This window comes from Oncorhynchus clarkii, chromosome 2 (assembly GCF_045791955.1).
Source record: "Oncorhynchus clarkii lewisi isolate Uvic-CL-2024 chromosome 2, UVic_Ocla_1.0, whole genome shotgun sequence".
Classification (NCBI taxonomy): domain Eukaryota; kingdom Metazoa; phylum Chordata; class Actinopteri; order Salmoniformes; family Salmonidae; genus Oncorhynchus; species Oncorhynchus clarkii.
In genome coordinates, this window is record NC_092148.1 from 47,392,424 (window position 1) to 47,536,602 (window position 144,179).

Below are 144,179 nucleotides of genomic sequence, written 5' to 3' on the forward strand. Positions count from 1 at the left end.
GCTTTCCAGCTGGCGACCTCTACCCGGTCAACAGCCCTGCGCTCCCCACAGCAACTTGCCCAAAAGTCCCCCACTTCTCCTTCACCCAAATCCAGATAGCTGATGTTCTGAAAGAGCTGCAAAATCTGAACCCCTACAAATCAGCCGGGCTAGACAATCTGGACCCTCTCTTTCTAAAATGATCTACCGAAATTATTGCAACCCCTATTACTAGCCTGTTCAACCTCTCTTTCGTATCGTCTGAGATTCCCATAGATTGGAAAGCTGCCGCGGTCATCCCCCTCTTCAAAGGGGGAGACACTCTGGACCCAAACTGCTACAGATCTATATCTATTCTACCCTGTCTTTCTAAAGTCTTTGAAAGCCAAGTTAACAAACAGATTACCGACCATTTCAAATCTCACCGTGCCTTCTCTGCTATGCAATCTGGTTTCAGAGCTGGTCATGGGTGCACCTCAGCCACACTCAAGGTCCTAAACGATATCATAACCGCCATCAATAAGACATTACTGTGCAGCTGTATTCATCGACCTGGCCAAAGCTTTTGACTCTGTCAATCACAACATTCTTATTGGCGGACTCAACAGCCTTGATTTCTCAAATGATTGCCTCGCTTGGTTCACCAACTACTTCTACGATAGAGTTCAGTATGTCAAATTGGGGGGCCCGTTGTCCGGACCTCTGGCAGTCTCTATGGGGGTGCCACAGGGTTCAACTCTCGGGCTGACTCTCTTCTCTGTGTACATCAATGATGTCGCTCTCGCTGCTGATGCTTCTTTGATACACCATTCTGTATATCTCTGGCCCTTCGTTGGACACTGTGTTAACTAACCTCCAGATGAGCTTCAATGCCATACAACTCTCCTTCCATGGCCTTCAACTGCTCTTAAATGCAAGTAAAACTAAATGCATGCTCTTCAACCGATCGCTGCCCGCACCTGCCCACCCGTCCAGCATCACTACTCTGGACGGTTCTGACTTGGAATATGTGGACAACTACAAATACCTAGGTGTCTGGTTAGACTGTAAACTATCCTTCCAGACTCACATTAAACATCTCCAATCCAAAATTAAATCTAGAATTGGCTTCCTATTTTGCAACAAAGCGTTCTTCTCTCATGCTGCCAAACATACCCTCGTAAAACTGACCATCCTACCGATCCTCGACTTTGGTGATGTCATTTACAAAATAGCCTCCAACACTCTACTCAACAAATTGGATGCAGTCTATCACAGTGCCATCCGTTTTGTCACCAAAGCCCCATATACTACCCACCACTGCGACCTGTATGATCTCATTGGCTGGCCCTCGCTTCATACTCGTCAAACCCACTGGCTCCAGGTCATCTATAAGTCTCTGCTAGGTAAAGCCCCACCTTATCTCAGCTCACTGGTCACCATAGCAGCACCCACCCGAAGCATGCGCTCCAGCAGGTATATCTCACTGGTCACCCCCAAAGCCAATTCTGCCTTTGGCCGCCTTTCCTTCCAGTACTCTGCTGCCAATGACTGGAACGAACTGCAAAAATCTCTGAAACTGGAGACTCTTACCTCCCTCACTAGCTTTAAGCACCAGCTGTCAGAGCAGCTCACAGATCACTGCACCTGTACATAGCTCATCTGTAAATAGCCCATCCAATCTACCTCATCCCCATATTGTTATTTATTTATTTATCTTGCTCTTTTGCACCCCAGTATCTCAACTTGCACATTCATATTCTGCACATCCTACCATTCCAGTGTTTAATTGCTATATTGTAATTACTTCACCACCATAGTCTATTTATTGCTTTACCTCTCTTATCACACTTCATTTGCACATGCTGTATATAGATTTTTCTACTGCATTATTGATTGTATGTTTGTTTATTCCATGTGTAACTCTGTGTTGTTGTATGTGTCGAACTGCTTTGCTTTATCTTGGCCAGGTCGCAGTTGCAAATGAGAACTTGTTCTCAACTAGTCTACCTAATTAAATAAAGGTGAAATAAATAAATAAAATAAAAATAGGTGTTCCTTACACCATAACAAAAGTCCTGTGGACTTCATTGGGATAGAAGGGGGATAAAGTCATAGTCAATCGATCAATAATGTAATAATATTTTTAGCAAAAAAATGTATCTTAATTTAGAAACAATGAGAATATAAAGGTTTAGAACTTTTGTGAAACATCACAGCAGAGTTGAAAAATATATGGCAAATAGAAATGCAATATGGATGGTGAACCTGTTGTGACTAGGGGGCAGTATTTTCATTTTTGGGAAAAAAACGTTCCCGTAGTAAACAGGATATTTTGTCAGGACAAGATGCTAGATTATGCATATAATTGACAGCTTAGGATAGAAAACACTCTAAAGTTTCCAAAACTGTAAAAATATTGTCTGTGAGTATAACAGAACTGATGTTGCAGGCGAAAGCCTGAGAAAAATCCAATCCGGAAGTTCCTCATGTTTTGAAAGCGCTGCGTTCCTATGCGTCCCTATTGAGCAGTGAATGGGCTATCAACCAGATTACTCTTTCTCCGTGTTCCCGAAGGTGTCTACAGCATTGTGACATAGTTTTACGCATTTATGATGAAGAATACCCGTAAGCGGCTACATTGCGCAAGTGTAAGCGGCTACATTGCGCAAGTGGTCACCTGATGGTCCCAGAGAGATTCTCGCGTAAAATACAGAGGTAGCCATTACTCCAATCAGTCCTACTGAAATCCGAATTGTCCCGATGGATATATTATCTAATAGATATTTGAAAAACACCTTGAGGATTGATTATAAACAACGTTTGCCATGTTTCTGTCGATATTATGGAGCTAATTTGGAATATTTTTCTCCGTTTTCGCGACTGCAATTTCCGGCGATTTCTCAGCCAAACGTGAAGAACAAACGGAGCTATTTCGCCTACAAAAATAATATTTTGGGAGAAAGGAACATTTGCTATCTAATTGGGAGTCTCGTGAGTGAAAACATCCGAAGCTCATCAAAGGTAAACGATTTCATTTGATTGCTTTTCTGATTTCCGTGACCAAGTTACCTGCTGCTAGCTGGACAAAATGCTATGCTAGGCTATCGATAAACTTACACAAATGCTTGTCTAGCTTTGGCTGTAAAGCATATTTTGAAAATCTGAGATGACAGGGTGATTAACAAAAGGCTAAGCTGTGTCTCAATATATTTCATTTGTGATTTTCATGAATAGGAATATTTTCTAGGAATATTGTTGCGTTATGCTAATTAGTGTCAGATGGGAGAGGTTGAGGGTAGAGGAAGGACAGGACTAAAAACAAACAAAATAACTATTGTAAAATAGAATGTGTCCGTAAAATGTATATAGTATGTATAAGCTGGAAGTGGAAGCCTAATTGTTGTTGCTCATTAGTTTACTCCAATTAGGGGAGGGTGGTAGGGTTAGCGGACAATAATAAAGGAAAATATATTGAAAAAGATGTGTGTGTGCATATATATATATATATATATATATATATATATATATATATATATATATATATATGTATGTATGTATGTATGTATGTATGTATGTATGTATGTATGTGTCACGACTCCCACCGAAGGTGGCTCCCCTGCCTGTTCGGGCGGTGTCTACTAGGCGCCACCGATCCCTTTTTCCTTTTCTGTTCGTTTAGTCTTATTATTTGCACCTGTTCCTTCTTGTGTTTCTTGATTTTTGTCTATTTAAGCCTGTTAGGCCCGCCTAGGTTTGTGCGGGATTGCTATGCTGTTAGTTTGTGGATGTATGGGCCGATCAGTTAATGCGCCTTGTGTTTTTGGCGTGACCGTTTTTTCCAGTAATGAAAAATATACTGTACATTTATTCAAACCCTCTGCTCTCTGCGCCTGACTCCAAACCCACTGTTCTTGAAGAACTCTGACAGTATGTATGTATGTATGTATGTATGTATGTATGTACAGTGGGGCAAAAAAGTATTTAGTCAGCCACCAATTGTGCAAGTTCTCCCACTTACAAAGATGAGAGAGATCTGTAATGTTCATCATAGGTACACTTCAACTATGAAAGACAAAATTAGAAACAAAATCCAGAAAATCACATTGTAGGATTTTTAATTAATTAATTTGCAAAATATGGTGGAAAATAAGTATTTGGTCACCTACAAACAAGCAAGATTTCTGGCTCTCACAGACCTGTAACTTCTTCTTTAAGAGGCTCCTCTGTCCTCCACTCGTTACCTGTATTAATGGCACCTGTTTGAACTTGTTATCAGTATAAAAGACACCTGTCCACAACCTCAAACAGTCACACTCCAAACTCCACTATGGCCAAGACCAAAGAGCTGTCAAAGGACACCAGAAACAAAATTGTAGACCTGCACCAGGCTGGGAAGACTGAATCTGCAATAGGTAAGCAGCTTGGTTTGAAGAAATCAACTGTGGGAGCAATTATTAGGAAATGGAAGACATACAAGACCACTGATAATCTCCCTTGATCTGGGGCTCCATGCAAGATCTCACCCCGTGGGGTCAAAATGATCACAAGAATGGTGAGCAAAAATCCCAGAACCACGAGAACCTAGTGAATGACCTGCAGAGAGCTGGGACCAAAGTAACAAAGCCTACCATCAATAACACACTACGCCGCCAGGGACTCAAATCCTGCAGTGCCAGACGTGTCCCCCTGCTTAAGCCAGTACATGTCCAGGCCCGTCTGAAGTTTGCTAGAGAGCATTTGGATGATCCAGAAGAAGATTGGGAGAATGCCATATGGTCAGATGAAACCAAAATATAACTTTTTGGTAAAAACTCAACTCGTTGCGTTTGGAGGACAAAGAATGCTGAGTTGCATCCAAAGAACACCATACCTACTGTGAAGCATGGGAGGGGGGGAAACATCATGGTTTGGGGCTGTTTTTCTGCAAAGGGACCAGAACGACTGATCCGTGTAAAGGAAAGAATGAATGGGGCCATGTATCGTGAGATTTTGAGTGAAAACCTCCTTCCATCAGCAAGGGCATTGAAGACGAAACGTGGGTCTTTCAGCAAATCTTTGGAGTGAATTGAAAGTCCGTGTTGCCCAGCAACAACCCCAAAACATCACTGCTCTAGAGGAGATCTGCATGGAGGAATAGGCCAAAATACCAGCAACAGTGTGTGAAAGCCTTGTGAAGACTTACAGAAAATGTTTGACCTCTGTCATTGCCAACAAATGGTATATAACAAAGTATTGAGATAAACGTTTGTTATTGACCAAATTCTTATTTTCCACCATAATTTGTAAATAAATTCATTAAAAATCCTACAATGTGATTTTTCTGGATTTTTTTCTCTCCTTTTGTCTGTCATAGTTGAAGTGTACCTATGATGAAAATTACAGGCCTCTCTCATCTTTTTAAGTGGGAGAACTTGCACAATTGGTGGCTGACTAAATACTTTTTTGCCCCACTGTATGTATGTATGTATGTATGTATGTATGTATGTATGTATGTATGTATGTACAGTACAGTCAAAAGTTTGGGCACACCCACTCATTCAAGGGTTTTTTCTTTATTTTTACTTTTTTCTACATTGTAGAATAATAGAGAAGTATGAAATAACACATATGGAATCATGTAGTAACCAAAAAAGTGTTAAACAAATCAAAATCTAATGTTCGATTCTTCAAAGTAGCCACCCTTTTTCTTGATGACAGCTTTGCACACTTTGCATTCTCTCATCCAGTTTCATGAGGAATGTTTTCCAACAGTCTTGAAGGAGTTCCCGCATATGTTGAGCACTTGTTGGTTGCTTTTCCTTCACTGCGGTCCAACTCATCCCAAACCATCTCAATTGCGTTCAGGTCTGGGGATTGTACAGGCCAGTATCAGGCTCACGGTTGGGTCAGGCAAAGGTTGGCAATCCAGAGGTGGCCAAAGGTACAGGACGGGAAGGGTCTGTGAGACATGGGTTTAACTCTGGACACATGGAAGTTGGGATGTTTACGAAGGGTACGGGGCAACAGAAGACGAACAGCAGAGAGGCTAATACTTTTGTCAATGGGGAATGGGCCAATAATCCGCAGGGACAGCTTGCGGGATTCCACCCAGATGGGCAGATCCCGGGTGGATAGCCATACCTTCTGCCCGATACGATGCCGGGGTCAGGTGGGAATCCGCTTGTCGTCGATACCTGGAGGTGGTCTTGAGGAGGGCCGACTGGGCTCTCCTCCAGGTACGATGACAGTGGCGGACAAACATCTGGACAGAAGGAATGCCGACCTCTTCCTCCTGCTCGGGGAAGAGCAGGGGCTGTTACCCCTGTGAACATTCAAAATGAGATAGGCCCTTGGCAGTGCAGAGAAGGGTGTTGCGGGCGTATTCGACCCACACCAGCTGGCTCCAGGAGGTGGGGTTTGCGGAGACAAGCCAGCGCAGAGTAGTCTCCCGATCCTGGTTGGCTTGCTCCGACTGGCTGTTGGACTAGGGGTGGAATCCAGAGGACAGGCTGGCTGATGACCCAATGAGGGTGCTGAACGCCTTCCAGAACCGAGATGAGAACTGAGGGCCCCGGTTGACCGGCAGTCTATGGATCCGGAAGACGTGCTGCACCATGATCTGGGCAGTCTCCTTGGCAGAGGGTAGTTTGTGGAGAGGAATGAAGTGGGCGGCTTTGGAAAACCGATCCACCACAGTCAGGATGTCCAGTCTGGAGGAGTGGGCCCACGACAGGACCGCGTAGCAGACCGCGTCAGGCACGAACATCCGGTTATCTGGACTCCCGCCTGGGGTTCGGCTGGGAATGCTGTGCATCCCGGACCTGTTTCCCTATACCCCAGCTGAGTGCCGTTGGCAGGCACGAGGTGGGAAGGATGGTCTCGGGTTCCGGGGTAATAGCCATGGGGCTAAAATGGGGAGACAGTGCATCCGGCTTGACATTCTTAAATCCCGGCCGATGTGAGTGGGAGAAGTTGAACCGTGTGAACAGCAGGTCCCAACTAGCTTGCCAGGAGTTGAGGTGTTTGGCGGTGCCGGAGATACTACTTATTTTTGTGGTCGGTCCATACGATAAACGGATGTTCTGCCCCTTCCAGCCAGTGCCTCCATTCCTCCAACGCCATCTTCACTTCGAGAAGCTCACGATTTCCCACATTGTAGTTTTTCTCCGTAGCATTGAGGCGATGGGAGAAGAATGTGCACTCCTACATCTGACGTGTCGGCCTTCACCATGAACTGACGGGAAGGGTCAGGATGAACCAGGATGTGAGCAGTGGTGAAGCGGTGTTTGAGGTCCCGGAACGCCAAATGAGGCCAAATGGCATGACCATATACTTGTAGTGGCCGCAGGCCGTGTTGTAGGTGGTCTTCCACTCATCCCCCTCCCTTGTCCACACCAGGTGGTAGGCGTTCCGTAGATCCAGCTTGGAAAACACGGTGGACCCCTGGAGCGGCTCTAAGGCCGAGGAGATGAGTGGTAGCGGGTAGCGGTTCTTCACCGTTATGTCATTGAGTCCCCAGTAGTTGATGCATGGGTGCAGGGTCTTGTTCTCCTTCTCCACAAAGAGGAACCCTGCGCCGGTGGGAGAGGACGAAGGACATATAAATCCTGCAGCTAGGGATTCCCCAATGTTGGTGTCCATAGTCTTGGTAGTCATAGTCCCGACAGAGAATACAGTCGTCCCCGGGGCAGAGTGGTGCTAAGGAGAAGGTCAATCCCGCAGTCATATGGTTGGTGCGGCAGAAGTGAAGTGGCCCGGGCCTTGTTGAACACCTCCTGAAAGTCCTGGTACTTCGCGGGAATGGCGGAGAGGTCCGGGGCACCTTCTGAGCCCCCAGGAAGACGTCCTGGGAAAGGTTATGCTGACTTCAGATACTGGGCGTGGCAGAACGGACAGCCCATGATGGCACCAATAGATCAGTTGATGAGGGGATTGTGTCTCTGGAGCCAGGAGAATCCCAATAACATGGGAATTTGAGGGGACTTGATGAGCAGGAATTGAGTAGTCTCGCTGTGATTCCCTAACACCTGTAGGTTGATGGGAGTGGTTATTATGAGTCGTACTCCCCTCAGCAGCCTCCACTGATGAATACCTGTTTTTTTATTTAACTAGGCAAGTCAGTTAAGAACAAATTCTTATTTTCAATGACGGCCTAGGAACAGTGGGTTAACTGCCTTGTTCAGGGGCAGAACGACAATTTTTTACCTTGTCAGCTCGGGGATTCGATCTTGCAACCTTTCGGATACTAGTCCAACGCTGGTTAGACCTGCTAAGATATGATCATTCACAAGCAACCACCCAAACCATCCAATCACAAGCTATAGCCTAGGGATCTCTGTATATTTTTGTGAAAAGTTCATACTCTGGCTTGAAAAGAGTACATAGGATTAATATTGCTTTAAAATGATGGAAACATAGTAGGATCAATGGCTTAAGCACATTCAATATTTTACAACATAAGCCAGTATATTATGATGGCTCAGAGAGACGCTGTTAAAACAGGGTGGCCAAGTAAAATGAACGGAGTGTCTGCAGATCCGAGTACTTTTCCCGACAGCTTAAAAACTTCTTAAGGCTAGGGGGCAGTATTCGGAAGTTCGGATGACTGACGTGCCCAAAGTAAACTGCCTGTTACTCAGGGCCAGAAGCTAGGATATGCATATAATAGTAGTATTGTATAGTAGTATTGATTGTATTGGTAGTATTGGATAGGAAACACTCTGACGTTTCTAAAACTGTTAAAATAATGTCTGTGAGTATAACAGAACTGATATGGCAGGCAAAAGCCCGAGGAGAATCCATCCAGAATATATTTGGGGGAGGTCACCAACCATTGAAAATGCTTGTCTATGGGAAATTCAAACGAAATCCTCCCAGATTGCAGTTCCTATGGCTTCTACTAGAGGTCAACAGTCTTTAGAAAGGGTTTTAGGCTTGTTTTTTTTTTTATTAGCTAGAATTTGTAGTTTTTCAAGGTGGCTCTCATTTTGACTGTAGTCTTGCGTGGATGAGGGCGAGCACCTCGTTATTTATCTCTGGTATTGAACACACTATTCTCTGTCTTAAAAATGTTGTTTATTTACATACTAGGGTACCTGAGGATTGATTAGAAACGTTGTGTGACTTGTTTGGACGAAGTTTATTGGTAACTTTTGGGATTCCTTTGTATGCATGTTGAACTAGTGGAACGGGTGGATTACTGAATCAAACGCGCCAGCTAAACTGACTTTTTTGGGATATAAAGAAGGACTTTATCTTACACAACGGCCATTTGTTGTGTAGCTGATTTATTTTATCGCTATTTCTGACTTTTGTGACGCCTCTGCTGGTTTGGAAAATGTTTTATTTTATTTATTTATTTAAAAAAAACATTTTAGCCCTTTTTTCTCCCCAATTTCGTTGTATCCAATTGGTAGTAGTTACAGTCTTGTCTCATCGCTGCAACTCCTGTACGGACTCGGGAGAGGCAAAGGTCGAGAGCCATGCGTCCTCCGAAACACAACCCAACCTAGCCGCACTGCTTCTTGACACAACGCACATCCAACCCGGAAGCCCCATTGGAAATTATAAATGGACTGTTTGAAAATGTGAATAAAATGTTTTTTTAAAAATTGTTTGGCGTACCTCCGACGGCATTGCGCGTACCTGATCTGGGATATGGTGACTGCCATACCCAATTGACGCCCCTGCATAGATGGGACCATCATGGTTTTTGATCATCTTTTTTTGGCCCAGTGGCTCATATACTTTCTAGTCAAATGTTGATAATGATATTACATTTTCTCTCCACAGAATGCGAGGAATGTTCTCAATGACACTTGTGCTGCTTGTGGTCTTGATGGTCACAGTAGAGGCAGGACACAAACATGGTGACAAAAAAGGTGAGACGTGATAAAACTACATTGTGTACAGTATTTCAGATTTAACTAAATACAGTTGAAGTAGGAAGTTTACATACACCTTAGCCAAATACATTTAAACTCAGTTGTTCACCATTCCTGACATTTAATCATAGTAAAAATTCCCTGTCTTAGGTCAGTTAGGATCACCACTTTATTTTAAGAATGTGAAATGTCAGAATAATAGTAGAGAGATTGATTTATTTCAACTTTTATTTCTTTCATCACATTCCCTGTGGGTCAGAAGTTTACATACAGTCAATTAGTATTTGGTAGCATTGCCTTTAAATTGTTTAACTTGGGTCAAACGTTTCGGGTAGGCTTCCACAAGCTTCCACAATAAGTTGGGTGAATTTTGGCCCATTCCTCCTGACAGAACTGGTGTAACTGAGTCAGGTTTGTAGGCCTCCTTGCTCGCTCACACTTTTTCAATTTTGCCCACAAATTTTCTATAGGATTGAGGTCAGGGCTTCGTGATGGCCCCTCCAATATCTTGACTTTGTTGTCCTTAAGCCATTTTGCCACAACTTTGGAAGTATGCTTGTGGTCATTGTCCATTTGGAAGACCCATTTGCGACCAAGGTTTAACTTCCTGACTGTTGTTTTAAGATGTTTCTTCAATATATCTACATCATTTTCCTACCTCATGATGCTATCTATTTTGTGAAGTGCACCAATCCCTCCTGCAGCAAAGCACCCCACAACATGATGCTGCCACCCCCGTGCTTCACGGTTGGGATGGTGTTCTTCGGCTTGCAAGCCTCCCCCTTTTTCCTCCAAACATAATGATGGTTATTATGGCCAAACAGTTCTATTTTGTTTCATCAGACCAGAGGATATTTCCCCAAAAAGTACAATCTTTGTCCCCATGTGCAGTAGCAAACTGTAGTCTGGCTTTTTTTATGGCAGTTTTGGAGCAGTAGCTTCTTCCTTGCTGAGCGGCCTTTCAGGTTATGTCGAGATAGGACTCATTTTACTGTGGAAATAGTTACTTTTGTACCTGTTTCCTCCAGAATCTTCACAAGGTTCTTTGCTGTTGTTCTGGGATTGATTTGCACTTTCCACATCAAAGTACGTTCATCTCTAGGAGACAGAACGCGCCTTCTTCCTGAGTGGTATGACGGCCGCATGGTCCCATGGTGTTTATACTTGCATACTATTGTTTGTACAGATGAACGTGGTACCTTCAGGCATTTGGAATGAACCAGGATGAACCAGACTTGTGGAGGTCTACAATTTTTCTTCTGAGGTCTTGGCTGATTTCTTTTGATTTTCCCATGATGTCACGCAAAGAGGCACTGAGTTTGAAGGTAGGCCTTGAAATACATCCACAGGTATACCTCCAACTGACTCAAATGATTTCATTTAGCCTATCAGAAGCTTCTAAAGCCATGACATAATTTTCTGGAATTTTCCAAGCTGTTTAAAGGCACAGTCAACTTAGTGTATGTAAACTTCTGTCCCACTGGAATTGTGATACAGTCAATTATAAGTGAAGTAATCTGTCTGTAAACAATTTTTAGAAAATTACTTGTGTCATGCACAAAGTAGTTTGCCAAAACTATAGTTTGTTAGCAAGAAATTTGTGGAGTGGTTGAAAAACAAGTTTTAATGACTCCAACCTAAGTGTATGTAAACTTCCGACTTCAACTGTACATCCATTTGAAAAAGCCCATGTTCTTTACCTATGTTATGTTTTGTCACGACAAATGTCTGCCATCTTTGGGTGGCCACAGGTCAGAAAGCCAAAGAGGGGGGCAAGCAGAGTGCCCTGAGAAGTGCTTTGTCAAATGTGTTCCCAACGCTGGTGACTTTGGGGATGGGTTCTGTGAGGCAACCTGCAGCAAGCACACCACCAAACAATGCAATATCCCTTGCAACTGGAAAAAGGCCTTTGGCGGTAAGAGTGCAAATGTTGGAAATAAACTGTGGTCCTGGCATGTGCATTCGAAAAGTATTCAGACTCCTTGACTTTTCCCACATTTTGTGACATTACAGCCTTATTCTAAAATGGATTGAAATAAATAGCTTTGGAGACATTTTTGCAAATGTATAAAACAAAAATTATGGAAATATCACATTTATATGTTTTCAGACACTTCACTCAGTACTTTGTTGAAGCACCTTTGGCAGCGATTACAGCCCGGAGTCTTCTTGGGTATGACGCTGCAAGCTTGGCACACCTGTATTTGGGGAGTTTCCCATAGTTTTTTTGTGATCACTGGTCAGGTCTCATCGGGTCAGGAAAAAATCTGGGCCCTAATCATAACGGAATTCGAATAACTTTTTTTTTTGGGGGGGGGGGTATAATCATGGCCGGGTTAGGCCTGATATCATTGGTTAATTCTCATAAAATAGCATACAAAAAACATAAATGGATAGTGTACGATCATAGATACAACTTGGCTAATCACAAGAATTGTTTCAGATCAAAGTCTACGTTGAGACCGAAGAGAGCAAGGGTCTTTAAATTAAAGATCCAGGCAGCCTCTCGTTTTAACAGTAAATTATCGAGGTCACCCCCTCTCCTAGGGAGGGTGACATGTTCGATTCCAATATAACGTAGAGAAAAAATTGGGTGGTTTGCTTCCAAAAAGTGGACTTCAACTGGGTAAGTTGAGTTTTCCCACCTAATGGTGCTACGATGCTCAGAGATTCATACTTTTAATTTGCGCTTTGTTTTACCCACATCATTTTTTACCACAAGGACAAGTTTTAAGATAAATACCTGCCCTAGTGGAGCACGTGATAACACCTTTGATTGGGATCTGTTTCCCTGTTTGGCGGTGTTTGAAGGATCTACATTTATAAGTGCCATTGCATTGAGCACAGCCATTACACCTGTAGTTTACATCCAGTAGGGGCACAAATAGACGTTGTGCAGGGATATCTTGGGGTGGTAAATCAGAGTTTACTAATTGATCTCTGAGATTTCTGCCCAGCGAGAATATGACCAAGTAGTCTAGCTGACTGCAAGTACAGGTTCACCAACTGGGGAGAGTGTGACACAAACACCGGCACCAAGAGCCGGTCAGGAACCCTGAAGAAAGACCTGTTCAAGTTAGAGTTAGTTCAAGTTAGGCCACCATCTAGGTGACCAAGCCCTGCTCCTTCAGGCCGAAGGGGAAGGGAGGAAAAGGTAGGTCGGATCTCAATAGAGATCGGTAGCCTAGTGGTTAGAGCGTTGGACTAGTAACCGGAAGGCTGCAAGTTCAAATCCCTGAGCTGGCAAGGTACAAATCTGTTGTTCTGCCCCTGAACAGGCACTGTTCCTAGGCCGTCATTGAAAATAATAATTTGTTCTTAACTGACTTGCCTATTTAAATAAAGGCTAAAAAAAAGACCACCATAGGACAAACCTAGCGGACAACACTGGTTTGTTAAGGGGATGCAGATGTTTAGCGCACTTTTTAGTAGGTATGAATTTGTCACTAAACTGGAAAAGCAGGTTCTCCAAAACAGCATGAAACACAAACCAATCACAGGAGAATAGAAAGCAGTTCATATGCTGCGACAAAGGAATTTCATTGCTGCCATATCAAAATGTAATTTACCCTTTGCCTGAGAATACCACTCATTGAATCCAAACACGTCTTTTTCTTTTTCCATTTCTTCAGGGAAGAAGGCAAGAGGAGAATGAGAACTAAAGAGGTAAGCTGACAGAGAAACAGCAGGTGTGACATCTGGCTTACTTCAGTAGTACAATCATCTCCTTCCTTCACCAAACACTCAAACAGTGCTTCTGTCTACGTCCCAAATAGCCCTCTATTGACCAGTAGTGCACTATACAGTATGTCACGGAGTCTCTGGGACAGGGTACATTCGGCCCTCCATCTCACCCGTCTCCTCGAGTTTCTTTTTTTGTGAAGAAAAAGGAGGGAGGTTTGCATCTGTGTATTGATTATAGAGGTCTAAATGCCATCACAGCGGGGTTTAGTTACCCACTACCTCTCATCGCTACGGTGGTGGAATAATTTCACGGAGCACAGTTCTTCACAAAACTGGATCTCAGGAGCGCGTATAGCCTGGTGCGTATTCGGAAGGGAGAGGAGTGGAAAACCGCATTTAGTACCACATCGGGCCACTATGAGTACCTCATCATGCCGTATGGGTTAAAGAATGCTCCAGCCGTCTTTCAATCCTTTGTAGACGAGATTCTCAGGGACATGCAAGGGCAGGGAGTGGTTGTTTATATCGATGACATTCTGATCTACTCAGCCACCCGCGCCGCGCATGTGTCTCTCGTGCTTGGTAGACTGCTGGAGCATGACCTATACGTCAAGGCTCCAAACAAGCTGTCTCCTTCCTGGGTTATCGCATTTCCACCTCGGGGGTGGTGATGGAATGTGACCGCATTAAGGCCATGCGTAATTGGCCGACTCTGACCACGGTAAAGGAGGTGCAGCGGTTTTGGGGTTTTGCCAACTACTACCGGAGGTTTATCCGGGGTTTTGGCCAGGTAGCAGGTACCTCACTGCTGAAGGGGGACCCGGTGCGTTTGCGGTGGTCAGCAGAGGCGGACAGAGCTTTCAACAGGTTGAGGGCGCTGTTCACGGATGCACCGGTGTTGGCGCACCCGCACCCCTCTCGAGCATTTATAGTGGAGGCTGATGCGTCCGAGGCTGGGGTGGGTGCCATGCTATCACAGCGCTCGGGTACGCCACCAAAACTCTGCCCTTGCGCTTTCTTTTCGAGGAAGCTCAGTCCAGCGGAGCTTAACTATGATGTGGGGGACCGGGAGTTGTAGCGGAGGTCAGGGCTCTGAAGGTGTGGAGACACTGGCTTGAGGGGGCTAAGCACCCCTTTCTCATCTGGACCGACCGGACATCGTCTCTTATCGGCGTCCCCAGTTCACGTCCCGAGTATGGAGGGCGTTCATGGAGCGTCTGGGGGTCTCGAAATGCTTGTGCTTCTAGTTCCGACCATGCAGTAATATCTAACAAGTAATCTAACATAACAATTTCACAACAACTACCTTATACACACACAAGTGTAAAGGAATGAATAAGAATATGTACATAAAAATATATGAATGAGCGGTGGACGAACGGCATAGGCAAGATGCAGTAGATGGTATAGAGTACAGTATATACATATGAGATGAGTAATGTAGGGTATGTAAACATTATATAACGTGGCATTGTTTAAAGTGGCTAGTGATACATTTATTACATACATTTCATTATTAAAGTGGCTAGAGATGAGTCAGAATGTTGGCAGCAGCCACTCAATGTTAGTGATGGCTGTTAAACAGTCTGATGGCCTTGAGATAGAAGCTATTTTTCAGTCTCTTGGTCCCCGCTTTGATGCACCTGTACTGACCTCGCCTTCTCGATGATAGAAGGGTGAACAGGCAGTGGCTTGGGTGGTTGTTGTCCTTGACAATCTTTTTGGCCTTCCTGTGACATCGGATGGTGTAGGTGTCCTGGAGGGCAGGTAGTTTGCCCCCGGTGATGCGTTGTGCAGACCTCACCACCCTCTGGAGAGCCTTACGGTTGTGGGCGGAGCAGTTGCTGTACCAGGTGGTGATACAGCCCGACAGGATGCTCTCGATTGTGCATCTGTAAAAGTTTGTGAGTGTTTTTGGTGACAAGCCAAATTTCTTCAGCCTCCAGAGGTTGAAGAGGGGCTGCTGCGCCTTCTTCACCACGCTGTCTGCATTGGTGGACCATTTCAGTTTGTCCGTGTGTACGCTGAGGAACTTAAAACTTTCTACCTTCTCCACTACTGTCCCGTCGATGTGGTTAAGGGGCTGCTCCCTCTGCTGTTTCCTGAAGTCCACCCACGATCATCTCCTTTGTTTTGTTGACATTGAGTGTGAGGTTATTTTCCTGACACCACACTCCAAGGGCCCTCACCTCCTCCCTGTAGGCCGTCTTGTCGTTGTTGGTAATCAAGCCCACCACTGTAGTGTCGTCTGCAAACTTGATGATTGAGTTGGAGGCTTGCATGGTCACGCGGTCATGGGTGAACAGTGAGTACAGGAGAGGGCTGAGAACGCACCCTTGTAGGGCCCCAGTGTTGAGGATCAGTGGGGTGGATATGTTGTTTCCTACCCTCACCACCTGGGGGCGGCCCGTCAGGAAGTCCAGTACCCAGTTGCACAGGGCGGGGACGAGACCCAGGGTCTCGAGCTTAATGACAAGTTTGGAGGGTACTATGGTGTTGAATGCTGAGCTGTAGTCGATGAACAGCATTCTTTCATAGGTATTCCTCTTGTCCAGATGGATTAGGGCAGTGTGCAGTGTGGTTGCGATTGCATCGTCTGTGGACCTATTGGGGCGGTAAGCAAATTGGAGTGGGTCTTGGGTGTCAGGTAGGGTGGAGGTGATATGGTCCTTGACTAGTCTTTCAAAGCACTTCATGATGACGGAAGTGAGTGCTACTTCATTTAGTCATTTAGCTCCAGGCTGTAATCGCTGCCAAAGGTGTTTCAACAAAGTGCTGAGTAAAGAGTCTGAATATTTATGTAAATGTGATATTTACGCTATTAATTTGTTATACATTTGCTAAAATGTCTACAAACCTATTTTTGCTTTGTCATTATGGGGTATTGTGTGTAGATTGATAAGGAAAAAAACAATTTAATCAATTTTAGTATAAGGCTGTAACTTAACAAAATGCGGAAAAAGTCAAGGGGTCTGAATACTTTTCGAATGCACTGTAAATCAGTTTTCAGAGTTGATAGGACATCCTTGTTTTTTTTTTGTTACCCCCAATTTCGTATCCAATTGTTAGTAATTACTATCTTGTCTCATCGCTACAAATCCCGTACGGGCTCGGGAGAGACGAAGGTCGAAAGCCATGCGTCCTCTGAAACACAACCCAACCAAGCCGCACTGCTTCTTACCACAGCGCGCATCCAACCCGGAAGCTAGCCGCACCAATGTGTCGGAGGAAACACTGTGCACCTGGCGACCTTGGTTAGTGTGCACTGCGCCCGGCCCACCACAGGAGTCGCTGGTGCGCGATGAGACGAGGATATCCCTACCAGTCAAACCCTCCCTAACCCGGATGACGCTAGGCCAATTGTGCGTCGCCCCACGGACCTCCCGGTTGCGGCCGGCTGCGACAGAGCCTGGGCACAAACCCAGAGTGTCTGGTGGGACAGCTAGCGCTGCGATGCAGTGCCCTAGACCACTGCGCCAACCGGGATGCCACCATCCTTGGTTTTTAACAGAAAATGTAACTCAGCTTCTAGAGATAGTTGTAATAAAGGTATAGGTACGAAATTAAACGTCAAAACAAACAACAGTTTGAACAAAATGCTAATATTTCTTCGATGATCATGAGTGTCATTGAGTATGTTCTAGGAGCTCGAAAATACCTATTTTAGAAGATTATGAGGAATAGGTTTTTAAGTGCGTATGTGTACTGTCTACAGTACATCTAAGAAACAAATATTGGAATTATATGGAATGCTAGAACTCCTCTGCTAAATGTATTTTTTAACTATAGAAATGACTGGCATTGCAACACAAGGTTTGTATAAAATAACAAGAATAAAATACTGTACTGTTGTTTCTATAAAAATGTTTTTATGTTTTGTCTGAATACTGTACATAGACATCTTTAACTGTTTTTTGGTGTTTAATTATGGTAGTCTGTTACATATTTTACGTATTATTATTATTACATATTGAAAAGTTCAGGTCAAAGGGGAATACATTTTAGGATTGTAGTGTGTAACTTTTCAATCCATTGTTTGAATGGTTGGATATGAGCTGCGTGTGACTTTCCAGCCACAAAACCTCTCATCATTCAGATTTGACTTTCAATCGTTTTTTTTTTATATTCCCCCATTGCTTGAAGACTCATCTTAAAGTCGCCATCGTGTTTGATATCATAGGTCTTTGAAAAGAGTTTTCGATGCCACAATTAATATTTTCATACCCCCATCCACCTCTGTCACCAGAGTCACCTTCATCTTAGTGGTATTTTTTGGTATTTTATTAGGATCCCCCATTAGCTGTTGCAAAAGCAACTCTTCCTGGGGTCCACACAAAACATAATACAGAATGACATAATACAGAACATCAATAGACAAGAAATCGAAAACCTGTAACAATTACCCTTGTTGCTTTTCCCATCCCTTTCTTTTCTGGACCTGGAGTTGACACCTCATCGTCTGATTCGTCCACACGTTTTCTCTTCTATCCATTTGCTGCAGGTGGCTCATCTTTAAATGGTTCAACTGTGGGGTTCACATGTTGTTCTTTTTTTTTTACGGCCTTTCAAATGTTTCCTGTTTGCCAGGTCCTGAACAGTAGCGTCATTCCTTGGTATCAATCCAATCCCTCTCTCAATCTCAAGGATAGATTTATCCATTCCACAACTGATAATGATTTTAGTCATGTCTACTCTTCTTTAAACTTTATGGAATTTATTTTAAAAGGTTAAGGGTTATCTTATGCATTTTTTTGTATACTGAACAAAAATATCAATGCAAAGTGTTGGTCCCATGTTTTATGAGATAAAATAAAAGATCCCAGAAATGTTCCTTACACACAGAAAGCTTATTTCTCTCAAATGTTTTGCACAAATTTGTTTACATCCCTTTTAGTGAGCTTTTCTGCTAAACCGAGATAATCCATACACCTGACAGGTGTGGCATATCAAGAAGCTGATTAAAACGGCATGTTCATTACACAGGTGCACCTTGTGCTGGGAACAATAAAAGGCCAAAATGTGCAGTTTTATCACACAACACAATGCCACAGATGTCACAATTGTTGAGGGAGCGTACAATTGGCATTCTAACTGCAGGAATGTCCACCAGAGCTGTTGCCAGAGAATTTAATGTTAATTTCTGTACCATAAACCGTCTCCAACGTCATTTTAGAGAATTTGGCAATACGTCCAATCGGTCTCACAACCGCAGACCACCAGCCTAGGACCTCCACATCTGGTTTCTTCTCCTGCAGTATCGTCTGAGACAGCTGATGAAACTGTGGGTTTGCACAACGGAAGATTGTCTGCACAAACTGTCAGAAACCGTCACAGAGATACAGTTATGAGATCCTGAGGCCCATTGTCATGCCATTCATCCGCCACCATCACCTCATGTTTCAGAATGATGATGCATGGCCCCATATCGCAAGGATCTGTACACAATTCCTGGAAGCTGAAAATGTCCCATGGCCTGCATACTCACCAGACATGTCACCCATTGAGCATGTTTGGGATGGTGCCAGAGGGATGTTTCCTCCCATCGTACCAGTCCCTCTCTGTGATGCCACCCACTACAGGTTTGAGACACTCAATGCAGAGTCTGGCTGCTGCCTGTTTGTAGACATTGATGAGTGAATATCTGTCATCTGCCATCGATGACCACTAAGGGCGGAAGAGGACCTAGTGGTAAGGACTTGCGCTTCCTCGTCCTCTTCTGCTGCCTGGAGGAGGAAGAGGACAGTGACAGGTCTCCCTCCCCTTTCCCTGAAAGAGTGGGCCAAAATTTGGCCCATGAGGTCTGGGTGGTAGTCTCCCCGCATGGCTTGCACATGTTAGAGGCCCAGGCAGATGACACACAGGTAGTGCGTGTCCTTGCCCCACATGGACATACAGGCCTTGAATCAGAGAGGTGCAGGGGAATGCCATAATCGACATCCATATCTTCAGTGCCTGGGGAACAGTGGGTTAACTGCCAGGATTTGGATCCAAGCTCAGGATTTGATCCAGCAACCTTTCGTTTACTGGGCCAAACCACTAGGCTACCTGACGCCCCAAGTGACATCTCAAGGATGATCAAAGAAAATTGTATGCACCTGAGCTCAATTTGGAGTGTCATAGCAAAGGGGTGTGAACACTTATGTAAATGAGATATTTCTGTATTTAATTTTCTACAAATTTGCTAAAATATCTACAAACATGTTTTCACTTTGTCATTATGGGGTATTGGGTGTAGATCGGTTAGAAACTAAATCAAATGAATCCACTTTGAATTGAGACTGTAAGACAACTAAATGTGGAATAAGTCAAAGGGTATGAATGCTTTCTGATTGCAGCTGAGGTTGCTCGATCTGATGTTGGCCTACAGCACCGTTTGCAGCGATTTGAGTGAACATTCCATAATTCATCACAATATTACATCATCACAAGCAAAAGCAAGAGGCATATAGAATGGTCAGCAGAAAGAGTGACGGCATTATTTGAACAACATTATACAGTTGTTACAAAGGATTGGCTTAGTACAGCTTAGGCTTTGGATGTCATACCTTTTAATGTGCTGCTTCGAAACATTTTGTTTCGATTTTTGATACTATTTTACGTAGACAATTATCTTCATAGTCCATCAATCAAATGCATCTTCCTTAAATAATCAAATGTTCCATTACACATTATAATAGAGTAGCTCACATCATCCTCACTTCAACACCTGTGTTTCTGTACTGACACCTCAGTAGGTTCTTGAAGGTCTTTCTGAAGGTGACGTTACACAGTGCATAGCACGCTGGGTTGACTGTGCTGTTGATATAACACAGCCAGTAGCCCATGGTCCACGCTGTGTCTGGGACGCAGAAGTGACAGTAGGTGCCAATGATGGCCATGACGCTATAAGGAGTCCAGGTGAGAATGAAGGCCAGGAGAATAGCAAAAATAGTCTTGGTCACTTTCCTCTCCCTCGCTACAATCCTTCTCCTCTTCACCTGGGTCTTACTGAAGCTGGGAAATGGGGAAACCATTTTTCTGAGCTGACTAGTTGTATTGGAGCCATTAAGGATAGAGCTTGGCTGGGAGACCTTGGTAGCAGTGCTGTTCTTATCCCCTGTGAACGTGACCCTACTGTTGGACCATCTGTAGTCTTGGTTAATCTCACTAGGTAATTGGTCTAGAGAGGGGATAACATCTGAAGTGGGGATGACATTATTGTTGGCCTGCTCTGTAGAGTCTTTCAGGGCCTTGATAATCCCCTGATTAGCGCAGACACTCGTCTCTGCTTCGATGGAAATGGCCAAGTCGCTCTTTGGCTCAGTGTCTGTCTGGGTTGAGAGGCAGCTCCTCTTCAGATGGCAGCTTTGTTTCGGTCGTCCACTAGAGGTCCTCGCTCTGCTACTATGCAGCTCTGCAGTGAGGCGACTGCGGCTGGCAAAGGAGATCCGGGTGTACAGGACAATCATGATGACCGCCGGCAGGTAGAATGCAGATAGTGTCATCCCCAGTGTAACCGAGGGTTTGGACAGGAGCTGGATGTAGCACTCCCCATCAGAGACGATCCGTTTGCCGACGAAGGACTGCCAGAAGAGGATGGCCGGGGCCCAAAGGAACAGAGACAGGAGCCAGGCTGCTGCGATCATCAGCCCAGCCAGTCTGGTGGTCCGCTTGGATGGGTAGGTCAATGGTCGGGTCACGCAGAAGTAGCGGTCGAAGCAGATGATCAGGAGGTTCATAACCGAAGCGTTGCTGACCACGTAGTCCAAGGCCAACCACAGGTCACAGATGACCGCACCCAGGGGCCAGTAGCCCTTGACGATGTAGAGGGTGTAGAGGTTCATGGAGAGCAGACCGATGATGAGGTCAGCACACGCCAGGCTGAACAGGAAGTAGTTGTTGACTGTCTGGAGGTGGCGGTTGACTTTGATTGACAGCATCACCAGGACGTTGCCCAGGACGGTGATGAAGCTGAGCGAGCCGGTCACTATGACAATGAGGATCAGTTCAGCAGTGGTGTAACGGCAGCCTGGTCTCCCATAAGCTCCATAGGAGTGGTTGCCGTAGGGATGGACCCAGCTGACGTTGTCTTCCATATCAGATGAAGGCACTTGATGAAAAAAAACAAATAAACAAAAAATGGAATACCTAAGGTTGCATTTGAAGATTTTTGATCAAATATCTTATCCGAAAAATGGTTACAATGTCCTCTATTCAATTTGAATTGCCCATCCAGAATTTTCACAAAGCAACACCTTTTGTGCTTGTAATTCTTAGATGAATAATAAGGAATAGATTAGGGAATTGCATTGTAATAAACACTACTATGTATTTTTATTCTATGGTCTATGTTGAGATATAAATATATAACCTATGCCTATCAAAAGCTAATGTGGAGAAATGTTTTATGCATTGCTAAAGGGGAATTCTAATGTAACTTTCCAAGTTGGATCAGGTGAAGTATGCTTGCCGAATGAAAAACAAACCTGTGCACTAGAAGTTGTCATACTGTTTGTATTCATGCGGGTTACATATTTTACAGGAATTAACTGATAAACTTACCCCTCAAATTAGAAGAAAGACTCTCGAAATCTTCAGTGTAATTTAAAGCAAAAGTCCAGTCCAAACAAAAATCACACAGAATAAAATTAAAAATTGGGCTGCCTGTAGTCCCACCGTCCCAGTCTGCAAGCATCTTCATAACCAATCCACAAGTGGTTTACACACAGCATTAGCATCTTCACGAACATCTGTATGGTCTACCAGCCCTATGGCTGATGTTCTCAATTAGGTTCACTCAAGTCTCCTTGCAGTAAAAGACTGGCAACACCTAGTAACGTCACAGATCTCTTGATATGTTTTCATGCAATAAGGATGGGCCTCCCCTCGAAGCCGGATTCATCTCTAGGTGTCTTGCTTTCAGGGAGTGTTTCCTGGTCACTGTTCATCTCTGCTTGTTTGCTCTAGGCCAGGTCACTGTACAAGCACTTTTTTGTGACAACTGCTGATTTAAAGGGCTTTACATTTAATTGATTGAATAACAGCACAGTATAGAGACTGTACAAATGTTTTCTGTTTCTTCAAGTGCAGCCTGTTTTATGAATTTCAGCACAACCTTCAATGGATAGTTACACAATATAGTCACTGCAAATGACATCACGGATGTATTTACTAATCAGCACAATGGTCCAAACCAAGTACCAGATCCCTGAATAACCCACGCCTTAGTGAAGTTTCCCATTTTCATTTGCCTTTTTTCATTGTCAACATTACATAGGATCTTTGGTGTTCCCATATGTGGTATATAGCGCTTATTGGATTTGTACTGTAATCTCAATACATCTTAAAAGAACAGAAAATCTTCATCACATCAGAACTCTAAAACATTTGAGACAATTGATAAGAGGTTAGGGGGAGAGACAGCAGTCAAGACTATATCCCAAGTCAAGTCATACAGATAGATACTACAGTAGGTACTGCACCTTACCTGGTATCTTTTTCTTCACCATTACTGACCTGAGGACTGTTAGAGAAACAGTATAGAGAAAACTTAGAGTCCATTCACTGGTCAGTGGTCATGAAAGAAAGAAGATAAGGAATGTATGTTTATTAAGTATTACGACAGCAACTGTATACCATCAACCCTCCACATTAGCCTCCTGGACAATTGAATACTGTAGTCAATATACTGTAGTTATGTGTGATGTTTTGACCAAGCTTAGTTTGTTTCTAGTTTTAATAAGAATAATAGGTCTTCTGTGAAAGAAGTTGAACAAGTAGCTGATTGAAGAAGCACAGGTGGACATTTTTGACATCTAACAAAAATGTATATCAAATCTATATTAAATCAACCATCCAAACATAGGAAGATAAGCTTAAGTAGGGTGTCCAATCATTGTCGCTATCATAATCTGTTCAAAAGTTATAGGGTTTTTATCCTTGTAGGATGGCCAAGATTAGGGTGACAAAATCAATGGATGCCAGAGAAAAAAAATTGTAGTTAAAAAAAATCTGGAAAACAGCATTGCGTCAGCTAGGCTGAATGCCGTGCGACAATTACTGCAAACTGACAGGCTCATGGCTGATATTATCATCTTTCTTCTCGAATCCGGAGGACATACAAAAATATAGAGGTAAGATTAATCGATTTTAAGACATGTAGTATTTTCATATTTGAATATACGCTTTTCATATTAACACGAAATTCCTGTTTTTTCCCCAAAAATGTATCAGAAAAACAACCGTATCTCTGTGAAATCAACAAAGCACTGTATCGCAAACTTTTGATTTTCAATGTGTGTCATGTTAATTTTGCGACCCGCGGAAACAACTGCAGAAGACCACCACGACACTTCAAAAGTCGCTGCCAGAAAGCGGCACCGCTGTTAGTGCTCGGTGTTTATTAAAGGTTGTATTCTTTTACCAAATCTGACTTTTTTGATGTTAATATATTTGAAAAAGACCCCACTGAACGATTCAGAACATGAATAATAGTATTTGTCTTGGTAAAATGTATTTCATAACGTAATTGAAATTTCGTCACCAAAGCGTGTTTTCCCCCACTCTGGGTAAGGAATAAGACTGATAATTCGTCATTGACAGCAAGTATGACATAGTATGTCATATGACAGAAAGTCACAGTTTGACTACATACTAGCAACAACAGTTTTAGTAGATTTAGAATAATAGTAGTAGGAACTATTGTAAACCATATGTGCACTGAGCTCTGACTCACATGGTTGAAAAACAATCAAAACGAGGCTCACAAACAGCCCAGAGACTGTAAAATACAGTGGCCCCAAGGCAGTGAAAGATACAAATTGACCGAAAACCAAGGCCAACATATTAAACATGCTTGGGACAATGCTGTTATCACTGTCAAGCAAAATATATTTTATCTGTGGGAAAAACTGGGTTTGTATCTGTATGTTTCACACAAACTGCATATCAGAGACCACTCCACACGTGCCTTAACACAAAGACTATGGATAATAAAAAATGATAATATTCATAATATACACTGAACAAATATATAAACACAATGTGTAAAGTGTTGGTCCCATGTTTCATGGGCTGAAATAAACGATCCTAGACATTTTCCATATGCAACAAAAAGCTTAATTTCTCTAATTTTGTGCACAAATTTGTTTACATCCCTGTTAGTGAGAATTTCTCCTTTGCCAAGATAATCCATCCACTTGACAGGTGTGCTATATCAAGAAGCTGATTAAACAGCATGATCATTACACAGGTGCACCTTGTGCTGGGGACACTAAAATGTGCAGTTTTGTCACACAATGCCACAGATGTCAAGTTTTGAGGGAGTGTGCAATTGGCATGCTGATTGCAGGAATGGCCACCAGAACTGTTGCCAGATAATTGAATGTTCATTTCTCTACCATAAGTTGCCTCCAATGTCATTTTAGAGAATTTGGCAGTACATCCAACCAGCCTCACAACCGCAGACCACGTGTATGGTGTTGTGTGGGTGAGCGGTTTGCTGATGTTAATGTTGTGAACAGAGTGCCCCATGGTGGCGGTGGGGTTATGGTAAAGGCAGCCATAAGCTACGGACAACAAACACAGCATTTTATTGATGGCAATTTAAAAGCACAGAGATACCGTTACAAGATCCTGAGGCCCATTGTCGTACCATTCATCCTCCACCATCGCCTCATGCTTCAGCAGGATAATGCATGGTCCCATGTTGCAACGATCTGTACACAATTCCTGGAAGCTGAAAATGTCAGTTTTTCCTTGCCCTGCATACTCACCAGACATGTCACCCATTGAGCATGTTTTGGATGCTCTGGATCGACATGTACAACAGCGTGTTCCAGTTCCTGCCAATATCCAGCAATTTCACACAGCCATTGAATGGGAGTGGGACAACATTCCACAGGCCACAATCAGCAGCCTGATCAACTGTATGCGAAGGAGATGTCGCGCTGCTCGAGGCAAATGGTGGTCACACCAGGTACTGACAGGTTTTCCTGATCCACACCCCTACCTTTCAGGTACAGTATCGGTGACCAACAAACTCATATCTGTATTCCTATTCATGCGAAATGGGCCTAATGAATTTTTCTATTGACTAATTTCCTTAAATGAACTGTAACTCAGTAAAATCTTTGAAATTGTTGCATTTATATTTTTGTTCAGTATAAATACAAACAAGTCGAGGGACCATTGCAGACTGCATTCTTCCTTTTAGTTGGGAGGAATGCAATCTGTCACTTTAAAAAGGCATAAACGCCCTCAAGATCCAATGTGGTGTTCCGCAGGGAACGATTCTTTGACCTCCACTTCTAGTTGAAATGAATGCTCTGCCAAACACAAGTGGTACAGAGGGACCATTGCACTTGTTAAGCTTAAAATTAGCAGTATTTCCCCACTTATAAACATGTATCTCTGCAGTCTGGAGTATGAAAACTTGATTTGTTTGAAGAAACACTCGCAGCTAAAGGCAGTGCCATGTATCAAACGAGTTTATACTAATGCTATGTTAGATACACTTTAATTCCACAGAAAATCAAACCTCCTTGCCATATAAGAGATGTAGAATTATCGATTCACTTTAAGAATAGGACTTATTCACTGTGGGTAAAGCACACAATGAACCTATAGATGACACTGGTTACTTTAGGTATTCAATACCGCAGGTCATAGCTATAGAACTTACCTGTAGTTTTTTCATTAAAGAAATAATACGATGTCCATCTCTTCACAGAACTGTTACATGTTTTGTCAACAAATCTCTTTAATTACATCACAGAAAAGTCAAAGCCAATGAAGTGAACAAACTTGATAGTTTGATATAGTTGTTTTTGTAATATTAGGCGAGACAGTTTACCTTTGTATACCATTGATTTGCACTGTTAAATGTGTAGTTGTGGACCTACAGCATGTGTATCATTCAGGGCGAGGGACATATGGGAGAAGTGATGCGGTACAGCGCTCTTTCACACAAAACAGACACATGAACAGACAACTTTTGTTTCTTCTTTTTAAATCTTCTCTAATCAAGTAAAGCCAGGAGGAGCATTCAGATAGTTCAACAGTTATTTTTCACCTGCCAGGCAATTTGACTTTCTTCTAATCAGTAAGACAGTTTTCATACATGCAACAAACAGCTTGCTTAGAGCCGCACACAGCAAAAAAAAAAAAACAGGGCACTCTTCATTCGCTCCTTTCATTAGGTCCTGTACTCTCAATATGGCATTTTCAGCTAATGTTCATTAACCCCTTCTCCCCTCCCCCCAAGAAACCCAAATCCCACCAACTTAAACTATCAATATAAGAACCCTACAAAGCGATACAAATTGTGAATAGCTAAGCATTATGGGTCATTTTAAAAATAAAAGTTAAATGGGCCATTCTTTCTCTCGCCTTTAAGCACCCGACACGGTCATGGGGCTTTAGTGAAATGATATGCTAAGGACACTGCCTGTCACAATAGGCCAGATGTACCTCTGACGACATTACAGTACAAAACCATTAAAAATGAATGGTGATCAAGGATTCAAGTTCAAAATAAAAAAAATGACTGGTTCAGCAGGGGGACAGGTTGAGATTACAATCGAAAGCTCTCGACCCTGACGTACCAAACCACACCATTAGGGCAGAGTAACTAAGAGAGATTCTACATATACCAGCCTTCTGGCCCACACATACATACAGACACACACAGAACAGCTCTTCTTCAATGCTTCTGAAGCGCTGGGTGTGTTGGTGCTGGGGTTTGACTGAAGACGCTCAGTGAAGACACTCCTCATTGACAGACAGCTATGGATAAGCCAATCCAGCTAGCCCCCTGCTCTCTCCCCCTCAGAGTCTTTGTGGGAAGGGGAGGGTCACTGTGCGTAATTCAAGTCAACAGTCAGGTTTGTTTTACTGAATCCTAAATGGTAACTACTTGTCTCTCACGGGGTCCCTGGAGCAACAGTGGCAAGTGCAGGCGACAGGGGGCTCTAGGTCTGGTCTGGTTCCGGGGGAAGGTCTCCATCACACTTTTAGGCTGGAGGGGTGGGGGTTTGTGGAGTATGTGACCAGGGACCAGATAGTAAACAAGTCCTGACCCGAACCTCACCGCTCACCATACACACCTCGACACCAAACACAGTCACTCTAGTGCAACAGGAGAGGAATGACGGTGCTGCTTTTCAGCATGACAAGCCAGGCAAGATGGCTGGCTAATGCTTCCCCAAACAGATGTGGGAGTTTGAGTTTGTTTGTCCTTCAATGCTGATTTGTCTGTATTTTGCTAGACTTTTGTACTGATGGCATTCCCTTTTTTTGTCAGGAAACAATGCAGCATTATTGAAAACATGCAGTAGAATAGTACAGTATCAATAGTCAGAAATGATCAATTAGACATTAACATTACATCCACCATTTTGTATACATCCACCATATCCTGCTGGAACTTGAAGCAATAGGGGACTCTTAACTTTGAATCAGATGCTCTGTACACTTGGGGCCTGATGGGTAATATGGACAACAATTCTTTTGAGGGGACCTCTCTGACGTAGTCAATCTACACTGAACAAAAATATAAACGCAACATGTAAAGTGTTGGTCCCATGTTTCATGAGGTGAACTAAATCCCAGAAATGTTCCATATGCACAAATATCATATTGCTCTCAAATGTTGTACACAAATGTGTTTATATCCATGTAAATGACCATTTCTCCTTTGTCAAGATAATCTATCCACCTGACAGATGTGGCATATCAAGAAGCTGATTAAACAGCATGATCATTACACGGGTGCACCTTGAGCTGGGGACAATGAAAGTCCACTAAAATGTGCACTTGTCACACAACACAATGCCACAGGCGTCTCAAGTTGAGGGAGTGTGCAATTGGCACGCTGAATAAAGGAATGTCAACCAAAACTGTTGCAAGAGAATCTAATGTTAATTTCTCTACCATAAGCTGTCGCCAATGTCGTTTTAGAGAATTTCGCAGTACGTCCAACCGGCCTCGCAACCACGCCAGCTCAGGACCTTCACATTCAGCTTTTTCCCCTGTGGGATCATCTCAGGGGGTGGGGTACTGAGGAGTCTCTCTTTGTAATAAAGCCCTTTGGTGGGGAAAAACTCATTCTGATTGGCTGGGCCTAGCTGCCAAGTGGGTGGGCCTATGCCCTCCCAGGCCCACTCATGGCTGCGCCCCTGCACAGTCATGTGAAATCCATAGATTTGGGCCTAATTTATTTCAATTGACTGATTGCCTTATATGAACTGTAACTCAGTAAAATATTTGACATTTTTGTATGTTGCATTTATATTTTTGTTCAGTATATAATAAAAAATAAAAAAAAACAGGCAGCTGAAGATTCTCTTGAAAGGCATGGCGTTAGTTATGCCACACGCATCTCATGATTCATACAACAATAGGATTCTTTCCTCGCTATGCATTATCATCAAATTACAAATACACGTCCTACAACTTGGCAGCAAAAAAAAAGAAAGAAAGAAAAAAAGCTTCCAAATATAGCAAACGCACGCTATTTCACATCAAATCACATGGCACCAGAACGCTGCACACACTGGAGAAACTGTCTGTTTCTTGTTGTTGTTTACAATTACCCTTACATGGCACTTTGAATGGAGTAACCTTGTCTATCGGTCACACCTATGCAAAGAGAAAGGACTGAAAAAAAATCTCAGCATCGGTACCCCGGTGCTGGCACAATTCAAGTAAAAGCCTTTCTGACATGGAATGATCATACAACTAAGGTCCATTTTAAGTGCAGTGTAAGTGCACACCAATGCAGGGGGATCACAATGCCACTGATGGGTGCAGCATGGGGAGGGGGGGGGGGGGGAGCTTATGTCCCTTATGTTCAGGGCTGGATACCCTGCCGAGTCTGAGCACCCATTCTTTGTGAGATAAGGCTTTGAGGAGAAGCGCACCAGCAAGACAGGGCCATACTGTTCCTTTATGCCGGGCGTACACTACACGACTTTCAACATCCAAACATCGCTGAGCCGCTCACATTGAACAACCGTCTTACCTGTAGTTTGTCTTGCCAACGTAGTGGTGCGCACACTAAACGATGTGGTACAAGACAAGATTCTTCACTTAGTCGTGAGGATTCTCGATACCACGCTGTCTGGCGAAAACAAGGTGATATGATTAGATTGTTAATGCTGCTAGAACGAGCTGTGGCTCAAAGCATCCTCAAAAGTTGATAGTCAGACATCCACGCTTGCCATAGAGTTGAAATATCTAGCCAATACATTTTGCTTGTGAACTTCATAGCGGTAACCATTTGACACTTTGGCTTTTAAGGCAAGTACAAACGCATACTAGCTAGCTAGTAGTAGTCGTCGTCGCTCCTGTTCGAGAATCTACACATTATGGTTGATGTGATACATCATCTCACTGGCTTCTACTCTGGCAAGCTCACATTGCCCTTTGCCGATCACCGTTCTCAAAACGTGTCATTACATCTCACACTACAAGAGCATTACACATTGTGCCAATAAAATCAAACATGTTTGAAAATATTGGGACCACTTGGACGGTTCGAGTTGGCAACAACATGGTGATTTTTGTCTCCGATCTCAAAAACTTGTCTGCGACAGCTAAATCGGGGGCCAAAAATCGTGTAGTGTACAACTCGGCTTTAGGGTTCGTGATACACCGTCTGTCGACCCAAAGCACTCACCCACTATCTCCTCTGAGGGATTCTCTCCCTCTCCTGGGCAATAAGGGCACACAAAACTCTACCTGCTGTAAGGGTCACCTGGGTAACTATCTCTGTTGTTACTGCCGTTGTTGTTGTTGTTGTTGTTATTGTTGCCATTTCTGCCGGTGCCAGAGGGGTAAGAGCCGTGAGAGGAAGAAGAGGAGGAGAAGAGCAGGGAGGAAGAGGGGCCTGGCTCAGAATCGTCCATTCGGCCGGCTCCTTCAAACACGTTGTCGATGTCCATGGCCATTGAGAGACTGGCCCCCTCACCCTCTGAGGCTAGGCCAGGGGGTTGTGGTTGAGAGAGGGAGGGCAGACCCCACACCTGGCCTGGGCGAGGCTCTGAGGGAGCAGGGGGGTGCTCCAGGCTGAGACACAGGGAGTTGAGGGGGCAAGTGGAAGGGGAGGCTGTAGAGGGGCCAGGGTCGGCCAGAATAGGGTCACTGCTGCTAGGCCGCTTGGCTGCAGCACCCGCCCCAGTCTGGGAGCCGCGGTGGATGCGGTGGCTGACAATAATGTTGTTGCCAAACCCACCCATGGAAGCCATGGTGGTGCTCTGCTCCCGCTGGACTACCGCCGTCATTCCGCCCTCTGCGATAAGCCGGCGGATCCGCGCCAGGGCGTCCTCTCCCGGGGCGTACTCTGGGGCCTCACCTGGGACAGAGGGAGGGAGAGAATGAGAAAAGATTGAGCGATGATAATTCATGCTTTCAAGCTGCAGATTGTGTGGCACGTCACCAAAAAAACGATGTAATGTAATGAAAACTTAATTAGCCCCGGGGAGGAAGTTAATATGTCAGTCTGCTGTTATTCCTTGAAACCCCAGTGTTCAGTTCAGCTGGTTGGTGGAAGAGGGCGGTTATGAGGAAACCATCGAGGGCCATAGGAAATGACTCCAAGAGGGGAGAAATTCAATTATGCCTGCCGAAATTAAATTTTGTCCCAGTTCCTAAACCCCTTTGACTCACTGTTGGACTGTCTGTCAAAATGCGTACCACTCTCACTCAGGGAGAGCGATGTAGAGCTAGAGCTACGATTGTGAGATATGGCATATACATTTTATGTGATAAATTTGGGTCACCGGTTCACAATTAGATATTTTCTGAGATCTCTGCCAACCAAGGAGGAAAGGAGCCAACCAAATCCTGCGTCCCACTTTCAACGCAATTTGACATCATTCTACCTGGTGTGATCAGATCATTATGGAAAAATAGATCTACTAAAATGAGGGAAAGAGTGAGTCCACTTCATAGGATGACACATATGGGCTAAAAGGCTAATTCATTTAACAAATGTTTCATTAGAATCTAACTTTCTTACAGTAGCTAGCGAACATATCCTACATTTCTGTTGCACATATAATAGAAACCTGTACCAAGGCTATCGATTTATGCGCACTTTCCAGTTTTTTATTGGGGTAGATCAAATATGTTATTATTATTATTATTTGCCTACATTTGCAAAATCGGTAGACTAATGACAATTTCATAAAATGATGCAGGGGATTTCATTTGAAAGCCAGGGCCAAATTGCCTTCTCTCGAGTGAGCAAGACAATGTCTAATTTTATAAAATGAAAAATGTATTTTATATGTTTGCATCCAATATTCTTGCATCAAATACTCGACTCTGTGAAAGTTGTGTATTGATCGATCACACACACACACACACACACACACACACACACACACACACACACACACACAAAGTTTGGGGTCACTTAGAAATGTCCTTGTTTTTAAAAGAAAAGCAATTTTTTTGTCCATTAAAATGACATCAAATTGATCAGAAATACAGTGTAGACATTATTAAATGACTATTGTAGCTGGAAAAGGCAGATTGTTTATGGAATCTCTACATAGGCGTACAGAGGCCCATTATCAGCAACCATCACTCTGGTATTCCAATGGCACATTGTGTTAGATAATCCAAATTTATAATTTTAAAAGGCTAATTGATCATTAGAAAACCCTTTTGCAATTATGTTAGCACAGCTGAAAACTGTTGTCCTGATTAAAGAAGCAATACATTTGGCCTTTAGACTAGCTGAGTATCTGGAGCATCAGCATTTATGGGTTCGATTAAAGGCTCAAAATGGCCAGAAACAAGCACTTTCTTCTGAAACTCATCAGTCTATTCTTGTTCTGAGAAATGAAGGCTATTCCCATGCGAGAAATTGCTAAGAAACTGAAGATCTCGTTTAACGCTGTGCACTACTCCCTTCACAGAACAGCGCAAACTGGCTCTAACCAGACTAGAAAGAGGAGTGGGAAGCCCCGGTGCACAATCTAGCAAGAGGACAAGTACATTAGAAGCAGACGCCTCACAAGTCCTCAACTGGCAGCTTCATTAAGTAGTACCCGCAAAACACCAGTCTCAACATCAACAGTGAAGAGCCGTCTACGGGATGCTGCCTTCTAGGCAGAGTTGCAAAGAAAATGCCATATATCAGACTGGCCAATAAAAAGAAAAGATTAAGATGGGCAAAAGAATACAGACACTTGACAGAGGAACTCTGCCTAAAAGGCCAGCATCCCAGAGTCACCTCTTCACACACACACACAACATATATATATTTTTATATATTTCCTTTATTACCCTCAAACCCACCACCAATTGGAGAAAACTCGTGAACAACAACACGTTAGGCCTGTAATTCCAGTTTATACATACATTTTATGGACACAGACTATTTTTAAATAGTTATATTTGGATTATTTTTACTCCTGTCCTTCCCCTACCCTCAACCTCTCCCATCTATTTCTGATGTCCATCTGGTTTGATTTCTGTTTGCCATATCTTTCAAACTGTGCTCTTTCACAAAACGTTCTTAATCTATATACACTACCGGTCAAAAATGTTAGACCGTCTACTCATTCAAGGGTTTTTCTTAATTTTTACTATTTTATACATTTTAGAATAATATTGAAGACATTACAACTATGAAAAAACATATATGGAATCATGTAGTAACCAAAAAAAGTGTTAAATCAAAATATATTTAATATTTGAGATTTTTCAAAGTAGCCATCCTTTGACTTGATGAAACCCTTGGCATACTCTCAACCAGCTTCACATGGAACGCTTTCCCAACAGTATTGAAGGAGTTCCCACGTGCTGAGCACTTGTTGGCTGCTTTTCCCTCACTCTGCGGTCCGACTCATCCCAAACCATCTCAATTTGGTTGAGGTCGGGGGATTGTGGAGGCCATGCCATCTGATGCAGCACTCCATCATTCTCTTCATTGGTCAAATAGCCCTTATATAGCCGGTAGGTGTTGGGTCATTGTCCTGTTAAAAAACAAATGATAGTCCCACTAAGCCCAAACCAGATGGGATGGCGTAACGCTGCAGAATGCTGTGGTAACCAGGCTGGTTAAGTGTGCCTTGAATTCTAAATAAATCAGTGTCACCAGCAAAGCACCCCCACACCATAACACCTCCTCCTCCATGCTTTACGGTGAGAAATACACATGCAGAGATCATCTGTTCACCCACACGCATCTCACAAAGACCAAAAAAACTCACATTTGCACTCATCAGACCAAAGGACAAATTTCCACCAGTTTAATATCCTCTTATTGGTGTCCTTTAGTAGGGGTTTCTTTGAAGAAATTTGACCATGAAGGTCTGATTAACACAGTCCACTCTGAATAGTTGATGTTGAGATATGTCTGTTACTTGACCTCAGTGAAGCATTTATTTGGGCAGTAATTTCTGAGGATGGTAACTAATGAACTTATCCTCTGCAGCAGAGGTAACTCTGGTCTTCCATTCCTGTGGTGGTCCTCATGAGAACCAGTTTCATCATAGCACTTGATTGTTTCTTCAAGTGCAGTCACAAAAACCAACGTTTTTAAAATGTTCCTTATTGACTGACCTTCATGTCTTAAAGTAATGGACTGTCGTTTCTCTTTGCTTATTTGAGTTGTTCTTGCCATAATATGGACCTGGTCTTTGACCAAATAGGGATATCTTCTGTAAATTGTTTCAGGCTTGTATTCTGAAAAATGAGAGAGTAAGACGACTCTGAATGAGTGGACCCTAATGTGTCCCTTAGATTTTTCATGCGCACGACCGAGAGCGCGCCTTTCTTGTTTACCTTTTATATTGACAAAGCTATTGTCCGGTTGAAATATGATCAAATATTTAGGCTAAAAACAACCTGAGGATTGATTATAAACATCGTTTGAAATGTTTCTACGAACTTTACGGATACTATTTGGATTTTTCGTCTGCCTGTTGTGACTGTGTTTGAGCCTGTTTATTACTGAACAAAACGTGCGAACAAAGCGGAGGTTTTTGGATATAAACAGGGACTTTATCGAACAAAACAAACATTTATTGAGTACATGGGAGTCTTGTGAGTGCAACCATATGAAAATCATCAAAGGTAAGTGATTCATTTTCTCTCTATTTCTGACTCTGTAACTCCTCTATTTGGCTGGTAACTGTTTGTAATGATTTGTCTGCTGGGCGCTGTTCTCAGATAATCGCATGATATGCTTTCACCGTAAAGCCTTTTTGAGATCTAATACCGTGGTTAACAAGAAGTTTATCTTTAAACCGATGTATAACACTTGTATGTTTTATGAATTTTTACAACAAGTATTTCTGTTTTTGAATTTAGCGCTCTGCAATTTCACTGGATGTTGGCCAGGTGGGACGAGTGAGGTTAATTGAAATGCATTCCAGGTGACTATCTCATGAAGCTGGTTGAAAGAATGCCAAGTGTACACAAAGCTGTCATCAAGGCAAAGGGTGGCTATTTGAAGAATCTCAAATATAAAATGTATTTAGATTTGTTTAAAACTTTTTTGGTTACTACATGATTCCATGTGTTATTTCGTAGTTTTGAGGTCTTCACTATTATTCTACAATGTAGAAAATAATAAAAAGAAAACCATTGAAAACTTTTGACTGGTAGTGTATGTTTTACATTAGTTATCTTGTTAATAGTGGTTATTTGTCCCAACCTTCAGCTCCATTCAACCCCTCCCGTCTCTCTCTTATCACCATCCATATTGGATTTTTATTTGCCATATATTTTTTTAACTGTGCTGTTTCACAAAAAAACTATTTTCTCATTGTTTCTACAGATGGAAATTGATTTATTTTTTTTGCTAATCGTATATTATTGATCGATTGACTATGGACTTCTCAGATCGCCCAGTAGTGCTATCTGCAGGGTTAGCTCCGGGTAAATATTGCAATTCAGCCATTCCTGGACCTGTGACCAAAAACAAGCGACATATGGACAGTACCAAAACAAATTAACTAATGATTCGGCCTCTTCGCAGCAAAATCTGCAGAGCTGTGAAGGTCCACCATATAAATAACATTCTATTGGTTGCAAGAATTTTGTATAATAATTTAAAATGTAAAAATTCAAAGTTTTGAATCTGGCGTTGTTTTGCATATCAGCTCATAACTGATGGGGCGGCAGGGTAGCCTAGTGGTTAGAGCGTTGGGCTAGTAACCGGAAGGTTGCAAGTTCAAATCCCCGAGCTGACAAGGTACAAATCTGTCATTCTGCCCCTGAACAGGCAGTTAACCCACTGTTCCTAGGCTGTCATTGAAAATAAGAATTTGTTCTTAACTGACTTGCCTAGTTAAATAAAGGTAAAAAAAAAAATAACTATGCACCATGGAATCAGTATGTTAAAATCCTCTTACCAACTATTTTGCAATCTATATGGCACGGCTGTCATTTTTTTGGTCCTTAAATGAAACTGGTATACTTTTTATTGTTCATCACAATTTTCATTAACCAATTATAGTCTTTAATGCAGCACCAACAAACATGTTGATGGATGTGATTTTGACGCCATTTCCGGTCACAACTTGCAGACGTGTTTACGTGTTGCTGTGCGTTTTGTTGCCAACTTTACGTTTTTTACTTTTTAATTACCGTTTATATTTTTGTTTTTTCCCCTCAACTTTTTTTTCTTCGTTCAACTTTTTCACTCCGGACGCTTTATCTGGACATGGTTCGTCAGGACCTCCAACAGCCGAAGCTAAGTAGTAACATTAACATGATGCCTTCTAATTGCAGTCGCTGTACTCCTAATATACAGGAGAACGATCGCCTTACGGTGAGGATAGCTGTGCTACAAGCCCAGCTTCAGACGCAATCGTTAGGCAAGGGTAATTTCAGTGTAGGAAAGGATGAAACCGCGTCCTTTATAGATAGTATAAATCCCCTCGCACGGTCCCCGCAGCCGGACAACTTTCTCACGGTTTCTGGAGGGAAATGCTGTAGGAATGCTCAACCGGTGTCACTCATTCAGCCGACAGAAACTTTCAACTGGTTTTCCCCATGAAGCAACGAGTTTGAGTCAGAGGCCGAGCCTTCTCGTCTCTACTCCTCACATTACGGGGTCTGAGACGCCGAAGCTTCCCACCATTAGCTCTGACAAATTGAAAACTCTAGTCATTGGCGACTCCATTACCCGCAGTATTAGACTTAAAACGAAACATCCAGCGATCATACACTGTTTACCAGGGGAATCTGAAGATGGTGCAGGCTAAAGCTAAAACTGGCGAGTGTAGAGAGTATAGAGATATTGTTATCCACGTCGGCACCAACGATGTTAGGATGAAACAGTCAGAGATCACCAAGCGCAACATAGCTTCAGCGTGTAAATCAGCTAGAAGATGTGTCGGCATCGAGTAATTGTCTCTGGTCCCCTCCCAGTTAGGGGGAGTGATGAGCTCTACAGCAGTCTCACAACTCAATCGCTGGTTGAAAACGCTTTTCTGCCCCTCCCAAAATATAGAATTTGTAGATAATTGGCCCTCTTTCTGGGACTCACCCACAAACAGGACCAAGCCTGACCTGCTGAGGAGTGACGGACTCCATCCTAGCTGGAGGGGTGCTCTCATCTTATCTACCAACATAGACAGGGCTCTAACTCCACAATGAAATAGGGTGCAGGCCAGGCAGCAGGCTGTTAGCCAGCCTGCCAGCATAGTGGAGTCTGCCACTAGCACAGTCAGTGTAGTCAGCTCAGCTATCCCCATTGAGACCGTGTCTAGGTTGGCAATTATAGTCAATGAACTAATCACTCATCATAATCTTGATGTGATTGGCCTGACTGAAACATGGCTTAAGCCTGATGAATTTACTGTGTTAAATGAGGCCTCACCTCCTGGCTACACTAGTGACCATATCCCCAGTGCATCCCGCAAAGGCGGAGGTGTTGCTAACATTTACAATAGCAAATTTAAATTTACATTAAAAAAAACGATGTTTTCGTCTTTTGAGCTTCTAGTCATGAAATCTATGCAGCCTACTCAATCACTTTTTATAGCTACTGTTTATAGGCCTCCTGGGCCATATACAGCGTTCCTCATTGAGTTCCCTGAATTCCTATTGGACCTTGTAGTCATAGCAGATAATATTGTAATCTTTGGTGACTTTAATATTCACATGGAAAAGTCCACAGACCCACTCCAAAAGGCTTTCGGAGCCATCATCGACTCAGTGGGTTTTGTCCAACATGTCTCTGGACCTACTCACTGTCACAGTCATACTCTGGACCTAGTTTTGTCCCATGGAATAAATGTTGTGGATCTTAATGTTTTTCCTCATAATCCTGGCCTAATCGGACCACCATTTTATTACGTTTGCAATTGCAACAAATAATCTGCTCAGACCCCAACCAAGGAACATCAAAAGTTGTGCTATAAATAGATTCCTTGCTGTTCTTCCAGACTCCCTCTGTCTACCCAAGGACAAAAATCAGTTAACCACCTAACTGAGGAACTCAATTTAACCTTGCGTAATACCCTAGATGCAGTTGCACCCCTAAAAACTAAAAAAACATTTCTCATAAGAAACTAGCTCCCTGGTGTACAGAAAATACCCGAGCTCTGAAGCAAGCTTCCAGAAAATTGGAACGGAAATGGCGCCACACCAAACTGGAAGTCTTCCGACTAGCTTGGAAAAACAGTACCGTGCAGTATCGAAGAGCCCTTACTGCTGCTCGATCATCCTATTTTTCCAACTTAATTGAGGAAAATAAGAACAATCCGAAATTCCTTTTTGATACTGTCGCAAAGCTAACTAAAAAGCAGCATTCCCCAAGAGAGGATGGCTTTCACTTCAGCAGTAATAAATTCATGAACTTTTTTTGAGGAAAAGATCATGATTATTAGAAAGCAAATTACGGACTCCTCTTTAAATCTGCGTATTCCTTCAAAGCTCAGTTGTCCTGAGTCTGCACAACTCTGCCAGGACCTAGGATCAAGAGAGACACTCAAGTGTTTTAGTACTATATCTCTTGACACAATGATGAAAACAATAGTGGCCTCTAAACCTTCAAGCTGCATACTGGACCCTATTCCAACTAAACTACTGAAAAAGCTGCTTCCTGTGCTTGGCCCTCCTATGTTGAACATAATAAACGGCTCTCTATCCACCGGATGTGTACCAAACTCACTAAAAGTGGCAGTAATAAAGCCTCTCGTGAAAAAGCCAAACCTTGACCCAGAAAATATAAAAAACTAATCGGCCTATATCGAATCTTCCATTCCTCTCAAAAATGTTAGAAAAGGCTGTTGCGCAGCAACTCACTGCCTTCCTGAAGACAAACAATGTATCAGTCTGGTTTTAGACCCTATCATAGCACAGACTGCACTTGTGAAGGTGGTAAATGACCTTTTAATGGCATCAGACCATGTTAACTTTCACTGCTATGCGGATGATGCAAACTTTCTACTTTTAAACTCGGACAAAACAGAGATGCTTGTTCTAGGTCCCAAGAAACAAAGAGATCTTCTGTTGAATCTGACAATTAATCTTAATGGTTATACAGTCATCTCAAATAAAATTGTGAAGGACCTCGGCGTTACTCTGGACCCTGATCTCTCTTTTGAAGAACATATCAAGACTGTTTCAAGGACAGCTTTTTCCCCATCTACATGACATTGCAAAAATAAGAAACTTTCTGTCCAAAAATGATGCAGAAAAATGTATCCATGCTTTTGTCACTTCTAGGTTAGACTACTGCAATGCTCTACTTTCCGGCTACCTGGATAAAGCACTAAATAAACTTCAGTTAGTGCTAAATACGGCTGCTAGAATCCTGACTAGAACCTAAACATTTGATCATATTACTCCAGTGCTAGCCTCCCTACACTGGCTTCCTGTCAAGGCAAGGGCTGATTTCAAGGTTTTACTGCTAACCTTCAAAGCATTACATGGGCTTGCTCCTACCTATCTCTCTGATTAAATCCTGCTGTACATACCTACACGTACACTACGGTCACAAAGCGCAGGCCTCCTAATTGTCCCTAGAATTTCTAAGCAAACAACTGGAGGCAGGGCTTTCTCCTATAGAGCTCAATTTTTATGGAATGGTCTGCCTACCCATGTGAGAGACGCAAACTTGGTCTCAACCTTTAAGTCTTTACTGAAGACTCATCTCTTCAGTGGGTCATATGATTGAGTGTAGTCTGGCCCAGGAGTATGAAGGTGAACGGAAAGGCTCTGGAGCAATGAACCGCCCTTGCTGTCTCTGCCTGGCCGGTTCCCCTCTTTCCACTGGGATTCTCTGCCTCTAACCCTATTACAGGGGCTGAGTCACTGGCTTACTAGGGCTCTTTCATACCGTCCCTAGGAGGGGTGCGTCACTTGAGTGGGTTGAGTCACTGATGTGATCTTCCTGTCTGGGTTGGCGCCCCCCCTTGGGTTGTGCCGTGGCGGAGATCTTTGTGGGCTATACTCAGCCTGGTCTCAGGATGGTAAGTTGGTGGTTGAAGATATCCCTCTAGTGGTGTGGGGGCTGTGCTTTGGCAAAGTGGGTGGGGTTATATCCTTCCTGTTTGGCCCTGTCCGGGGGTGTCATCGGATGGGGCCACAGTGTCTCCTGACCCCTCCTGTCTCAGCCTCCAGTATTTATGCTGCAGTAGTTTGTGTCGGGGGGCTAGGGTCAGTTTGTTATATCTGGAGTACTTCTCCTGTCCTATCCGGTGTCCTGTGTGAATTTAAGTATGCTCTCTCTAATTCTCTCTTTCTTTCTCTCTCTCGGAGGACCTGAGCCCTACGACCATGCCTCAGGACTACCTGACATGATGACTCCTTGCTGTCCTCAGTCCACCTGGCCGTGCTGCTGCTCCAGTTTCAACTGTTCTGCCTGTGATTATTATTATTTGACCATGCTGGTCATTTATGAACATTTTAACATCTTGGCCATGTTCTGTTATAATCTCCACCCGGCACAGCCAGAAGAGGACTGGCCACCCCACATAGCCTGGTTTCTCGCTAGGTTTCTTCCTAGGTTTTGGCCTTTCTAGGGAGTTTTTCCTAGCCACCGTGCTTCTACACCCGCATTGCTTGCTGTTTGGGGTTTTAGGCTGGGTTTCTGTACAACACTTTGAGATATCAGCTGATGTACGAATGGCTATATAAATACATTTCATTTGATGTTCCATACTTTCCCCCCCTTCCACTTTTGTGGTAATGCTGCAGTTAGTTGGTTGTAATTTTGGGTAGAGCAGACATTTCCATATGTTTTTGTTAGCTGCATGTGTGACATAACTCCACCAGTCCTATTTATATTATAATTTACAAAGATACCTTTTTTGTATTAAAAAAAAATATATATATATATATTTAGTATATTTGAGGTTTACCACAATATTTGTTGTATTGTTTGTTCTGTCTTTTCTGGTGGAAGAGCCTAAAGAGTTAATCAAGTATTTACCTTTCCATGATAGTAAGATCTAATGTATTCCTATTGAAATGTATTGGAGTGAGATCATCTCTCTCTTTCGGGATATGTATACCGAGTATGTACACATCCCAATCAGAAAAAGTTATTGGTAAACTACACAGTAATGTAAAAGTTGTATTTATTAGTGATCCAATACATAAGAGTTTATAAAAATTATTTTGATCCTCTATGAGGCTGTGGAGGGATCCAAGTTGTGGATTTAAAAGGAAAAATGAATCAGCGTACAATCACACCTTTGTTTTTAAGCCCCGTCTTTCTAATCCCTTGATATTGTTGGATCTGATTTTAATAACTAACATTTCGATGGCCATAGTAAATAGATATGCCAATAGTAGACAACCTTGTTTTACTCCAACAGTTTAATACTTTGAGAAGTAGCCATTAATTACACCTAGGGTTACTGTACATGATTTTAACCCATTTTAGAAGATATTCTAAAATCTTTTAGAAGATATTCTCCAAAATTGAAATGTTTACATACGATAAGTTGACTGTGCCTTTAAACAGCTTGGAAAATTCCAGAAAATGGTGTAATGGTTTTAGAAGCTTCTGATAGGCTAATTGACATAATTTGAGTCAATTGGAGGTGTGTACCTGTGGATGTATTTCACGGCCTACCTTCAAACTCAGGGCCTCTTTGCTTGACATCATGGGAAAATCAAAAGAAATCAGCCAAGACCTCATAAAACAAATTGCAGACCACAAGTAGAGTGAGAGGCCTTGAAATACATCCACAGGTACACCTCCAATTGACTCAAATGATGTCAATTAGCCTATCAGAAGCTGGAATTGTGATGAAGTGAATTACATGTGAAATAAAATGTCTGTTAACAATTGTTGGAAAAAGGACCAACGTAAGTGTATGTAAACTTCCGACTTCAACTGTATAAGTCCTTCTATCTATCTGCAGTCGTACTTCATCAAAAGCCTTTGAGTCAACTATGAATAGCAGGTCTGGTTTCCCAGATTTTGCATAGTGTTCTATTGTTTCCAGTACTTGCCATATTATCACCCATGTATCGATAGTCCATTTAAAAAAACCTGTTTGATTAGAATGAATAATGTCCGACAATACCTTTTTAATTCTATGCGCTATACATTTTGCATCACAACACTGAAGGGTAAGGAGCCTCCAATTTTTTAAAAAATGGACAGGATCTTTATATATCCCACTTGTATCCTGTTTCAGTAATAATGAAATCAGACCTTGTTGAGTGTCTGATAATCTACCATTTACATAAGAGTGGTTAAAACATGCTAATAACAGTCCTCTGAGTATATGAAAAAAGGTTTGGTATACCTCAACTGGTATGCCATCCAGCCCTGGAGTTTTCCCGGACTTAAAGGCTTTAATTGCATCTAGAAGTTCCTCCTCTGTAATTTGGCCTTCACCTGAGTCTTTCTGTATGGCTGTTAACTTTACATTATGAATATGAAAACAAATCCATACAATTAGCTTCAGTTAGAGGAGATGGAGGAGAAACAAAAACATATGCTTAAAGTACTTTGCTTCCTCTTTCAAAATATACATTTGGTGAATCGTGGGTGGCTCCATCATTTGTAACAAGTTTCAGTAAATTATTTTTGCCAGCATTTCTATGTTAAAGATCAAACAATAATTTGGTGCACCTTTCCCCATATTCTATCAGGTTTGCTTTATTATTATAATATATTACACTTGATCTTTGTTGAATAAGTTCCACCATTTCTTTTTCCTCTAACCTATTCTGAGCCTTTTTATTGCTATCCGTTTTGTTCGACCTTCTATTTCCTTTGTTAGTATAGACTCCTTTGGCCTAAATTGCTTTCGTTTTAGAGACGAGTACTGAATTGCATAGCCCCTAAAAACACATTTTAAAGTGTTCCATACAATAAGCGGATTTGCTGTACCTATGTTCAAATTTTTTTATTTAGAAATACCTCTGTCCTAGTTAAAAATAAGGTATCATCCAATAAGCTTTAATTACATTTCCAATATCCTCGCCCACGTGGAAATGTAGTAATGTATATGCCAATTATCGGATGGTCCGACCGCATTCTATCCCCTATCAACACTAACTTTTGGTGCCAACGAGAATGACATAAGTAGTCAAGACGACTAACTTTATTGAGCCTCCGCCATGTATATCTCACTAGGTCAGGATATTTAAGCCTCCATATATCCACTAGTTCCAATATATCCATGACATTCATGATTTCCTTAAGTGCCTCAGGGTGATAGTTTGTAGTGCGATTTCCTTTACAGTCCATTGAGGTATTTAAAACAGTATTATAATAAAAGTTTTGTATTGCTTGCAGGGTTGATAATTTATTATATATTTTTTCAAAGAAGCGTGGATCATCAATATTTGGTCCTGAAAGGTTAATGGGCCATCTCTGTTTATGGTCCAATAACATATTTAAAATCATCCATCTACAGTGGCTTGGGGGGGGGGGGGTTGAATCATTTGATTTACACATGTCTACCACTTTGAAGATGCAAAATATTTTTTATTGTGAAACAAACAAGAAATAAGACCAAAATTTTTTTTAAACATGAGCATGCATAACTATTCACCCTCCCAAAGTCAATACGCTTGGGATATGTCTCTATAAGCTTGGCACAGCTAGCCACTGGGATTTTTGCCCATTCTTCAAGGAAAAACTGCTCCAGCTCCTTCAAGTTGGATGGGTTCTGCTGGTGTACAGAAATCTTTAAGTCATACCACAGATTCTCAATTGGATTGAGGTCTGGGCTTTGACTAGGCCATTCCAAGACATTTAAATGTTTCTTTCCCCTTAAACCACTTGAGGGTTGCTTTAGCAGTATGCTTAGGGTCATTGTCCTGCTGGAAGGTGAACCTCCATCCCAGTCTCAAATCTCTGGAAGACTGAAACAGGTTTCCCCTCAAGAATTTCACTGTATTTAGAGCCATCCATCATTCCTTCAATTCTGACCAGTTTCCCAGTCCCTGCCGATGGGGAAAAATATCCCCATGATGCTGCCACCACGCTTCACTGTGTTTTCGGGTTAATGAGAGGAGTTGTGTTTGTGCCATATAGTGTTTTCCTTGATAGCCAAAAAGCTCAATTTTAGTCTCATCTGACCAGAGTACCTTTTTCCATATGTTTGGGAATTCTCCCACATGCCTTTTGGCAAACACCAAACCTGTTTGCTCATTTTTTTCTTTAAGCAATGGCTTTTTTCTGGCCACTCTTCTGTAAAGCCCAGCTCTTTGGAGTGTACAGCTTAAAATGGTCCTACGGACAGATACTCCAATCTCCGCTGTGGAGCTTTGCCGCTCCTTCAGGGTTATCTTTGGTCTCTTTGTTGTCTCTCTGATTAATGCCCTCCTTGCCTGGTCCCTGAGTTTTGGTGGGCGGCCCTCTCTTGGCAGGTTTGTTGTGGTGCCATATTCTATCCACTTTGTCCCTGACCTGTTTGGAGAGCTCCTTGGTCTTCATGGTGCTGCTTGCTTGGTGGTGCCCCGTGCTTAGTGGTGTTGTAGACTCTGGGGCCTTTCAGAACAGGTGTATATATACACACTGAGATCATGTAACAGATCATGTGACACTTAAATAAAGTCCACCTGTGTGCAATCTAACTAATTATGTGACTTCCGAAGGTAATTGGTTGCACCAGATCTTATTTAGGGGCTTGCGTAGCAAAGGGGGTAAATACAGTGCCTTGCGAAAGTATTCGGCCCCCTTGAACTTTGCGACCTTTTGCCACATTTCAGGCTTCAAACATAAAGATATAAAACTGTATTTTTTTGTGAAGAATCAACAACAAGTGGGACACAATCATGAAGTGGAACGACATTTATTGGATATTTCAAACTTTTTTAACAAATCAAAAACTGAAAAATTGGGCGTGCAAAATAATACTTATAATACCGAATACTTTCGCAAGGCACTGTACATATGCACGCACCACTTTTCTGTTTTTATAATTCTTTGAAGTAATTTTTAAAATTTCACTTCACCAATTTGGACTATTTTGTGTATGTTCATTACATGAAATCCAAATAAAAATCCATTTAAATTACAGGTTGTAATGCAACAAAATTTGGGAAAAAACAGCAAAGCGGGTGAATACTTTTGCAAAGCACTACCATAAGGATCGGTTTGGACAATTTGCACATTCGAATCAAAATGACTTAATTAATTGAGTTTCTTTGCCCATGGGAGAAAGTATATTTTACCCCCCGGTCCACACAACGTCATCTAAAATTGTTGAATTAGTTTCCTGTAAACAATAGATATTATTTTCCTTCTCTTTGAGCCAGGTAAATATTATTAGTATTTTCTTATTATCTGTTAAGCCGTTACAATTATTTATTTATTATTATTTAAAAAACAGTTTTACCCATTTTTCTTCCCAATTTTGTGGTATCCAATTGTCCCGTCGCTGCAACTCTCGTACGGACTCGGGAGAGGCGAAGATCGATAGCCGCGCGCCTCCGAAACATGACCCAGCCAAGCCGCACTGCTTCTTGACACAATGCCCGCTCAACCCGGAAGCCAGCCGCACCAATGTGTCAGAGGAAACACCGTACACCTGGCGACCGTGTCAGCGTGCATGCACCTGGCCCACCACAGGAGTCGCTAGACAAGGACATCCCCCCTTACAATGCTGGGTCAATTGTGCGCCGCCCCATGGGTTTCCCGGTTGCGGCCGGCTGCGACAGAGCCTGGATTTGAACCAGGATCTCTAACGGCACAGCTAGTGCGTTAGACCACTGTGCCACTCAGGAGGCCCAAACCATTACAACTGGCTATACTTATTTCACCATAATGAGATGCAAGTTCCAAATCTATCATAATATATGTTAGTAAATGTACCATTAAAAAGTACCATTAAAAAGTACCATAGTGATCGAGTGTCCATATAGCTGTACCATGATATTTGCATTGCTACTAAGTAACCCTCCAATTGTTCTCCAGTATTCCATCCGCTAAAGCCCCTCCCCATCCCAAGTTGGGTTGTCATCCCAATGACCGGCAGACCAACCCGTCCACCCAGATCCCTAGGCCCCGTGAGAGGCCAGGACCCATCCTTCGAAAAGAGCACAGAACAGAAGCAGATCAACCGCTAAAAGTATTTCAAATTTTCTCACCTCAATTTGCTTTATGAATAGCTATTAAAAATATATAGTCAAATATATAGTCAAAAAGGTGACTTTTTTGCACTGAAACATGCAAAAAAAATACAAAATATTCGCTGCTAGGGGGAATGCATGTTAACTCATTAAATATACAAAATAATATGATCTACATGATCAGTCTGTGTGTAAAATGAAAAGTGGTTTATGTGAACAGCTAAAGAATGTAAAGAAAGCAATCCAATGTTATTTGTTGCCTAGACTTTACTGCAAATGACACAAGCCTTGAGAAAAAGAAAAAAAAAATCACTAATATTGCAGGTAGCCATGACAGCATTTATAATAAGAACGCTTGTGACCACACACACGCATCTAAATATTGCACTTGGAAAAAAAAACAGTAGAAATAGAATGAAACAAACAGGAATTCTATTTTTGCTTTATTATAGTGGCCACTATAGTAGACATCGATCAAGTCGATCAAGCACAAGGCTACATGTGTGCAAAAATAACATTCACTGTGCAAAAAAATGGAATAATCTCCCCTCACTCGCACAAGTGTTAATGTCAAGTTCAACACAACAAAAGCAGTATATTTGGGCTGCACTGCACATTATTACATGGTACACTTTCTGCCTGTGGACATCTGTTCTACAATATGCCAGCAGAGCATGATACCCTTTGTTGGCATAATTGGTCTCTTTGAGGCAGAGAGTACACCTGGCATTTCCCTTTTTATTCATCGTGGGTTCTTTCTCCATTATCACAGCTCTTTTGTCACTCATTTCAAGGCTCTCCTTCAACTCCTTTATATCCTTACTGACTAATTCAAGTATGCCCAGTTTGTCATCTATCAACTTTAACAGATCACTTTACACACTTACCAGACCCAGTGGTGAAAAGCTTAAATGGTTTGTGTTTTTTGGAGATTGAGCCTCCACGAAATTGTTCGAGTGTTGCTTAGTTTCGGGGGGGTTAGGAACTTTGACACAAAAAATGTGCTGTTATTCCCCATTTACATCAAGTTAACACCCCATCATGCTTAGGGTCATGTATAAAAATCCCAGTTGCACATTATTTTGGCTACCTTGGCTAGAACAGATCTCAGTGAAAGAGGGGTCTCGAAGAAGCATAGGGGGTTTAAAAGGGTGTGTGTCTCAGTCACTAGATCTCAACCCTATTGAACACTAATGGGAGACTCTGGAGCGGCACCTGAGAGTGTTTTCCACCACCATCAACAACACACAAAATTATAGAATTTGTGGAAGAACAGTGCTGCACCCCCCCCCCCCCCTGCTTTATGGCATTATAAAAACTGAGGGTAGTAGGTGGGACTGGGAGGATTACCGGTATTAGCGGTAGAGGTGCCAGCTTCTGTTGAGGCGTCCCCCAGGGTACTGTCCTCGATCTGGCTGGTTTGTGGCTGCTCGAGGCTCCCTTTGGCCTCACGGCTCGTGGACGGGAGCTCTTGACGGACTTCTGAGATAGTGAGAGAGAACATTGATACATTTACATTTCCTCAAAAAAACTGCACAGTAAGTTAGATGAGACATACATTGGTTGAAGGTTAATATCTGTGTTAAATACAAAATAATACTTCTACAGCTGACTCTTAATTGAATGTCAATGGGTCTTTGAGAACGATCGGATTGGATCTCAGTGTTTCTTTGTCACACAGGGAGCCAATGAGAAGTCGGCGGCAGGTAGCCTAGCGGTTAGAACATTGGGCCAGTAACCGAAAGGTTGCTAGTTCGAATCCCTAAGCCGACAAGGTGAAAAATCTGCCGATGTGCCCTGGAGCAAGGCAGGTTACCCTTATTGCTCCAGGGTTCCCGTTGGGTGTATCTGAGGGAGATGGGATATGCAAAACAAACATTCCATACATGCGTATAATACACACTTGAAACAGAACAAATATAGGCACCCACCAAATTATTATTATTAGAGCCTGACCGATATATTTTTGGGTCCGATACAGACTACGGAGAAAGTCAGAGTTCTAATTTAGCTAACTAGCTACTATTCTCATCATGGATGATAGACTGTCTTGCTTTTTGCAGATTGCATATTTCAGAAAATAAACAAAATAACCCCACTAGCTAACATAATAGTCCCAGACAGTAACATATATATTTTTGTATCAAGGACGAGTGTTCACTTTGGCACCAGTCCAGTGTTAACACACAAGTAGAACAGAATGCTAGCTAGCTAAGCTAACTGCCTTGCTGGCTAGATAACTAAGCTCACTACCCTGCTGCTGGCTTGCTCGTCATCTAACGTTAACTACGTGAGAATATGATGAGGACAAGGCTGCTTGCTTGGTGAAGCGTACTTCTGATTATTTACTTATTCAAATGCACTGCCTGTGGCAAGCTACTCACCGTCAAACCACCATGCATACTCTCGCTCACGTTGCGACATAAGGTTGAATGATGTTCAGGCAACGATTTAAACTTCTTTTTTTTTTTATTACTGCAAACGGGCGGATTTATTTTATTTAACCCTTATTTTACTAGGCAAGTTGACTGAGAACACATTCTCATTTACAGCATAGACTTGGGGAATAGTACCAGTCAAAAGTTGACAAACCTACTTATTCTAGGGTTTCTTAATTTTTTACTATTTTCTACATTGTAGAATAGTGAAGACTTTCACTAAACTATGAAATAACATTTTGAATCATGTAGTAACCAAAAATGTGTTAAACAAATTAACATTAATTTTACATTTGAGATTCTTCAAATAGCCACCCTTTGCCTTGGTGACAGCGTCGCACACTCTTGGCATTCTCTCAACCAGCTTCATGAGGAATGCTTTTCCAACAGTCTTGGAGTTCCCGCACATGCTTGACTCCTACTCCGCATCTCACCCAGCGGTTGGAAGGAAAAATCTCAAATTTAGACTCAGACAAAAAGGATAGATTCCCACCGGTCTAATGTCCATTGCTCGTGTTTCTTGGCCCAAGCAAGTCTCTTGTTATTGGTCTCCTTTAGTAGTGGTTTCTTTGCAGAAATTCAACCATGAAGGCCTCATTCACAAAGTCTCCTCTGAACAGTTGATGTTGAGATGTGTCTGTTACTTGAACTCTGAAGCACTTGTTTGGGCTGCAATTTCTGAGGCTGGTAACTCTAATGAACTTATCCTCTGCAGCAGAGGTAACTCTGGGTCTTCCATTCCTGTGGCGGTCCTAATGAGAGACAGTTTCATTATAGCGTTCAATGGTTTTTGTGACTGCGCTTTCAAAGTTCTTGAAATTTTCCGGATTTACAGACTTTCATGTCTTAAAGTAATGATGGATTGTCATTTCCCTTTGCTTATTTGAGCTGTTCTTGCCATAATATGGACTTGGTCTTTTATCAAATAGGGCCATCTTCTGTATACCGCCCCTGCCTTGTTACAACAGATTGGTTCAAATGCATTGAGGAAAGAAATTCCAGAAATTAAAAAGGCACACCTGAACTGCATTCCAGGTGACTACCTCGTGAAGCTGGTTGAGAGAATGCCAACAGTATGCAAAGCTGTCAAAGCAAAGGGTAGCTATTTGAAGAATCTCAAATATAAAATGTATTTTGATTTATTTAACACTTCTTTGGTTACTACAGGATTCCACATGGGTTATTTCATATTATTGATGTCTTCACTATTATTCAACAATGTAGAAATTAGTAAAAATAAAGAAAAACCCTTGAATGAGTAAGTGTATCCAAACTTTTGACTGGTAATGTAAGTATTCAGACCCTTTACTCAGTACTTTGTTGAAGCACCTTTGACAGCAATTATAGCCTTGAGTCTTCATGGGTATGACGCGACAAGCTTGGCACACCTGTATTTGGGGATTTTCTCCCATTCTTCTCTGCAGATCCAAGTCCTGTCAGGTTGGATGGGGCGTGTTGCGGAACAGCTATTTTCAGGTCTCACCAGAGACAGAGATTTGCTCTGAAGCAACTCCTGCGTTGTCTTGGCTGTGTGCTTAAGGTCTCTGTCCTGTTGGAAGGTGAACCTTCGCCCCCAGTCTGAGGTCCTGAGTGCTCTGGAGCAGGTTTTCATCAAGGATCTCTCTGTACATCTTTCCCTCGAACCTGACTAGTCTCCCAGTCCCTGCCACTGAAAAACATCCTCACAGGATGATGCTGCCACTACCATGCTTCACTGTAGGAATGATGGCAGTTTTCCTCCAGACATGACGCTTGGCATTTGGCCAAAGAGTTCAATCATGGTTTCATCAGACCAGAGACGATAATCTTCAGGTGCCTTTTGGCAAACTAAGCGGGCTGTCATGTGCCTTCTACTGAGGAGTTGCTTCTATCTGGCCACTCTACCATAAAGGCCTGATTGGTGGAGTGCTGCAGAGATGGTAGAACCTTCCAGAAGGACAACAATCTCCACAACTCTGGAGCTCTGTCAGAGTGACCATCTGTTTTTTGTCACCACCTTGACCAAGGCCCTTCTCCCCCAATTGCTCAGTTTGGCTGGGCAGCCAGCTCTAGGAAGAGTCTCGGTGGTTCCAAACTTCTTCCATTTAAGAATGATGGAGGCCACTGTGTTCTTGGGGACCTTCAATGCTGCAGACACATTTTGGTACCCTTCCCCCAGATCTGTGCCTTGACACAATCCTGCCTTGGAGCTCTACAGACAATTCCTTTGACCTTATATAGACAGGTGTGTGTGCCTTTCCAAATAATGTCAAATCAATTGAATTTACCACAGGTGGACTCCAATCAAGTTGTAGAAACATCAAGGATGATCAATGGAAACAGGATATGCCTGAGCTCAATTTCAAGTCTCATAGCAAAAGGGGCTGAATACTTATGTAAACAAGGCATTTGTATTTTTAATACATTTGCAAAGATATCTAAAAACCTGTTTTTAATGTAATTATGTAGTATTGTGTGTAGATTGATGAGGAACTACATTTTGGATTAAGGCTGTAACGTAACAAAATTAGGAAAAAGGCAATGGGTCTGAATACTTTCCGAATGCACTGTATTTGTTCATTCTAGGTATATAATATTGACGCTTTATCTGTGGAATGAAAACATACATGTACACTGCCGTTCAAAAGTTTGGGGTCACTTAGAAATGTCCTTGTTTTTGAAAGAAAAGCACATTTTTTTGCCCATTAAAATAACATCAAATTGATCGGGAGTACAGTGTAGAAATTGTTAATGTTGTAAATGACTATTGTAGCTGGAAACGGCTACACTTTCCAGTCTACACTGTATTTCTGATTAATTGATGTTATTTTAATGGACAAAATAATTAGCTTTTCATTTACAAACAAGAACATCTCTAAGTGACCCCAAACTTTTGAGCACGAGTGTATTTCTGGGAAAGGCTAATATCGGCCTATAATATCAGTCAACAGATTTATCGGTGGGGTCTAATTATTATTATTATGTCTCCTACCATAAGCAGCAGCGTGGGAGGTGCTGGGCCTGGGGAGGTCCCTCTCTGTCTGCGTCTCGGCGTTCTGCAGCTGGACGATGGGTGTCTGAGTGCCCTGTGAGGTCACAGAGGGGGCGGGGTGTCGGGGCTGGAGGCCAATGGCGTTCATGAGACCCATGTCTCTGTCAAGTCTCCAGCTGGAACGACTGGGGGCCCTTGGAGAAGACAAACACCACAGAGAAGATGGGTATGACATGATTGGCTGGACACTCATAACAGTTTTGGGTTGTAAATTCTGGAACCTTCCCCAAATTCCCCAGTTTTAAAATTTGATGATTTCTGGAAAACCTGGGGATTTGGGATAAGTTTCCACATTTTGCCACAGTTCAGTGCACACAGCGAGCAGGCCAGGGAGAAGGGTAAGAGAAAGGTGTCAACAACTCCTTCTGGGTCCTAGATTCCTCACCCTGGTCGATCTGTACTGCGGGTTCTGCTGGTTCCACCACTGCTGTTAACTGTGAATATGGGCTCTGCACTTGCTTCGGCCGGGCTCTCTCCATCACTACGGTAGAACCTAGAGAACAGACAACATTTATCATCGGCGACGATGTCGTCATAATTGGATCTCTCCATAATGCTTTCACCATCGCTTCCTATGACCTAAAAGAGCTTATGGACATGAATAATGAATCGCCTCTACCATCTGTTATATTGGTGAATGCACAATTGCTGGAAAATAAACTGGACGAGCTCCGTTCGAGACTATCCTATCAATGGGACATTAAGAACTGTAATATACTCTGCTTCTCCGAGTCATGACTGAACAGGGACATGGATAACACAAATCTAGCTGTTTTTTGCCCAATGCATCGCCAGGACAGAACGCCAGAGTCCGCTAAGATCAGGGGTGGTGGGGTCTCTTTAACAACAGCTGGTGCGCAATCTCTAATATATAATCTCTAATAATCTCTATAATAGGAAGTCATGAAGTTCTGCTCACCCAAGTTAGAATCCCCAATGATAAACTGTAGACTATACTATTTACTAGGGCTGTCCCGGACCCCCAAAAAAATCTTAGTCAACCGAAAGTAGTCGCTTTGTTTATAAAAGCTGTAGCCTATTTTTCCATTTATAGACACACCCTGTGTTTTAATAACATCAACTATATATGCATTGAGCTAGTCTGAGCCAGAGATCAAGATACCACCCCCCCATAAAAACTGGCTTTCACAGATTCTGACATTACTCTCCTGAAGTTGCTGGAAATAGGCTACACGCGGAGTTGGCAAGTTCTCACGTGGAATGCCAATTTATCTTACCATATCTACCATGCTTGCCAATTATGTTTTTCAGATGCACATTTTATTGAAAGTTTAATCTTCGTATCTCAAAATCATTGTCATGTGGTTAATCAAAATTTCATCCATTTCTAAATGAATATGATACAAACCTAAAAAAGTAACTTCTATTTCCATTGTCAACTATGTAAAAAATTGCCTATAAGGCCAACAAATAAAAACATTGCAGCCTGCAAGTAAATATCCTATAAATCACATTGGCTACGCATGGCCTGTCTGAAATCAATTTAAAACATTGCATCAACTATTAACTTGGGTCCGGCCTGAAGCTCCTTGCAACATATTCTGGGCCCTCAGCGTTTCCTGCGCCAGTGAGCTCGGGACAGACACAGCTGTAGGCTATTTGCACAAGGGATAACAAGTAATCAGGTAGGCCTATTTTATGACATTTCTACTGGATCAGAGAAATACATTTTTCCCTTTCACGCTGAGTGGTTATCGAAAGGGAGAGAGCTGGAAAGATTTTTCAAAATCATTGAGAATGACTAACTCAATGTGTTGTAAAACAAAACTGTTTGCTTGCTGTTTGAGGTGAAAAAAAACATTACTTTGAGAAGTTTCACAGCTCATTAGTGATGGTGCATTAACCAATCAGAAAAATGATCAAATCAGCACATTTATATTCCTACATTTGAGGGCAGGCCAGGTAGCCTACAGGCCATCTTCTAGTGGGCGTCCTTACTCAACATTGACAGGAGTACTCGAAAGGAAAGACCATAACTAAATTGACCAAACTTGTAAATGGAATAAAATAAAATAAGACCTTTCACAAGTGTAGCATAGAACAGTAAAATATTATTATTCCAGCCTATTGAATGAATTAACAAACATTAACGTAACCAAACAAACATTGTAGATTATAAATTATAGGAATTAACAGTAAAATGTACTACTGGGAATATTTACGACATGACCAAAGGAATGTGGACACCTGCTTGAACATCTCATTCTGAAATCCTAAGCATTAATATGGAGTTGGCCCCCCTATGCTGCTATAACAGCCTCCACTCTTCTGGTAAGGCTTTCCACTAGATGTTGGAACATTGCCACATGGACTTGCTTCCATTAAACAACAAGAGCATTAGTGAGGTTGGGCACGGATGTTAGGAAATTAGGCCAGGCTCACAGTCGGCGTTCCAATTCATCCCAAAGGTGTTCATCCCAAAGGTGTTCGATTTCACACCGATTTCCACCGATGTTCGATGGGTTCTTCCACACCGATTTCGACAAACCATTTCTGTATGGACCTCGCTTTGTGCATGGGGGCATTGTCATGCTTAAACAAGAAAAGGGCCTTCCCCAAACTGTTGCCACAGGGTTAGAAGCACAGAATCATCTAGAATGCCAATGTATGTTGTAGCGTTAAGATTTCTCTTCACCATAACTAGCCCGAACCACTGCTCCAGAGTCCAATGAATGGAGGCGAGCTTTACACCACTCCTGCCGACGCTTGGCATGGCGATTGTAGGCTTGTGTACGGCTGCTCGTCCATGGAAACCCATTTCAGGAAGCTCCCGACAAACAGTTATTGTGCTTACGTTGCTTCCAGAGAAAGTTTGGAACTTGGTAGTGAGTGTTGCAACCAAGGACAGATGATTTTTACGTGCTATGCGCTTCAGCACTCGGCAGTCTCTTTCTGTGAGCTTGTGTGGCCTACCACTTCACAGCTGAGCCGTTGTTGCTCCTAGACGTTTCAACTTCACAATAACAGCACTTACGGTTGACCAGGGAAGTTCTAGCAGGAAGAACTGACTTTTTGGAAAAGTTGGCATCCTATGACGATGCCATGTTAAAAATTCACTGAGCTCTTCAGTTAGGCCATTCTACTGCCAATGTTTGTCTATGGAGATTTCATGGTGGTGTGCTCAATTTTGAACACCTGTCTACCAGCATGTCACCTGTGCAACTACAGCAGGAATGGGCAACACCAGTCCTCCGGAGCCTGATTGGTATCACTCTTTTGCCCAAGCACCTGCTAACACACCTGACTCCAATAATCAACTAACCATGATCTTCAGTTTACAATACAATTAGTTTAACATCAGCTGTGGTTGCTAGGGATGGGGAAAAGTATGACATCACTCTGGCCCCAAAGGACTGGAGTTGACCATAGAGGGACAAAAACTGTTGATCACCTTTACTTCACACACAAACAAAGCTCTCCCCCGCCCTCCATTTGGCAAATCAAACCATAACTTGATCCACCCGATTCCTGCTTACAAGCAAAAACCCAAAATGACGTACCAGTGACGCACTCAACACAGAATTGGTCCGATGAAGCGGATGCTAAGCTATAGGACTGTTTCACTAGCACAGACTGGAATATGTTCCCGGGATTCATCCGATGGCATTGGAGTTTACCACATCAGTCACCGGCTTCAATAATAAGTGCATAGATGACGTTGTCCCAACAGTGACCATAAGTACATATCCCAGCCAGAAGCCATGGATTATAGGAAATATCTGCATTGAGCTAAAGGCTGGAGCTGCCTCTTTCAATGAGCAGGACGCTTATACGAAATCCAGATACGCCCTCCAATTAACCATCAAACAGGCAAAGCGTCAATACTAAGATGAATCCTACAGTACCGGCTCTGACGCTTGTCGGATGTGGCAGGGCTTGCAAACTATCACGGATTGCGAAAGGGAAACCCAGCCGAGAGCTGCCCAGTGACGCGAGCCTACCAGACGAGCTAAATGCCGTCTATGTTCACTTTGAGGCAAGCAATACTGAACCATACGTGAGAGCACAAGCTGTTCTGGATGACTATGACCACGCTCATCGTAACCGATGTGAGTAAGACCTTTAAAACATTCACAAGGCCGCAGTGCCAGACTGATTACCAAGACGCGTACTCAAGAGCATGCGCTGACCAGCAGGCAAGTGTCTTCACTGGAATGTTCAACCTCTCTCTGACCCAGTCTGTAATACCTACATGTTTAAAGCAAACTACCATAGTTATTGTGCCTAAAACACAAAGGTATCTCGTCTAAATGACTACTGCTCCGTAGCACTCATATTTGCAGCCATGAAATATTTTGAAAGGCTGGTCATGGCTCACAACACCATCATCCCAAAAACCCTGGACCCACTCCCAATTCGCATACCGCCCCAACAGATCCGAACACAACCCCATTCACATCGATGAGTCTATAGTAGAGCGGGTCGAGAGCTTGAAGTTCCTCAGCGTCCTCATCACTAAGGATCTATCATGGTCCAAACACACCAACACAGTCATGAAGAGGGCACGAAAACACTTCTTCCTTCTCGGTAAGCTGAAAATATTTGGCAAGGGCCCTTAGATCCTCAAAAGATTGACTAGATGCATTACAACTTGGTATGGCAACTGCTCGGCATGCAACCGCAAGGCACTAGAGGGTAGTGCGTACGGCCCAGTAGATCACTGGGGAAGAACCCCCTGCCATCCAGGACCTCTATACCAGGCGGTGTCAGAGGAAGGCACAAAAAAATTGTCAAAGACTCCAGCCACCCAAGTCATAGTGTGTTCTCTCTTGTACCACATGGCAAGCAGCACCGGAGCGCCAAGTCTGTGACCAAAAAGCACCTGAACAGCTTCTATGCTGAAGCGATAAGACTGCTGAACTGTTAAATGGCTGCCAGGACAATTTACATTGACACACTTTATTATTTGTTTATCCATCCATCTTAATTGTTTTGCACTGATTGCCTTGCACTGGCTCGATGCCAGCGTTTCCCAAACTCGGTCGTTTGGACCCCGAGGGGTGCACGTTTTGTTTTTTGCCCTACACGACACAGCTGATTCAAATAATCAAGCTTTGATTATTTTAATCAGCTGTGTAGTACTACAGCAAAAACAAAAATGTGCACCCCTTGGGGCCCAAATGACGGAGCTTGGGAAACGCTGCTCTACGGCACACTCACTATACTCTAGCCACACACATACATACTTTACATAGTTCTTTCTGAAAGTTTTCAGACCCCTAGCTATGAGGTCGAAGGAATTATCCACAGAGCTCCGAGACAGAATTGTGTCGAGGAACAGATCTGGGGAAGGTTACCAAAAACTATGTCTGCAGCATTGAAGGTCCCAAAGAACACAGTGGCCTCCATCATTCTTCAATAGAAGACATTTGAAACCACCAAGACTCTTCCTAGAACTGGCCGCCCAGCCAAACAGCACAATATGGGGAGAAGGGCCTTGGTCAGGGAGGTGACCAAGAACCCAATGGTCACTGACAGAGCTCTAGAGTACGTCTGTGGAGATGGGAAAAACTTCCAGAAGGACAACCATCTCTACAGCACTCCACCAATCAGGCCTATATGGTAGAATGGCCAGACGGAAGCCACTCCTCAGTAAAAGGCACATGACAGTCCACTTGGGAGTTTGCCAAAAGGCACCTGAAGACTCTCAGACCATGAGAAACAAGATTCTCTGGCCTGATGAAACCACTCTGTCCTGAATACCAAGCGTCATGTCTGGAGAGAGCGTGGCAACATCCCTACGGTGAAGCATGGTGGTGGCAGCTTCATGCTGTGGGGATGTTTATCAGCGGCAGGGACTGGGAGACTAGTCAGGATCGAGGGAAAGATGAACAGAGCAAAGCACAGAGTGATCCTTGATGAAAACCTGCTCCAGAGCGCTCAGGGCCTTGGAAGGTGAATCGTCACCTCAGTCTAACAGGACAACAACGACCCTAAGCACACAGACAAGACAACACAGGAGTGGCTTCGGGACAAGTCTCTGAATGTCCTTGAGCGGCCCAGCCAGAGCCCGGACTTGAACCCGATTGAGCATCTCTGGAGAGACCTGAAAATAGCTGTGCAGCAATGCTCCGCATCCAACCTGACAGAGGTTGAGAGGATCTGCAGAGAAGAATAGGAGAAACTCCCCAAATACAGGTGTTCCAAGCTTGTAGCGTCATACACAAGAAGGCGTGAGGCTGTAACCGCTGCCAAATGTGCTTCAACATAGTACTAAGGATCTGAAAACCTGTAAATTTGATTTATTAAATGTAAAAAATATAAATATTTTTTAAATTAGCAATAATGTCTAAAAAAATGTTTTTGCTTTGTCATTATGGGGTATAGTGTGTAGACTGATGAGGAATAAAAGCAATTTAAATCAACTTCAGAATAAGACTATCGTAACAGTGGAAAAAGTCAAGGGGTAAGAATACTTTCCAAAGGCACTGTACACTGCTGCTACTGTGTTAATTATAAATCCTGATTGCCTAGTCACTTTAAAACCTTACCCACATGTACAGTACCAGTCAAAAGTTTGGACACCTACTCATTCAAGGGTTTTTCCAAATATTTAGTATATTGTAGAATAATAGTGAAGACATCACAACTATGAAATAACACATATGGAATCAGGTAGTAACAAAAAGTGTTCAATCAAAATATGTTATATTTGACATTCTTCAAAGTAGCCACCCATTGCCTTGATGACAGCTTTGCACACTCTTGGCCTTCGCTCAACCAGCTTCACCTCAAATGCTTTTTCAACAGTCTTGGAGTTCCCACATATGCTGAGCACTTGTTGGCTGCTAAGCCCTTCACTCTGCGGTCCAACTCATCCAAAAACCATCTCAATTGGTTTAAGGTCGGGGGATTATGAAGGCCAGGTCATCTGATGCAGTACTCCATCACTCTCCTTCGTGGTCAAATTGCCCTTACACAGCCTGAAGGGTGGGATGGGTCATTGTCCTGTTGAAAAACAAATGATCGGTGGGGCTAAGCGCAAACCAGATGGGATGGCATATCGCTGCAGAATGCTGTGGTAGCCATGCTGGTTAAGTGTGCTTTGAATTAAAAAAGAAATCAATAAAATCACGGACCGTATCACCAGCAAAGCACCCCCACACCACACCTCCATTCTTCACGGTGGGAACCACACATGCAGAGATCATCCATTCACCTACTCTGCGTCTCACGAAGACCCGCGGTTGGAACCAAACATCTCCAATTTGGACTCCAATCAGACCAAAAAGGACAGATTTCCACCGGTTTAATGTCAATTGCTCGTGTTTCTTGGTGTCCTTTAGTAGTGTAGTTTCTAGTAGTTTCTTTGCAGCAATTTGACCATGAAGGCCTGATTCAGGCAGTCTCCTCTGAACATTTGATGTTGAGATGTGTCGGTTACATGAACTCTTTGGAGCTTTTATTTGGGCTGCAATTTCTGAGGGTAGTAACTCTAATGAACTTGTCCTCTGCAGCAGAGGTAACTCTGGGTCTTCCTTTCCTGTGGCGGTCCTCATGAGTGCCAGTTTCATCATAGCGCTTGATGGTTTTTGCGACTGCACTTGAAGATGCTTTCAAAGTTCTTGAAATGTTCCGGATTGACTGACCTTCAAGTCTTAAAAGTATTTGAGCCGTTCTTGCCATAATATGGACTTGGCATTTTATCAAATAGGGCCATCTTCTGTATACCACCCCTACCTTGTCATAACACAACTGACTGGCTAAAACGCATTAAGAAGGAAATACATTCTACAAATTTGCTTTTAAACAAAGCACACCTGTTAATTGAAATCGATTCCTGGTAACTACCTCATGAAGCTGGTTGAGAGAATGCTAAGAGTGTGCAAAGCTGTCAAGGCAAAGGGTGGCTACTTTGAAGCATCTGAAATATAACATTTATTTTGATTTGTTTAACACTTTTTGGTTACTAATAAAGAATACTAATAAAGAAAACCCCTGGAATGAGTAGGTGTCCAAACTTTTGAGTGGTAGTGTACATACAGTATAATCTCGTACCCCTACACATTGACTCGGTACTGGAACTCCTTGTGTATAGCCTCGTTTTACTGTTTCCCAGTTTTTAAACAAATATTTTTCTTACTTTTTACCTCTGCACTGTTGGGAATGGGCTCTTAAGTAAGCATTTCACTGTAAAGTCTACACCTGTTGTATTTGACGCATGTGACCAATAACATTTTATTTTGATCTCCACTGAGGGATTCCTTCATGTAATCACAGACAATGACCTCATTACAGACCAATAATTGACCCGCTCCAATCCAGAAGCTTCCTGTTTACACTGGCTATTAGAATAATCGAATCAAGAGACCAATCAAATCCAATTCGCCGCCAGTGTTGGAGGTGGTGGTATGGAATACACTGAACTCATGATACCAGGAACACACCTTTGAACACAAAGTGTATATTGAGGACTACAAAAACAAACAAGTCACCAATGCACCACCCCGATATCAGGTATAAGATTTACAAAATGGTCAGACAGAGGAGCACTACTCACACGGGCCTGCAGATGACCAGGTCTCCTTTGTTGGTCCCGTAGGCCAGGCCCATCCCCGGGTCTGGAAGCCATCTGGCTGAATTGATGCTGACGTGCCGCCGCTGGTCCGGAGCCATGGGGTAGACCACGTTGAACACCATCTAGGGAACAATTGGAGAACCCAGACAAACAATCATAAACGTCCAACATCACTCCAGTGTCCCTGCACATTGTAAATACGGTATTGGAACGGACCTTGTATATAGTATCCTTACTTATTGTGTTCATACTTCGTATGTTTTCTTTTTTTTTTTTAAATATCAGAATTACATTGTTATTGCATTGTTGGGTTTTGAGTAGGCAAGAAAGACATTTCACTGTACTTGTGACATTAAAACTTGAAACTAAACAAATGCACAATAAAGTGAACCCTTTGGGTATGGGTAAAAGCCATGTCAGCTAGTCGTGCTCCAAGTCCCTCTACAACCCTGGGTTGTGTTCATTAGACACCAAATAGACAAACGGGGAGGGATTACCTGGACTCATTTAATAATTTTCCAAAGGTTGCCATAATGACCACCACCCCGGTAGTATCAATCTGTGGTACTACCCTTCTCCCTCACTGTTGACCTTCACAAACATACGTTCACATGTAACCAGCGAGCTGGTCTTTTCCCTGCATTAGGGGGGGTCTCTCTGTCTGTCTCACCCTGATGGAGGTCTCTCCACCGTGGGGCTGTTGCAGCCGGAACACTTGCGCCACCATGTGGTCGGTGGAGGGATGCAGCAGGATCCTGCGGGAGGCCAAGCCCACCATCACGTAACAGCCCATGGGAGACAGGCTCACCGAGATGGCATTGGGACCTGTGGGAGGATGGAAGACAAACGTTAATACTGACAAGGTTTGGCAAGACTCTCCTAGGATATTATTGTACTGTAGTTAAGGTTCACTATCTATAATATTCTGTTTAGTGCACCAATTTTACTAGATTCAATGTTTTAGATTCTCTAGTTCAGTTGTTTCCCAAACCTCTCCTCGACTACCTCCTACAGTTCGACTCATTTGATGTAGTCCACAACTAGCACAACCTTATTCAACGAATGAGATGATTAGGTTGACCAATTGAATCAAGTCTGCCATCACTGGATTACCTCAAATAAGTGGATTGGCCGGGGGCACTAAGAGGAGAGGTTTGGGAAACACTGCTATAGCTGTATCCTGGAGGTCAAGTCCCTGGTGGCAAGACGTCCTCTACTACGTGACAAGACTTACCAAATCTTTTGGTGTAGAGCACCTCCCCCAGGTTGTGAGGTGCCAGGGAGTATACAGCCAGGATGCCCTCGTCAGGGAAGCCCCGCTGGCTGCTGGGTATGAACACGGCCAGGAGCTGCCCGTCCGCCGAGATGTCACAACTGGCATCGTTGTAGATCTTACAATTTGGCACCAGCACATTCACAGAGGCTGGAGGGGTGGCAACAGACATACACAAACAGTCAAACTCGCACAATGTCAATAATACGGTCAACCTCTAAAGTAAACGCAATCAGAGCGGCAAACATAGCTGTTCAAACAATAGGAGAGCAGGGACCGGTTTACGAGGATCTAAGGTTACAGAACTTTCAGACAGAAATGTATTGTGTAGAAATGATAAGATCGTCTGTCAGATAGAATAGGGAATTGTGTCGGCTTTGCAATGTTCTGAATGTTTTACATACCGTTGCTGATCTCAGGTAGATCGAACTTGGTGAAGTCCCACCACTGCAGCCGGTAGGTGGTGTTGGCTATGTTGCTGGCCACCGCCGACTGGCCGTCCCCGATTGAGGCACCTGAGAGAAATTTGGTCAGTGGATAGGCTATTGGATGTGAAAGAGGAGTAGTGTCTACCACTATTGCAGATAACACAATACAATGGATAACATTGAGATGTATGAGAGCAATCAAGTAGTTAGTTGTTGCCCACTTGAACTGTACTGGCTTGGATATTCAATTTTACACCTTGGTTCCACCAACAAAAAATGGATGGGTAAATCAGGCCAGCGAAATACAGCAGTAGCGTGAAAAGGGCATTGCAGCGCACTCCTTTTACAGTGATCATATCCATACAGGACAATTTAACCACACTAAGCAGAGTGTACTCTAGTGAGACAATCTTGGTTAGTACCTGCTAGGACCCTGTTGACAGAGGAGTGGGTGGCCAGGCCAGGCTGTCCCCTCTCGTGGAAGATTCCAGCGTAGGGCAGGTACTCAGGCAAAAGAAACCGCCGAGGAACGAATCGCCCCAGTGAAGGCGCAGACATCCTGGCGTTGCGTGGTGTTCGGTGCCTCGTCCTGTCTCCGTTGTCACTGTTAAAAAACACACACACACACACACACACACACACCAGTTATTGGGAGAAAAAGAGGCTGTTGGGTGAAATGTGTGGTGAAGCTGAATGTTCAAAGTAGGATGACTGTACTCCAGGCCTGGGCAATTATTTTCCATGAAGGGCCACAGAATATATTTTTGCCATCACGAGCCAGAATCACATTACAGGATTATACATAATGTATATGACTGACAGATACATCTATCTGTGAATCATTATTAAACAATCAGCACCACGGAAAGAACTCTTGTTAACGGGTATGCACAAAAACACAAGAGAGAGAGGGAGCTCAACATTAAATTTAAACTTCTCAATCGGTGTGAGGAGCTGATGGGCATTGACTAGAGCAGTGAAGTCAGGTATAGTTTCTGACGTCGCTATGCGCAGAATTGCTGAGAGGTGAGAGTCAGTAAGAGATGATCTGTGCCTTGACTTGTTAGATTTCATCACAGAAAATGCCTGTTCACCTACATAGGTTGACCCAAACAGTACAAACATCTAAGCATGACTCCTAATCTTTGGAGAGTTTTGTTCATAGAGATGCATAGAACCGTGTCAGTGACATTGGAGAACTATTCAAAACAGTTCCCCAATCACTGCATCAGACTGAAGATCGATAAGCTCAAGTTGCATGTCAGTGGGAGCGTTATCCACGTTGAAGGTGAAAGGAGAGGAAACCAACAGCATGTCATTTTCCGACACTTTGAAATCCTGAAAACTACGAGAAAACTCACCGTTCAAAGCGTGCAGCAGTGATGTATACTTCTCCCGCTGGTCATCTGATAGGGAACAGACTAGTAGTGTCGGAAGGTGGGTGAGATTGTTAGATTCTACTTGGCGGGTCAGGAGGAGTAATTTTCCCTTGAAGGCTTTGACAAGGCTGTACATCTGATTAGCAAAAAGGCCCTTCCCTTCTAGTTTGGAATTCAGTTCATTCATGGGGGTCAATGATGTCCACGGTGAAGGCAAAAATCAGCCAACCATTCTCTGTCTTGCAGTTGAGGGAAATCCACATATTTTCATTTCATTTACAAAAACTCTTGACTTCAGGTTCCACACCCTTTTAAGCACCTTCCCCAACCTCAGCCATCTCACGTTTGTGTGGAAGGGGAAACCTGCTTGACAGACTCTCTTCAAACAGTGAGACAAACTGCCTGTGGTTTAAGGATTTTGCTCTTATGAAGTTTACCACTTTAGTGACTGTATCCACAAGGCTCATTTTCAGAACACATTTAGAGTACCTCCTGGTGAATAATCCAATGCAGGAAAATCATTTTCTGATCTGGTTTCAGCTCAGCTACTTGACTGCACTGAAGCAAGCTCCTCTGTAATTTCAAAGTCTGGGATTATGTCTTGTAAAAATATCAACTGTGCCATGTCACACGCATCACTGCTCTCATCCAGGGCCAAGGAGAAATAGGTGAAATCCTTTACCTTGTCTTTCAACTGTTGTTCCATATTCTCTGTGATGTTCTCAACACGCCGCACCACTGTTCGTCTCGACAGGGAAACATTTTCAAAGAGCTCTTTCTTGTCGAGGCAAAGTATTGCTGCAAAGTCAATTAAACATTCTTTAATAAAGCGGTGGGAGTTAAATCACTACACAAAGGCGAGTATTCATTGGGCTTTTAATTTGAATAACAAATACAGAGTTCCTCTGTCCAGTGTCTGTGTTCTTTTGCCCATCTTAATCTTTTCTTTCTATTGGCCAGTCTGAGACATGGCTTTTTCTTTGCAACTCTGCCTAGAAGGCCAGCATCCCGGAGTCGGCTCTTCACTGTTGACGTTGAGACTGGTGTTTTGCGTGTACTACTTAATGAAGCTGCCATTTGAGGACTTGTGAGGCGTCTGCTTTTCAAACTAGACACTAATGTACTTGTCCTATTGCTCAGTTATGCACCAGGGCATCCCACTCTTTCTATTCTGGTTAGGGCCAGTATGCACTGTTCTGTGAAGGGAGTAGCACACAGCGCTGTACGAGATCTTCAGTTTCTTGGCAATTTCTCACATGGAATAGCCTTCATTTCTCAGAACAAGAATAGACTGATGAGTTTCAGAAGAAAGGTCTTTGTTTCTGGCCATTTTGAGCCTGTAATCGAACCCACAAATGCTGATGATCCAGATACTCAACTAGTCTAAAGAAGGCCAGTTCTATTGCTTCTTTAAGCAGGGACAACAGTTTTCAGCTGTGCTAACATAATTGCAAAAGGGTTTTCTAATGATCAATTAGCCTTTTAAAATTATAAACTTTGATTAGCTAACACAACGTGCCATTGGAACACAAGAGCGATGATTGTTGATAATGGTCCTCTGAAAGCCTATGTAGATATTCCATTAAAAAAAAAATATATATATATATATATATATATATATATATAATAAATATATTTTTTAAATCAGCCGCTTCCAGCTACAATAGTCATTTACAACATTAACAATGTCTACACTGTATTTCTGATCAATTTTAAAATCAACAAAAATGTTTTGCTTTTCTTTCAAAAACATGGACATTTCTAAGTGACCCCAAACTTTTGAACGGTAGTGTATATATAGTGTAAGTCCACATCACACACCATTGGTTGTGTAGATCCACAAAAAAATGTTTTCTAAAAGGATGGCTTGGGACATCTCCTTATCCAATCCTCCACTTATCTCAACAGAAAAAAAACAAAAATTGGACAACCTCTACGGGATGGGTGTCCCTTAACCGGGACGGTTGTTGCTAACGTGCGCTAATGTGACAAGAATGACGTACACAACAGCCAACTTTCCGGGACATAGACCTGGGCAAAAAGCTTAAATTCTTGTTAATTTAACTGCAGTGTCCAATTAACAGTAGCTATTACAGTGAAAAGAATACCATGCTATTGTTTGAGGAGCGCACTAAACATTTTTTTATTTTTATACATTCACCTCTGAAGGTAAATAATGTACTTTGTGCAATCTTGCTCTGATTTGTCATCCTGAGGGTCCCAGAGATAAAATGTAGCATTGTTTTGTTTGATAAAATACATTTTTATGTTCAAATGTAGGAACTTGGGTCTACAGTTTGACCGCACTGCTGTTTCTGGCTCCATACCCACCCCGCCCGCCATCTAGATTTGTGAAAGTTAGTGTATAAGCTAATGATCCATCATGTATGACATTCCCTGGGAGCGTGTAAACTTTCATTTTTTATAACCATAGTATTTTTGTATGTTCTCTATAGTTATGTACTTGAAAATGTATCAATTGACCAATTCGGCACATTTCGGCAAACTCCTTGCAGACTTGATACAAAATAATGTAACAGTAATGTAATTCTTCACTGGATCAGTCTGAAACATTGCACACACTGCTGCCATCTGGTGGTCAACATCTAAATTACACCTAGACTCCTATCCCAAAGTCCCTTGCATTTTTTTTGTATTATCTTTTACCAGATCTAATATGTTATATTCTCCTACATTCATTTCACATTTCCACAAACTTAAAAGTGTTTCCTTTCAAAATGGTATCAAGAACATGCATATCCTTGCTTCAGGTCCTGAGCTACATGCAGTTAGATATGGGTTTGTCATTTTAGGCGAAAAAAAAAAAAGGGTAAGACCCTTAAGAGTTTTTTAAGAGTAACTAATATCCCATTAAGGGGCCAGGATGGTTTGCACCAACTCACTCTAGCTCTTCAAAGTCCACATCGCTGTTCTCCATTGCGGCCGAGGGGTTGCCGGCCGGGCTGTCTGAAGAGGAGGAGAGGGTCCTCAGGCGGTTCTGCTGGTAGCGCAGCGAACGCTGGCGGATACTGTCCCGCCTCGACAGGTACTGGATCATTCTCTGCGCGTAGTACGCAGCCGGGGACAACCTGCCGGAGAAACAACGGCAGAGAGAGGAGTTCAATGGGGGGGGGGGGGGGGGGGGGGGGGGGGTTTACAGCTCTAGGGTTCATACTATACTGAACAAAACGCAACATGAAACAATTTCAAAGATTTTACTGACTTACAATTCATATATGGAAATCAGTCAATTGAAATAAAATAACTAGGTCCTAATCTATGGATTTCACATGACTGGGAATACAGATATGCATCTGTTGGACAGATACCTTAAAAAAAAAAAAAGTAGGGACATGGATATGCAAACCAGTCAGTATCTGGTGTGACCACCATTTGTCTCATGCACCTCGACATCTCCTTCGCATAGAGTTGATCAGGCTGTTGATTGTGGCCTGTGGAATGTTGTCCTGTGTGAAGTTGCTGTATATTGGTGGGAACTGGAACACGCTGGCGTACACGTCGATCCAGAGCATCCCAAATATGCTCAAAAAGTGACATGTCTGAGTATGCAGGCCATAGAAGAACGGACATTTTCAGCTTCCAGGAATTGTGGTGATAGCGGCGAATGAATGGCACGGCAATGGGCCTCAGGAGCTTGTCAAGGTATCGCTGTGCATTAAAATTGCCAGCGATAAAAAGTAATTGTGTTAGTTGTCCATAGCTTATGCCTGCCCATACCATATAACACTATCACGGAGCACTCTGTTTACAACGTTGACATCAGCAAACCGCTCACCCATACGACGCCATACACGTGGGTTGTGAGGCCGGTTGGACATCCTGCTTATTCTCTAAAACAACGTTGGAGGCGGCTTATGGTAGAGAAATTAACATTCAATTCTCTGGCAACAGCTCTGGTAGACATTCCTGCAGTCAGCATGCCAATTACACGCTCCCTCAAAACTTGCAACATTGTGGCATTGTGTGACAAAACTGCACATTTCTGAGTGGCCTTTTATTGTCCCTAGCACAAGGTGCACCTGTGTAATGATCATGCCGTTTAAATCAGATTCTTGATATGCCACACCTGTCAAGTGGATGTATTATCTTAGCAAAGGAGAAATGCTCACTAACAGGGATGTAAACAAGATTTAAGAGAAATAAGGTTTGTGTGTACGGAAGATTTCTGGGATCTTTTATTTCAGCTCATGAAACCAACACTACTTGTTCCGTTTATATATTTTTCAGTGTAGGTTGGCAAAGTTACATGAACTTTCTCAAAATTCCTGAGTTTAAGAAATCCTCTAACTTGTATGTTCTGTTAAACCAGTGAACTTTTGGGAAAATATCTGGGATTTTCTCAACCTTACTTTAAACTGTCAACTTTGTTCGACAGAACCTCTAAGAAAACGGTGCACCTGGAGGGGTTTTATCCTGTCAAACACAGTACAAGTTCATTAGAGGTAAGATTGGTTTGGGGGCTGGTACCTGGCAGGGTCTGGGTAGATGGGGTGGTCTCTGGATCCTCCCATGTCGTAGCGGGAGAGAGAGAGGAGGGAGGACTCCAACAGCCTCCTGTGAACAAACACACCAAACAATGGATCAGCGTTTAATCTCCTCTACAAAAGGGAGTCCATTTGTTTTATACAACTATTTGGATAATATACAGTACCAGTCAAAAGTTAGGACATTCAAGGGTTTCTTTATTTTTTACTATTTTCTACATTGTAGAATAGTGAAGACATCCAAATAATAAAATAACACATACGAATAATGAAGTAACCAAAACAAAGTGTTAAAAATATATTTTATGAGATTCTTCAAAGCAGTCACCCTTAGCCTTGACAGATTTGCACACTCTTGGCATTCTCTCAACCAGTTTCATGAGGAATGCTTTCCAACAGTCTTGAAGGAGTTTCCACATATGCTGATCACTTGTTGGCTGCTTTTCCTTCACTTTGCGGTCCAAATCATCCCAAACCACCTCAATTGGGTTGAGGTCGGGTGATTGTGTAGGCCAGATCATCTGATATAGCACTACATCACTATCCTTCTTGGTCAAATAGCTCTTACACAGTCTGGAGGTGTGTTGGGTCATTTTCCTGTTGAAATACAAATGATAGTCCCACTAAACGCAAACCAGATGGGATGGCGTATCGCTGCAGAATGCTGTGGTAGCTTTGCAGGTTAAGTGTGCTTTGAACTCTAAATAAATCAAAGACAGTGTCGCCAGCAAAGCACCCCCACACCTCCTCCTCCATGCTTCACAGTGAGAACTACACATGTAGAGATCATTGGTTCACCTACTCTGCGTCTCACAAAGACACGGAGGTTGGAACCCAAAATCTCAAATGTGGACTCGACAGACCAAAGGACAGATTTCCACCGGTCTAATGTCCATTGCTCTTGAAGCACTTGAAGGTGCTTTCAAAGTTCTTGAAATGTTCCGGATTGACTGACCTTCAAGTCTTAAAAGTATTTGAGCCGATCTTGCCATAATATGGACTTAGTATTTTATCAAATAGGGCCATCTTCTGTATACCACCCCTACCTTGTCATAACACAACTAATTGGCTCAAATGCATTAATGAAAGAATTAACAAGGCACACCTGTTAATTGAAATGCATTCCAGGTGACTACCTCATGAAGCAGGCTGAGAGAATACCAAGAGTGTTCAAAGCTGTCAAGGCAAAGGGTGGCTACTTTGAAGAATCTCAAATATAAACACTTTTTTGGTTACTACATGATTCCATGCGTTACTTAAATAGTTTTCACTTATTATTCAACAATGTAGAAAACAGTAAAAATAAAGAATAACCTTGGAATGAGTAGGAAATACTGAGAAAAGCAGACCAGTAGTTACTTGCTGTAATGTTCTTAAGTCAGAGAGGATCACTAGCTAAAGTAAGCCGAGTTGTGTTCAGTAGATAAAACTGAAGAAAACGGTTTGAAACAGCGAGGTACGATCCAAGCTCGTTCAATAAGAAACGTTCATTTTAAAACATATTGCTACGGTGTGCACTACTGAGCACGACCCTGGACTGAGCAGAAAACACCACTGTAGATACTACCAAGGACTTTCTCATAACTCTACCTCCTCAGAGAGTCCTCGTCTGGGTTATCCACAGGCATTTCCTGGCTTAAGGCCTCTGGCGGTGCGTCGGCAACGGTGGAGCGGCTGGAGGCGGCCTGACGGTAGACGCGCTCCCACTGGCCCGTCTCCTGGTTGTACACCAGGCCCACCGTCTGCTCACCGGGCTGGGCAGTGGACGACGCAATGGTGGGGAAGGGCATGGCCGCACCATGAGGGCCTGGGGAGGGCTGCCGCTCGCTGGGTTCCGGGGGCTGGGTTACCCTCCTCTCCCTCTCTGGTGGCTGGGGTTGGGGCTCCCGCCTCTGTGGTGACACATGGGTCTCTTCATAGGCAGGGCTGGTTGGCTGCTGCCAGGGAGAGCTGGAGCCCTCCTGGGTGGAGACAGCGGAGGTGGATGAGGCTGGGCTGGTGCGCTCCCAGCGTTGGGAGTCGTGGTTGAAGGTGAGCAAGTTGTGGCAGGCCCGGCAGCGGTTCAGTTGGCCCCGAGAGGAGTGAGCCGCATTGGAGGGAGGGGGGTTGTTCTCGGCTGGGGTTGGTGGGAGTGGCTGGGGCTGATAGTGGGAGGAGGAAGGCCTGGGTCTCTCCGGGTCCATGTTGTTGTTGAGCAGCTCCTGCGTCTGCTCCTGGCCGCCCTCCCCTCCCCCAACGCCCCCCAGCGGCGACTCCAGGTCCTGCATGCGGTCAAACTCCATGAAGTAGCGGCTCAGGTTGCACTGGAGCACGTTGCGGAACGAGGTTGGGTTGCTGCGCGTGCCGTCCCAGAAAGGGTGGTGCCCGCTGCTGGTGCCCGCCCCTCCACCACCTCGCTGATTGGCCACGGGGCCAGAGCCCGGTTCAGAGCTTGACTGCGTGGGGAAACCCCGTCCCTCTGTGGCGGAAGTGTAGACAGGGGACTGGGAGGAGCCGTCCTGCTGCCGGAGCACTGACAGCAGGCTGACGGAGGACGAGCTGGTTCGGGGGGGCAGCATCCCACCCCCGACACCACCCATACCACCTACCCCGCTCACCCCACCTTCACTCCCTCCAGTTCTGCTCTCTGAGCCTCTCATGTTCAGCAGGCTGCGTGTCCAATCGGGTCCGGGCAGTGGGCGGGAGAGGGGTGGGTGGCTGGTGGGTGGTGGCGGAGGCTGCTGGCTCAGGGGCGGGCTGGCCACGTGGGCGGTAGGCACGGCACGGTGCAGGGAGCTGCCGGCGCTATAGTAGACCGTTGTGAAGGCAGAGGGCCGCTGTTGGGCCCCACTGGGCTCTGAAGGCTGTCGGGGCTCCGTACGGGCTGAGGAAAAGGTGGAGGCATGGGGGGCCGGCTGAGGGTGCTCAGGGAGGACCACAGGCCTGGAGGAGGGCCCCTCGCCCAGAGAGGGGCTGCGGTTGGCTGTGCAGCGGCTGCATAGGCACACCATGCCCAGGTGCTGGGTGCAGCCTGGGAAGGGCAGTCCACGGTCCTGAGAGGCTGGGTACTGGCCCAAAGGCATGCTGGGGGGCTCGCCGCTGCTCTCCCCGCCAGGGCGGGACGCATCCCCTCCGGCCTGCGCTCCCGAGGAGCGCGAGGAAAGGATGTGCAGGAAGTTGTGGAGGATGGGCGTGCGGCGTACAGGCTGGGAGGGCAGGAAGGAGCGCTGGCGGAAGTGGGGCATCTCTACGCTGTCCATGGGGACCTCTGAGTCATCATCATTCTACAGGACATAATATGTTAGATATGTTTAAAATGTTTTAGCGTACAGTCATGTTTAAAAGGCTTTGAGAAAATTTCATTTCTAGACAGAAAACTGTATACGGTATAGTGCAATTTTGTTGTGATAGGAGAAAAGAACTCACCTGCTGGTTGGAGGGGTTCACAGTAGCAGTCAGAAGATTGTGCCCCAAAGGATCAAATCTCACCAACCTAAAAGAGAAAACAGCAGAGCTTTCCATCAACTCAAATATATTCTAATCATAGCAATATCATATTATAATGACACAACATTTACGCTACTGTGAAATTGTTCCATGTGAAAAAGAAAATTTGTTTCAACAATATTTTTTCCTGAAATCCAAATTATAGGAGGAAGGGAGGACCATCCTACTCAGTGAAAGTATATATATATATATATATTTTAAAAAAATCTTGTATTTGGTGATTTGAATATATTTAGTTTACCTAAACGATGACATTTATTTATTTATATATATATATATATATATATATATATATATATAAATAAATAAATAAATGTTATCATTTAGGTAAACTAAATAAATTCAAATCACCAAATACAAGATTTTTTTTAAACTGTTTTTTGGTCTAGCAGGACAGCCATTTTTTCCATTCTACTCTGGCTACATCGACTTCAATACAAAACCTAGGAGGCTCGTGCTCCTCACCCCCTTCCATAGACCTACATGGTAATTATGACGACTTCCGGAGGACCTCAAACCAATCAAAGTTTAGCAGTATGACTAACATGTCCATCCAATCAAAGGATCAGTGAATTAAACTAGTACTAGGTGTGTGATTTTGAAGCTTAGTGAGTTGAGACAGTTTATAGTTGAGCGTTTTGGATTATTCCATTCAACTTTTGTGCATCTAGACCCGTCTTTTCAATGCGATCTTCATATTCTGATAGCAGAAGTTGCATTTAAGTCAAGTGTAGACTAGGTTTTCCAATGCCTCTCAAAGAAGGGCACTTACTGGTAAATGGGTAAAAATAAATTGAATATCCCTTTGAGCATGGTGAAGTTATTAACTACACTTTGGATGGTGTATTAATACACCTAGTCACTACAAAGATACAGGCGTCCTTCCTAACTCAGTTGCCGGAGAGGAAGGAAACCTCTCAGGGATTTCACCATGAGGCCAATGGTTACATTAAAACAGTAACAGAGTTTAATGGCTGTGATAGGAGAAATCTGAGGATGATCAACAATATTGTAGTTACTCCACAAGAATAACCTAAATGACAGTGTGAAAAGGAGGAAGCTTGTACATGGTCTACTTATTAGCTGCTCAACAAGACCTAGACTATCTGAATCAGATATGCTAAATTAGGGTTGAACTGAAAACCTACAGGACAGTAGATCTCCAGGAAGAGGGTTGGGCAGCCCTGTTGTACAGAATGCATCCTGTTTGCAATAAGCTACTAAAGTAAAACTGCCAAAAACAAAAGAAATTATGTCTTGAATACAAAGCGTTTTTTTTTATTTTCAAGCACAGTCGTGGCTGCATCAGGTTATGGTAATGCTTGTTATGGTAATGCCTGTCATTAGCAAGGACTAAGGATATTTTTTGTATTATTATTTATACAAAAAGAAACAGAATAGTGCTAAGCACAGGCAATATACTAGAGGAAAACCTGGTTCAGTCAGACTACCAACAGCCTACGTTCAGTAGGACAATAACCTAAAACACAAGACCAAATATACACAAGTTGCTTACCAAGACGACATTGAAAGTTCCTGAGTGGCCTAGTTACATTTTTAACTTAAATTGGGTATAAATCTATGGCAAGACTTGCAATGAGCAACAACTTAACAGACAAATGTGCTGTATTGTATAATCCAGGTGTTCAAAGCTCTTACACACTTACCAAGAAAAACCTCACAGCTGTAATCTCCGCCAAAGGTGATAATAAAAATGTATTGACTAAGGGGTGAGAATACCTATGTAAAATTTGATCTGTATTTCATTTTTCAAATAAATGCACACATTTCTAAAAACCATGTTTTCACTGTCATTATGGGGTATTGTGTGCATATGGGTAAAAAAAATAAAAAAAAATAAATTGAATTCAGGCTGTAACAAAATGTGGAATAAGTCAAGGGGTATGAATACTATCTGAAGGCACTTTATATACATTGCATTCAGAAAGTATTCCGACATTACGTTACAGCCTTATTCTAAAACGGCAAAAAAAATTAATCCTGTCAATCTACACACAATAACAAAGGCAAAAAAACATATTTACGTGAGTATTCAGACCTTTCACTCAGTACATTGTTGAAGCACCTTTGACAGCGATTACAGCCTGGAGTTTTTTTTAGGTATAACGCTACAAGCTTGGCACACCAGTATTTGGGGAGTTTCTCTCATTCTTCTCTGCAGATCCTCTCAAGCTCAGTCAGATTGGATGGGAAGCGTTGCTGCAAAGCTATTTTCAGGTCTCCAGAGATGTTAGATCGGGTTCAAGTCCAAGGTCTGGCTGGGCCACTCAAGGACATTGAGACTTATCCCGAAGCCACTCCTGCATTGTCTTGGCTGCGTGCTTAGGGTTGTTGTCCTGTTGGAAGGTCACAGTCTGAGATGCTGCCACCACGCTTCACCATAGGGATGGTGCAAGGTTTCATCCAGACGTGGCGCTTGGCATTCAGGCCAAATAGTTCAATCTTGGTTTCATCAGACCAGAGAATCTTGTTTCTCATGGTCTGAGAGTTCTTTAGGTGCCTTTTGGCAAACTCCAGGCAGGCTGTCATGTGCCTTTTTACTGAGGACTGGCTGCCATCCTACCACAAAGGCCTGATTGGTGGAGTGCTGTAGAGATGGGAGAACCTTCCAGAAGGACAACCATCTCCACAGAGGAACTCTGGAGCTCTGTTAGAGCGACCATCAGGATCTTGCCCAGTTTGGCCAGGCGGCCAGCTCTAGGAAGAGTCTTGGTGGTTACAAACTTGTTCCATTGAAGAATGATGGAGGGCACTATGTTCTTGGGGACCTTTAATGCTGGGGACCTTCAATGTTCCTCGACACAATCCTGCCTCGGTGCTCTACGGACAATTCCTACAGACAATTCCAACTCATGGCTTGGTTTTTGCGCTGACATGCACTGTCAACCATGGGACCTTATATAAACAAATGTGTATCGTTCCAAATCATGTCCAATCAATTGAATTTACCATAGGTGTACTCCAATCAAGTTGTAGAAACATCAAGGATGATCAATGGAAACAGGATGCACCAGAATATAATAGCAAAGGGTCTGAATGCTTATGTAATTAAAGGCATGCTGTACATTTGCAAACATGTCTAAAAAACACTTTCACCTTGTCATTATAGGGAATCGTGTGTAGATTGATCCATTTTAGAATAAGGCTGTAACGCAACAAAATATGGGTCTGAATACTTTCCGAATGCTCTGTATGTATATACAGTTGAAGTCGGAAGTTTACTTACACTTAGGTTGGAGTCATTAAAACTCGTTTTTCAACCACTCCACAAAAGTTTTGTTAACAAACTATAATTTGGGCAAGTCGGTTAGGACATCTACTTTGTGCATGACACAAGTAATTCGTCCAACAATTGTTTACAGACAGATTATTTCACTGTATCACAATTGCAGTGGGTAAGAAGTGTACATACACTAGGTTGACTGTGCCTTTAAACAGCTTGGGAAATTCCCGAAAATGATGTCATGGCTTTAGAAGCTTCTGATAGGCAAACTGACATCATTTGAGTCAATTGGAGGTGTACCTGTGGATGTATTTCAAGGCCTACCTTCAAACTCAGTGCCTCTTTGCTTGACATCATGGGAAAATCCAAATAAATCATAAAAATACCTCCAGAAGTGTGGTTCATCCTTTGGAGCAATTTCCAAATGCCTGAAGGTACCACGTTCATCTGTACAAACAGTAGTACCCAAGTATAAACACCATGGGACCACGCAGCCGCCATACCGCTAAGGAAGGAGACGCATTCTGTCTCCTAGAGATGAACGTACTTTGGTGCGAAAAGTGCAAATCAATCCCAGAACATCAAAGGACCTTGTGAAGACGCTGGAGGAAACAGGTACAAAATCATCTATATCCACAGTAAAGCGAGTCCTATATCGACAAAACCTGAAAGGCCGCTCAGCAAGGAAGAAGCCACTTCTCCAAAACCGCCATAAAAAAAACTGACTACGGTTTGCAACTGCACATGGGGACAAAGATCGTACTTTTTGGAGAAATGTCCTCTGGTCTGATGAAACAAAAATATAACTTTTTGGCCATAATGACCATCGTTATGCTTGCAAGCCGAAGAACACCATCCCAACCATGAAGCACAGGGGTGGCAGCATCATGTTGTGGGTGTGCTTTGCTGCAGGAGGGACTGGTGCACTTCACAAAATAGATGGCATCATGAGGCAGGAAAATGATGTGGATATATTGAAGCAACATCTCAAGACATCAGTCAGGAAGTTAAAGCTTGTTCGCAAATGGGTCTTCCAAATGGACAATGACCGCAAGCATACTTCCAAAGTTGTGGCAAAATGGCTTAAGGACAACAAAGTCAAAGTCAAGGAGTGGCCATCACAAAGCCCTGGTCTCAATCCTATAGAAGTTGTGTTGGCAGAACTGAAAAAGCATGTGTGAGCAAAGAGGCCTACAAACCTGACTCAGTTTGACTCAAGTTAAACAATTTAAAGGCAATGCTACCAAATACTAATTGAGTCTATGTAAACTTCTGACCCACTGGGAATGTGATGAAAGAAATAAAAGCTAAAATAAATTATTCTGACATTTCACATTCCTAAAACAGGGAATTTTTACTAGGATTAAAATGTCAGGAATTATGAAATATTGAGTTTAAATGTATTTGGCTAAGGTTTATGTAAACTTCCGACTTCAACTGTATCAGTGTTTCCGTTAGCAAAATGTGGCGCCAGACATTTGACCTGCAGCATGTTAATTTACTGGACCCATATGCATTGGGTGAGTAACCCGATTAGGGCGTCCACCCACGGTACTCAGAATGACAGCAAACATATAGATGATGGTAATTCATCTTAACAGCACATGCAACATCTTACCGAATTCTGATGCGCAGTTTTAAGATCTTACAATAACTTTCCATTGTTTACTTTCTCAGCCAGCAAGAGATTAATAAACAGCAAAACCACTACCCTATGTCAATCTGCTTTCCCCAATAGTAGAAATGTTTACCTATTCTATTAATCAGCTTGTGGAATGATAGAACCCAAATTCATACAACCAGTATACGAAACAAGTAAATAAAAAGCAATGAGGCTGATGCAGCAGATCAGAAGGTTTAGCTTAAAAATGTTGATAAACTATCTTCTTCACATTATAAGCTAAGCACGAATGTTTGTTCCATTATGCAATTTTCTGGAAAACGCTGTTGTCAAAAGCGCACTGCACATGCAAGAGGTTTCATGTGACCTTTAAAATGTCAATATTTTCATCTATGGAAGATCCGAAGATGCAACAATTAGCATGGGTTGCCAATATGACTAGGATTGTGCCTTTGGCTACTTGACAATGAAAGGAAGTTGAAATCCAATAGAACAAACATGAGAGAAATAGGCTACTTGTTTCAATGACATATGGAAGTCTTTATAAAAATAATTGCCTCAAAGTTTATAGAAATTGATTTTGGCTGTAGGCTACTTTGAAGCAAGGTAAGACATGCCTCACAAAATGAAGTAAAACATTCCGGTTCCACACAATTAAGTATATATTTTCAAAATGCGTACTGCCTCCAGTTCACATTGCAAAGTGTGACGCGCTGAAGCCTACCGTTGCCTGATGCCTATGCACTTGAATGGCAAGCGCACTTCAATTACCAGTTGAGAAATAAAAATAGTAGCTCTTTAAATTGTGGCCATCAACTGTTTTTAACATGTGATTGCATTTAGAGTGGTGCGCAATGACTGGGCATATAAAAGCATGTTTCACTCCAGCTGCAACATGAGCAGTAGCTGTCTGACAGATTTTCACTCAAACTAGGCTCTTTATCTGTATGCTGTACGCCTGTGATAAATAAGAATCATAAACGACCAAACGAAAACACACAAGCACCAATTTAATTATGCAAATGAACCTATAGAACAGAAAAGCATGACCGATCAAATGCATTTACATCGACTAACTGATATTTTTATCAATTAATAGGCTAAAAAGCATTATATTGCAATGGGCTTTTGTTATTCACCAGGACAATTGGCCGGCACCAATTTTATTTATTGGCTTTTTATTTGTTTTTAAAATCACCCAAAAGCCAGCTATTACGGGCTAACTGAAACCCAGAGAGAAAGAGCAAAAGTATGTAGTATATATCCAGCCCTACATCAATCTCTATGGTCTCTCACCTGACTCTTTCAGTCTCGCTGCCGGTTTTGACCACGGCAAAGGGCTCGGGCCGGCTCCAGTCCCAGAAGTGGAGCTCGTTATTGGTGGCGATGAGGAGGAGCTGGGCAGTGGGGTGGAAGGCTAGCGAGGCAATGGCCACGTTGCTTTCCGTGAACCAGCTCTCACTGCCACCCTGCAGAAACAAACACAAGGGGATTTAATACAGAAAGAAACAAGTAGGATACGGAAACAGTGGATACAAACGCTTGCATAATCGTTATGGGATGCAGATTCCTGTCAAAGGGGTTTATCAACTAGACTACCAATAGAAAAGTTTCCTTATGATGCCTGGAGTTGGACAGTGCCCTGGGGGACACCTCAACATTTACTTCTGGCGAAGACTGTGCTGTGTATACAAGTCTTACAATCTAACATAGTAAAAGAATATACCTATGCAACTTGGCAAGCGGAGACCTGAAACTTGGGTCCTATTTTATTTTAATAGGGGTCTGTCTGTGTTTAAGAGAAGGCACCACTTACATGCAGGTCCCAGATGCGGACCTCTCCGTCAAGGCACCCGGAGGCCACCAGACCTGGGATCGTAGGGTGAAAGGTCACGCACCAGGGCGTACGGCGGTGGCCTACCAGCGAATGCAAGCACTTTCCAGTCTTCACCTCTGTGATGTAGATGTTGTGATTGACATGAGTGGAAGCCATGAGGGTCCTATCAAATTGGAGATAAGGGGGGTAGAGTAAATGTTACAGCTGCTATGCCGCTTAAGGAAGCCCAGCCTCAAATGCTCTCATGAATCCATTTGTGCGGCCGGGTCAGTTGAGTTCCTTACCGGTCTGGGCTGAAGGCCAACAGGAACGTCGAGCGAGGGCTGTCTGGCAGCTCCACTTTCTGTGTAAGGGCAACAAACATTGCTTAACGCCTTACATGGAGGTAGCACACGCATTATTAAATGCACTAATCATAGTATAATTACATATATTCAAAAATACATTTGTTTTTACTTAAGACTTGAGTGAAATTGTGATCCATCAACTGCATATTATTAGGGATTTTAAAGAACAACTCCCAAAATAGACTATAGATGATAAAGATAAGCACAGGGCATTGTTTCCATGGTGACGAGTTAAAGGCAATGGTATATTGTCCCAGATCAAAATGCCTACTGCAGCAGGTGGGCAGTGAAAGTAGTGAGAGATTTATAGCCTACTACTACTCCATATCTGTTGAAACCAAAGCAGTTTTGACTAATCCTTTGACTGGGATAGTGTGCTTCTTTGGCTTTTACCTGACTCTGCCATTTCATCCAGCGGACCTTCTCCTCCACCAGCTGCTGCAGCAGGCGCTTGGAGCCAAAGGCCTGTGAGCCGCGCTCCCGGCTAGACAGGATCCGCACAGAGTTCCTCTGATGACGAGAGGCCATGGTGGTTCTCCTCCCGTACGGGGCTGGGGCCACACCACCACTCTGCCACAGGCCTCTCTGGCTGGTCTAGGGACAGTCACTTCTGCTGCCGCCACTCGCTCGCCATGCAGAGTCTAGGCTGGGAAGGAGAAAGAGACAATGGGAAGAGAGGGCCAAGAACAGAAGATAGTAGTTTAGTTTTGGTTGACATAGGTTTTGCACATGGAAGTAGTTGATGAGTTTGACAGACTACATTGAAGATCATGAGGGTGTGCTGTGTTGGCCTAGACATTATATAATCTGACAGCTAGAAGCAGCACTACCAGTGAGTGCTATAGAACTACACTGAACAAAAATATAAAATGCAGGACCTGCACAGCCAGCTTCTTCACCTGTGGGATTGTCTGAAACCAGCCACCTGGACAACTGATGAAACTGAGGAGTATTTTTGTTTGTAATAAAGCCCATTTATGGGGAAAAACTGATTCTGATTGGCTGGGCCTGGCTCCCCCATGGCTGCACCCTTGCCTAATCGTGAAATCCATATATTAGGGCCTAATGAATACATTTAAATTGACCGATTTCCTTATATGAACTAAAACTCAGTAAAGTCTTTGAAGTTGTTGCATGTTGTGTTTATATTTTTGTTAAGTACATTTAGGGGATCGGTACTAAAATATCCTGTGTCCTTAAATAAGAACATCCAAGCTTGCAGCTCTCTGGCTGGCCTACATGTGCAGCCAAAGTCAAGATCTCACATCTGGAAGGCTGCCAAAAATGTTGCACTCTTAAAATGTAGTCATATTTTGGTCACAAATTGGCAAAACACCACAGGCAATGCAAAACAGCACTGCTTTGCACCCTCTTAACAAGCCTTGTTTAACTTGGGCTTGGATAACCAAAGGCATTTTAAACGAGGGGAAAATTTCTCCAACACTGGAGCGGGCGATTTTCCAGTAAACAAAGATGACCAACAAGAGTCATATTAGGAACACACAATACTTGGCAGGCAGGTGCCACATTATTTTAAACCATGACGGGTGGGCCTAATTGCAATTCTAAGTAAGACAGACGTCCAAACCGGATCCAAACACGGATCATCACTACGGTATGCAATTTTCATCAAGTTGCTATCCAAAACGCCAATGAGTGGTGTTTCATAAGCTATCCCTGTGGCTTGACTTAGCTCTACATTACAATCTAAGAAGAAACTGAGTGTAAGTCTATGGTGCAGAGTCACAAAGAGACACTGAAAAGCCTGTATGTTGTCAAAAAGTACCCGAATACACAACACCACAAGCACATTATTACACAACTATGTTATTGCAACTCCAATGCTGTTATTCTAAGAATGCCAAGTGATAACAACCATGTCATATGCAGAGAACTATTTATTGAATTAGCTGTGTAGTGGGCAAAAACGTGCACCCCTTGGGGTCCCCAAGAACAGGTTTGGGAAACGTTGATTAGGTTAACACTGAGTGCACAAAGCATTGGGAACACCTGCTCTTTCCATGACAGACTGACCAGGTGAACGCCATGATCCCTTATTGATGTCACCTGTTAAATCCACCTCAATCAGTGTAGACAGGTTAAAGGATTGTGTATCATTCAGAGGGTGAATAGACAAGACAAAATATTTAAATGCCTTTGAACGGGGTATGATAGTGTCTGCCAGGCGCACCGATGTGTGTGTGTCAAGAACTGCTGGATTTTTCAGGCTCAACAGTTTCCCGTGTGTATCAAGAATGGTCCACCACCCAAAGGACATCCAGCCAACTTGACAACTGTGGGAAGCATTGGCGTCAACATTCCTGTGGAACGCTTTCGACACATTGGGGCATGGACTCTACAACGAATTGCGTCTGTTCTGAGGGCAAAGGTGTTCCTCATGTTTTGTACACTCCGTGTATGTCCATATTCATAGACTGCTGAAATTAAGTCATACTAGGTGGCTGACAAACAGCTTGAGTTTACCATGCAATGTTACCTAGCTACGATAACTTCAAATAAGAAATAGGATTTTGGCAAACTGATTAATATAGCTAGTTAGCTAAAACCACTGCCTTAACAAGTAAATAACGTTAGCTTGATAGCTATACTCAAGAAAATGCGTCTGAAACAGCTACGACTAATCAGTTAGCTAGTTAACATTAGCGAATTGGCAAGCTAGTTAACCAGCTAACGTTAGCCAAATAAACATGTAGCCAACATTAGCTACTAACGTTACTAGCAAATGTGAGCTATCTAGAAAACTAAGTAGTTAACATTCGGTAGGCAAACCACCAAGAACCAACCAGAAACCCAGCTAATGGTACCGGCAAATGTTTTTTCATAGCTATAGTAACGTCGCCTAATTTGTCAGTGTAGCTACCTAACGAACCCCGATAGCTTGCTAGGTTATCCCGCTAAACTTGGTAACTAGCCAATAGAAAAAAAACTTGCTATTAAGTTGGTTAATGTTAGTTATTTGGAAAATGGCTAATCCTTGCTGCCAGTCCCGGATACTGTATTAGCATAACTAGCGCGCTAACTAGCTACTGTATAGAACAAAGCCGACGATACAGCGTTAGATATGAGACATAACAAAAAACAAACTGCTTATATTCTGCAGAATCAGCTAACGACTGAGTCAAGAGGCCATTGCCTACCTTTCTTTCTTGTATTCTTGTTGAAATGTGTCATCATAGGCGTAGCTAACTGTTAGCGTAGCAAGCAAAAATGTACGACAAGTACGAGCTTGCTACACTTGTCTTAGCCTTGACACATTAATGAATTGACCAATATCAATCTATGATAATTGCGATTGAACACATTCATATCCTCTGATAAATCTATTTCATCATATTATCGTGGCATAGAGCAAATTCATTGTGCTAACTATCCGTCTACTGCGTAGCTAGCTTCCCAGAGATGTGTCGTGAACAACATTTTAGCGTGAGCAACAATAATGGAATCGGTGGTTCGCCTTCAATATAAAAGTCCCCCATTGAAACTGATAAAAATAATAGAGGAATCATGCCACAGTTGTACTAGATTAATCATCTTTCCAGCCCTGCTCATGGGGAGCTACCATCCAGTAGGTTTTCACTCCATCCCTAACTAACCTAATTCAGCTCATCAACCAGCTAACTATAACAATCGGGTGCTCTAGATTAGGGTTGGAGCAAAAACCTACAGGACAATAGCTCTCCAGCAACAGGGTTAGAGAGCCCTAGACAAAATAATGATCTGTTGAACATGAACTATAATGGTCAAAAATATAAACGCAACATGAAACAATTTCAATGATTTGACTGAGTTACAGTTCATATAAGGAAATCAGTCAATTGAAATACATTTATTAGGCCTTAATCTATGGATTTCACATGACTGGGCATAGGCCCATCCAATTGGGTGCCAGGCCCACCCACTGGAGAGCCAGGCCCAGCCAATCAGAATGAGTTTTTCCCCATAAAAGGGCTTTATTACTGACAGAAATACTCCTCAGTTTTATCAGTTGTCCAGGTGGCTGGTTTCAGACAATCCCGCACGTGAAGCTGGATGTGAAGATCCTGGGTTGGTGTGGTTACACATGGTCGGCAGTTGTGAGGCTGGTTGGGCATACTGCCAAATTCTCAAAAATGACGTTGGAGGCGGCTTATGGTAGAGAAATGAGCATTCAATTCTCTGGCAACAGCTCTGGTGGACATTCCTGCAGTCAGAATGCCAATTGCACACTCCCTCAAACTTGAGACATCTGTGGCATTGTGTTGTGTGACAAAACTGCACATTTGAGTGGTGGTTTATTGTCCCCAGCACAAGGTGTACCTGTGTAATGATCACACTGTTTAATCAGCTTCTTAATATGCCACACTTGTCAGGTGGATGGATGATCTTGGCAAAGGAGAAATGCTCACTAAAAGGGAAGTAAACACATCTGTGGACACCATTTCACAGAAATATGCTTTTTGTGCATATGGGAAATTTCTGGGATCTTTTATTTAATCTCATGAAACATGGGACCAACACTTTACATGTTGCATTTATATATATTTTCAGTATAGATAAGCATCTGTTGAAATCGCACAATGGATGTATTGGACTTCAGAATTGCTTTGGTGGCATGGGCTACTCAGGCCTGGTGCTCTGGTCAGCTGATTGTTCCCCCGCACCTGCCCACAATTGCTAATAACCCACCCGTAACTGCCAGACTAGGCCCATATGTGATAAAGTGACAATCTGAGGCCCACACCCGAACCTAACCCCGCAAATATAGCAATGCGGTGTAGGCCACAGTCAGAGACAGTGGAATACTTTTTTGACAGGGGGTGCAGGATTCTTCTGCTGCTGCCTGATTTAGATATGTTTCTGCTTTATAATTTCCAACATTTTGGTAGGCTATTTGTTAGTCACCTTGTCCTTAATTTGATACATGCAGCTTCTCTTCTGTCATTAGGCTTATATGTTGCCCTAGAACAGTGTTTCCCACACTTTTTATAGTCCCGTACCCCTTCAAACATTCAACCTCCAGCTGCGTACCCTCTCTAGCACCAGGGTCAGAGCACTCTCAAATGTTGTTTTTTGCCATCATTGTAAGCCTGCCACACACACACTATACAATACATTTATTAAACATAAGAATGAGTGTGAGTTTTTGTCACTACCTGGCTCGTGGGAAGTGACAAAGAGCACTTATAGGACCAGGACACAAATAATAATAATCAATAGTTTTGCTCTTTATTTAACCATCGTACATATAGAACCTTTTTTGTTAATTGAAAATTGTAAATAACTCACCACAGGTTACTGAGAAGGGTGTGCTTGAAAGGATGCACATAACTCTGCAATGTTGAGTTGTATTGGAGAGTCTCAGTCTTAAATCATTTTCTACACACAGTCTGTGCCGGATACTCTGAATGTAGCCCAATCCAGAAATCTGGCAGTGACTTCTGATTAAATAAACATTTCACAGAACTGCTTGTTGCAATTTCATTGGGGCTCTGTTGTTCAGATATCGGTAAGTGGACTGGAGGCAGGGCATGAAAGGGATAACTAATCCAGTTGTTTGTGTCATCCGTTTCAGGAAAGTACCTGTGTAATTGCGCACCCAACTCACTCATGTTCTTCGCTATATCACATTTGACATTGTCCGTAAGCTTGAGTTCATTTGCACACATAAAATCATACAATGATGGAAAGACCTGTGTGTTGTCCTTGTTAATGCAGACAGAAAAGAGCTTCAACTTCTTAACCATAGCCTCAATATAGTTGTGGAGAGTCCCTGTAATCCTAGATTCAGGCGAGAAAAAACATCACCCAGCTAGGGCAGTCGTGTGAGAAACTCGTCATCATGCAAGCGGTCAGATACGTGAAAATGATGGTCAGTAAAGAAAACTTTAAGCTCGTCTCTCAATTTTAAAAAAACGTGTCAATACTTTGCCCCTTGTTAACCAGTATGTTGTAAAAGCGTTACATGGTCGCTGCCCATATTATTGCATAGTTCAGAGGCCTTACTTTATAAAAAGTTTACAATTTTCATTGTAGTGTCCAAAATTTATTTCAAGCTGCCAGGCATTCCCTTGGCAACAAGAGCCTCTCTGGATGCTGCAGTGTACGGATGCTGCAGTGTACGTACCCAAGCGGCGTCGGGAGAAACTACTTGCATGCATGTTACCATGTCTCGCTGTCATGGCTTTTGCGCCATCAGTACAGATACCAACATGAGCAGCAGCTACGTTTGGCTTCATAGTGGAATTCCTGTGAGATAGTAACAGTTAATGTGATTGGATGTTAATTATTTGACTAGGCTACCTGTATTTGACCTTGTGTTGTTATTTCGCTGAACACTAGATGGTTACATTTTATTTTTGGCAGTGAAACGAGGCTACTCAGGAGAGAAAAAAACCCTCACCCAAATGTATAGCCCCGTCAAATTAACTAAGTATTGTCTTCTGTTGAATTTATATAACATTCCAATCTTTTTTGGCATTTTCTAGTCCAATTGTGGCACGATTCCACTATTTTTATCCGTTTGCATCACGGACTTGTATTTTGAAGCTGAACCGCCGATGTCACTATTGTTGCTCACGACACACTGGTGCGTTCCAGAAAAGCAAAAATGTATACGGAACATTATGTAGGAAAAGGCAATTACAGTAAAGCCCTAACCCCAAAACAGTAACTTAACGTAGTAGGTGCCGTAAAAGAAACGCCTGAAACTAGATCCCCTACATACTTGAGAAGAAGGAAAGCAACTGTCGGGGGAGGTTCTCTTCTGCACTGTTCAAACAACCCAGTAAATGTGGAGGAGTTAAATCGCCTTGTTAATTAAAGTCCAAAAGCAGAAGTCGTGTCACAGGCTCTCTTAACATTTCTCCTGAAAACCTTTACACCCGGTTGTTGGGGACTCGAGGCATCTGCGGACTCGGCAGCAAAAAAAGGGGGTCATGGCTAGAAGGGATCCAGTTTTTGTAAAATTAACATCAAATTTGACTTTTCTTAGCAGGTTAGAGTAATTAAGCTAAGGTTAAGAAAATAGTTATGACTAGGGTTAGCTAAAATATTTTTAAAAATAACGTTAATTTGACAAAAGAGGGATCTCTTTCAGCCATAACCCAGCAAGGGTCAGCCGAAGATATTAACATTTTAGACATATCCAATGTCTGCAATGTTTTTGGATAACGTGATGACGTCGTCGCTGCTAGCGCTGCTCCCCTGTGCGCACAATTTACATAAAAGTCGGAACTAGGAAACTCAAGACATTTCAGACGTGCTGATTCGTTGAACACGGCACGTGTATAACTACAACCAGTTAGCAAGTCGGAAATTTCAGAGTTTCCTAATTCAGACTAGCGTAAAACCAGTAGATGGTGATAGCGCTGACGTCATCCACGAATTCATATGGAAAACTCCATATGGAGCATGAAGCTGCAAGTATTTTAATTTGAAGCGCGCCATGCTGAATGGGGCTGAAAGGCACCAAAATAATCGCAAAGGATGATAGTGAAAGTGGCTGTAACTAGCAAAGGATCATGGTCGATGAATTCATTTTCATCCTACACGAGAGAGCCCCGTGCTTGGTCTGTGTTAGCATGTGGTCCTGTGTGATGACAAATGTAGGAGTCAGAATAGATCACTATTTAATGAAATATCTTGATTTGTAGCAATCTTAAAATAGTTAATGTGGGGATCAAACTTGATCATAATAAACACATTTTAGAGCCCAAAACGTCTGTCTAAAAAAATGTTTGGCAGTTCTGGGGATCATAATTTACATAGGCTTTTTATGGGAGACCAGGGTTTTTGGCACCAGGAATATAATTTGTATTTGGGTGCGCCAGTGCCACTATTCATTTAAGCATTATTATGACTTGACAGCAGTCAATAATCTGACTTTCTAAATGAAAAGAAACCAAATAATTCTTTACTACACTCTTATTTATATAAATTACACTTGTCAAACAGCTTTTGCTGAGAGGTGTGCTCCTTTCTGTCCTATGGGCGCGTTCGATCAGATCACTTTTGTCAAGACATTGACCATCGTTGGTCACTGTTGGTCCTAATCTTTTAAAAGCCTCTCCCATAGACACAAAATGCAATAGCAGTTGGGTCTGGTCTACTTAGGAAATTGACTTCCATTGAAACATACAAAAAATGAGGGAGTGGAGATGTCTCGCTTTCTCTTCTGTCTTTGACTACATGTCGTCTGTATGACATTTACAAAAATCATGTGATCAAAGGTCAATCAGTTTTTGATGAAGGTCGCCTTCAAGTCGCCGAAGTTGCTTTTCAACACAGATTATCCATTATATTGACCACATACTCTAGCGACCGCTCTAACAATGAAAATAAATGTCTTAAAAAATGGAAGGCAGTCGGGAAGAGGCAAGATCAGGTTTAACCATTCAAGTCAATGAGATGGCAGATACGCGTGTATAACCCAGAACCAGGCACTAGGGATGTCACGTGCCGGGATCTCACGTGTCCTACTCATATCAGTTCACTCGTAACTACCTGATCATGACAAAACATCTATTTGATCAAATAAGCCAAATGCGACTCTCATTGACCTCCATATAAGAGCTTGCTTGGTGAGTGAAACATATATAAAACGCCACCTGCTGGAGAAGACAGATTTTGGGCCCAGTTATCCCTCTCGCTTCACTCTGTTTTCACCAACTGCACCATGCAGCCATCCCTGCATTGTGGGAGGAATTATTTGAGTGTTTTTGTTTGACCCACGCTAGCATGGCCAAATATGTGTCTGAAACAGCAACCAAACAAATGTGCAATGCACTTTCCGAAGTGTGAAAGGCAGCAAGACGCAACATAGTCTGCTGGAAAACCACTTGAAGAAGAAACAGGAACCAACTTTGCCACGATTCTAAAGCCTTATTCACAATGCAGGCCTTAATGCTCAAATCCGTTTTGGACTACTAACTGTACAAACAGCAAGTTACAAGTGACCAAATTGGATTTGTGTGTGTTCAAACAGCAATCATTTGCTGACAAGGCTATGCTAGTGTCATAGTAATGACGGGTGTGTGCAGTGCTGTAGGCTGATTGGCGGTTGTGATTCCTATGCTCAGATGTTATGTAGCAAGCTAAGGTGACAACAATGTCTGCCATGGAGGTTTCCCAGTTGCTTGGAATGTTTTAAATCATAGGGTAAGAAGACTTTAAAAGCCTCAATTGATAAGATGATCCAACTTCCAAAACGAGTCCTTTTTTTGGCTAGCCACAGCAGTCAACTAGCTAGCTAGATGGCTGTTTAGAGTTCTAACACATTCACTAATTTCTTTGTAAACAATTAACAAGCTAGCTAGCTACCACATGTTCTTGTCAAACTGTCAACAGAGTAGCTAGCAAGCAACAAGATATGCCAAATAACAGTCTAAAAACCACTTGAGGGCATATTTTGAACATTCAGACAAGTCACAGGGCCAGGAATCAGATTTGTATCTGACTTCAAATGTCGCTTGAAATATCTGATTCCATGTGCTTTTTGGCTGTATATATGCAAATAGATAGGATTTCAGTTATTTCAAATTGCCAATGTGAACACGGCTTAAGAGTCATGGGTAACAGCATACATCTGAAAGTGGGCATGTCAAATGAAGTGGGTGTATGGAAAGATAATCATCTAATTGGGCAGATTTGGAGTCTAAAGCTACAGGGGATAAATTAGAGTGATATCTGAGAACTCTCTCTCTAACCAATTAATTGTACACAAGTTATTTTTTCAGTTTGTCAGTGTGTGATATGGGGACCTGTCAGAATAGAAATTACATGATGATGTTATAATTCTGTTATTGCATCAAATGGTTGTTTTATGCAACAGAATAAGGGGTTGTTAGAACACTCATCTGTGTGTGTTCTACTGAGGAAGGGCCTCTGGTAGATTAAATACTGACAGAAGATTTACGATGTCTTTTGGGTGATAAAACCTAAAGAGACCACATTCCATAGCATGAGTTAATGTTTCTGTTCTATAAGGTACCAGGAAGAGATGACTCCAGGGCCAGACACTGGTCTCTACACAACGAGAACACTTTTTACAGCAGATACTGTCTGCTGTGAATTATAAGTATCTTTCATACTAATCGTATCCTTGTGACCCATTTCATACATCTGTTTGTCATGTAGCCTGAGGGGGGTGTATCTTGGCTACAAAAGACCTTTGTACTTTTGTCTCGGTCTCTCAACAAATCATCTGAGGGTGATTCGTCGACCTGGCATCATTAATGTAGAGCACTCAATCGATTCATGTGTGTGTTGTATTGACCTGCTCCCTTATTAATAAGTGAATAAAGATTCAGTTGAAGTGTATCTCTGACTTGTGTGAGAAGTTTCTCTCCTCATTTGATAGTAAAAAATGAACCACCAAAGGTATAGAAACATTTATTTAGACATTAATAAAGAAACTTTTAGAAACATGTTAACACTGCCGTGTTGGTAAGGCTGGTCTCATAGACAAACCTTTTCACTCAGTCCCCCCTTCCAGCATTGTGGAATATCCCATGCTTACTGTATTTCTATACATTTTGGTGGAGATTTTTTTTTGTAATTTCAAAGCCAATTTTCTGAAATTCTACACGTTTTGTTGTGGGGTGCAGAGACAATGTTGCAATTTTAAAGCTAATTTCCTACAATTATAGACATTTTCCTATGTCTTATTTGTGTTCATGTGATATTTGAGTGACTCAAACATTACAACAAAATCAATCGGGTAAAGAACCTAGCTAAAAGACGTTAGCTGACTTGGGCTAGTTGATCTGACATTTTTGACAAGTTATAAATAGCTATCTAAGGTATGCAATGACTGACATGACAAGAGGAAAACTGATGATGCACTACCCAATTTCGAAATTCCACCTTGTACATTCTACTATTACAACTTTAATGATGGTTTCAACTTTAAGTTGAAAGCTGGACTGAGTTCCTAAAAAAAAATATATATAATTTTTTTTTGTTGGGGGGGGGGTTATTTTGGTGGTGTGGGCTGGTTGGCGTGCCCCACAGTTTGGGAACCACTGGACTAGACGCAGCATAGTAAACGAAAAGCTGAGACACTCAAAGTAGCATGTTATGTTACATTTGGTATGAGGCAAAAATTAAAGGAAGGCGGTTGGTCGGGGTGGATGCGCGACCTTATAATGCAAACGTCTAGCAACCCAAAGGTTGCGTGTTTGAATCTCATCATGGACAACTTTAGCGTCTTAGCTAACTAGCAACTTTGCAACTACTTATTACTTTTTAGCTAATTTGCAACTAAGTAGCATATTAGCTAACCCTTCCCCTAACCCTTTAACCCTAACCTTAACCCCTACTCCTAGCCTAGCTAACGTTAGCCACCTAGCTAATGTTAGCATAGTCGAATGTCATCACGGACAACTTTAGCATCTTAGCTAATTAGCAACTTTGCAACTACTTAGCATGTTTGCTAACTTTTCCCCAAGCGTTAACCCTTTAACCTAACTCCTAACCTTAAATCTAACCCCTGACACCTAGCCTAGTTATGGTTAGCCATCTAGCTAACGTTAGCCACAACTAATTGGAATTCATAACATAACATATCTATTGCAAATAACATTTTCTTAACATTTTGTACAAATTACCATAGAAACAAACGGAGCATGGCTTTGTGTCCATGGTTGCACCTTTACGTTGCAGAAAACCGCTTGACTGTAGCCAAAACCATTCAAAACTAAAGACCTATTTTATCAGAGCTACCTACACTGAACAAAAATATAAATGCAACATGCAACAATTTAAAAGATTTTACTGAGTTAGAGTTCAATATAAGGAAATCAGTCAATTGAAATAAATAAATTAGGCCCTAATCTATGGATTTCACATGACTGGTAAAACAGAAATGCATCTGTTGGTCACAGATGCCTTAAAGTAGATTTGTGGATCAGAAAACCAATCAGTATCTGGTGTGAACACAATTTGCCTTGTGCAGTGCAACATTTCCTTTGCATTTGTTGATTGATCAGAGTTTATCAGGCTGTTGATTGATCATAGTTGATCATGCTGTTGATTGTGGCCTGGAATATTTTCCCACTCCTCTTTAATGGCTGTGCAAAGTTGCTGGATATTGGTGGGAACTTGGACATGACGATCAGGAGCATCCCAAACATGCTCAATGGGTGACATGGAAGAACTGGGACATTTTCAGCTTCCAGGAATTGTGTACAGATCCTTGTGATGGTGGCAGATGAATGGCACGACAATGGGCCTCAGGATCTCATCACGGTATCTCTGTGCATTCAAATTGTCATCGATAAATTGCAATTGTGTTCATTGTTCGTAACTTATGCCTGCCCATATCTTTACGCCACCTCCACCATGGGGCACTCTGTTCACATTGTTGATATCAGCAAACCGCTCGCCCACACAACGCCATACTGTCTGCCATCTGCCCGGTACAGTTGAAACCATGAATCATCTGTGAAGAGCACACTTCTCCAGTGTGCCAGTGACCATTGAATTTGCCCTCAGAAGTTGGTTACGATGCTGAACTGTAGTCAGGTCAAGACCCTGGTGAGGATGATGATCACGCAGATGAGCTTCCCTGAGACGGTTTCTGACATTGAAGAAATTATTTGGTTGTGCTAACTCAAAGTTTCATCAGCTGTGCGGGTGGCTGATCTCAGACGATCCCGCAGGTGATGAAGCCGGATATGGAGATCGTGGGCTGGCGTGGTTAAACTTGGTCTGCGGTTGTGAGGCCGGTTGGACGTACTGCCAAATTCTCTAAAACGACATTGGAGGTGACTCATACTAGAAAAATTAACATTAAATTCTCTGGCAACAGCTCTGGTGGACATTCCTGCAGTTAGCATGCCAATTGCACATCTGTTACATTGTGTTGTGTGACAAAACTACACAATTTAGAGTGGCGTTTTATTGTCCCCAGCTCAATGTGTAATGATCATGCTGTTTAATCAGCTTCTTGATATGCCACACCTGTCAGGTGGATGGATTATCTTTGCAAAGGAGAAAACGCTCACTAACAGGAATGTAAACAAATTTGTGCACAAGATTTCAGAGAAATAAGCTTTCTGTTTGATTGGATTTTTTTTTCTTCAGTTTATGAAACATGGGACCAACACTTTACATGTTGTGTTTATATTTTGGTCAGTATACATCTTCTTCTTTCCAGATTCCGGGACGCTCTTAAAGTGGTACACACAAATTAACCATCACGTGCGTGAGAAGCTATCAAAACTATGAACATATTTCAAATAAGCCCTAATCTATAAAAAGCGTTTGTCAAAAAAAATACAGTAGATGGTTTGCTGTATGGATCAGATTAAGTGTATATATCCCATCAACGTTTGCCACAGGTCAAAAGGTTTGCGAAACACTGCTATTTAGCTGGCCAGTTTATTAGGTACACTCATCTAGTACCCTCCCCTCCCTCCAGAACAGCCTGAATTATTTGGGGCATAGATTATACAAATCGGAAACGTTCCACTGGGATGTTGGTCCATGCTGACGCGATGGCATCACGCAGTTGCTGCATATTGGACGACGGTACACCACCGCCACCAGCCTGGATGGGTCCATGGATTCATGCTGCTTACCTCAAATCCTGACTCTGCTATCAGCATGCCACAACAGGAACCGGGATATGTCGGACCAGGCAATGTTTTTTCCACTCCAGTATGTGTGATCCCTTGCCCACTGGTTTTTAGCTGATAAGAGTGGAATCCGGTGTGGTTGTTTGCTGCAATAGCCCATCAATGACAAGGACCGACGAGTTGTGCATTCTGAGATGCCGTTCTGCACACCACTGTTGTACTGTGCCGTTATTTGCCTGTTTATGGCCCGTCTGTTAGTTTGCACGATTCTAGCCATTCCCCGTTGACCACTCTCATCAACGAGCTGTTTTTGCCCACAGGACTGCCGCTGACTGGATGTTTTTTGTTTGTCGCACAATTCTCAGTAAACCCTAGACAGCAATGTGCGTGAAAAGCCAAGGAGAGCGGCTATTTCTGAGATACTGGATCCGGCGCACCTGGCAGTGACAATCATACCACGCTCAAAGTCGCTTAGGTCAATCGTTTTGCCCATTCTATCGTTCAATTCAACAGTAACTGAATCCCTTGATGCCTGTCTGCCTGCTTTATATAGCAAGCCATGGCCACGTGACTCACTGTCTGTAGGAGCGAGCCATATTCCTGAATTGGGTGATGTACCTTATAAACTGTCCGGTAAGTTGTATATACAAATTAATGTTATATTTGAGACTGACTAATTGATTGTACAACATACACACATTTTATTTCAGTTTGTGAGTGTGTGATATGGGGGTTGGAGGCATGTTTATTTCTATATTATAAAGATTATTTTCATACAAACAATGACAACACTGCCATCTGTTGGAAAACATTGCTTCAGTCCTTACCACTCAAACTAGCCCAATCATGTCGGATTTACGACTTCCCAGTTTCCCATGAGCATGTGAAGCCAGCATGAGCCTTGCCATGATGTTAGAAAACCACTACAGTGTCTGACTTTCGGCTGTCGCAGATGCCCCTTCCCTGACTTCACTCACAACTTTATTTTTATAGTCGTCTTAGTAAGGCTTACTGCTCGAACACACATTGGCTGCGTTTTGACAGGCAGAAAACACAGCCTATAAGAACCTCCTTTGGCTAGAGAACACCCCTAGAGGCAAACTTTTCTGTATAGGCACACAAGCCCTTTTTTTTAATCAAAGGATATGGAGGCTATGTAAAGACTGCTCAAATAACTCACATATAGACACAATGTCTGAAAAACAATTCATTTTCTGAACTGCATTTCATTTATTGCAGTTAGTTCCCCTAGAACCCCTTACACCATTCAGTGCGCAGGAAATAATTGTATAATTTCAACAAGGCAACAGGGCAAATCACATTGCTCACCAAACTATGCTTTAGACAGGTCTATACAGACAGACTTGTTTTGGATTGGCATTCTGGATAGTTTTATAGACTGTCGGTTACAACAAATAAAACCATTACCACTTACAAAATACAATGTTCTTATATAGATCCATATTCACATACTATAAATGTTTCTCGAACATTTAGTCACTCTGTTCATAATATCATATAAACTGCTATGCTATGCATTTATAATAATCATAGTTTAGTTTATTCATGTTGTACAACATTGGCAGCTAAAAGCTGAATTGCAGTGAAACCTAAATAAACAAATACAATGTAACTACCAATAATATAACAGAAATGTAAATCTAAAATTAATATTTATAATAGCTATCAATAATACACTATTGAACAGAAATGTAAATCTACACTATTTACATGATGTAAATTACATACAGTGCCTTCAGAAAGTATTCACACCCCAGTAAGTCCACATTTGGTTGTGTTACAAAGTGTGATTAAAATTGATATAATTATTATTTTTGGTCAACAATTTATTCAAAATACTCCAATGTAAAAGTGGAAGAAAAAATACTAACATTTGTAAAAAATATATAAAAAATAAAAAAAGAATGGAAAAAAAATCACAAATATTTTTACTAGATAATTATTCAACACGCTGACCCTGATGTTAGAATCACCTTTGGCAGAGATTATAGCAGTGAGTTTTTATGGGTAAGCCTCCAAGAGCATTGCACACCTGGATTGTACAATATTTGCACAATATTCTTTTAGAAATTATTAAGCTCTGTCAAGTTGGTTGCACCGTAACTAGGCCACTCAGGAACATTCAATGTTGTCATGGTAAGCAACTCCAGTGTATATTTGACCTTGTGTTTTAAGTTATTGTCCTGCTGAAAGGTGAATTTGTCTCCCAGTATCTTTTGGAAAGCAGAATGAACCAGGCTTTCCTCTATTTCTTTATCCTGAAAAAGTCCCCAGTCCTTAACGATTGCAAGCATACCCATAACATGATGCAGCCACCACTATGCTTGAAAATATGGAGAGTGATATACAGTAATCTGTAGTATTGGATTTGCCCCAAACATAAGACTTTCAGGACAAAAAGTTAATTACTTTGCCACATTGTTTACAGTATTACTTTAGTGCCTTGTTGTACATGCTTCCTTCTTTTTACTCAAATAGGTTAGTATTGTGGAGTAACTACAATGTTGTTGATCCATCCTCTTCAGTTTTGTTCTATCACAGCCATTAAACTGTTTTAGAGTCAACATTAGCCTCATGGTGAAGTCCTGAGTTAGGAAGGACATGTGTATCGTTGTAGTGACTGGGTGTATTGATACACCATCCAAAGTGTAATTAATAACTTCACCATGCTCAAAGGGATACTCAATGTCTGCTTTTTATATTTTTACCCATCTACCAATAGGTGCCCTTCTTTGCGAGGCATTGGAAAACCTCCCTTGTCTTTGTGGTTGAATCTGTGTTTGAAATTCACTGCTCGACTGAGGGACCTTACAGATAATTGTATTTGTGGGGTACAGAGATGAGTTAGTCATTCAAAAATCATGTGAAACACTATTATTGCACACAGTGAGTCCATGCAACTTATTATGTGACTTGTTAAGCACATTTTTACTCCTGAATGTATTTAGGCTTGCCATGACAAAGGGGTTGAAGATATTTCAGCTTTTCATTTTTAATACATTTGTGTAGGGCAGTGACAAAAAAAAAATCTAAATTGTATCTATTTTAAATTCAGGCTGTAATAAAATAAAACGTGGAAAAGGTCAAGGGGTGTGAATACTTTCTGAAGGCACTTTAGTTACATAACATAGAATAGCTATACGTTTTATAAAATTGTAACGTTAGTTTGATATGTTCTATATTTCCTATAATAATGGACATCTTCTGGTCTTACCCAGGATGCAGAACAATCACTACATTACTTAGGCTTACCCATTTATCCCTTCCACCAAGGTGCATATTATGCTGTATTTTGTATCTTAACAACCTTCCATGAAGATTTAAGCAGAAACATCAAATATATCTACTACAATACATCCAATACAAGCACTGCTCCCGAGTGGCGTAGTGGTCTAAGGCTCAGTGCTAGAGAACTCACTACAGACCCTGGTTCAATTCCAAGCTGTATCACAACTGGCCATGGTTTGGGCGGCGCGCAATTGGCCCAGTGTTGTTTGGGGTAGGCTGTCAAAATAAGTTAAATAAATAAGAATTTGTTCTTAACTGACTTGTCTAGTTAAAAAAAAAAACATCACATCCATTGGCAACAACACATAGTTAAGAGGTACATTAACTGTGTATGGTGTGAACATAATTTCATTCTCTGTCACAATGTCTGCCATTTAGTATTTGTGCTTTGGAATATGTGTTGGTTTAAAGCAAGGTAGATCCATTTGAATACTAAATGTGATAGAATATACAGTATAAAGGCCCACATTATACTTCTTGACCAAGGCAAGCATTAAGGGCAGGCACGCCAATGGTCCTATCGGATCTTTTTTTTATAGCACAACTAATTGGTATGTTTTCAAGGAGGGCGGTGTGTTTGAATTCAGAGGACCACTGGTTCGAGCCCAGTAAGGGGGCAGGGACAGTGGAAGAAGCAAAGATGTTAGCAGCATACTGATTGTCGGTTTCACATACTTGGGTTGGCAACGGCATAGTGCGGATTCAGCACGAGATAGTGCTTGTGGACAACCAGCCTGTATGGTACAGAAACTGTTGACATAGATCAGCACATAGGTGTGTGGATTTAGTTGAGGGTGCTGATGTCAGTCAGGAAAAATGTTGGACAGTCCTCAAAAGTTCTCCTTGTAGAAGTTGAATCCAAAGTGCTCACACTGGGCCTTGATGAGTTTAGCCAGTGCAGGGGCTCCACAGTAGAACACATGAACCTTCCCTTTCTTCTCCTCTGCCACTTTCTGGAACACCTGCGGTTGATACACGTGAAAGAAGAGGACATTTTCAATGTACGGAGGTTGGACAGGACCCACAAGCTTGCATGTCACCGAATCACGACTCATTGCAGGTTTTTCCTGACCACCTAACCTGACCAGGGAAAAACTCAGGGCCCTTATAGCCAACAACGAAATAAAACAGAGGCACCCCATACCGATTTAGAAATGGTGCATCTCTTCAAGATTAGCTGAAAAATGCTCTATGAGCTTTATAATGGACAGGTACAGATATATACAGAGATACAGTTTGACATCCATACCTTCCCCCACTCTGGCCTCCCTGGCTGTGTGCGGGTGCGAAGGCCAGTGATGGAATCCCTCTTTTCCTTCTTGGCCAGGAGGTCTAGTGCCATCTGCAGGCCGATGGCCTTCATGTCATTCTTGCTGAGGGCAGAGGTCATGTACATGTGCATCTCCAAGAAGCGGCCTGAGGGTTCAAAAATCGAATCAAACTTTATTTAAAGTGCATTTAAAATTGTAACCACTTTACAGTGAAAACAGTAATAAGATAGATAACTTAAACAAAAGGCATTTACACATGTGCCTTACACAGAGAAACACAGGAGTGGAACAAACGTTAGATTTGACGCCAAACACACAGTGGTTCCATGTGCTTTTTGGCTGTATATATGCAAATAGATAGGATTTCAGTTATTTCAAATTGCCAATGTGAACACGGCTTAAGAGTCATGGGTAACAGCATACATCTGAAAGTGGGCATGTCAAATGAAGTGGGTGTATGGAAAGATAATCATCTAATTGGGCAGATTTGGAGTCTAAAGCTACAGGGGATAAATTAGAGTGATATCTGAGAACTCTCTCTCTAACCAATTAATTGTACACAAGTTATTTTTTCAGTTTGTCAGTGTGTGATATGGGGACCTGTCAGAATAGAAATTACATGATGATGTTATAATTCTGTTATTGCATCAAATGGTTGTTTTATGCAACAGAATAAGGGGTTGTTAGAACACTCATCTGTGTGTGTTCTACTGAGGAAGGGCCTCTGGTAGATTAAATACTGACAGAAGATTTACGATGTCTTTTGGGTGATAAAACCTAAAGAGACCACATTCCATAGCATGAGTTAATGTTTCTGTTCTATAAGGTACCAGGAAGAGATGACTCCAGGGCCAGACACTGGTCTCTACACAACGAGAACACTTTTTACAGCAGATACTGTCTGCTGTGAATTATAAGTATCTTTCATACTAATCGTATCCTTGTGACCCATTTCATACATCTGTTTGTCATGTAGCCTGAGGGGGGTGTATCTTGGCTACAAAAGACCTTTGTACTTTTGTCTCGGTCTCTCAACAAATCATCTGAGGGTGATTCGTCGACCTGGCATCATTAATGTAGAGCACTCAATCGATTCATGTGTGTGTTGTATTGACCTGCTCCCTTATTAATAAGTGAATAAAGATTCAGTTGAAGTGTATCTCTGACTTGTGTGAGAAGTTTCTCTCCTCATTTGATAGTAAAAAATGAACCACCAAAGGTATAGAAACATTTATTTAGACATTAATAAAGAAACTTTTAGAAACATGTTAACACTGCCGTGTTGGTAAGGCTGGTCTCATAGACAAACCTTTTCACTCAGTCCCCCCTTCCAGCATTGTGGAATATCCCGTGCTTACTGTATTTCTATACATTTTGGTGGAGATTTTTTTTTGTAATTTCAAAGCCAATTTTCTGAAATTCTACACGTTTTGTTGTGGGGTGCAGAGACAATGTTGCAATTTTAAAGCTAATTTCCTACAATTATAGACATTTTCCTATGTCTTATTTGTGTTCATGTGATATTTGAGTGACTCAAACATTACAACAAAATCAATCGGGTAAAGAACCTAGCTAAAAGACGTTAGCTGACTTGGGCTAGTTGATCTGACATTTTTGACAAGTTATAAATAGCTATCTAAGGTATGCAATGACTGACATGACAAGAGGAAAACTGATGATGCATTTCGAAATTCCACCTTGTACATTCTACTATTACAACTTTAATGATGGTTTCAACTTTAAGTTGAAAGCTGGACTGAGTTCCTAAAAAAAAATATATATAATTTTTTTTTGTTGGGGGGGGGGTTATTTTGGTGGTGTGGGCTGGTTGGCGTGCCCCACAGTTTGGGAACCACTGGACTAGACGCAGCATAGTAAACGAAAAGCTGAGACACTCAAAGTAGCATGTTATGTTACATTTGGTATGAGGCAAAAATTAAAGGAAGGCGGTTGGTCGGGGTGGATGCGCGACCTTATAATGCAAACGTCTAGCAACCCAAAGGTTGCGTGTTTGAATCTCATCATGGACAACTTTAGCGTCTTAGCTAACTAGCAACTTTGCAACTACTTATTACTTTTTAGCTAATTTGCAACTAAGTAGCATATTAGCTAACCCTTCCCCTAACCCTTTAACCCTAACCTTAACCCCTACTCCTAGCCTAGCTAACGTTAGCCACCTAGCTAATGTTAGCATAGTCGAATGTCATCACGGACAACTTTAGCATCTTAGCTAATTAGCAACTTTGCAACTACTTAGCATGTTTGCTAACTTTTCCCCAAGCGTTAACCCTTTAACCTAACTCCTAACCTTAAATCTAACCCCTGACACCTAGCCTAGTTATGGTTAGCCATCTAGCTAACGTTAGCCACAACTAATTGGAATTCATAACATAACATATCTATTGCAAATAACATTTTCTTAACATTTTGTACAAATTACCATAGAAACAAACGGAGCATGGCTTTGTGTCCATGGTTGCACCTTTACGTTGCAGAAAACCGCTTGACTGTAGCCAAAACCATTCAAAACTAAAGACCTATTTTATCAGAGCTACCTACACTGAACAAAAATATAAATGCAACATGCAACAATTTAAAAGATTTTACTGAGTTAGAGTTCAATATAAGGAAATCAGTCAATTGAAATAAATAAATTAGGCCCTAATCTATGGATTTCACATGACTGGTAAAACAGAAATGCATCTGTTGGTCACAGATGCCTTAAAGTAGATTTGTGGATCAGAAAACCAATCAGTATCTGGTGTGAACACAATTTGCCTTGTGCAGTGCAACATTTCCTTTGCATTTGTTGATTGATCAGAGTTTATCAGGCTGTTGATTGATCATAGTTGATCATGCTGTTGATTGTGGCCTGGAATATTTTCCCACTCCTCTTTAATGGCTGTGCAAAGTTGCTGGATATTGGTGGGAACTTGGACATGACGATCAGGAGCATCCCAAACATGCTCAATGGGTGACATGGAAGAACTGGGACATTTTCAGCTTCCAGGAATTGTGTACAGATCCTTGTGATGGTGGCAGATGAATGGCACGACAATGGGCCTCAGGATCTCATCACGGTATCTCTGTGCATTCAAATTGTCATCGATAAATTGCAATTGTGTTCATTGTTCGTAACTTATGCCTGCCCATATCTTTACGCCACCTCCACCATGGGGCACTCTGTTCACATTGTTGATATCAGCAAACCGCTCGCCCACACAACGCCATACTGTCTGCCATCTGCCCGGTACAGTTGAAACCATGAATCATCTGTGAAGAGCACACTTCTCCAGTGTGCCAGTGACCATTGAATTTGCCCTCAGAAGTTGGTTACGATGCTGAACTGTAGTCAGGTCAAGACCCTGGTGAGGATGATGATCACGCAGATGAGCTTCCCTGAGACGGTTTCTGACATTGAAGAAATTATTTGGTTGTGCTAACTCAAAGTTTCATCAGCTGTGCGGGTGGCTGATCTCAGACGATCCCGCAGGTGATGAAGCCGGATATGGAGATCGTGGGCTGGCGTGGTTAAACTTGGTCTGCGGTTGTGAGGCCGGTTGGACGTACTGCCAAATTCTCTAAAACGACATTGGAGGTGACTCATACTAGAAAAATTAACATTAAATTCTCTGGCAACAGCTCTGGTGGACATTCCTGCAGTTAGCATGCCAATTGCACATCTGTTACATTGTGTTGTGTGACAAAACTACACAATTTAGAGTGGCGTTTTATTGTCCCCAGCTCAATGTGTAATGATCATGCTGTTTAATCAGCTTCTTGATATGCCACACCTGTCAGGTGGATGGATTATCTTTGCAAAGGAGAAAACGCTCACTAACAGGAATGTAAACAAATTTGTGCACAAGATTTCAGAGAAATAAGCTTTCTGTTTGATTGGATTTTTTTTTCTTCAGTTTATGAAACATGGGACCAACACTTTACATGTTGTGTTTATATTTTGGTCAGTATACATCTTCTTCTTTCCAGATTCCGGGACGCTCTTAAAGTGGTACACACAAATTAACCATCACGTGCGTGAGAAGCTATCAAAACTATGAACATATTTCAAATAAGCCCTAATCTATAAAAAGCGTTTGTCAAAAAAAATACAGTAGATGGTTTGCTGTATGGATCAGATTAAGTGTATATATCCCATCAACGTTTGCCACAGGTCAAAAGGTTTGCGAAACACTGCTATTTAGCTGGCCAGTTTATTAGGTACACTCATCTAGTACCCTCCCCTCCCTCCAGAACAGCCTGAATTATTTGGGGCATAGATTATACAAATCGGAAACGTTCCACTGGGATGTTGGTCCATGCTGACGCGATGGCATCACGCAGTTGCTGCATATTGGACGACGGTACACCACCGCCACCAGCCTGGATGGGTCCATGGATTCATGCTGCTTACCTCAAATCCTGACTCTGCTATCAGCATGCCACAACAGGAACCGGGATATGTCGGACCAGGCAATGTTTTTTCCACTCCAGTATGTGTGATCCCTTGCCCACTGGTTTTTAGCTGATAAGAGTGGAATCCGGTGTGGTTGTTTGCTGCAATAGCCCATCAATGACAAGGACCGACGAGTTGTGCATTCTGAGATGCCGTTCTGCACACCACTGTTGTACTGTGCCGTTATTTGCCTGTTTATGGCCCGTCTGTTAGTTTGCACGATTCTAGCCATTCCCCGTTGACCACTCTCATCAACGAGCTGTTTTTGCCCACAGGACTGCCGCTGACTGGATGTTTTTTGTTTGTCGCACAATTCTCAGTAAACCCTAGACAGCAATGTGCGTGAAAAGCCAAGGAGAGCGGCTATTTCTGAGATACTGGATCCGGCGCACCTGGCAGTGACAATCATACCACGCTCAAAGTCGCTTAGGTCAATCGTTTTGCCCATTCTATCGTTCAATTCAACAGTAACTGAATCCCTTGATGCCTGTCTGCCTGCTTTATATAGCAAGCCATGGCCACGTGACTCACTGTCTGTAGGAGCGAGCCATATTCCTGAATTGGGTGATGTACCTTATAAACTGTCCGGTAAGTTGTATATACAAATTAATGTTATATTTGAGACTGACTAATTGATTGTACAACATACACACATTTTATTTCAGTTTGTGAGTGTGTGATATGGGGGTTGGAGGCATGTTTATTTCTATATTATAAAGATTATTTTCATACAAACAATGACAACACTGCCATCTGTTGGAAAACATTGCTTCAGTCCTTACCACTCAAACTAGCCCAATCATGTCGGATTTACGACTTCCCAGTTTCCCATGAGCATGTGAAGCCAGCATGAGCCTTGCCATGATGTTAGAAAACCACTACAGTGTCTGACTTTCGGCTGTCGCAGATGCCCCTTCCCTGACTTCACTCACAACTTTATTTTTATAGTCGTCTTAGTAAGGCTTACTGCTCGAACACACATTGGCTGCGTTTTGACAGGCAGAAAACACAGCCTATAAGAACCTCCTTTGGCTAGAGAACACCCCTAGAGGCAAACTTTTCTGTATAGGCACACAAGCCCTTTTTTTTAATCAAAGGATATGGAGGCTATGTAAAGACTGCTCAAATAACTCACATATAGACACAATGTCTGAAAAACAATTCATTTTCTGAACTGCATTTCATTTATTGCAGTTAGTTCCCCTAGAACCCCTTACACCATTCAGTGCGCAGGAAATAATTGTATAATTTCAACAAGGCAACAGGGCAAATCACATTGCTCACCAAACTATGCTTTAGACAGGTCTATACAGACAGACTTGTTTTGGATTGGCATTCTGGATAGTTTTATAGACTGTCGGTTACAACAAATAAAACCATTACCACTTACAAAATACAATGTTCTTATATAGATCCATATTCACATACTATAAATGTTTCTCGAACATTTAGTCACTCTGTTCATAATATCATATAAACTGCTATGCTATGCATTTATAATAATCATAGTTTAGTTTATTCATGTTGTACAACATTGGCAGCTAAAAGCTGAATTGCAGTGAAACCTAAATAAACAAATACAATGTAACTACCAATAATATAACAGAAATGTAAATCTAAAATTAATATTTATAATAGCTATCAATAATACACTATTGAACAGAAATGTAAATCTACACTATTTACATGATGTAAATTACATACAGTGCCTTCAGAAAGTATTCACACCCCAGTAAGTCCACATTTGGTTGTGTTACAAAGTGTGATTAAAATTGATATAATTATTATTTTTGGTCAACAATTTATTCAAAATACTCCAATGTAAAAGTGGAAGAAAAAATACTAACATTTGTAAAAAATATATAAAAAATAAAAAAAGAATGGAAAAAAAATCACAAATATTTTTACTAGATAATTATTCAACACGCTGACCCTGATGTTAGAATCACCTTTGGCAGAGATTATAGCAGTGAGTTTTTATGGGTAAGCCTCCAAGAGCATTGCACACCTGGATTGTACAATATTTGCACAATATTCTTTTAGAAATTATTAAGCTCTGTCAAGTTGGTTGCACCGTAACTAGGCCACTCAGGAACATTCAATGTTGTCATGGTAAGCAACTCCAGTGTATATTTGACCTTGTGTTTTAAGTTATTGTCCTGCTGAAAGGTGAATTTGTCTCCCAGTATCTTTTGGAAAGCAGAATGAACCAGGCTTTCCTCTATTTCTTTATCCTGAAAAAGTCCCCAGTCCTTAACGATTGCAAGCATACCCATAACATGATGCAGCCACCACTATGCTTGAAAATATGGAGAGTGATATACAGTAATCTGTAGTATTGGATTTGCCCCAAACATAAGACTTTCAGGACAAAAAGTTAATTACTTTGCCACATTGTTTACAGTATTACTTTAGTGCCTTGTTGTACATGCTTCCTTCTTTTTACTCAAATAGGTTAGTATTGTGGAGTAACTACAATGTTGTTGATCCATCCTCTTCAGTTTTGTTCTATCACAGCCATTAAACTGTTTTAGAGTCAACATTAGCCTCATGGTGAAGTCCTGAGTTAGGAAGGACATGTGTATCGTTGTAGTGACTGGGTGTATTGATACACCATCCAAAGTGTAATTAATAACTTCACCATGCTCAAAGGGATACTCAATGTCTGCTTTTTATATTTTTACCCATCTACCAATAGGTGCCCTTCTTTGCGAGGCATTGGAAAACCTCCCTTGTCTTTGTGGTTGAATCTGTGTTTGAAATTCACTGCTCGACTGAGGGACCTTACAGATAATTGTATTTGTGGGGTACAGAGATGAGTTAGTCATTCAAAAATCATGTGAAACACTATTATTGCACACAGTGAGTCCATGCAACTTATTATGTGACTTGTTAAGCACATTTTTACTCCTGAATGTATTTAGGCTTGCCATGACAAAGGGGTTGAAGATATTTCAGCTTTTCATTTTTAATACATTTGTGTAGGGCAGTGACAAAAAAAAAATCTAAATTGTATCTATTTTAAATTCAGGCTGTAATAAAATAAAACGTGGAAAAGGTCAAGGGGTGTGAATACTTTCTGAAGGCACTTTAGTTACATAACATAGAATAGCTATACGTTTTATAAAATTGTAACGTTAGTTTGATATGTTCTATATTTCCTATAATAATGGACATCTTCTGGTCTTACCCAGGATGCAGAACAATCACTACATTACTTAGGCTTACCCATTTATCCCTTCCACCAAGGTGCATATTATGCTGTATTTTGTATCTTAACAACCTTCCATGAAGATTTAAGCAGAAACATCAAATATATCTACTACAATACATCCAATACAAGCACTGCTCCCGAGTGGCGTAGTGGTCTAAGGCTCAGTGCTAGAGAACTCACTACAGACCCTGGTTCAATTCCAAGCTGTATCACAACTGGCCATGGTTTGGGCGGCGCGCAATTGGCCCAGTGTTGTTTGGGGTAGGCTGTCAAAATAAGTTAAATAAATAAGAATTTGTTCTTAACTGACTTGTCTAGTTAAAAAAAAAAACATCACATCCATTGGCAACAACACATAGTTAAGAGGTACATTAACTGTGTATGGTGTGAACATAATTTCATTCTCTGTCACAATGTCTGCCATTTAGTATTTGTGCTTTGGAATATGTGTTGGTTTAAAGCAAGGTAGATCCATTTGAATACTAAATGTGATAGAATATACAGTATAAAGGCCCACATTATACTTCTTGACCAAGGCAAGCATTAAGGGCAGGCACGCCAATGGTCCTATCGGATCTTTTTTTTATAGCACAACTAATTGGTATGTTTTCAAGGAGGGCGGTGTGTTTGAATTCAGAGGACCACTGGTTCGAGCCCAGTAAGGGGGCAGGGACAGTGGAAGAAGCAAAGATGTTAGCAGCATACTGATTGTCGGTTTCACATACTTGGGTTGGCAACGGCATAGTGCGGATTCAGCACGAGATAGTGCTTGTGGACAACCAGCCTGTATGGTACAGAAACTGTTGACATAGATCAGCACATAGGTGTGTGGATTTAGTTGAGGGTGCTGATGTCAGTCAGGAAAAATGTTGGACAGTCCTCAAAAGTTCTCCTTGTAGAAGTTGAATCCAAAGTGCTCACACTGGGCCTTGATGAGTTTAGCCAGTGCAGGGGCTCCACAGTAGAACACATGAACCTTCCCTTTCTTCTCCTCTGCCACTTTCTGGAACACCTGCGGTTGATACACGTGAAAGAAGAGGACATTTTCAATGTACGGAGGTTGGACAGGACCCACAAGCTTGCATGTCACCGAATCACGACTCATTGCAGGTTTTTCCTGACCACCTAACCTGACCAGGGAAAAACTCAGGGCCCTTATAGCCAACAACGAAATAAAACAGAGGCACCCCATACCGATTTAGAAATGGTGCATCTCTTCAAGATTAGCTGAAAAATGCTCTATGAGCTTTATAATGGACAGGTACAGATATATACAGAGATACAGTTTGACATCCATACCTTCCCCCACTCTGGCCTCCCTGGCTGTGTGCGGGTGCGAAGGCCAGTGATGGAATCCCTCTTTTCCTTCTTGGCCAGGAGGTCTAGTGCCATCTGCAGGCCGATGGCCTTCATGTCATTCTTGCTGAGGGCAGAGGTCATGTACATGTGCATCTCCAAGAAGCGGCCTGAGGGTTCAAAAATCGAATCAAACTTTATTTAAAGTGCATTTAAAATTGTAACCACTTTACAGTGAAAACAGTAATAAGATAGATAACTTAAACAAAAGGCATTTACACATGTGCCTTACACAGAGAAACACAGGAGTGGAACAAACGTTAGATTTGACGCCAAACACACAGTGGTTCCATGTGCTTTTTGGCTGTATATATGCAAATAGATAGGATTTCAGTTATTTCAAATTGCCAATGTGAACACGGCTTAAGAGTCATGGGTAACAGCATACATCTGAAAGTGGGCATGTCAAATGAAGTGGGTGTATGGAAAGATAATCATCTAATTGGGCAGATTTGGAGTCTAAAGCTACAGGGGATAAATTAGAGTGATATCTGAGAACTCTCTCTCTAACCAATTAATTGTACACAAGTTATTTTTTCAGTTTGTCAGTGTGTGATATGGGGACCTGTCAGAATAGAAATTACATGATGATGTTATAATTCTGTTATTGCATCAAATGGTTGTTTTATGCAACAGAATAAGGGGTTGTTAGAACACTCATCTGTGTGTGTTCTACTGAGGAAGGGCCTCTGGTAGATTAAATACTGACAGAAGATTTACGATGTCTTTTGGGTGATAAAACCTAAAGAGACCACATTCCATAGCATGAGTTAATGTTTCTGTTCTATAAGGTACCAGGAAGAGATGACTCCAGGGCCAGACACTGGTCTCTACACAACGAGAACACTTTTTACAGCAGATACTGTCTGCTGTGAATTATAAGTATCTTTCATACTAATCGTATCCTTGTGACCCATTTCATACATCTGTTTGTCATGTAGCCTGAGGGGGGTGTATCTTGGCTACAAAAGACCTTTGTACTTTTGTCTCGGTCTCTCAACAAATCATCTGAGGGTGATTCGTCGACCTGGCATCATTAATGTAGAGCACTCAATCGATTCATGTGTGTGTTGTATTGACCTGCTCCCTTATTAATAAGTGAATAAAGATTCAGTTGAAGTGTATCTCTGACTTGTGTGAGAAGTTTCTCTCCTCATTTGATAGTAAAAAATGAACCACCAAAGGTATAGAAACATTTATTTAGACATTAATAAAGAAACTTTTAGAAACATGTTAACACTGCCGTGTTGGTAAGGCTGGTCTCATAGACAAACCTTTTCACTCAGTCCCCCCTTCCAGCATTGTGGAATATCCCGTGCTTACTGTATTTCTATACATTTTGGTGGAGATTTTTTTTTGTAATTTCAAAGCCAATTTTCTGAAATTCTACACGTTTTGTTGTGGGGTGCAGAGACAATGTTGCAATTTTAAAGCTAATTTCCTACAATTATAGACATTTTCCTATGTCTTATTTGTGTTCATGTGATATTTGAGTGACTCAAACATTACAACAAAATCAATCGGGTAAAGAACCTAGCTAAAAGACGTTAGCTGACTTGGGCTAGTTGATCTGACATTTTTGACAAGTTATAAATAGCTATCTAAGGTATGCAATGACTGACATGACAAGAGGAAAACTGATGATGCATTTCGAAATTCCACCTTGTACATTCTACTATTACAACTTTAATGATGGTTTCAACTTTAAGTTGAAAGCTGGACTGAGTTCCTAAAAAAAAATATATATAATTTTTTTTTGTTGGGGGGGGGGTTATTTTGGTGGTGTGGGCTGGTTGGCGTGCCCCACAGTTTGGGAACCACTGGACTAGACGCAGCATAGTAAACGAAAAGCTGAGACACTCAAAGTAGCATGTTATGTTACATTTGGTATGAGGCAAAAATTAAAGGAAGGCGGTTGGTCGGGGTGGATGCGCGACCTTATAATGCAAACGTCTAGCAACCCAAAGGTTGCGTGTTTGAATCTCATCATGGACAACTTTAGCGTCTTAGCTAACTAGCAACTTTGCAACTACTTATTACTTTTTAGCTAATTTGCAACTAAGTAGCATATTAGCTAACCCTTCCCCTAACCCTTTAACCCTAACCTTAACCCCTACTCCTAGCCTAGCTAACGTTAGCCACCTAGCTAATGTTAGCATAGTCGAATGTCATCACGGACAACTTTAGCATCTTAGCTAATTAGCAACTTTGCAACTACTTAGCATGTTTGCTAACTTTTCCCCAAGCGTTAACCCTTTAACCTAACTCCTAACCTTAAATCTAACCCCTGACACCTAGCCTAGTTATGGTTAGCCATCTAGCTAACGTTAGCCACAACTAATTGGAATTCATAACATAACATATCTATTGCAAATAACATTTTCTTAACATTTTGTACAAATTACCATAGAAACAAACGGAGCATGGCTTTGTGTCCATGGTTGCACCTTTACGTTGCAGAAAACCGCTTGACTGTAGCCAAAACCATTCAAAACTAAAGACCTATTTTATCAGAGCTACCTACACTGAACAAAAATATAAATGCAACATGCAACAATTTAAAAGATTTTACTGAGTTAGAGTTCAATATAAGGAAATCAGTCAATTGAAATAAATAAATTAGGCCCTAATCTATGGATTTCACATGACTGGTAAAACAGAAATGCATCTGTTGGTCACAGATGCCTTAAAGTAGATTTGTGGATCAGAAAACCAATCAGTATCTGGTGTGAACACAATTTGCCTTGTGCAGTGCAACATTTCCTTTGCATTTGTTGATTGATCAGAGTTTATCAGGCTGTTGATTGATCATAGTTGATCATGCTGTTGATTGTGGCCTGGAATATTTTCCCACTCCTCTTTAATGGCTGTGCAAAGTTGCTGGATATTGGTGGGAACTTGGACATGACGATCAGGAGCATCCCAAACATGCTCAATGGGTGACATGGAAGAACTGGGACATTTTCAGCTTCCAGGAATTGTGTACAGATCCTTGTGATGGTGGCAGATGAATGGCACGACAATGGGCCTCAGGATCTCATCACGGTATCTCTGTGCATTCAAATTGTCATCGATAAATTGCAATTGTGTTCATTGTTCGTAACTTATGCCTGCCCATATCTTTACGCCACCTCCACCATGGGGCACTCTGTTCACATTGTTGATATCAGCAAACCGCTCGCCCACACAACGCCATACTGTCTGCCATCTGCCCGGTACAGTTGAAACCATGAATCATCTGTGAAGAGCACACTTCTCCAGTGTGCCAGTGACCATTGAATTTGCCCTCAGAAGTTGGTTACGATGCTGAACTGTAGTCAGGTCAAGACCCTGGTGAGGATGATGATCACGCAGATGAGCTTCCCTGAGACGGTTTCTGACATTGAAGAAATTATTTGGTTGTGCTAACTCAAAGTTTCATCAGCTGTGCGGGTGGCTGATCTCAGACGATCCCGCAGGTGATGAAGCCGGATATGGAGATCGTGGGCTGGCGTGGTTAAACTTGGTCTGCGGTTGTGAGGCCGGTTGGACGTACTGCCAAATTCTCTAAAACGACATTGGAGGTGACTCATACTAGAAAAATTAACATTAAATTCTCTGGCAACAGCTCTGGTGGACATTCCTGCAGTTAGCATGCCAATTGCACATCTGTTACATTGTGTTGTGTGACAAAACTACACAATTTAGAGTGGCGTTTTATTGTCCCCAGCTCAATGTGTAATGATCATGCTGTTTAATCAGCTTCTTGATATGCCACACCTGTCAGGTGGATGGATTATCTTTGCAAAGGAGAAAACGCTCACTAACAGGAATGTAAACAAATTTGTGCACAAGATTTCAGAGAAATAAGCTTTCTGTTTGATTGGATTTTTTTTTCTTCAGTTTATGAAACATGGGACCAACACTTTACATGTTGTGTTTATATTTTGGTCAGTATACATCTTCTTCTTTCCAGATTCCGGGACGCTCTTAAAGTGGTACACACAAATTAACCATCACGTGCGTGAGAAGCTATCAAAACTATGAACATATTTCAAATAAGCCCTAATCTATAAAAAGCGTTTGTCAAAAAAAATACAGTAGATGGTTTGCTGTATGGATCAGATTAAGTGTATATATCCCATCAACGTTTGCCACAGGTCAAAAGGTTTGCGAAACACTGCTATTTAGCTGGCCAGTTTATTAGGTACACTCATCTAGTACCCTCCCCTCCCTCCAGAACAGCCTGAATTATTTGGGGCATAGATTATACAAATCGGAAACGTTCCACTGGGATGTTGGTCCATGCTGACGCGATGGCATCACGCAGTTGCTGCATATTGGACGACGGTACACCACCGCCACCAGCCTGGATGGGTCCATGGATTCATGCTGCTTACCTCAAATCCTGACTCTGCTATCAGCATGCCACAACAGGAACCGGGATATGTCGGACCAGGCAATGTTTTTTCCACTCCAGTATGTGTGATCCCTTGCCCACTGGTTTTTAGCTGATAAGAGTGGAATCCGGTGTGGTTGTTTGCTGCAATAGCCCATCAATGACAAGGACCGACGAGTTGTGCATTCTGAGATGCCGTTCTGCACACCACTGTTGTACTGTGCCGTTATTTGCCTGTTTATGGCCCGTCTGTTAGTTTGCACGATTCTAGCCATTCCCCGTTGACCACTCTCATCAACGAGCTGTTTTTGCCCACAGGACTGCCGCTGACTGGATGTTTTTTGTTTGTCGCACAATTCTCAGTAAACCCTAGACAGCAATGTGCGTGAAAAGCCAAGGAGAGCGGCTATTTCTGAGATACTGGATCCGGCGCACCTGGCAGTGACAATCATACCACGCTCAAAGTCGCTTAGGTCAATCGTTTTGCCCATTCTATCGTTCAATTCAACAGTAACTGAATCCCTTGATGCCTGTCTGCCTGCTTTATATAGCAAGCCATGGCCACGTGACTCACTGTCTGTAGGAGCGAGCCATATTCCTGAATTGGGTGATGTACCTTATAAACTGTCCGGTAAGTTGTATATACAAATTAATGTTATATTTGAGACTGACTAATTGATTGTACAACATACACACATTTTATTTCAGTTTGTGAGTGTGTGATATGGGGGTTGGAGGCATGTTTATTTCTATATTATAAAGATTATTTTCATACAAACAATGACAACACTGCCATCTGTTGGAAAACATTGCTTCAGTCCTTACCACTCAAACTAGCCCAATCATGTCGGATTTACGACTTCCCAGTTTCCCATGAGCATGTGAAGCCAGCATGAGCCTTGCCATGATGTTAGAAAACCACTACAGTGTCTGACTTTCGGCTGTCGCAGATGCCCCTTCCCTGACTTCACTCACAACTTTATTTTTATAGTCGTCTTAGTAAGGCTTACTGCTCGAACACACATTGGCTGCGTTTTGACAGGCAGAAAACACAGCCTATAAGAACCTCCTTTGGCTAGAGAACACCCCTAGAGGCAAACTTTTCTGTATAGGCACACAAGCCCTTTTTTTTAATCAAAGGATATGGAGGCTATGTAAAGACTGCTCAAATAACTCACATATAGACACAATGTCTGAAAAACAATTCATTTTCTGAACTGCATTTCATTTATTGCAGTTAGTTCCCCTAGAACCCCTTACACCATTCAGTGCGCAGGAAATAATTGTATAATTTCAACAAGGCAACAGGGCAAATCACATTGCTCACCAAACTATGCTTTAGACAGGTCTATACAGACAGACTTGTTTTGGATTGGCATTCTGGATAGTTTTATAGACTGTCGGTTACAACAAATAAAACCATTACCACTTACAAAATACAATGTTCTTATATAGATCCATATTCACATACTATAAATGTTTCTCGAACATTTAGTCACTCTGTTCATAATATCATATAAACTGCTATGCTATGCATTTATAATAATCATAGTTTAGTTTATTCATGTTGTACAACATTGGCAGCTAAAAGCTGAATTGCAGTGAAACCTAAATAAACAAATACAATGTAACTACCAATAATATAACAGAAATGTAAATCTAAAATTAATATTTATAATAGCTATCAATAATACACTATTGAACAGAAATGTAAATCTACACTATTTACATGATGTAAATTACATACAGTGCCTTCAGAAAGTATTCACACCCCAGTAAGTCCACATTTGGTTGTGTTACAAAGTGTGATTAAAATTGATATAATTATTATTTTTGGTCAACAATTTATTCAAAATACTCCAATGTAAAAGTGGAAGAAAAAATACTAACATTTGTAAAAAATATATAAAAAATAAAAAAAGAATGGAAAAAAAATCACAAATATTTTTACTAGATAATTATTCAACACGCTGACCCTGATGTTAGAATCACCTTTGGCAGAGATTATAGCAGTGAGTTTTTATGGGTAAGCCTCCAAGAGCATTGCACACCTGGATTGTACAATATTTGCACAATATTCTTTTAGAAATTATTAAGCTCTGTCAAGTTGGTTGCACCGTAACTAGGCCACTCAGGAACATTCAATGTTGTCATGGTAAGCAACTCCAGTGTATATTTGACCTTGTGTTTTAAGTTATTGTCCTGCTGAAAGGTGAATTTGTCTCCCAGTATCTTTTGGAAAGCAGAATGAACCAGGCTTTCCTCTATTTCTTTATCCTGAAAAAGTCCCCAGTCCTTAACGATTGCAAGCATACCCATAACATGATGCAGCCACCACTATGCTTGAAAATATGGAGAGTGATATACAGTAATCTGTAGTATTGGATTTGCCCCAAACATAAGACTTTCAGGACAAAAAGTTAATTACTTTGCCACATTGTTTACAGTATTACTTTAGTGCCTTGTTGTACATGCTTCCTTCTTTTTACTCAAATAGGTTAGTATTGTGGAGTAACTACAATGTTGTTGATCCATCCTCTTCAGTTTTGTTCTATCACAGCCATTAAACTGTTTTAGAGTCAACATTAGCCTCATGGTGAAGTCCTGAGTTAGGAAGGACATGTGTATCGTTGTAGTGACTGGGTGTATTGATACACCATCCAAAGTGTAATTAATAACTTCACCATGCTCAAAGGGATACTCAATGTCTGCTTTTTATATTTTTACCCATCTACCAATAGGTGCCCTTCTTTGCGAGGCATTGGAAAACCTCCCTTGTCTTTGTGGTTGAATCTGTGTTTGAAATTCACTGCTCGACTGAGGGACCTTACAGATAATTGTATTTGTGGGGTACAGAGATGAGTTAGTCATTCAAAAATCATGTGAAACACTATTATTGCACACAGTGAGTCCATGCAACTTATTATGTGACTTGTTAAGCACATTTTTACTCCTGAATGTATTTAGGCTTGCCATGACAAAGGGGTTGAAGATATTTCAGCTTTTCATTTTTAATACATTTGTGTAGGGCAGTGACAAAAAAAAAATCTAAATTGTATCTATTTTAAATTCAGGCTGTAATAAAATAAAACGTGGAAAAGGTCAAGGGGTGTGAATACTTTCTGAAGGCACTTTAGTTACATAACATAGAATAGCTATACGTTTTATAAAATTGTAACGTTAGTTTGATATGTTCTATATTTCCTATAATAATGGACATCTTCTGGTCTTACCCAGGATGCAGAACAATCACTACATTACTTAGGCTTACCCATTTATCCCTTCCACCAAGGTGCATATTATGCTGTATTTTGTATCTTAACAACCTTCCATGAAGATTTAAGCAGAAACATCAAATATATCTACTACAATACATCCAATACAAGCACTGCTCCCGAGTGGCGTAGTGGTCTAAGGCTCAGTGCTAGAGAACTCACTACAGACCCTGGTTCAATTCCAAGCTGTATCACAACTGGCCATGGTTTGGGCGGCGCGCAATTGGCCCAGTGTTGTTTGGGGTAGGCTGTCAAAATAAGTTAAATAAATAAGAATTTGTTCTTAACTGACTTGTCTAGTTAAAAAAAAAAACATCACATCCATTGGCAACAACACATAGTTAAGAGGTACATTAACTGTGTATGGTGTGAACATAATTTCATTCTCTGTCACAATGTCTGCCATTTAGTATTTGTGCTTTGGAATATGTGTTGGTTTAAAGCAAGGTAGATCCATTTGAATACTAAATGTGATAGAATATACAGTATAAAGGCCCACATTATACTTCTTGACCAAGGCAAGCATTAAGGGCAGGCACGCCAATGGTCCTATCGGATCTTTTTTTTATAGCACAACTAATTGGTATGTTTTCAAGGAGGGCGGTGTGTTTGAATTCAGAGGACCACTGGTTCGAGCCCAGTAAGGGGGCAGGGACAGTGGAAGAAGCAAAGATGTTAGCAGCATACTGATTGTCGGTTTCACATACTTGGGTTGGCAACGGCATAGTGCGGATTCAGCACGAGATAGTGCTTGTGGACAACCAGCCTGTATGGTACAGAAACTGTTGACATAGATCAGCACATAGGTGTGTGGATTTAGTTGAGGGTGCTGATGTCAGTCAGGAAAAATGTTGGACAGTCCTCAAAAGTTCTCCTTGTAGAAGTTGAATCCAAAGTGCTCACACTGGGCCTTGATGAGTTTAGCCAGTGCAGGGGCTCCACAGTAGAACACATGAACCTTCCCTTTCTTCTCCTCTGCCACTTTCTGGAACACCTGCGGTTGATACACGTGAAAGAAGAGGACATTTTCAATGTACGGAGGTTGGACAGGACCCACAAGCTTGCATGTCACCGAATCACGACTCATTGCAGGTTTTTCCTGACCACCTAACCTGACCAGGGAAAAACTCAGGGCCCTTATAGCCAACAACGAAATAAAACAGAGGCACCCCATACCGATTTAGAAATGGTGCATCTCTTCAAGATTAGCTGAAAAATGCTCTATGAGCTTTATAATGGACAGGTACAGATATATACAGAGATACAGTTTGACATCCATACCTTCCCCCACTCTGGCCTCCCTGGCTGTGTGCGGGTGCGAAGGCCAGTGATGGAATCCCTCTTTTCCTTCTTGGCCAGGAGGTCTAGTGCCATCTGCAGGCCGATGGCCTTCATGTCATTCTTGCTGAGGGCAGAGGTCATGTACATGTGCATCTCCAAGAAGCGGCCTGAGGGTTCAAAAATCGAATCAAACTTTATTTAAAGTGCATTTAAAATTGTAACCACTTTACAGTGAAAACAGTAATAAGATAGATAACTTAAACAAAAGGCATTTACACATGTGCCTTACACAGAGAAACACAGGAGTGGAACAAACGTTAGATTTGACGCCAAACACACAGTGGTGTTTCTCTTATAGAAGATCTTACTCTTCCTTTCTTTGTCCTCCCTCCATCTCTGTATCTTTCATTCCTCCTCTCACTTACCCTCTGGCTCTTCGTCAGCCTGATCCATCTCCAGTTTGGTCAGGAGGCTCACAAACCACTCAAATGATTTCTGGTCTCTGTTGATCCAGATAAAGTCAACCTGTAGGAGAACCACAAACCGAGTGTTTAACAAATGTTTACTATAACTAATATTTTTTTAGCCTGGTCCCAGATCTGTTCATGATGTCTTGCTGACTTGGCCACAGGAGTATGCAAGACTGCACTAACAGATCTGGGACCAGGCTAATAACTTCAAGCTTTCAGGCCCAATGGGCATCTGTCATCTGCAGTGGGTCTTACCTTCCTCAGTTTCATCTCACTGTCCTTGATGTTCTCACACCACGAGTAGCTGCAGTTGGGACAGTTCTGTTTCCTCATGCGATAGCTGAAATAGAAATCAGAAGTAAAAATGCAAAACTCAAAACTTTATTGCCCACACCAACCAAAGTTGTTAGGAAATTGACTTACAGCAGAATATGCAGGAACATTTTTAGTTATTAATAACCATAGTATTGGGCTAAGCTTTAAGAAACGTAGACATTGGCGCCATAATCATCATTGTAGGATTATAGCTTGCACCATAGCTCGGGTTACTTGGGTATTTCATTTGATGTATACTGTAGTGCTTTTAAATTCTCGGTGTTTCCATTCCAGGGCAACCTAGCATGTACTTACTGGTACATGATGCTCTGTAAGATGGAGGCGAAAGGCGTGATCCCAATACCGGCACCGATTAACACCGCGTGTTCAGAGGCAAAGATCTGTCTCGTCGGAGTCCCATAGGGCCCATCCACGAAGCACTGACAGACAGAGATACAGACACAGAGTACATTCAAACCTAATGTGAACGTCTAGATAGCTAATAAGATAATGACATATCACCTTGATGGTATAATGCTTCATAACTTGTTATAAGCCTTTTATAATGTCTTAAAATAGGGTTAGTAATATGTTATGTATGCCTATGTACATTATCAACAATTAAATGTTACAGGAGCAGGTTGAAGTCAAACTCACTTTGACGTTGCAGAACCTGTGGTTTTCACTAAGCTTGGCTGTGGTCTATGTTGGTCGGGAGGAACAAATGGATGAATCATCAGTTTTAAAATAAGTAATAAGATGTTATCATAATGCATTACAACAGTAACCCAGTGACCCAAACTCCTGTACTGTCAGACCAGGGCCCACATTCCTAAAGCGTCTTAGTGTAAAAGTGCTGATATTGGAACAGTTTTGCCTTTTAGATCAAAATAAATAAAATGATGTGGACATGGGGGACCTGGGCTCGTATTCTTAAAGCCTCTCAGACTAGGAGTGCTGATCTAGGTTCAGGTCCCCTCCTTTCCATATAATCTAATTCATTATGATCTAAAAGGCAAAACTGATCCTAGATCAGAACTCCTGCCCTGCGACCCTTTATGAATATGGGCGATAGATTGCAAATTACTGTTTTATATCTTTACTCTTTTATATCATTATATCCTCTTAGTATGAATAGATCCTCAGAGACTGAAAGTAGTGTTAGGTTCAAGCTCTTTGTGTATGAGAAGTGTAATTATTTGGTGGATTGCAGTGGACTGTAGGAATGTGTCGTCCCATTAACTCAAGGCTTCTCCTGATTGATAATGTCCTGTGATATGGACATAGGAGCACGGAGAAATCCTGGGTGATGGAAAAGTACTGAAGTACATCTTTGTGGAAAGTGAGGGGTTAAGAGCTAAGGGTATAAGTTGACACTGCACTGTGTTGAATATATGCGTTCAGCTGTACATCTTCGCTGAGTAAACATTTGAAACATCACTCAGAGTTTCAGCTCTTTTGTATGATAAATATCTTTATTCTATGTTGCATATCTTATAAGGGGCCCAGATCATACCTCTCTGAGTTGGGGGCCTTCTCCTCTCTCTGCTTGGTTCTGCTGGTCTGGGTTGGGCCCCTGTGGCCCTGGTCCTGGGCATGGTCCTGGCCCTGGTCTACACCCGTTTTGTCGATACAGGGTTAGCTCGATGGCATCGTCCTCGTTGGAGGCCACCGTCCCGTTGCAGTTCGCACATTTAAACAGCTCCTCCTGCAAGAAAATCTAATGATTTAGCCCACTCCCATATTCCAGGGTCCTACTTAATTGTATTGTTTTGACTTTGTGTATGTAGAATTGTATTGTATTGCTAACAGAGAGAATTATAAGTAGTGGGCGAAAAAGAAGGTAGAGAACCTGGGCCCTCCTCTGGTGCCGTCTGTCCTTCAGGCTGGCGCTCAGTCTCTTGGTGCTGACCACCTGGCTGTCTGGCTGCCTGAAGTACTCATACAGACGATTGGTCCACTGGCCCATGGAGCGGATATGCAACCACAGAGTATCTTTTCAGAAAGGGATGTGCAAGCGCAGACACACTCCATTGAGTTGTATGGAAATGTTCATGGATGTCAAAGCTGCAACTGGACCATGTGTGCACGTTTGTAAGTTTAGTTTAATTTGGAGGCAGAAGTTGCCTAGAGGTTAGAGAGGCAGACCAGCAGCTGGAAGTTTGCTTGTTCAAGCCCCGGTCTGGGACACAGAAAAATGGGAATGGAAAAGAACTGGCAGATGGAAAGCTGCTGGTGTCTGATCCCATGTACAATTGCTCTCCATCCTCTGAGGCTGACTTGTGGGCGTTAGGAACGGCAGAAGATAAATTCCCGTTCTAACTAATGAACAATAAAGTTACATTTTGTATTACATTCTAGTTTAGAGAGAGTGGGGAACTGGATGTAACACAGTTTTTAGACAAACTGAGTGTACCAATGTCTATATGAATGCATCTGCCACTATATTGAAGCTATTGGACGCCGTTTATCATAGCGCACTGTGCTTTATTACGAGCGACAGGTTCAGTACACATCATTGCATTCTTTACCAGAAAGTAGGCTGACCCTCTTTGAATACGTAGATCGATTCAATGCTCTCTTTTTATTTACAAAGCTCTCTTACATAAACTTCCTGTCACACACTGACCATAGTTTGCTTTGTATGTTCTATGTTTTGTTTGGTCAGGGTGTGATCTGAGTGGGCATTCTATGTTGGATGTCTTGTTTGTCTGTTTCTGTGTTTGGGCCTGATATGGTTCTCAATCAGAGGCAGGTGTTAGTCATTGTCTCTGATTGGGAACCATATTTAGGTAGCCTGTTTGGTGTTGGGTTTTGTGGGTGATTGTTCCTGTCTTTGTGTTTGTTACACCAGATAGGGCTGTGTTTGGGTTTTTCACATTTCTTGTTTTTGTATATTGTTCTATTTTCATCTTTATTAAAGATGTATAAAAAATAACCACGCTGCGTTTTGGTCCGCCTCTCCTTCAACAGAAAGCCGTGACACTTCCGCCATACTTAACATAATTTAGACTGTATGAGTTAACATACTCGGTTTCAGGGGTGGCTAACAATCTACAGAGTTCCCTGCAACTATATGTACTGGGTGCCTCTCGGGCAATTCAAATGGTTGATTAGGAACCTCTTTCTTCGAGGAATGTGATTGTTTCTCTTAAGTATGTTTTGTGATCTTGTATATTTGTATTGGTCTCAAATGGGACTCCCTGCTAAAAGGTTAAATTAAAATAAAAACCTGGCTGCTCTGGGGCACTGCTGATGGTGAAAGGATGCCACTCATACTTTGCGATGTCTGGAATGTTGATGTAAACATAGTCCCCTGGTTTGAAGTGGAAAAACTGGGGCCGCTTGATTACCAGATGGGTCACCTGCAAGTAACAGACATTTTTCAACACTCTCAGGGGGGGGGGGGGGGGGGGGGGGGGGGGGGGGGAATAAAAAATGGTCTCTGAACAAAAATGAAGACATGAACTGCTAGGCTAACAGAGCCATCTACACTCTGTCCACACTGCACAATGCTAGTTGACTTTTCTCGCCTTATAGTAGGGTTGGTAGGTTGGAATATGATGTACCTTAGATGGCAGCAGGTTGACCTCCACGATGTAGAGGCCTCCCATGTGAGAAACAGCAACGCCCACTAGTTTCTCCAGCAGGAAGATCACACCAGGCACCACAAACCACTTCCAGAAGTTGGCACAGTGCACCACCAGCAAAGCCCACACCCACACATAGGACAGATGGGACCAGTAGAACACCTGGGGAAACAACACACAGAAATAAGAAAAAATTGGAGTATTTGGGTGTAGCGATGGAGGGAGCTCGTGTACGTGAATGTACAGTGCCATGAAAAAGTATTTCACCCCTTTCTGATTTTCTCTATTTGTACATATTTGTGATAGTGAATGCTATCATATCTTCAACCAAAACCTAATATTAGATAAAGAGAACTGACAAATAACAAAAAAATGAAAACTGTTTTTAGACATTTTCGCAAATGTATTACAAATAAAAACAGAAATACCTTACTTACATAAGTATTCAGGCCCTTTGCTATGAAACTCGAAATTTAGCTCAGGTGAATCCTGTTTCCATTGATCATCCTTGAGATGTTTCTACAACTTGAGTCCACCTGTGGTAAATTAATTTGATTTGACACGATTTGGAAAGGCACACACCTGTCTATATAAGGTCCCACAGTTGACATTGCATGTCATAGAAAAAATCAAGCCATGAAGTTGTAGGAATTGTCCGTAGAGCTCCGAGACAGGATCGTGTCGAGGCACAGATCTGGGAAAGGGTACCAAAAAATGTCTGCAGCATTGAAGGTCACCATGAACACAGTGGCCTCCATCATTCTGAAATCCTTGATGAAAACCTGCTCCAGAGCACTCAGAACCTCAGGCTGGGGTGAAGGTTCACCTTCCAACAGGACAATAACCCTAAGCACACAGCCAAGACCACGCAGGAGTGGCTTTGGGACAAGTCTCTGAATGTCCTTGAGTGGCCCAGTCAGATCCCAGACTTGAACACGATCGGACATCTATGGAGAGACCTGAAAATAGCTGTGCAGCTATGCTCCCCATCCAACCCCACAGAACTTGAGAGGATATGCAGAGAAGAATGGGAGGTGTGCCAAGCTAGTAGCGTCATACCCAAGAAGACTTGAGGCTGTAATCACTGTCAAAGGTGCTTCAACAAAGTACTGAGTAAAGGGTCTGAATACTTATTTAAATGTGATATTTCTGGGGTTTTGATGTCTAAAAACCTGCTTTTGCTTTGTCATTATTGGGGTATTGTGTGTAGATTCATCCATTTTAGAATATGGCTGTAAAGTAATAAAATGTGGAAAAAGTCAAGGGCTTGAATACTTTCCGAATGCACTGTATGTATACGATCACGTGTCTCTCATATGCGTGGGAATACTTGGGAACAGATTCACAAAATGTTAATAAATTGGAGCTGATTTGCTGGTGTTTTTAATCTTTTATGTCCAAATAAAATGGTTTGCCAGTTGGAGAACCCTGGTGTATACCATGCGTATCCCGTACATAAGACTAATAAAACTTCAAAGTTTGTATATGAGCGCCTGCTAAATTACTAGCTAGATTGTCAACTGTACCTCAAAATGTCCGCTGCGGCGGACAAAGGTGCTGGAACAGACCACCATTAGACAGATCATGATCTGTAGCACCATGCCGGTAAGGGATGCAGAGCCCTGCACCCAGCCAATCCCTGGCCGAGTAGTGAAAAGGTGCTCCCACAGGCTGTAGCTGCTGTTCTGAGATAGGTGTACTGAAGGAGGAAACAAAAGATCAGACCATGTTACTGTAAAAACACTTTGTGAAAACTGCTGATGTAAAAAGAGGTTTATAAATAAATGTGATCGATCAGTTGAAAGCCACAATACAGCACCACCTTAGACCAAGGGCAAGATCAATCTAAACATAAACATGCTGTTATGTGTGGTTCCACAGAGGAGGCTGGGGGGAGGAGCTATAGGAGGACGGGCTCATTGTAATGGCTGGAATGGAATAAATGGAACAGTATCAAACACATCAAACAAATTACCATTCCATTAATTCCATTCTGGCATTAAAATGAGCCCATTCCACTATCAGTCGTCCCACCAGCCTCATCTTGTGTACCCTCCAGTCTAGAGACATCATTCAGGGATGCAATTACCAAAACATTAAATTGAAACCAATAAATGGGTTGGTTGTTTAGCAACAAAACCATCACGTGCGCAACTATGGGGCAAAACAGACGGGGTTGGCTTAGATTGTTGACAACATGTAAACTATATTTTGTCTTCAAATGTTTATTGAAAACATAAATACATTTGCACAATGCACAAAGACATAATTACTGTTGTTGGTTACCTAGCTAACGAATTTGAGCCATATTATTTAGTGTTGACATGAAATAAGTCAAAACACCTCAAAACAAGACATGGTATCAAGAACAAGATACAACTAGCGGAAACGAGCCACCTACGATTTCCCATATGGCATCTTCTTGTAATTGTTGCTAGCTATCTGACCGTTCAAAATCATAACAAAGCATGATTCGTTTTCGTGATTTTGTCAGCCAACCCATCTAAATATGTGTTTAGGTGAGGTAATAAGTATTGATATGGGAAACATTGATGTGTACTCAGTCTTATTAAACACATTTGGCATTCTAATTATAGCCAAAATATAGTACCAGTCAAAAGTTCGGACGCACCTACTCATTCTTTATCTTTACTATTTTCTACATTATAGAATGATAGTGAAGACATCAAAACTATGAAATAACACATATGGAATCATGCAGTAAACAAAAAAGTGTTAAACAAATCAAAATATATTTTAGATTTTAGATTCTTCAAAGTAGCCACCCTTTGCCTTGATGACAGGTTTGCATTCTCTCAATCAGATTCACCTGGAATGCCTTTCCAACAGTTTCGAAGGAGTCCCCATATATGCTGAGCACTTGTTGACTGCTTTTCCTTCACTCTGCAGTCCAACTCATCCCAAACCATCTCAATTGGGTTGAGGTCGGTTGATTGTGGAGGCCAGGTCACCTGATGCAGCACTCCATCACTCTCCTTGGTCAAATAGCCCTTATACAGCCTAGAGATGTGTGTTGGGTCTTTGTTCTGTTGAAAAACAAATGATAGTTCCACTAAGCGCAAACCAGATGGGATGGCTTTTCGCTGCAGAATGCTGTCGTAGCCATGCTGGTTAAGTATGCCTTGAATTCTAATCACTGACAGTGTCACCAGCAAAGCACCCCTACACCATCACACCTCCTCCATGCTTCACGGTGGGAACCACACATGCGTAGATCATCCATTCACCTACTCTGTGTCTCACAAAGACACGGCGGTTAGAACCAAAAATCGTCAGACCAAAGGACAGATTTCCACCGGTCTAATGTCCATTGCTTGTGTTTCTTGGTCCAAGCAAGTCTCTTCTTATTATTGGTGTCCTTTAGTAGTGGTTTCTTTGCAGCAATTCAACCATGAAGGTCTGATTCACACAGTCTCCTCTTAACAGTTGATGTTGAGATGTGTCTGTTACTTGAACTCTGTGAAGCATTTATTTGGGCTGCAATCCGAGTTAACTCTAATGAACTTATCCTCTGCAGCAGAGGTAACTTCGGGTCTTCCATTCCTGTGGTGGTCCTCATGAGAGCCAGTTTCATCATAGCGCTTGATGGTTTTTGCTACTGCCCTTGAATAACTTTCAAAGTTATTGACATTTTCTGGATTGACTGACCTTCATGTCTTAAAGTAGTGATGGACTGTCGTTTCTTTTTGCTTATTTGAGCTGTTCTTGCCATAATATGGACTTGGTCTTTTACCAAATAGGGCTATCTTCTGTATACCCCCCTACCTTGTTACAGCACAACCAATTGGCTCAAACACATTAAGAAGGAAAGAAATTCCACAAATGAACTTTTAATGCACACCTGTTAATTTAAATGCATTCCAGGTGACTTCCTCATGAAGCTGGATAAGAGAATGTCAAGAGTGTGCAAACCTGTCATCAAGGCAAAGAGTGGCTACTTTGATTTTTTTTTGTTGGCTACTACATGATGTATGTGTTATTTCATAGTTGTGATGTCTTCACTATTATTCTACAATGTAGAAAATAGTAAAAAATAAAGAAAAACCCTTGAATGAGTAGGTGTGTGCAAACTTTTGACTGGTACTGTATATACTACACTGAACCCCCCAAAAAATGCAACATGAAGCAATTTCAAAGATTTTACTGAGTTACAGTTCTTATAAGGAAATCAGTCAATTGAAATAAATACATAGGCCCTAATTTATGGATTTACACGACCGGGAATGCAGAAATGCATTTGTTGGTCACAGATACCCTAAAAAAAAGTAGGGGCGTGGATAATAAAAACCAGTCAGTATCTGGTGAGACCACCATTTGCCTCATGCAGCGTGACAAATCTCCTTCACATAGAGTTGATCATGCTGTTGATTGCTGCCTGTTGAATGTTATTCCACTCCTCTTCAACGGCTGTGCGAAGTTTATGGATATTTGCGGAAACTGGAAGATGCTGTCGTACACGTCGATCCAGAGCATCCCAAACATGCTCAAATGGTGACACGCTTGGTAAGTGGCAGATCTAGAACATTTTCAGGTTCCAGGAATTGTGTACAGATTCTTGCGACATGGGGCTGTGCATTATCATGCTGAAACATGAGGTGATAGCGGCGGATGAATGGCACAACAATGAGCCTCAAGATCTCACCACGGTATCTCTGTGCATCCAAATTGCCATCGATAAAATGCAATTGTGTACATTGTCCGTAGCTTATGCCTGCCCATACCACAACCCCACCGCCACCATGGGGCACTAACTCACTAACAGGGATGTTAACAAATTTGTGCACAAAATTTGAGAGAATTAAGATTTTTGTGCACATGGAACATTTCTGGGGCCTTTTATTTCAGCTCATGAAACAATTGTCGCAAGGCTTAAAAATATTTTTTGGGACTGGTTCACTGCATCTGGGAGAGGGAAGGTGTATAACATGTGAGTGTTTGTGGTTTAGAGCGTGTGTGTTCCTTCGTACCAAAGTTCATGAAGTGGGCAGTGGTGTGCACGGTGGAGAAGGTGACAATGGCGTAGCCCACCATCTGATGCAGCAGGATGTTCTGGTCCAGGGGCAACACCCTCACCACCCAAGTGGCCCGCAGCCAGGTCAAACAGCGCCGCAGCATTAGCACCTACACGCATTCACATGTAAACACGTATACACACACACACATACACGGATACACAGACACAGTCAATGCAGAAAGTCTAGTGTTGCTAAGGGAAATGTCACAGCTGCATGTCGATGTCTACCTCTTAACACCAATACCCTCATGAAGGCCTTCGCCGAAAACGTGCTGGTTTAAAAGATCGACGTATCAAGCAAACATTCATTGTCCTTAACGAGAGTTGCTGAATATCTCTTCATCTCTATCCACCAAACCACATTCACCCCCTCCCTCCCCCACTTCCCCACTATCTCCCTCACCATGACAAAGGTACAGTTAAAGTTGAGGCACTGGCCGCAGCCCTTGGCCACCATGTACCAGAATCCCCCCTCTGCGTTCTTCAGCATGGCGGTGATGAACAGCAGCAGGTTGAGGCAAGTGTAGGCGCACAGAAAGAGGAGCTTCCGGCTGTTGTTGTGCCAGTACGCTGGAGTCAGGTAGCGCGGGGTATGCCGCCCCTTCTTCTGCTCCAGGCCGGGAGGCTTCAGCCAGTTGGCAGCGCTAGGTGGTGGAGGAAATGGAGGGCCCATATTTACAAAGAGTTTCAGAATAGGAGTGCTGATCTAGGATCTAGGCACTTCGTCTGCGGTAAAGATCATTCTTTGGGGACATATTGACTATGTCGCTGAGATACAGAGTTGGAGAACAGACACGGGACTACAGAAAATGTCACAGGGCAAAATCTTATGCGTGTACGGACGTGTGAGCCTTCCTTATATTTTGCATGTTTGATACATTCTGGGCATGTTCCCTGACAAAAATGAAGCATATTCTTAAACTTTTTAGTCCAGGGCTGGGCTTCATTTGTGTCTGGGAAACCAGCCCCCGTGTTTAAACATGTTAGCTGTGCCTTGAGACCTGATGGTGAGGTTCTCCATAACCTCAGGGAAGTTCTCCAGCTCGGCCTTGAGCTCCTCGAAGGTGATGGAGCCGCTGTTGTCCTTGTCAGCCGACTCGAACAGAGCCAGGGTCAGGTCGTCCAGCTTCTCCTCTGGCAGGGAGATGGCGCTCTCGCGCAGGCACGACTTGAGCACCGTGCGCAGCTCGTCTGGGTCAATCGAGCCACTGCCTGCAGGCCAAGAGAAATCCTTGTCAATAGTCTGTTGCAAGGTGATGAAAATATAGGCAGCTAAGTTGGACGCAATAAACTGCACGTCCTAAAGGTGAGTCAATGTGTGGAGGTTTCACTGACCATTCTCATACATCGGTATATATAGCATACCAAAAAAGTGTAGATGTTTTATTTCACTGTGTGTTTTAATGGTGGATAATGCACACATTTTGTCTTCACAAGTAACACTTGCAAGCTTGGTCACAGATCTATGTGTGTCGTCATGCCAACTCCTGGTCACTGGCAATTGTCAAGACTGCACAAACAGATCTGGCACTAGGCTAAACACATACCATCGACGTCATAGACCTGGAAGAGGAAGCGCAGCTTGTCCGTCTCGCTGCCATGGATCAGCAGGTCCAGAGCCTCCAGCAGCTCATCCAGACTGATGGTTTTGCTACCGTCAGAGTCAAACAGCGCAAAGAACCGCTCCGCAAAGAAAGACTGCAGAAACACACACAGAATCACACAGCACTGACTTCTATGGACAAAGTAAGTACAACTCGCATACCGTACATAATCCGTGAAGCACAATCCCTTAGAGTCAGTGGAAGTTAGACATTGAGACGGTTCATTTTTGGCGGCTCTGTATGTGAACCTTCACGTATTTGACGTTATTGCACTGTACCCCCTACCCATCCTACCCCGGCCCTATTTGAGCTTATTTGTCACAAAAGAAACAAGCAACAAAATACATAAAACCTCCCCCAAAAAGTTTGGGGACAGTGACAAATCAGTTGACCCTTGAGCCCTGACTCACCTCCTTGACCTTGAGGGCCGTTTTGAACTCCTCCAGGTCAATTTCTTTGTCTTCACCCGCGATGCTCTCAAACTGCTTGGTGACCCACTCCAGCCACCGTGCATCCTCATCCAGACTCATGGTGCTGCTGGGATGGTAGCCTTCTTACACTCACCACCACGCCTGCTGTAATGTCAACACACAAAATAACCTACATAAGGCCACGGCAAAAAGGGAGCTTTAAAGAGGGAGAGGCTATATAGACACGCCTGTTGTCCAAATTGATGAAGTATGTCGCACAGCTGAGAGTTGAGTGTGAAGACAAATAAACTCAGTTCAGTCAGTTGTCCTGATCCAGTGGTGCTGATGAGCCCTTCACAGCTAGTTTATGATGGCTAGCTGGCAACAGCAGCATGGCGCTAATTACGACTTGTTAAAGAACGTGATGTTTACTTCGATGGGCGAAATAACTTGTAGTATTGGTCTTCATCTGGATTTAGACACTATCTCCAATTTGTTCCATCCTACTTGATTTTATTTAGAGCAGGACAGCAGCCTACATAATAAATAACTTGTAATACTGAGAGTAACCATCTGGATGTCACTGTGATAGTCTACACTGCTCAACGGGGAGAGTTTGCGCTACAGTCAGGCAACACATCATGGGGCACAGTGTCCTTTAGCTCCTGCTTGCCTCAGTAAGGCGAGGGAAGTAGCTAGATAGTGTAGCCAATATCCGGCCAGGGTGATGGCTAAAGCCCATTTATTGCAGTGATTTTCAACAATTACTCTGATAAAAATGTAATGATTTTGTACAGTCCCAAGTCCCAGCTTCGTCTCCACTTGACTCTCCTTGCATGACAAACATCATCAATTTGCGCACCAGGCGTGTCTGTATAGCCTCCCCCCTTTAAAGACAATGGCCGGGTTGAAGAGGATCAAAGCCATATTATAAACCGGGTGGTTCGATCCCTGAATGCTGATTGGCTGACAGCCGTGGTATATCCGACCGTACACCACTGGTATGACAAAACATTGATTTGTACTGCTCTAATTACGTTGGCAACCAGTTTATAATAGCAATAAGGCACCTTGGGGATTTGTGGTATATGGCCAATATCCAATGGCTAAGGCCTGTATCCAGGCGTTTCGTCATGCATAAGAGCAGCCCTAAGCCATAGTATATTGGCCACACACCACACCCCCTTGGGCCTTATCGCTTAAATGCATCACGGGTAAATTGTGACTGACTGACCTACAAATAATAGTGAGTAGTTATTTACAATGCAAGGTTTTTTGCAGATCAGTCCGTCGGCAGTCGCCCGCACTGTTGGCCGCAATGTCGAACAAGACCAATGTGAAAGAACGTTTCCAAGTCAGCTCAGTTTGGTTGAGGTCAGCGCAGTAATGTGAAAAGGGTAATCATTCGTGAGACATGGCTCTATAGAAAGAGTACAGCTCTAGAAAGAGTACAGCGTGACCGAGGTTGCCAGGGGGATGTCAGAGCCTCTAATTAATGACTTGCATCCTGGTCATAAGTAAACCACTTACCTCTGTTGTGGAGTTGAATGAATCCCACTTCTTTACAACACACTGTAGATGGTCATTTGCAGTAGAAAGTTGACTTTGTAAAGGTAAAAAGTACACTTGACTCCCAGGATCTGGTCGAAGTAAAAGTTTTAATACAGAGCTTTTCGGAGTACAGATAGTTATGTGAAAATGGAAAGGCTAATAGCACCAGAGACTAAGAAAATTTGGATAGCCCCAAAGCATGGTGGCTAAAGAGCAAATTATGCTTCTGAGTATCAAGATTGTATAGTCATTCTGAAGGACGTAAACATGCATCATTACAGACGTTGGTGGATATGAAGCTGATACAACTATCAATTGAACAATGAGAACGGTGAGACATCTGTTACATTGTCATGTTTCCTACTGAGAGTAATGTCACAGATGAATGGGGAAACCTTTGGCGGTTAGTTATAATAATAATAAGCTTTGCTAATGTTCAACAGTTTTAAGGTTGGATTGTCACGAGTTGAGGCCTAGAGTGTCCTGACATCTGATACATAGAATGGTGAAAGACAGGTATGTGTGAGTGCAATTCCACGGTAGCAGAGTGACACTGAGACCCTATTTTACATCATCCGAGGGGTTTGTATTGTGCCCACCATCGGTTGAGACACAGCATGCTCTTGAATACAGGGTGGGTGTCATGTTTTAGGTGATAAATGTACTAACATTTCAATACATTTGAAATTTCTACTCTAATATGGTAGCACAAAGATGGTTGGAGTTCAACACATTTGAAAATGTTGATTTGAATGGGAATATCAATTGGAAATTATACTGTAATCTGCCATGAAATCATAGAAATATAGATAATAGAATAGACTTCCAATTTCAGTTGACATTCAACGGTGGGTTGACCTGTGGCCATATTTGTGGTAATATTTGGAAGTCAAATTTTCTATTCAATATCAATTTCAATGACGTATCAGCTAAATTGCAGTGGTCTGACGGGATATGTCCATTATATAAATTATATTTCTATGATTGAAATGCCAACCACCCTGTATTCAAGTATGCTATGGCTCAATCGATGGAGGGCACAACACAAGCACCTCATATTATGTAAAATAGGTACTAAGCTACAACATATGCACACATTTTATAGGAGTTTACCATTAAAGGTTAAAGAATTTCAAAATGTTTATAAAAAAAAAGTTTTTTCAAGAAATTATAAAATTGTTTGACAACACTCTAAATGTTTGACAATCTCCTAAATGTTTTGGCATTCAGGTCCAAAAAGTAACTTTCTGACAACTTTTGTGGAAATCAAAAGTGTTGTGGTCTAAAAGTTATTGAAATCAAATGGAATGAACCTGATGGAATAGGAGGAGGAACTTTGTATACAGTATTTGTTTGGCCAGAAAATATACAGCAACCGTTATAAGATTGCATAATACATACCATCATATATTTTGATGATCATCTTAAAAATGTTCACTGTAACGCAAACGTTTTTATAGGCAAGGCCTATTATATCTCCAGTTCCTTTTGGCAATAAGGTGTCATTAAAAATAAAAAAAATAAAAAACATTCTGAACTAAATCAAATGTTAATCACTGGAGTGTTAGACTAAATCAACATAGTTCTAAAAAACACTGCTTAAAATCGTATAAGCCTGTATTGACGGGAAAGCATAGTATTACCTGTCTTATACCTTCACCAGTCATAATCATGCAATCTTTGCATAAGGAGTTGTGCTTACCTACAACACAGATAGTATTGACGCAGAAGCCTATGTCCAATTTTCTGAGCTGGTCAACGCTTTCAAGATGCACCTTTCTCAAGCATTGACATTTTTCTTCACTCATCCAAACCCAAACTCCCTGGTTGGCAGCCTGGCTTATTGTAGTGATGGTGGAGGGGACAAAAACAGGCAGCAGTGAGTACTGATACCCAGCAGCTGTGTCTGACAGCCCACTCCCCGCTGAGCAGCTTTCAGTACAGGCATCAACGCTTAGATATAACGTTGTGTAATAGCAGTGGGTTGCCCTCATATCTCGGTATCAACATGCATGCGGGGATTTACATACTGTGCTTAGTGTGATTGTGAAGCAACATTCTACCGTTATTGGTCATACTTCAATTACTTATTACTCATGTGGCTTTATTACTAGCCACACTTTAGATATTGTAGGAATGATTTCTGACTTGGTTATTAATGGGACTTGCGAAGAAAACGTCCCATTCGGAATATTTGTCATACTTCTTTTTCTTATTATAATTTGGAATGCAGCTCCTCCTACACCGTTTATTAAGCTAGAAAAGTAATTCAAACTTGAAAACACGAAGATCGGTCTGGAATAGTGTGCTCGGATAAAACTGTCTGATATCTGTTCATTCATTTTCATGACATTTCCTCAAGATTCTGAAAGGCCCCATAGTGACATCTAATGCCGTCCAACATTCAATTCACTGTAAATGCAACAATACAACTTTGGACACAAATCAGCTACCTTGACCACTTTGCCACATCTGAGAGACAAAGTTGAAGCGTATGAAATCTCTGTCTTCTTCTCGGCTATTCAAATCTGAGGTTGGAAGAATTCCGATAAAAAGTTACAGTCGTCTTAGTAACCGCTTCAACATTTTCTGTAACTTTTTTGTAAACACCTGACACTTTTACCACTTCCCCAACGACTTAGAGGGTATGATATACTTGTCTACTTCTCTACAATTCAAATCTGTTTGTGAAACATCTACGGATGTAACGATACAGCTGTTTTAGTAACTGCGTTAACACGTTTTTACCCAACTTTTGACAAACAACTGCCGTTTTGACCACTGCCACAAGTCAGACAAAAGGCACTGCATCTCAGTGCAAGAGGCGCCGCTGCAGTCCCTGGTTTGAATCCAGGCTGCATCACATCCGGCCGTGATTGGGAATCCCATAGGACGGCGCACAATTGGCCCAGCGTCGTCCGGGTTTGGCCAGGGTAGGCCATCATTGTAAATAAGAATTTGTTCTTAACTGACTTGCCTAGTTAAATAAAGGGTAAAAAAACACAGCTCTTGTCTCATCATTGAGCAGCTCTAACAGATCCATTACTATGGATACTCACAGACACAGAGGAGCATATGTGGCAGTGTAGGCAAAAGTTATGAAGAAGGTGAGGCAGCCAAGGCAACTACTGACCACCACTACTGAGCACAACCACAAAACTAATGCCCACAAAAACGTGCATACAACTGAGACCCAAACTGGCCATTGTTTTGTTTGAAAAGATATGGAGCTTTATAATGTCCACTTATGTACCTAGAATGCTGTATACTGTACAGTGCCTTGCGAAAGTATTCATCACCCTTGGTGTTTTTCCTATTTTGTAGCATTACAACCTGTAATTTAAATATTTTTTTATTTGAATTTCATATAACGGACATACACAATCTAGTCCAAGTGAAATGAAAAATAAAAAACTTGTTTCAAGAAATTAAAAATTAAAAAACTGAAAAGTGCGTGTGCATATGTTTTCACCCCCTTTGCTATGTAGCTTGTTAATAAGACCTGGTGCAACCAGTTACCTTCAGAAGTCCCATAATTAGATAAATAAAGTCCACCTGTGTGCAATCTAAATGTCACATGATCTGTCACATGATCTCAGTATATATACACCTGTTCTGAAAGGGCCCAGAGGCTGCAACACCTCTAAGCAAGGGGCACCACCAAGCAAGCAGCACCATGAAGACCAAGGAGCTCTCTAAACAGGTCAGGGACAACGTTGTGGAGAAGTACAGATCAGGTTGGGTTATAAAAAAGTATCTGAAACTTTGAACATCCCACAAAGCACCACCAAAACTCATGGACCAGGCAAGGAGGGCATTAATTGGAGAGGCAACAAAGAGACCAAAGATAACCCTGAAGGAGTTGCAAAGCTCCACAGTGGATATGGGAGTATCTGTCCATAGGACCACTTTAAGCCGTACACTCCACAGAGGTAGGCTTTACGGAAGAGTGGCCAGAAAAAATGCCATTGCTGAAAGAAAAAAATAAGCAAACACGTTTGGTATTCGCCAAAAGACACGTGGGAGACTCCCCAAACATATGGAAGAATATACTCTGGTCAGATGAGACTAAAATGTTGCTTTTTGGCCATCAAGGAAAACGCTATGTCTGGCACAAACCCAACTCTTCTAATCACCCCGAGAACACCATCCAAACAGTGAAGCATGGTGGTGGCAGCATCATGCTGTGGGGATGTTTTTCATCATCAGGGACTGGGAAACTGGTGGCTGGCGCTAAATACAGGCAAATTCTTGAGGGAAACCTGTTTCAGTCTTCCAGAGATTTGAGACTGGGACGGAGGTTCACCTTCCAGGAGGACAATGACCCTAAGCATACTGGTAAAGCAACACTCGAGCGGTTTACGGGGAACATTTAAATGTCTTGTCTAATATCCATTGCTCGTGTTTCTTTTCCCAAGAAATTCTCTTCTTATTATTGGTGTCTTTTAGTAGTGGTTTCTTTGCAGCAATTTGACCATGAATGCCTAATTCACCCAGACTGGGCTGCAATCTGATGTGCAATTAATTCTAATTAACTTATTCTCTGCAGCAGAGGTAACTCTGGGGTCTTCCTTTCCTGTGGCGGTCGTCTTGAGAGCCAGTTTCATCATAGTACTTGATGGTTGTTGCAACTGCACTTGAAGAACTTTGAAAGTTTGTCTAATATTCCAGATTGACTGACCTTTAAGTAATCTTTAAGTAATGATGAACTGCCATTTTTCTTTGCTTATTTGAGCTGTTCGATTGGCTCAAACATGTTAAGGAAAGAAATTCCACAAATTAAATTTTAACAAGTCACACCTGATAATTGAAATGCATTCCAGATGACTACCTCATGAAGCTGGTTGAGAGAATGCCAAGAGTGTGCAAAGCTGTCGTCAAGGCAAAGGGTGGCTACTTTGAAGAATCTAAAATCTTTGTTTAACACTTTTTTTGGTTACTACATGATTCCATGTGTGTTATTTAATAGTTGTAATGTATTCACTATGATTCTATAATGTAGAGAAAAAAGAAATACCCTTGAATGAGTAGGTGTGTCCATACTTTGACTGGTACTGTGTGTATATTTAACAAAACAAGTCGAGCTCTGCCCCACCTGCCCTGAATGACGGGTTACCACTGTCTGTAGCGTTAAGTTTTCCCTTCACTGGAACTAAGGGGCTGAAACCCGAACCAAAACAGTCCCAGACCATTATACCTCCTCCACCAAACTTTACAGTTGGCACAATGCATTCGGGCAAGTAACATTCTCCTGGCATCCTCCAACCCAGATTGGTCTGTCAGACTACCAGATGGTGACGCGTGATTCATTACTCCAGAGAACATGTTTTCCACTGCTCCAGAGTCCAATGGCGAGCTTTACATCCGCGCATGGTGATATTAGACTTCCATGGCTCGGCCATGGAAACGCATTTCACGAAGCTTCCAATGAACAGTTCTTGTGCTGATGTTGTTTCCAGAGGCAGTTTTGAACTCGGTTGTGAGTGTTGTAACCGAGGACAGACAATTATTACACACGATGCGCTTCAGCTCTCGTTATGTGAGCTTGTGTGGCCTCCCACTTCGTGGCTGAGCTGTTGTTGCTCCTAGATGTTTCCACTTCACAATAACCGCACTTACAGATGACCAGGGCAGCTCTAGCAGGGCAGAAATTTGACAAACTTACTTGTTGGAAAGGTGGCATCCTTTGACGGTGCCACATTGAAAGTCACTGAGCTCTTCAGTAAGGCCACACAGCCATGCAATCTGTGGAGATTGCATGGCTGTGTGCTCGATTTTATACACCTGTCAGCAACAGGTGTGACTGAAATAACTGAATCCACTAATTTAAAAGGGGTGTCCACATACCTTTGTATACATAGTGTATATAACTGATTGTTCAATGATATCTATAAAAATGTCCTTGTCAGGAATACATTCAGACGACACTATGTCCATTAATGGAATAGGTTCCATTGATGCTGTCAAAATAACCACTTCAGAAGTAGAGACAAAAACCCTTGAGCCAAGTGGATGAGGTGGAACAGCTGCTATTGGGTATTTATATATCACCACCCCTTTTTTTAAACTACTGGTAATTGAATTAGAGAGATAATACACCCTGTCATGTAGCATGAAGAGCACTGCAGTTGGGGAAAGGGCTCCACCTAGTGGAGACTCCATGTAGAAGCGTGGTTCCTTTGACCTCGTTTTCACGGCAGAATATAGAATTCCAGTGCTTCTCTAGAACAGACTGTTAATATCATTTTTGTTTCTCTGCAGCATGGTTGCTTCGCGCAGTTCCGATGATGCATACCACTAAGCTGTACACAGATTCAACCACAAATGTCAACGTACTGAACACTCATTGTTATGGTGTCAAAGCATTTATTTAGGGAGAGGGGCAACTTCAGGAAGACATATTATGATATTATGTTACAGTCATTAAGAAATAACATCCTCTAGCAGTCATACATTTACCTTGGGTATCTTACTAAACCCACTGCTGCCTATGGCTATATCCTTAATACACTTACCCTATCATTTTTCTCTCCGTACATGACATTATTTGTTTTACTTGCAATAAATACTCTCTCCTATCGTTCTATCATCATGTACTACAATATAAATATACCAGTATCATTGCCGGTTACGGGCGTACTGTATTATACAGTCAAATGATAAGTGTTTGCCGTTGCTAGTTACCTCTGATCGGTAGTCACACATGACCACAGAGTAGCTACGTGTGGCCAACGTGAATTGCGAGCATCTCTACCAACTTCATACAGACGTCTGCGAGGACATGGTCCCTCAGTGGTCGAGGGGCATACACACATCTCTCAGGGGTCCCTTCTACCTTGGGAAAGCCTTAGTCATGTTCATGTTGTGGTCAACCTGCTACCAAGTCAGCAAAGATTTGTCACCCAATATGGCTTTAAAGTCTGTTTTTGCCTTTCGTCTAACATGGCGCTCATGTATTTATTTATTTTTTTAGTCAGAATGTTCATTTAATGGCAAAATGTAACTATAAAGTGAAAATATGATGAGGCTCTATCGCAGATTCGTCATAAGTAATAGGATGAATAATGTATGGGATGAATAGTACTAGACAAGCCATCTGTTTGAATAGGCTTGGTTACCACTCTATTGCCTCATCTCTTTCCCCATCCTCCGATAGGACCACTGCAGAGACTACAGACTACACATGCTCAACCCAGCGATACACCTTCAATCCCCCTGCTATGCAACTACAGTCCTCACAAGTCCTCATATTCAAGGGCCTTCAAGTCGCAAGACATGACATTTCATGTCTTGAGGACAGAGCCTGCTTGAAGTTAAAGGGAAACAATGGCTTCACTCCCCACATAACTGATCCTGTCAACTTGAGTAAATTCTAAGCAGAGCTATCTACCACAGTTGGTCTTGGTGCTTTGGCTGAATGGGGACATACTAAGGTTCTGTTGCTGAAGGAGGTGAAGTTCTTTGGAACATGGAGAAGGGATGAAGAGGTGCAGCCAGGTAGGGTGGTGCTGGGTATATTTTTGGCAGTGTTCAGGGCTTGGTGACCCGCTCTCAGGGTGAGGGACACAGTGTGACAGAGGTTGCCTTCCGATTCCTTACCCTTCTCCCAGAAAGTGAGCACGGGCTCACTCACTGGACCCGCATGGACTAGACAGAGGGAGTTTCCACCCGGGGTGCACACTTCGGGAAGAAGGGAAGGGAGTCGGCCACCAGTGATCTCTCTCCCTGAGTGGGCAGGAGGTCAGAGTGGGGAGGTCAGGGGTCAGCCAGGTCAAAGGTCACAGTTTGTTGGAGTTGTTCCGCAGGTTGTTGAGCTCCAGCTCCAGCTGTTGGAGTCTAACGTCTTTCTGCACCAGCTCCTCTCTCAACCTCTTTAGCTCATCTTGCTGCCTGAAGAACGTGCGCATGAGCTGGGAGAGAGGAATGACACACACACACACACACACACACACACACACACACACACACACACACACACACACACACACACACACACACACACACACACACACACACACACACACACACACACACACACACACACACAGAAGGTCATGGTAAAGGCATAGTGCAGATGCATTGGCAAGACAGTGCCTGTGGTTGTGCAGTGTGCTATCTATTCTATGTTGTTCAAGACGTGGTAATGCTTCTGAGAGTGAGTAGGGACATACCACCGTCATATACACAACAACACATCAATTGGTTTCACCTCGTTCTCTGTCTTGGGTGGAATACTCTCCAGCAGGCCATTCATCACCATGGTCTTCCTCTCCCTCACAGGGGCCTTGAAGGCCTTCTGGCAGGGCCGCTTGTATCCAGACTTTAGGGACATCAACACTGGCTCTGCGCACACACACACACTTGGATGATGCTCACCAGGTTTGCATAATTGTATGTTTGTATCAGTCTTCATAAAAACATTAGTTACATGTGTATGCCATTTTGCAGTATTGCACTACTCACCTCTGTCCATCCCACTCAGCCACTCATCTGCAGTGAGGGCTGGTTCTGTGCCTGCTGTCATAGGGTAGATGTCCTCCTGGTATGTCTCGGACTGCAAAACCACAAGACAATATTAATCATTCCTATAGCACCCAAAGCAGAAAATGAATGCTGCTGCATTGCCTTGTGTTAGTCTAGAAAGCACCTAAGTGGTATGATAAGGGAGATAAGCCAAGCATAACCCATACGGTGAGAGGATTACATTTCAGCTAGCTTCTGTCCTGGGTAGTATTCCACACTAACGTAGCATTAATGGCCAATATCATACAGTATCTAAGCGACTCAGACAACTCCCTTTGTCCAGGAAGGACAACATTTGACATCACTTGATTTACTATGCTGACGCATTCAGTGTTGAGTGCCCTAACACAGTTTCTGTAATATTACTATTTGTGGACTCTTAGGATTTGAACCCAGGTCCCAAAGGCTAGAGGCCTTCTTGACCAATGAAGCACATTTGTACCATCTCTCTCTCACACACACACACACACACACACACACACACACACACACACACACACACACACACACACACACACACACACACACACACACACACACACACACACACACACACACACACACACACACACACAGTAGTTAATTACATTTTGCCATGTAGCGGTGTAGTTAACTGCTAGAACAGAAACGTTTTTTATTTTGTTTCATCAGACCTGCCTACTTATCACTTGAAAATGTTTCCATTTTTAGCAGGCTAAATTACACATGATTCCAGAGGGATCTGTTTTAGCAATTTGTAATCTATGGCATTTCAGATTGAAATATGATAATTTATCACTAAGTAGTTTGGATGTAGTGAACTACTATTTAAAATGAACCTTCAGTTAACTAAACTATATTTTTCCTAAGGCTAGTGTAGCTAAAGTTCTTCCATTGTGAAGTGATTGGTAGCTTCAGAGTAGCTTCCCCAACACTGCACTCCATTCACCCTTCGTGGGACTATCATGGAGATGGGCTCGATGAGGCCCCTCAGAGTCACCAGCTTGTAGAAGCGGAACACCTCGCAGGCCGCCACGTCCAGCCCATGTTTTGGCATCACTCCTGTGAGGGTGGACAAAGAGAGGGAAAAGGGGGTTGAGGTGAGTCTTGAAGTTAAAATGGACACCTTACATACCATGCCAATCTAGGGGCTTCTACTGTCAGGAGCAATGTTCAGACTGAGCATGGATAGAAACGGAATGTCTGGAACATTTCTCTAGTTCAGTTGGAGATGAGAGGCGAGTCTGGTCTATCTGAGTGCTGCGAATGTCCCGCTTGTTAGGATTCCTGATTGTGCTGTGGGTTCACTGAGGGCTGAATTTGAGATCACATCCTCTAAAATCATGCATTGATGTCAATTGGAATTTTGCGCTAACATCAGAGTTCTGAGTGCAGATCTCAAGTTTTATGGTTCAGGACCAATAGAAAAAAAACTAAACCTTGTACCCTGTCATGTATCCGAAATGTTGTTCCAAGAGTTAGAAAAGTAGGATTTTCACTCATTGATTAACCTAAATTTACAGGTTTCCTCACTGATGAACGAGACCTGGAAGGATGGCATTGCGATTTGTGAGACTACTTAGTATTCATTGATTGATGTGACTGACTTACCCAGGCCTTTCTGTGGAGCCGGGGACCTGAACTCCATTAGGTACTGCAGGTAGGGCTTCTCTGTGCCGACCTCATAGTATCTGATGTTACCGTCTCCCTGTGAACCAGACACAGATACCTAAGATCTCACAGCAGATAGCAGTAATGTTGAGGTTCCCATGGTAACACACTCTTTTACACACATGCACACACGTACATAAAAATACTTCACACACACACACCACACAAAATGCATTTTCACAATTATAAGCAAATGAGGACACGCACATCCCACATAGGAGTTCCATTTCAAGTCAGTCAATTCAAAAAGTGAAATTAAATCCCATTTAAATTCAAGAGAGAAATTCCCATTAAAAGTAAAAAAAATGTAATTCATACACATCACCTCATGTGATAGTTGAAAGCTAAGGTCAAGTGGCCTTGGTATGACGTGTCTTACCTTGCCTGCCAGGTAGAGCATGTGTGTGTCAGAATCATAGAAAGGGAAGAGCAGCCCAGAAAGCCCATCAATCTCCTCCTCTATGATGGGCATGGACAGGTCCTCCTGGAGAGAGAACCTTAGTGAGACACTACTCCACACACATTCTCTCTCTCTCTCTCTCTCTCTCTCTCTCTCTCTCTCTCTCTCTCTCTCTCTCTCTCTCTCTCTCTCTCTCACACCAAAGCACTTTAACATAGACACTGATATATCACCAATGAGCTCACCTGATCCCACAGTGCCACTTGTCTAGTGTTCCATCGAGAGACTCCGGTGGTCACCAGGCGCTTCATGTTGCCCAGAAACACCACTCTGTTCACCCTGTGGCTCTTACAGTCAGCTTCCTGTTCACATATATGGCAACAGCTCAGGAAAATTATTCAAACTGGCTGTGTTACAACACAGCATTACATAATACAGTATCTACGTCTACAGAAGTAATCCTAATGCCAAAGCATTTGTGTGTGTGTGTGTGAGGTGTTTAGTGTGTGTGTAAGTTTGTGTCCAGGTACCCCACAAATGGTGCTGTATATGGAGACAACCCAGGTGTGTGAACAGGTCACTCTGGCTTTAAAGGCCATGTTGAAAGTAGAATGGGCTACTAAAAATAGAACATATACCCCTTGTAGATGACGTCACAAAATGAGAAAATAAATACAAATAAACATACATACACTACCGGTCCAAAGTTTCAGAACAGCTACTCATTCAAGGGTTTTTCTTTATTTTTTTGCTATTTTCTACATTGTAGAATAACATGAAATATGAAATAACACATATGGTATCATGTAGTAACCAAAAAAGTGTTAAACAAATCAAATATATATTTTACATTTGAGATTCTTCAAAGTAGCCACCCTTTGCCTTGATGACAGCTTTGCACACTCTTGGCATTCTCTCAACCAGCTTCACGAGGTAGTCACCTAGAATGCATTTCAATTAACAGGTGTGCCTTCTTAAAAGTTCATTTGTGGAATTTCCTTCCTTAATGTGTTTGAGCCAATCAGTTGTGTTATGACAAGACCAAGTCCATATTAAAAGACCAAGTCCATATTATGGCAAGAATAGCTCAAATAAGCAAAGATAAATGACAGTCCATCATTACTTTAAGACATGTAGGTCAGTCAATATGGAAAATGTCAAGAACTTTAAAAGTTTATTCAAGTGCAGTCGCAAAAACCATCAAGCGCTATGATGAAACTGACACATAAGGAATGCCACAGAAATGAATGACCCAGAGTTACCTCTGCTGCAGGGGATAAGTTCATTAGAGTTAACAGCCTCATAAATTGCAAAATGCTTCACAGAGTTCAAGTAGCAGACCCATCTCAACACTGTTCAGAAGAGACTGTGTAAATCAGGCCTTCATGGTCAAATTGCTGCAAAGAAACCCCTACTAAAGGACACCAATAATAAGAAGAGACTTGCTTGGGCCAAGAAACATGAGCAATGGACATTAGACCAGTGGAAACGTGTCCTTTGGTCTGGAGTCCAAATGGGAGATTTTTGGTTCTAACCCGCCGTGTCTTTGTGAGACACGATGCGGGTGAACGGAGGATCTCTGCATGTGTATTTCCCACTGTAAAGCATGGAGGAAGAGCTCAGTGAGGCTGGTTGAGCGAATGCCAAGAGTGTGCAAAGCTGTTATCAAGGCAAAGGGTGGCTACTTGAAGAATCTCAAATATTAAATATATTTGTATTTGTTTAACACTTTTTTGGTTACTACATGATTCCATATGTGTTATTTCATGGTTGATGTCTTCTATTATTCTACAATGTAGAAAATAGTCAAAATAAAGAAAAACCCTGGAATGAGTAGATATTCTAAAACTTTTGACCCCTAGTGTGTCATGTAATATGTAGCTAATGTTATGTAATTTAGCTAGAAATGTGGGTATCGCTGATTCATGTTTTTGTGGTGCGTGTGTAGCCCAGCAGTATATAAGCTATTAGATCTCCAATTTACAATGTCGTATTGAAAAATAATTGACATATCCAATTGATACATATCCCACTATTGATTATTGTTTTTAATTGGTTTAAAGTGAAACAAAATACTGTAATCGCTAGGACCCATTTCTGAATACTTACTGTAGGTCACTTTTTCAAAACTCTTCACACAGTGAGCACAACAGCAGTCTATGTGGGCTAAACTGCGAATAGTTTCCCATTGCTTTGTCACAAAATGTATTCAATGACTACATCTATCAAATTTCATGAATTATTTTCTCCCTCAGACACAATCACCACCCAAACTCTATGTACCGACAGGCCAATTTGCACGTTTACATACTCTTTTCAAAACTGTTCAACTTAAGTTCAAAACCTAACATGACACAACATTGAATAAGACAGCAATTTGCTACATTTCTGCCTTGTTGAAATATATTCCAAATCTAAAAAATGAAATACTATCAAAACAATTAGACCAACCACAGCTGATTCCCATTGTAGCTGAACACCTACCCAGGTCTTTCAATTTCATTACCATCTATATGTAACAGTAAATACTTTACGTCCGTCCCCTCCACCAAAGCCAGGGCCCTTGCAGAGCAAGGGGAACCACTACTTCAAGGTCTCAGAGCAAGTGATGTCACCGATTGAAACGCCACTAGCGCGCACAACTGCTAACTAGCTAGCCATTTCACATCGGCTACATATGCAAAAGGGGACATTTTAGGAATAATGCGGTACTACAATGTAAACATGGACCCAGCCAGAGATCGAGAAGTGGCTGACAGAGGAAGAAGAGTGGGCTGGGAGAGGGAGAGGAGTACATATGCGTGGTGGAAGAAGACAGAGTTAGATCAAGAGCTGTAGTCTCAGATGAGATTAGGGCTACTATAATTTACCATGTAATAAATAATGGTCTATCAATGAGAGAGGCTGGTCTGAGAGTGCAGCCAAATCTGTAATGCTCAACAGTGGCATCTATTGTGAGAAATTTTCAGCAAAACAACAGGTAAGATGTGCATTCTGCAAGGACATCTGACTGACCTGCACATTACAGAAGTAAATTGAGAAAAGCCTCCAAACCCACTTTTGTACAATTATTTTTGTATTCCTGCTTAGGACCCAATGGTTACCTCCCACAGGCGGGAGAGGTAGGATTTTCACTGCTGTGTTGGAAACTGCAATCGTTGATATGATCATCAGAAATAATGGCATAAAACTCAGAGATTCAGGACAGAGTGTTGGCAGACAACATTACATTTGGAAATATTCACAATGTAAGCATAACTATTTCTAGAGTCCTGAAACAACATCAAATCAGGATGAAGCAGTTGTACACTGTCTCCTTTGAGAGGAACTCTGAACGAGTCAAGCAAACTCAGGAACCAATATGGTATAGCCTAACTCTTATGTTGCCTTGTGGATTTATTTTAGAGAGTCATGGAGATTGAAGCCAGGCCAACAACCCACATATTCATCTTTGTGTATGAGGCTGTTTTCAACTTGGCCAAAACACAGTGGCGAGTAAGGAATGTGATTGGGAAAAGAGGCACAGTGGATGTCCCGGGCCAGAGGCGTGCCAACATCACAATGTGTACAGCAATATACTCTGATGGATTGCTGTTACACAAATCGCTAATTGGGCCATACAACACCGAGCGTCTTATTTCAATCCTGGATGACCTCTATGGAAGGGTTGTGCCATTTTTACAAAAGAAAACATTGTGTATTGCTACCTGTTGTTAGTGTTTTTTATGTCATTGTTTTATGAATGACAAAGTGTGCTTGTTTGGTGACAACCTTTGCTTGTGTTATGGAAGAATGAGTTGATTTGAGACATGTATGAAGTGTTCTGGTAGTTTTATTGCATTTTGGATGTGAAATGAACTGCTGTGCCAAGCTGAAAGTTGGTTAGGAGATTTGGGTGAAGAGTTTTGAAAAAGTTTCCTAAGTATTGAGAAATGAGTCCTCGCGATTGTAAAAAACTGTAATATAGCTGGTGTCTCTCTGTCTACATGGGTGAGTGACCAACCTGCAGGACCTTGCCCGAGCGAGGCTCGATCACACGCAGGTGTTTGTCCTTGCAGCTGGTGGCCAGCAGGCTGCCGTCGGTGTTGAAGGACATGCAGAGCACCACGTCTGAGTGACAGTCTATCATCTTCACTGGACCTCCCACCTCTAGGTTCCAGATCAGGATCTGACAAATGGAGGGACATAAAGAGTGAAAGTTAATGAGGGAGAGACAAAAGTCTGAGGATGTGATGTGATAGAAGAGATAGAAATGGGAGTGAATTTATAGGAATAGAAATATATATATATATACAGTGCCTTGCGAAAGTATTCGCCCCCCTTGAACTTTGCGACCTTTTGCCACATTTCAGGCTTCAAACATAAAGATATAAAACTGTATTTTTTTGTGAAGAATCAACAACAAGTGGGACACAATCATGAAGTGGAACGACATTTATTGGATATTTCAAACTTTTTTAACAAATCAAAAACTGAAAAATTGGGCGTGCAAAATTATTCAGCCCGTTTACTTTCAGTGCAGCAAACTCTCTCCAGAAGTTCAGTGAGGATCTCTGAATGATCCAATGTTGACCTAAATGACTAATGATGATAAATACAATCCACCTGTGTGTAATCAAGTCTCCGTATAAATGCACCTGCACTGTGATAGTCTCAGAGGTCCGTTAAAAGCGCAGAGAGCATCATGAAGAACAAGGAACACACCAGGCAGGTCCGAGATACTGTTGTGAAGAAGTTTAAAGCCGGATTTGGATACAAAAAGATTTCCCAAGCTTTAAACATCCCAAGGAGCACTGTGCAAGCGATAATATTGAAATGGAAGGAGTATCAGACCACTGCAAATCTACCAAGACCTGGCCGTCCCTCTAAACTTTCAGCTCATACAAGGAGAAGACTGATCAGAGATGCAGCCAAGAGGCCCATGATCACTCTGGATGAACTGCAGAGATCTACAGCTGAGGTGGGAGACTCTGTCCATAGGACAACAATCAGTCGTATATTGCACAAATCTGGCCTTTATGGTAGAGTGGCAAGAAGCAAGCCATTTCTTAAAGATATCCTTAAAAAGTGTTTTTTAAAGTTTGCCACAAGCCACCTGGGAGACACACCAAACATGTGGAAGAAGGTGCTCTGGTCAGATGAAACCAAAATTGAACTTTTTGGCATCAATGCAAGATGTTATGTTTGGCGTAAAAGCAACACAGCTCATCACCCTGAACACACCATCCCCACTGTCAAACATGGTGGTGGCAGCATCATGGTTTGGGCCTGCTTTTCTTCAGCAGGGACAGGGAAGATGGTTAAAATTGATGGGAAGATGGATGGAGCCAAATACAGGACCATTCTGGAAGAAAACCTGATGGAGTCTGCAAAAGACCTGAGACTGGGACGGAGATTTGCCTTCCAACAAGACAATGATCCAAAACATAAAGCAAAATCTACAATGGAATGGTTCAACAATAAACATATCCAGGTGTTAGAATGGCCAAGTCAAAGTCCAGACCTGAATCCAATCAAGAATCTGTGGAAAGAACTGAAAACTGCTGTTCACAAATGCTCTCCATCCAACCTCACTGAGCTCGAGCTGTTTTGCAAGGAGGAATGGGAAAAAATGTCAGTCTCTCGATGTGCAAAACTGATAGAGACATACCCCAAGTGACTTACAGCTGTAATCGCAGCAAAAGGTGGCACTACAAAGTATTAACTTAAGGGGGCTGAATAATTTTGCACGCCCACGTTTTTGATTTGTTAAAAAAGTTTGAAATATCCAATAAATGTCGTTCCACTTCATGATTGTGTCCCACTTGTTGTTGATTCTTCACAAAAAAATACAGTTTTATATCTTTATGTTTGAAGCCTGAAATGTGGCAAAAAGTCGCAAAGTTCAAGGGGGCCGAATACTTTCGCAAGGCACTATATATATACACTATATATACAAAAGTATGTGGACACCCCTTCAAATGAGTGAATTCATCTATTTCAGCCACAATCGTTCCTGACAGGTGGAGAAAATTGAGCACACAGCCATGCAATCAACATAGACAAGCATTGGCAGTGAAATTGCCTTACTGAAGAGCTCAGTGACTTTAGGATGCCACCTTTACAACAAGTCAGCTTGTCAAATTTCTGCCCTGCTAGAGCTGCCCCCGTCAAATGTAAGCTCTGTTATTGTGAAGTGGAAACGTCTAGGAACAACAACGTCTCAACCGCAAAGTGGTAGGCCACATAAGCTCACAGACCACCAGGTGCTGAAGCGCTTAAAAATGTTCTGTCCTCGGGGGCAACATTCACTACCGAGTTCCAAACTGCTTCTGGAAGCAATGTCAGCACAATAACTGTTTGTCATGAGCTTCATGAAGTGGGTTTCCATGGCCGAGCAGCC

At 42.2% G+C, this 144,179-nt stretch overlaps 6 protein-coding genes across 6 annotated transcripts in view; 1 reads left to right on the top strand and 5 right to left on the bottom strand.

Annotated features, from left to right (window-relative positions):
• The first annotated feature begins 9,733 nt into the window (after positions 1-9,733).
• Positions 9,734-13,486, top strand: LOC139377411 (midkine-A-like). The gene is made up of 5 exons (XM_071120442.1): positions 9,734-9,821; positions 10,295-10,301; positions 11,576-11,736; positions 12,806-12,915; positions 13,457-13,486. The coding sequence occupies exons 1-5, from the start codon at positions 9,734-9,736 to the stop codon at positions 13,484-13,486; spliced, it is 396 nt and encodes a 131-aa protein (XP_070976543.1).
• Positions 13,487-20,191: 6,705 nt separating this feature from the next.
• Positions 20,192-31,227, bottom strand: LOC139377421 (muscarinic acetylcholine receptor M4-like). Its single transcript, XM_071120453.1, has 2 exons — positions 31,191-31,227; positions 20,192-21,516 (listed from the first exon to the last, which is right to left on the bottom strand). Exon 2 carries the CDS (start codon positions 21,425-21,427, stop codon positions 20,192-20,194), a length of 1,236 nt encoding a protein of 411 aa, XP_070976554.1. The 5' UTR covers positions 21,428-21,516; positions 31,191-31,227.
• On the bottom strand, positions 26,480-81,558 carry LOC139368646 (autophagy/beclin-1 regulator 1b). Its single transcript, XM_071107784.1, has 18 exons — positions 81,291-81,558; positions 78,526-78,778; positions 78,070-78,128; positions 77,765-77,948; positions 77,245-77,417; positions 71,003-71,069; positions 69,188-70,860; positions 67,581-67,667; positions 65,996-66,181; positions 62,136-62,317; positions 61,690-61,800; positions 61,247-61,435; positions 60,683-60,837; positions 59,995-60,134; positions 51,859-51,966; positions 51,414-51,607; positions 47,355-47,486; positions 26,480-30,840 (listed from the first exon to the last, which is right to left on the bottom strand). Exons 2-18 carry the CDS (start codon positions 78,658-78,660, stop codon positions 30,224-30,226), a joined length of 4,392 nt encoding a protein of 1,463 aa, XP_070963885.1. The 5' UTR covers positions 78,661-78,778; positions 81,291-81,558; the 3' UTR covers positions 26,480-30,223.
• Positions 81,559-104,839: 23,281 nt separating this feature from the next.
• Positions 104,840-110,184, bottom strand: LOC139377430 (NADPH oxidase 5-like). Its single transcript, XM_071120462.1, has 4 exons — positions 110,148-110,184; positions 110,025-110,051; positions 105,259-105,425; positions 104,840-104,971 (listed from the first exon to the last, which is right to left on the bottom strand). Exons 1-4 carry the CDS (start codon positions 110,182-110,184, stop codon positions 104,840-104,842), a joined length of 363 nt encoding a protein of 120 aa, XP_070976563.1.
• A 3,646-nt stretch (positions 110,185-113,830) lies between these two features.
• LOC139381306 (NADPH oxidase, EF-hand calcium binding domain 5) lies at positions 113,831-125,793 on the bottom strand. Its single transcript, XM_071124761.1, has 16 exons — positions 125,674-125,793; positions 125,207-125,357; positions 124,661-124,871; positions 124,063-124,303; positions 123,613-123,766; positions 120,151-120,323; positions 118,604-118,786; positions 118,267-118,399; positions 116,887-117,029; positions 116,551-116,742; positions 115,692-115,736; positions 115,350-115,474; positions 114,975-115,059; positions 114,675-114,774; positions 114,250-114,416; positions 113,831-113,962 (listed from the first exon to the last, which is right to left on the bottom strand). Exons 1-16 carry the CDS (start codon positions 125,791-125,793, stop codon positions 113,831-113,833), a joined length of 2,355 nt encoding a protein of 784 aa, XP_070980862.1.
• A 7,783-nt stretch (positions 125,794-133,576) lies between these two features.
• LOC139368648 (coronin, actin binding protein, 2Bb) overlaps positions 133,577-144,179 on the bottom strand; it is a 42,608-nt gene continuing 32,005 nt past the window's right edge. The window contains exons 5-12 of the mRNA XM_071107800.1: positions 141,801-141,965; positions 138,043-138,159; positions 137,777-137,881; positions 137,338-137,434; positions 136,676-136,788; positions 135,688-135,778; positions 135,434-135,567; positions 133,577-135,134 (exon numbers count right to left, since the gene is read on the bottom strand). Of these exons, the coding sequence (XP_070963901.1) occupies positions 135,003-135,134; positions 135,434-135,567; positions 135,688-135,778; positions 136,676-136,788; positions 137,338-137,434; positions 137,777-137,881; positions 138,043-138,159; positions 141,801-141,965 (954 nt within the window). The 3' untranslated portion in view covers positions 133,577-135,002. The remainder of the gene's footprint in view (positions 135,135-135,433; positions 135,568-135,687; positions 135,779-136,675; positions 136,789-137,337; positions 137,435-137,776; positions 137,882-138,042; positions 138,160-141,800; positions 141,966-144,179) is intronic.

Excerpts from the sequence above, each read along its gene's own strand:
- LOC139377411 (XM_071120442.1), top strand. The coding sequence starts at position 9,734 with ATGCGAGGAATGTTCTCAATGACACTTGTGCTGCTTGTGGTCTTGATG. Across the intron at positions 11,737-12,805 it reads CAACTGGAAAAAGGCCTTTG|CTGACTGCAAGTACAGGTTC; the intron begins GCGGTAAGAGTG and ends CAAGTAGTCTAG. Across the intron at positions 12,916-13,456 it reads TCAAGTTAGAGTTAGTTCAA|GGAAGAAGGCAAGAGGAGAA; the intron begins GTTAGGCCACCA and ends CCATTTCTTCAG.
- LOC139368646 (XM_071107784.1), bottom strand. The coding sequence starts at position 78,660 with ATGGCCTCTCGTCATCAGAGGAACTCTGTGCGGATCCTGTCTAGCCGG. Across the intron at positions 77,418-77,764 it reads TCCGCATCTGGGACCTGCAT|GGTGGCAGTGAGAGCTGGTT; the intron begins GTAAGTGGTGCC and ends TTGTTTCTGCAG. Across the intron at positions 60,838-61,246 it reads GCTCTACACCAAAAGATTTG|GTCCCAATGCCATCTCGGTG; the intron begins GTAAGTCTTGTC and ends ATCCTCCCACAG.
- LOC139377430 (XM_071120462.1), bottom strand. The coding sequence starts at position 110,184 with ATGGGCAAAACGATTGACCTAAGCGACTTTGAGCGTG. Across the intron at positions 105,426-110,024 it reads CGACAAACAAAAAACATCCA|GCCGCTTCTTGGAGATGCAC; the intron begins GTCAGCGGCAGT and ends TTGAACCCTCAG. Across the intron at positions 104,972-105,258 it reads GGAGGCCAGAGTGGGGGAAG|GTGTTCCAGAAAGTGGCAGA; the intron begins GTATGGATGTCA and ends TATCAACCGCAG.
- LOC139377421 (XM_071120453.1), bottom strand. The coding sequence starts at position 21,427 with ATGCTGTCAATCAAAGTCAACCGCCACCTCCAGACAGTCAACAACTAC.
- LOC139381306 (XM_071124761.1), bottom strand. The coding sequence starts at position 125,793 with ATGAGTCTGGATGAGGATGCACGGTGGCTGGAGTGGGTCACCAAGCAG. Across the intron at positions 120,324-123,612 it reads TGCCCACTTCATGAACTTTG|TACACCTATCTCAGAACAGC; the intron begins GTACGAAGGAAC and ends TTCCTCCTTCAG. Across the intron at positions 115,060-115,349 it reads TTACAGAGCATCATGTACCA|CTATCGCATGAGGAAACAGA; the intron begins GTAAGTACATGC and ends TTTCTATTTCAG.